At 40.6% G+C, this 144,179-nt stretch overlaps 2 protein-coding genes and 1 long non-coding RNA gene across 3 annotated transcripts in view; 2 read left to right on the top strand and 1 right to left on the bottom strand.

Moving 5' to 3' along the window:
- Positions 1 to 47,240: 47,240 nt before the first annotated feature.
- On the bottom strand, positions 47,241 to 49,291 carry mc3r.S (melanocortin 3 receptor S homeolog). Its single transcript, XM_018238193.2, has one exon. It carries the CDS (start codon positions 48,964 to 48,966, stop codon positions 47,977 to 47,979), a length of 990 nt encoding a protein of 329 aa, XP_018093682.1. The 5' UTR covers positions 48,967 to 49,291; the 3' UTR covers positions 47,241 to 47,976.
- Positions 49,292 to 92,793: 43,502 nt separating this feature from the next.
- LOC121398962 lies at positions 92,794 to 113,966 on the top strand. The gene is made up of 3 exons (XR_005964655.1): positions 92,794 to 92,870; positions 102,197 to 102,360; positions 113,365 to 113,966. It is a non-coding gene; the product is annotated as an uncharacterized LOC121398962 (long non-coding RNA).
- A 26,999-nt stretch (positions 113,967 to 140,965) lies between these two features.
- LOC108702610 (cerebellin-4) overlaps positions 140,966 to 144,179 on the top strand; it is a 12,245-nt gene continuing 9,031 nt past the window's right edge. Inside the window, exon 1 of the mRNA XM_018238195.2 lies at positions 140,966 to 141,551. Coding sequence (XP_018093684.1) covers positions 141,249 to 141,551 — 303 coding nt within the window. The 5' untranslated portion in view covers positions 140,966 to 141,248. The remainder of the gene's footprint in view (positions 141,552 to 144,179) is intronic.

Raw genomic sequence — 144,179 nt, 5'->3', positions numbered from 1 at the left:
AGTGTGAGTACATAACATTGGCATCACTAAGCAGATAAGAAGGTGTTTGGGATGTTAGAAGAAGGAGGAACAGTGTGTATGACACTCTTTAGCCTGTATAGCACACAGTCTCTTTGCCAAGCCTTTTTAACATGGCACAGCTTTATGACACAAGTACCTTGACTTTATAGGCATAGGGTGATTTTTTTGTTTGGGTAGGCTAAGTCTAATGTTACATCACCTGTGATTTTCCACTGGCAGAGTAACAGCTGATTCAACCTCATACTATAAACACTGCAAAAGTTGTAATTCGCCTGTCTGAGCACACAGGGAGGATTTTTGTCTAAAAATGCACTACAATCTGAAATCTGTCCCATACATGGGCTGACTTAAGTGCTATTTACTGATGGGCCCACGGGCTGCATGGTTAAGTACAAAGTCATTTTTCACTTGACATGGACAAAGCCCAGACTATTTTGAAAATAATATGCAAAGCACTCTTTTATTATCAAAATTATAGAAAAAGTTCAGTTCATCCACATTACTCGAAATCAGGGCTAATGATTGGGTTGTTTAACATTAAAGCATGTTTATTGGTCTACTTTCACACACAAGGGATATGTTAACCATCATTTATAGGACATCTTATACATAGAAAGTATAATCCAGATTTATTTTGGTCCTCTTGCAAAGAACAGTGGCTGCTTTTTTACTGCAGTTTTAATGAAATACAATATAACGGTAGATGAGGTTGAGAAAAAAAACTTGCATTTCAACCATCAACGCAACATTTTTGTGTAAGTGAAAGTAGCCAAATGGATCTATTAGCTGATCCAGAGGAAGGTGAATTGAATTGATACAATAGTTGCTAATATACTGCTAAGAAATGTTTTTAATTGTATCAACTAAATTGTAACAGTTTAGAATCTGCTCCTTGGATCGCTGAGCTGCCAGACTGAAACCCCAGAGCCTTGAACATTGAACTTTAAACTTCAGCTTTAGGAAAACAGTAAAAAGTAAAAGATGGAAAGCAATTGAAAAAAGACTTTGTTTATGGTGAACAATCTTAAAATAACTCAACGTGTTTAGAAGGTGAACAACTCCTTTAAGGAAACGGTCACCAATATCCAATCACAACGGTTCAATTGAACCATTCAGGTGGGTGTTGGCTGAAACTCACACAGGTGTGAAAGTATGATCTGGTCACAATGGTACAATAACGGCTGTATCACACCTTCACACTTTTTTTTCAGTTTCAGCCAACACCTTAGCCTTCCTAAACCTTAATAATAATCCACCGATTTCTGGGGTCAAGTTGCCTATTTAAGATGCATACTTAACCCTGGTGGTCTCTTCTTGCATGAAAATCTCTGCTGCTAAAACCCTGAGTGTGACTCCTGAATGTGCTGATTATTCCATCAGTTTGAGCTTTGCCTGTCCTACTCCTCATGCAAATCATCCTTTCACTTTCTAATTACATCTCTGATTGCTTTGTGCTTTGCTCCCACTGCTTTCCTGGTAAATTACAGTTGTGTTCAGAATAACCGTAGTGTGTCTTAAAAAGTAAATAAAGCTCAAAAGCCTTATAAAAGCTTTTATTTCAATACACGCAAATGCATTGGGAACACTGCACATTCTATTCCAAATAGAAACACGAAGAAAACATGTATCAAATTTGTATTATTCTTTTACAGAAAGTAAAGAAAAGGGAATATTAGGCTGTGTCTACATTCTTCTTTACAAACACAAACATTCGCTGATTTTGCTTTCCTTTGAATGACTGAACTAATATTGAGTTGTATAATCTGAGAACTGTTGCACATCTGTGTTACAAGGAGTCCCCCAACTTCCAACAACCTGTTACATTCCACAATTCTTCTGCATTTCTTGCTTTTGCCTCACAAACACCATTTTTGATGTCGCCCTACAAGTTTTCTATTGGATTAAGGTCCGGGGATTGGGCTGGTCACTCCATAACGTCAATCTTGTTGGTCTGGAACCAAGACGTTGCCCATTTATTTGTGTATTTGTCTTGTTAAAACCCCGATTTCAAAGGCATTGCCTCTTCAGTATAAGGCAACATGACCTCTTCAAGTAGTTTGATGTATTGAAGCTGATCCATGATCCCTGGTATGTGATAAATAGGCCCAACACTATAGTATGAGAAACATCCCCATATCATGATGCTTGTGCCACCAGCTTCACTCTGTACTGTGACTTGAATTAAGTGTTTGGGGGTCGTCTGACAAACTGTCTGTGGCCCCTTGACCCAAAAAAAACGATCTTGCTTTCATCAGTCTACAAAATGTTGTGCCATTTCTCTTTAGGCTAGTCGATGTGTTCTTTGGCTAATTGTAAGCTCTTCATCACGTCTTTTTTTCAACAATGAGACTTTGCGGGGGCTTCTTGCCGATAGCTTGGCTTCACATAGGCTCCTACTAATTGTAACAGTATCACAGGTAACTTTACTCCTTCTTTCATCTTCCTGGAGCTGATCATTGGCTGAGTCTCTGCCATTTAGGATATTCTTCTATCCATTTGAATTGTAGTTTTTCCATTTTCTTCCACATCTTTCAGGTTTTGGTGCCATTTTAAAGAATTTGAGATCATTTTAGCTGAGCAGCCTATCATTTTTTGCACTTTTTTATGTTTTCCTCTCTCCCATCAACTTTTTAATCAAAGTACTCTGTTTTCTGAACAACGTCTGGAACGAGCCATTTGAGTCAGATTTTTCAGAGAGAAATTCACTATAACCAGTAGCACAACATTTGCTCCTTCCTTAAATAAGGTCCGGAAATGACAACTGTTTTTTTCACAGAATGTATGATCTCACTAATTGAACTCCATACTGGAACAAGCTATTATTATATGGAACACTGCTATTATTTGGAACAAGCCTCAGTTAATGATTCAGTGACACAGAATCAGCAGCACGTCATGACTGTTGGGTCTGTTGGTTTTGTATTACTCTACTACACCTACTAGTAAAATATTTGCCATGTAGAAATATAATTGCTCCGAAAATCAGTGATTGATCAGGCTAGCGATCTGGGACTGCTATTATTCTGAACACAACTGTATATGTAAACTTAGTGTAAGCCAAGGAACCAAGCAATGGATTGTAGGGGATGATGCAGCAGTGAGAATAAGGATGTGGTTTTGTACTGAGAGTATTGGAAAAAATATTGTGCACTTTCCTTTTCCTGTTGTCTATGGCTGGATTAGGATAAAACACTCCGTGTTCCCCAAATTCAGCAGTGTTGAATTGTGACACTGGAATACTGGGAAAATAATGCTAGATTGTGGGAGTCACCATCGGAGCATTAGTTTGCACTTTCTTCCTAAATTAGCCCTATTGGGCCCATGAATCTGAAAAGCAATCTGTGCCTTAACCCCCTTAGCAGTGCAATGGCTGGTGGTGTTGATTCTTGGGAAGCAGTGGGGTAGAGTCTGTGTTCCTATAATTACAGATACAGTATAATTATATATAAATCTGCATAAAGTGACCCTCAACTGAGTGACAACCAACCAGTGCCCAACTGCCCCAGTCTATCTCCTTGGGGAATGTTTGAGTTCTTCCTTCTTGTGATTTGCAGTGTCTCTGTGCCGGTTCTCATTGAAATAGAATTGCTCTCTCTCTCTTCAATATCAACAGTCGCATATCTGTGATCCTACGCGGCCTGTAAGTGCCAAATTAAAATCTTGTTTGGCCGAGACATTCGAAGTAATGGAACAAAATCATTAATGTGTTCCTCTCCCCCGGGCCGCCTGGATACAGAGAGATAATAGCAGAGCAGGTACATTAAGTGCCAATACACTTGGTCAGGGTTTATATCTTGGGAACAGGAGAAGAGAAGCAGAATAAAAAATGCAAGTCATAATTTCTATTTCTCGGGACAATCTTGCCATCAAAATGAGAAATAGCTTATTTAGCTTGCAGGGGGCAGAGATATCCCAGAATGCTGAGCAGTATCCCCTTTAATAGATGAACCTTTCTATCAGGTTGCTCCCAAATGCGCAGTTTCTACCGCCAGCCTTCTTATAGAGAACCTTGTACTATTGCCGTCTTTTTGGAGTGACAGCAGTTGCTATGGATATACTCAACTATTTCTATACTATAATGTCTGCACACCATTGCCAGGGATGGACTGCATACCTCCCAACTGTCTCGTTTTTTTGCAGGACAGTCCCGATTTTGACAGCTCAACCCCCAGTCCCAGATTGTTACTGAAATGTCCCGACTTTCTCTTTGATCTGCTGCACTGAATAGCCAGAAAAAGATACAAAGTTTCTTTTGGCAGAGAGCCCAGAATATGTGGCAGGTGCACTTAGATACTTTTGTAACAATTTAAGATAAGCAAAGAAACAATTGTAACCATTTAAGATAAGCAGGTCTTTTGGGGAAACTGTGACTCGCAGCTTAAAGGGCAATTCACTTTCATTAGCAAAACTGTTCAAACTTTCATAACCTGCCAAATTTTTTAAAATGAACATGGTACTTAGGGGGTGTGGTCATAAAATGGGTGTGGCCAATACAATTTTGCCACGCTACAAGCGCATAATCTTTTTTTCCCCTTAATCTTTTTTTCCATAATCTTTTTTTCCCCTTCAATTTCCAAAATGTTGTCCGGTAAAGGACTGAGGTGTGCAAGGCCTACTGGGGCTGCTACCCTAGGGGCCACACACCCCCTCAGGGGCCCCTTCACACACACTCACTCACTGCCAGCTTTCCCCCTACTTGCACATACCTTATACTTTCTTCACCGTAATCAGGGGAGGGAGGGGTGACCGCAACAGTGAAGCAAGTGGGAATCAGGTCTGGGTCGATGGGGCCCACTAGGTTTTTTCCCATGTCCCACCAGCCCAGTCTGACCCTGGCCATAGCTGGTTGCTATGGTCAGTTTCCCCAGAAACAAACAATAATCTAGGAATAACTGGACACCGACTGACTGTACCGATTTTATGAAACTCAATGATAAATTTGATACAGGAATGATCCCCATCATTTCATGGACGTTCCTGGAATAGAAAGATAATCAATAAACTGGCAGTTTAGAAGATTAAAAGAAGAGAAGAAACCCAATTACACATTGATTTGAATCTGGAACTGAAAGTTCATTTTTCAGCGACCCCCTCATTTTAACTAAATACTCTTTAGAATCTTTTTCCGAGTCTTGTTTATAGATGCAAGAGTATTCTGAGTGGAACTCCCTGCCCATATTTTGGATAGTAATAAAAAAAAAAAATTGTACAGGTATAGGACTTGTTATCCAGGATGCTCGGGATCTGGGGTTTTCCAGATAACAGACATAATTTGGATCTTCATGCCTTAAGTCTACTATAAAATCTATTAAACATTAAATAAACCCAATAGGCTGATTTTGCTTCCAATAAGGATTAATTGTATCTTAGTTTGGAGTATATATATATATATATATATATATATATATATATATATATATATATATATATATATATATATATATATATATATATATATATTATATACAGTATATTATACATTTGTATCCAGTGTCGGAATGGCCCACCAGGATACCAGGAAAACTCCCGGGGCGCCCAGGTGTTGGTGGGCCCTCTTGTCTCTAAACATTTGGCCCATTTCATGGTCATTCCCTATTTCTTTAAGGGAAAAATGCTTAATAATGGGAGAATATTGTAAGTATATATAAAAGTCTAGGAAAATAAAGAGGTTGAGTGAGTAGAGGAGGAATAATAGTTTGAAAAGGTCCACTGTTAAGGTTTTCTGGCGGGCTCAGGGTTTTAGGTTTTCTGGTGGGCCCCTGACATCCCAGTCTGACACTGTTTGTATCTGTAGGAGGAGGGGGACAGGCGCATCCTAAATGTTTATACGAGAACGGTAACATCCATCATCCAGCAAGCTAATGTTGTCTTGTCATGTGGCTTATACATCAAAGTGTCATGGCTGCCTGTATGATGAAGGTGCCCCCTTGGAATTTCACAGAACGGAATACTGAATGGATTGGAAAAAAGAGGGGCTAGACAGAAGGCTTTTGAATGCTTTATGCCAGAATAGGTATTCCCTTGTACTAAGCACAAGTCAGCAGGAACAGTCCCTAAGTTTGCTCATAGTCTGTAGAGAGATCCCATAAAACTATGGCAGCATAGGTATTCCCCTGTACTAAACACAATTCAGTAGGAACAGACCCTAAGTTTGCTCATAGTCTGTACAGAGAGAAACTATAAAACTAAGGCAGCATAGGCATTCCCTGTACTAAGCACAATTCAGCAGGAATAGTCCTGTAAATTTTCTCATAGCAATACCAATAACAATATGCCAGTTTAGGTATTCCCTTCTATTATAGATGAGGGCTGCCATCAGAAATCTTATGTTACGTTAATTTTACTCATATTGTTAATTTTTCCCAGTTGTGTTATTAGTCCACCTGGGTCCCCATAAGGGTGGTGGCACACGTGCAGATTCGGTGGAGATTAGTTGCCCAGCGACAAATATCCTCTTTTTCTGGCGACTTATCTCTCCAAAACACCTTCCCGTCGGCAAGAATGTGAATTGCCAGCGGGATGGCATTTGGATTGCTTTGTTTTTTGAAGTAGCCCGAAGTTGCAACTTCGGAAAACCAAAGCGATCCGTCACTTGGTGACTAATCTCCCCCGAATCTGCACGTGTACCACCACCCTAATAGTAGGCTCTTCCAGATAATTGGGCCCAAATGGAAAAAAATTGCTAAATTTAATGTGCCCTTGATCATGCGCCTGATACAGATATTATGTCTTATGGGTGTGCCATTATCAACCCAAAAGACCTTGGCAGGATCGGTTGCACTTTCCTGAAAAGTTAACAACACTGCTGCCTGTAGAAGTCTGTGACTGATTTACAGCAAACAAACGTACAGACTTTACACGGTACACCCAATAAAAAGGAAACCTAAATCGGAGCAACTTTATTAAAAACATACTCCCTAAATCCCTTTATCAGTTAAGTTAGGGGAAGACATTCTGAGTCAGCATGCAGGCAAGATAATGACAACGTGTGGTCAAGTCAACTGGATTTGTGCAATAATAAAATTTTAGGTGATTGAGATGCTTTGATAGCCGTGTTGTGACTGTGCAGCTAAAGCCACATGTAGTGATTCAGAAAAGTCTATTGCAAGGAAGTAAGTTTTTAGCAGCTTAGGGAGGAGATGTAAGGAGCTAGGCTTTTTATTCAACTGTTGAGTCCTAGAGTATAAAGGGGTCGCTGTGCCTTAGAATAAAGGGTGTATCTGTTGAGTCCTAGAGTATAACGGGTTGCTGTATCTTAGAATAAAGGGTGCCACTGTTGAGTCCTATAGTATAAGGGGTTGTTGTACCTTAGAATAAAGGGTGCCACTGTTGAGTTCTAGAGTATAAGGGGTTTCTGTACCTTAGAATAAAGGGTGTATATGTTGAGTCCTAGAGTAAAAGGGGTTGCTGGACCATAGAATAAATGGTGCAACTGTTGAGTCCTAGAGTATAAGGGGTTGCTGTACCTTAGAATAAAGGGTGTATCTGTTGAGTCCTAGAGCATAAGGGTTGCTGTATCTTAGAATAAAGGGTGTATCTGTTGAGTCCTAGAGTATAAGGGGCTGCTGTACCTTAGAATAAAAGATGCCACTGTTGAGTCCTAGAGTATAAGGGGTTGCTGAACCTTAAAATAAAGGGTGTATCTGTTGAGTCCTAGAGCATAAGGGTTGCTGTATCTTAGAATAAAGGGTGTATCTGTTGAGTCCTAGAGTAAAAGGGGTTGCTGGACCTTAGAATAAAGGGTGTATCTGTTGAGTCCTAGAGTAAAAGGGGTTGCTGGACCATAGAATAAATGGTGCAACTGTTGAGTCCTAGAGTATAAAGGGAGGTTGCTGGACTTTAGAATAAAGGGTGTAACTGTTGAGTTGTGGTTGTAGCTGCCTAGAGATTGCAGTGTAGCTTTGACCAGCAATCCATTAAAAAAACAAAGAGCTGAAAAATGTAGGAATGTTACAATGGCATTTTAACTATGGCCTGAGCTATTTGTCTTCATTACAAGGAGATCTAGATTTCATCATAAGCAAAGGGAGGAATTCCTTATTGTAAGGGTTGTCAAGATTTGAAATTTTCTGCCAGAGAGATGGAATGAGGAATTCAGCAGCTGATATGGAAGAGTGAAAATGTCCTTCTATTATTAAAAACTGGATTCATTATTATTTTTATAGATATATAGATATTTATTGCTCTGCAGTCACATTTACCAAAAGGTCAATTCCCTCATTAACTTACACGGCATTCATTATCTATTGTTAATTTGGAGCATTATTGATCCCTAAATGGTGTTCCCACTGGTAAAGACAAAATTGCTCATCGACCTGCTTCAAGTTTGTCAAACGCTTCACAGTTCACTGACTGTTACCAATTAAACCGCTGGAAATCCTGGAGGATTCTCACAGAGTCACAAATCTGTACTTAAGTGTTTTCACTTCTAATCAGCAGGGACTTATTTCAGGCTGCTGGGTTGCTTTGCCTTGGATCCTCACTCTACAAGAACGGATATTAATGGACATATCTTTTATTTCAATTACTGCTAGACTGTATCCTTAGCAATATAAAGGCATTCTGTATATATATCACTGGAGAATCAAACAAAAAGAACATTAGAACAGATTTTTACATATGGCTAGTGATGGGCGAATTTGTGGCGTATTTCGCGCAAATTCGCGCAACGGCAAAAAATTCGCTAAAACTGCGCCGGCGTCCCGTTTTTTTCACTGGTGAATTTTCACAGTGGTTTCGCGAATTTGCTGTGAATTCGCACCAGGCAAATAAATTCACCCATCACTACAAATGCCACTTCTTTTGCTTAATCCACACTACCCCAGGTGTCTTTATTCCTCCCCTTGAATATCTTCATTTATATTTCCCTCTGCTTTCCTCACACCTGCTATAGAAATATCCATAACCAGAACACTTGTGCTTCAGAATCGTAATATTATATTTCCTTTCGGTAAAACTAATAATAATAATAATGTGCTTTCCCACAAAGCCTAATTAATGTATCTTCCCATACTGGAATTCTTCTATCTACAGGGAATAGATCAGCCACTCACAAGATCCCCAACACCACAAACAGTTATAAATTTTATACTTATTTTTGGGCAAGGCACAGTGACACTTCTTATTCAGTTCCTTGAATCTAAACTGAACTTGAACTCTCTGCAGCTCCTGCTTGGGAAACAGCTCGAAAATATGTTGAGCAACAAGCCAAAAAGTGCCCCAAACAGGCATCCGAGGAATGTGAAATATTAACGCATTAGTGGGAGATCAGATGGATGTCACAATCTGCATAATGGGGAACTTTCATTAGTAACCAGAAGAATTGGAACTAGAAATAGATTTTACTAATGGCGGTGCTTTTAAATGTGAGTAACAAATCGGCTCACAGAGATACCACGAGATAAACGGCATTTTTTAAAACCAAAAACCATTAAGTATTGGCTGAAGTTCAGATGAAAGTGGTTCTGGTTTTATAGGCCTTAAGGTCTTTAATAACTATCCTGTTTTATCTTTAGAATGACTTTTTCAATGACATGTTAAGTCCAAATAAACTCTCCCTTGTCTATATATTGTATAAAGTTAAAAAATATTAAACTCTATATATTAGGCACATATCTAGTGCTACCAATCCCTATTTCTGTAGGGAAATGAGAGCAGAGCAGACAGTAACCCTTCCAACACTTTCCTCTAGTCTCTTTCCTTATATATTAGACACCTATCTAGTGTTACCAATCCCTATTTCTGTAGGGAAATGAGAGCAGAGCAGACAGTAACCCTTCCAACACTTTCCTCTTGTCTCTGTCCTTATATATTAGGCACCTATCTAGTGTTACCAATCCCTATTTCTGTAGGGAAATGAGAGCAGAGCAGACAGTAACCCATCCAACACTTTCCTCTTGTCTCTATCCTTATATATTAGGCACCCATCTAGTGCTACCAATCCCTATTTCTGTCTCTGTATGTATGTATTAGGCATTTTTACTTGAATAGGATATTAAAGTGTTCTGTTGCTGTAAACGAATGCCATTATTTTATATTTGATTGGCGCTTTATGGATAATAATCACTAGTGGAAGAATGATGGAAGTTGCACATAATTTGTCTGTACTAGAAGCTGTTCAAGGATTGAGAATAAAACGCCTCTCCTTATATTGTTTATCCTGGGCAGCCTGACCTTTGTGTTGCCCCTGGCTGTACCATGGGAGATATCAGGAGCAGAGAAAGAAAACATCTATATTAGTTAATATCCTGACATTTAACAAAGGCCCAGAAGGAAAATGTATTCCATAGATTTGTCTGTTCAGAAGATGTTGGTGCTGAGCATGTGCTATTTCTAAAGCAATGTCCCTTAACAGAAAGTAATGGGTTAACAGAAGTGCTGTGGTCCTAAATTCAGTTCTAACCAGAGGAGCTTGCAAGTCTCACCCATGTCTGCTTGGGTAGGTAGGCCTAGGTAGGTGCCTAATATATGTCAGTTTTTTATGTTTATTAAACTTTTTATTTAATGTGGTGTACAGAGCTCAGGCTGATATGCACAACCAATGGTACAAAAATAGGGAGAGAGACAAGGGGAAAGTGTTGGAAGGTAATTTTTCCTACAGAAACAAGGGCTGGTAGTTCTAAATTGGTGCCTAATATATACACATAGACTAGGAAAGTATTAGAAGGGTTACTGCCTGCTCTGCTCTTATTTCGAATAGGAAATATAGCACTATAGATAGCTGCCTCATTTATAGGGACAGAGAAAAGGGTTATTTTGTGTGTGCAGCTGGGACAGGATTGATATGAAAGTAACTCCTTTAGGTGCCCATCTCCTGTGATGCCAACAACAGGCAGATGGGCTTTACGCTATATTTCTTTTACAAACCCATTAGCTTAGACCATAAAAACAATATTGTGCTTTTGTTACACGGGTAACCTAATGGTTCAAATGAAGGCAATATGTAATAGCCTGACCCTAACAATTTAAATGCCTGCAGCAACTCATTTTATTCCTCTGGCTCCTCAAGATCAAAACTTTCTAGTGTTGTGACTAATGAGACAGAATAGAAATATGTAGTGATACTAATTACATACTGTACCTGATCAGACAGAAATGCATACTTCCCAATCCTCCCTCTATAGGGAATTGACTGTCATGTAAATTGCCATGGAAACCTTGAAAACCAGACTAACTGTGACAAATATGGTCTTTTTTAGTATATTCTTTGATCAATAATTGGCTGTCTAGCTCCTGTATTCTGCTGCTAATTTGTAGGGGATTTGATTTGCAGAATATACTGTATTTATCTTAATTTACGATTTATTCCATTTGTAGGTCAGGTTGCAGATCAGCCTACACTACATTGTCTACTCAGTCTGTATTTGTCCAGTGCTTCCAGTCCTTATTTCTGTAGAATAATTGGAAGCAGAGCAGATAGTAACCCTTCCAACACTTTCCTCTTGTCTCTGTCCTTATATATTAGGCACCTATCTAGTGCTACCAATCCCTATTTCTATAGGGAAATGAGAGAGAGCAGACAGTAACCCTTCCAACACTTTCCTCTTGTCTCTATCCTTATATATTAGGCACCTATCTAGTGTTACCAATCCCTATTTCTGTAGGGAAATGAGAACAGAGCAGACAGTAACCCTTCCAACACTTTCCTCTTGTCTCTATCCTTATATATTAGGCACCTATCTAGTGCTACCAATCCCTATTTCTGTAGGGGAAATGAGAGCAGAGCAGACAGTAACCCTTCCAACACTTACCTCTTGTCTCTGTCCTTTTATATTAAGTTCCTGCTGAATTGTGCTTAGTACAGGGGAATACCTATGCTGCCATAGTTTTATGGGATCTCTCTGTACAGACTATGAGCAAATTTAGGGGCTGTTCCTGCTGAATTGTGCTTAGTACAGGGGAATACCTATGCTGCCATAGTTTTATGGGATCTCTCTGTACAGACTATGAGCAAACTTAGGGGCTGTTCCTGCTGAATTGTGCTTAGTACAGGGGAATACCTATGCTGCCATAGTTTTATGGTATCTCTCTGTACAGACTATGAGCAAACTTAGGGGCTGTTCCTGCTGAATTGTGCTTAGAACAGGGGCGCCTCCATGATAGTGGGATCTTCCCCTGCTGTATATTTACCATTACAGGTATTGAAGCCTGGCATATCATTTTCAATTCTGTTTGAACAAATATAGTTTCAAAAAGAGGCTAATGTGCCTTTGAAATTCTGAAGTTTTGAAGGATATCTACATTTCGCACAATTAAAATGCATTCAGAAACTTTGGTTTTTCTATTGTGACTCGCTGTTTCTTGCTGCTCTCCATGGTGCTGAATAAAATAAACTACTCATTTTCAGTCTATTCAGTGCTTGGCCTTGAATGAATTATGGTATTCAAAACCAGAAATTGGACAAACGGGGAGTTCCATGTACCAGTTAGTGCATCAGCATGTAGTCTTTGTATCTGTGCCTCAAACAAATGTTTAGAAATGTACTGAAGTGTTGGGAAAACATTATGTTTTGAGACGTTAAAGTTGTATTTGTGATGGCACTGGATTTCTCTGAGTTGTATGGCTTTGTCTCCTTCTTTGCCATTCACAAGTATAAATCCTTCAATACTTTATGGCTGAGATTCTAGCTATCTGTTTAACAGAACATTCTGTCCCAGTGGCTGCACAGATCTTATCTGATCCCCATTGTAAGCAGCAGTTTTGCCCTGCTTTATGGCAGCTGAGTTTCTAGCTATCTGTATAACAGAACATTCTGTCCCAGTGGCTGCACAGATCCTATCTGATCCCCATTGTAAGCAGCAGTCCTGTCCTGCTTTATGGCTGAGATTCTAGCTATCTGTATAACAGAGCATTCTGTCCCAGTGGCTCTACATTTCCTATCTGATCCCCATTGTAAGCAGCAGTCCTGCCCTGCTTTATGGCAGCTGAGATTCTAGCTATCTGGCTGCACAGATCCTATCTGACCCCCCCCCCTTAGCTCATCACAAGGTTATATATATATATATATATATATATATATATATATATATATATATATATATATATATATATATATATATATATATATATATATATATATATATATATATATATATATATATAAACATTGGGGTAGCAGTCACCACACTATAATTCCTTGGGCACAAATAAACACTCACCCTAAATGTTTTCTTTAAAATTATATTTGCAAGATGATATTGTTATTTAAAATTACCTTCAGTGAAAAAGGGGGGCAGATGTGTCAATTACAAATATATGAATTAAAAAGAGGTGCCTATTTACTTTACCATTTGTACATATATGCATTGTAAATGTCTAACGCTTGAATATGAACTAGGTGATATTTAAATGAGCTGAAAGATTGAATTGGTTTGTGGTTGGAAAAAATACAGACACTTCTCACCGCACAAGCAATTGATTCCTTTTGTGTTTTAATGTAACTGCCTTGTAATGTGTCTGCCAGCTCTATAAATCTTTCCCATCCTGTTTGGAATGCAAATAAATCAATGTACTTGCAAATCGTTCACATTCAATTTTTCAGTTGGAATAAGAAATGCGGCAGGTTCCTTATCTTATCGGCGGGGGGAAACTTCTTTCTCAGCTGCACGAAAGGCTGAAATCTTGGCAGGAATTATTGGAAATGGGCAGATGCCCAAGAATAAATCACTTGCTCTTTAATTGTTTATTGGCGAAAACCAAGGTAAACGTGGCATTGCAGTGTGCAGGTGCATTCCATATTGTTGTAGCTGGGAGGTAATGGCAGATAATCCCAAATAGTGACAGACACCCCACTGATCCAAAATCCTGGGGTTGGAACATGGCTTTGCTGACATTGTTGTTTTTTTCAAACATAAGCGCATACATTAACCTTTCATTGATTAATTATTATCCTGTCCCATATTATTCTGAGAAGGTTCCCACTAGATGCTGGAACATTGTTGCTGGGAGTTGCTGCTATTCAGCAGCATTAGTGAGGTTGGGCAGTGATGTTGGGGGATCAGGCCTCGGTCATAGCTGGAGTTCCAATTCATCCCACTGGGTTTCAGTTGGGCGGAGGTCAGGGCTTTGTGCAGTCAGTTTCTTCCCATCTCCACAAACCCATTCTATATGGACCTGGCTTTGTGAATGCAGGCATTATTGTGCAGAAACAGGAAAGAGTCTTCCCCAAACTATTCTATAAAGCTGGAAGCATGGAATTGTCATTAATGTCATTGTTCCCTGTAGCCTAAAAGGTATACTGTCATGGGAAAAAAAAAATTTTTTCAAAATGAATCAGTTAATAGTGCTGCTCCAACAGAATTCTGCAATGAAATCCATTTCTCAAAAGAGCAAACAGATTTTTTTATATTTAATTTTGAAATCTGACATGGGGCTAGAAATTTTGTCAATTTCCCAGCTGCCCCTGGTCATGTGACTTGTGCCTGCACTTTAGGAGAGAAATGCTTTCTGGCAGGCTGCTGTTTTTCCTTCTCAATGTAACTGAATGTGTCTCAGTGGGACATGGGTTTTTTGCTATTGAGTGTTGTGCTTAGATCTACCAGGCAGCTGTTATCTTGTGTTAGGGAGCTGTTATCTGGTTACCTTCCCATTGTTCTTTTGTTTGGCTGCTGGGGGGGAAAGAGAGGGGGGTGATATCACTCCGACTTGCAGTACAGCAGTAAAGAGTGATTGAAGTTTATCAGAGCACAAGTCACATGACTTGGGGCAGCTGGGAAATTGACAATATGTCTAGCCCCATGTCAAATTTCAAAATTGAATATAAAAAAATCTGTTTGCTCTTTTGGGAAATGGATTTCAGTGCAGAATTCTGCTGGAGCAGCACTATTAACTGATTCATTTTGAATTTTTTTTCCCCATGACAGTATCCCTTTAAGGTGATGGGCAAATTTCTCCCGTTTTGCTTCGCCGAAAAATTTGCAAATTCCCCGTAAAAATCGTGAAACGGAGAACAATTAATGAAAAAATCCAGAAAATCAGACCGTTTCACGAAAAATCGCGAAAATTTTAAATTTTCACAAAAAAATCTTGAAAAACTGATAGTTACATAAAAAAATAGTGAAAATCTGAAAATTTCTTTAAAAAGTAGTGAAAATTGGAAATTGACGAAAAAGTCGCTCACGTCAATGGTGTTAAAGTCAATGGGCGTCCAAATAGTGTTGACACTCAGCGATTTTGACGCGAGCAACATTTCGGATGCACGTCCAGAATTATTTTGCCGCTGGCGAATTTTCATAGGAGATTCGCAAATTTCGCCACAAATTCGTGCCAGGTGAATTTATTTCACCTTCACTAATGACAATGGCTTGTAATAACCTGCATACTGCCTGTGTAATGTTCTTTACTTATACTGTACATGGTAGTGATGGGTATTAGTGCAAATTGCAAGTAAGTGATGGGTTTTAATGCATATTTCATGTAGTCAAGGCATGACGGATTGTGCTCTGCTGTATTTCATGTTATGTTCTTTATAATGAACTTGCCGATTTTCCGTATCCATATCAGGCGCTCTGTTTGATTATTACTTGTTAAATGTAATAGTCTGTGGGTTATAACATTTCCTTGACTCCTCGTACTTGGTGACATTTAATCTATGTATAAATCCTCGATAATACTGACGCAGCTAATATTTTGACTATATGCCATTTATGCCGTACTAATTCTCCTGCGCAAGTTGATGTAAATAGTCCGCTCTGAAAGAAATGAATCTACAGGTATGGGATCCATTATCCGGAAACCCATTATCCAGAAAGCGTCAAATTACGGGAAGGCCGTCTCCCATAGGCTCCATTTTGATCAAATAATTCATAATTTTTTCTCTGTAATAATAAAACAGTACTTTACACTTGATCCCAGCTAATTGGAGGTAAAACAGTCGTATTGGGTTTAATTCATGTTTAAAAATATTTCCTTAACTAGATTCAAGGTATAGAGAAAGACCCCGTATCTGGAAAACCCCAGGTCCCAAGATTCTGGATAACAGGCCCATACTTGTACAAGAAAGCACTCTACTCTTAAAGACCAAGGGGCATTAAGAGATATAGATATCTGGGACAAGGATGGTTCTCTTCCCTGACAGATTACAAGGAGCCAATTGCAAGTAAACGTTATCCAAACCAAATATTAGCCATTCTACGATACATCCATGCAAGTTTTTATGCTTCAGTAGAATGTTGCATTTTTATGAGTTGTTATATAAAGTATAAAAAATAAATTTTTGCTTTCACTAAAGTGGTTTCACAGTGATCTCTTCCCTCGGAGGCTGCTGTAACCTCTATAGTAATGCTAAGCCAATTACCTTCATCAGAATTAAGTCAGGGTTCTTTACAAGTCTCAGTATTTTATTCCAGTTATCTTTGGGGAAAAATATCTGTCTCTATCTTGGCCTCTGCTCATCCTACAGTAAATAGATTTAAACATACAAACCCAGAAGGAAATTTGCCACCGAGAGGCACTTCTATCATTTCTTCTTCACATGATGATTCCAAGGCTTCCTGCTAGGGTGGTGCAACCCAACAGAATGGGAAATACAGAGAATGACCGGACAAAGAGGAGGCTTCAGACTGGACTTGGCACTATGAGAATGAGGAGGCTCCAGAGTGACAGTCCCTGTGAAGAGCTAGAGTTGATATGTTCAGAGAACCTGTTAGGAAGAGGAGAGAGGAGAGGAAGGTGCATCTATAGACTTAGAGTTCTTTGTTACCATAGGGACTAATGTGGTCCCTGAAGCTAAAGAGCTTGAGAGTGTTACTGTTGAGACTACAGCTGCTGGAATTACCCTTAATGTGTTGAAGTATGGGCTCCTTTAGAAAAGACCGGGCAGAGCAGCAGGCTTGTTATTCTTCCTTATAAGTGCCATGGTAAAGGCAGCGGTAAAGTTTGACCCGTTTAGTTTCGGCAAATTTTTTTTGACGCACATCTTTTTTTTTTTTTTTGCACGACGCCATACAAGTCTATTGGCGTCATTTCCGCAGGGAAACACGGCGAAAAAATTCGCCCATCCCTACCGGGGTCCTCTGAGGGTTTTGAAGAACAGAGACCCGTGTTTGCCCCTACGAATACCTGTAATTTAGACAGTCAAGCCAAAATGTCACAATATAATTAGTAATTAATAGAGATAATGACTACATGGCAGCACAGAAACCAGTGCAATTAGCATCAGAATTTAATAATCAGCAAACCTGTAGCATCAGCTTATATTACAGCCAGGGAAGCTCATTTTCTGCTGGATAATTAGTGACGAGCCCTAAGCTTAGCTTCTCAACAGCCAATCAGAGCCCACTGAGCATGTGAGTGTCACAGACACTTTCCAAGATGGTGACCCCCTGTGACAAGTTTGAAGTCCTGGATCTTTGCTGCTATTGACAAGCTGAAGCTCTAGGCTGGTTCAGTTTATAAAATATGGCATTTTTAGCCATATTATTTTTTAGGGTTTAGTTCTCCTTTAAAGGGAGAAGGTACATTCTGAGCAATGGTTAAAGGAGAAGTGGAAAACTAAAGCAAAATCAAACAAGCAGTTTTTACTTTATAATGATTTTCAGAACTACAAAGCTAAATATTCTGACTGTATGTGTACCTGTTAATACCCTTGACTTTCCTGCACTTAATATTGTTGTATTCTAGTTCTCATATCATGTGTTGGCTTCTTTCAGCATAAGTATAATTGTTTCCCTGCAGAGCAGTTAGGGACCGTCTGACAATTCCTATCCACAGCAGTAAATGAAGGGAGAATTTCACTGTATACAGTCAGGTTTCTTATAAAAACGTTACACATTATTTAGTAAAAGAATATTGGCGATAAGTTTCTATTTCATTAAAGAAAGTAAAAATTGGATTTAATCTTTTTGCCTTTGCATGCCCTTTAAGAATGTTTGCTAAGCAACAATGCCTACGTTTGCTATAGAACGTTTGCCCAGTAATATAATACACCAGGGACAAATAACTATCCCAAAAGCTGCTGAGTTAAACTGAAGGGTTGATTCACTATAAATCAGACAAATATTGTAAATCAATAAATCAAATCAGAAAAATATCCACCGTGCAACAGCTTGTTGAACATCTTCTGTAGCGTTGGTTCTTGCAGGGCTGGGGATACTCTTAGATAAATATATGAATGTTGCACTCCTTAACATGTGAGCTCATTGTCACAGTCTCGGTCTGCTGATCCCACGCAATGCACTGTGACCCTGTTACTGCTCTAAGATACAATGCTACTCATTAGTAATATTAGAGTTAATATTCCTCCTGCTGCATATAGTAGTTAGAGAGAGAGATCATGGCATGAAACTCAAAATGGAACACTTATTCTGTTCATTAATTTTGATTAAAACTTTCATTTCATGGATGTAGGAGACCCAAAGCATTGTTTGTTAGCTCATTCAATCCAAGCACCCCACTTAGCAGACCAGCATAGTTATGACAGAAGGCAGGACCTGCACTCTTCATCCACTCTTCTTCGTGACAACTAATCTCCCCGATCTGCCTTCCGCCTGAAGGGAAGGCACACGGAGTCACCCAAAGTTTCCTTGTGAGGCAATTACGGGCGACTAAGGAAAATGAAGCGCCCCCAGCGATTTACATTTTAGCCGCCGGAAGGCAGATCAGGGAGATTAGTCGCCACGAAGAAGAGGAGATTTGTTGTCATCGGGGATATGAGTCGCCGTCTCCCCGAATCTGCCCATGTGGCCCGCTGCAAATCAGTTTTCCCAAGAGACCTGCATATCTTAAAATGTTAGAAAAATATCTGGGCTCTCTGCCAAAAGCCAGTTAAGTTTGAAACTTTGTATCTTTTTCTGGTTGTTCAGTGCAGGAGATCAAAGAGAAAGTCGGGACATTGCAGTAACAAACCCGGGCTTATCCTACCAAAAAATGTAGGGAGGCATGGATAAGGCAGTGATCCCCAACCAATAACTCACAAGCAACATGTTGCTCACCAACCTCTTGGATGTTGCTCTCACTGGCCTCAAAGCAGGAGCTTATTTTTGGATTCCTGGCTTGGAAGAAAGTTTTAATTGCATAAAAACTAAGTACAGTATACTGCCAAGTAGAGTCTCCTGTAAGTTGCAAGTTCACACAGGGGCTACAAATAGTCAGCACAGCACTTATTTGGCACTGCAAGGGACTTTTTCAGGTTTGTGTTGCTTCTCAACTCTTTTTACATTTGAATGTGGCTCATGGGTAAAAAAGGTTGGGGACCTCTGGGATAAGGAGTCTTTGTAATGTGGATTGTGAAGCCTTAAGGCACAATTAATCACTAGCTTGATTAGATACCATCAAGTAAAAAGTCTTATTTTTACAGAAAACGGAAAAAAAGATCCCATACCTCCTTTTATAATGTATTCACACCCCCATTCCAGTTTTTTCCTCTTTTTCTGCTATTAATACATTTTCAGAAACTTTCAGTGCAGCGTGTGCTATATAGAAAAAAAAAAGAAAGGCACCTCTTGCCCTTAAAGTCTTCTCTTAAAGTGTAGAATTCTAGATGGGAAAGAAAAGGACTGTAATTAAGTTTATTAAAAGCCTGGAAAAAAATTGGACCAGAATATGATAAAAATATTGAATAACAATCTATTTAATCATGTGCTACATGAATTCGGCATGACTGGATGCTTGAAAACAATATGTGTCAATCAAGAAGTGAATGTCACTTGCTGCTTGTCTGCTGGAGATCTAAAACACACCTATTCTTTAAGTACATTCGATAAGTGTAACAGTTCTGGCTGACCCCAAATAGTTAATGTGAGGTGCTTTTAATGAGAAAGCTTGTTGCTTCATTTATTTCCCTGCATTGCAGTGTTCAGCACCATGGACAGGGCTTGCCGGGTCTTTTTCTTTCTTTCTTTCTTTCTTTCTTTCTTTCTTTCTTTCTTTCTTTCTTTCTTTCTTTCTTTCTTTCTTTCTTTCTTTCTTTCTTTCTTTCTTTCTTTCTTTCTTTCTTTCTTTCTTTCTTTCTTTCTGACTTATTATAGGTTCCACCAAAGAAATACTGGCGCATGTAATGCCTGGGGATGAATCTATTTAGCCAGGACAGATCCAAGCACGAAAAAATGGTTTTATTGCTAGATGAAAACCCTATATATAAGTACTGTGTAATTAGCTACTGCCACTAAAACAAATCATAGTTATGATACATTATAAAACATTATAAAACACTTACTTTGCTTATAGTTCCTTCTCTCCTGTAAGGGGCAACAGTTGGCAATGGCTCCTTATGATGAAGTATTTTACATTGGTAGGGATGCTTTAGTTTACAGTTGGTAGGGATACTTTAATATCTGTAAACTTTAGAAAGAAACACGTTGTTTCAGGGTTTTTCTAAAAAAAATAGACCTAAGCCTACAAATTTAACTCACAATATAAGCAGGAGTGGTTATAGTCTGAGAGATTTAATCATGCAGTTCCCGGGTATATTTACAGCACAACTTTCAGCTTTTCGAATGCGAGTGAGACTCCAGTTTGCTTTGTATTTACCCATCTCCTGTTTTCTGTTCTTGTCATCGCCAGCGGCGGCATTAAAGATACTTTTTATAACATCTGCACAGCACCATGTCCTCCCTTCTGATGTCAACTTACAGTGTAATTTGGTGAATTTCCAGTTTTCAAGCTGAAGATTTGGCCTTCTAGTGCAGAGACAGAAATAGTGCACAATCACCCTGGAACCCCCAGACCTTCTGGGACCCCTCCAGTGCCAAAAAAGATGAGTGCGTTGGGGGCAGGGGAGTTTGGCAACAGCAGCAAATTTCTAGGATGACCCCTGATTAGATAATAACAAGAGAAATAAAATCAAGCTTGTGCTGATGGAATGGCACTGGATTGTGATCTTGTATCTGTAATTAACTTTGCTGTTGGGTCTAAAGTCCCCCATACACGGGCCGATAAAAGCTGCCGGCAGACCGAGTTGGCAGCTTATAAGCCCATGTGTCGGGCCATCCGATGGGCTTCCACGATCAATATCTGGCCAAAAGTCGGTCAGGTTAAAAAATCCCGTCGGATTGCGGCCGTATCTGTGCGTCTATGCGGTTCTGCGATCTGACCGACCATATTAGATCCGTTATGATCCGATCATTGGGCCCTAGGGCCCACGATTGGATCAGCCCGATATCGCCCACTTCAATGTGGGCATATTGGGGAGAGATCCGTTTGGTTGGCAACATTGCCAAACAAGCGAATCTCTACGTCTGTGGCCACCTTTAGTCTGGTTGAAATCTGCACCTATAGGGAAGACATTAAGTACAGTGCCAAGATGGGGCCTGTGCCCATTGGTGCTCCGTAACTTGTGTGTTTGAATAATATACAAGTTAGGGGATGTGTAGGGGTTGGAGGGGTAGAATGTGCAGTTGCAGGTCCCCAAAATGGTTAGTGCCTTAGTCTTTGCACTTTGCACCCTCCTTCCACATTGTAAATGATCTGTCATTGAGTTTGACACTTCTAATGGAGGACACATGGTATTTGCAGGGAAAAGGAATATAATATATGGCACTTTCTCCCATAGAACACTACTTGTTAGATAGAAATAACCATTAGTGCACTGCTTGCATTTGGAGTACTTACAATATTTGAATCATTTTGTTTCAGTCATTTGTCATACAAATATAGTCGCCCCTTCACACCGTATAACCGTGGGATAAATAATGCAGAAAAGAGCCAACAAGTATTAGCAGGAACTGACTCAATGGTTTTATCTTGACTAGAATGCGACTTATGATGGTGCCAACCCCCCCACCTCTCACCCAATGGGGGTAGCCAATTGCCAACACAGCAGCAAGAAATTGCCCAATGATATTTGCATAAGTAATTAAATCTGGAATAGAAGTGAAGGTCATCTGGGGATTTTGCTGCAATGTCAATTGCTCGTTACCGGTTTGAATTCACTTCTAAAAGAACAAAACAGAACTTGGTGTCCAGCTGGGAGAGTAATTTTGCTACAGGGTAGAGAGAGAGAAGGGAAAGTTAACACGTTCCAGGTGTACGTCATTCCTGCGCTTGCCAGAGACACGAATATATTATTCTCCATCGCCATCAAACTGGGACTTTGTGGACTTGTTATTTGGGCCTGCTGGGCATGTTATTGGAAATGAGAATTCGTCGCAGGAGACTGACTTTTTACCATTAAGTCCAAAGGTGGAATATGACGTAATGTTTTTATTCTGTTCTTCAATGGAAATCAGTGGTGTCTAGGCTTAGACTGTCAGACTGCTCCTGCAGATATAACAAATAAAACACATTCTATCTATATGACTATGACAAAGGATGGTGCCTCTTCTTGTAGGTGTGAAATCAGGAGCAGGCTATTGAATAAGAAAAGTAAAGGTGGCCATACACGATAAGATCCGCTCATTTGGCGAAATCGCCAAACGAGATGATCTTTCCGCGTTATGCCCATTAGCGACAGGGTGATATAGGGTTAATCCGAACGTTCGGCCCTAGGGCTGAACAATCGGATTACAATGAAGAGAATGGACACTGATGGGTCGTAGGACTGCGTCCTTGATAGCAGGAAAAATCAAACCTGCCCGATAGATATCAGGACGATTTTTGGCCTGATATTGATCAGGAGGACCCGTTGGAATCCCCCACAAACGGGCAGATAAAATTCCAAATATCCATCCGATAAGATGCCAAATTCACATGCCTATGACTACGTATCTTATGATACGAAACGCGTCAGGATTGATGTTTTAATTAGCTGAACTAAAGTAACTTTTTATCCTACGAGTGGCGTCCGGAGAGCTTGCCGAGATTTCTTCAAGATGCCAAATTCGTCTAACTTGTTCCCAATCGCATTGTGAAGAACGGACCAGACAGTGTCAAATCAAATGTAAAACGACAGCTTTGATTGTGATTGAACGTGACTCCTATTCATTCCTCCATTCAAATTTTTGCAGACAGATCACGCATTCCCATCACAGGATTGACTTTTTAGTGAAGGTGTGTCATTAGCGGAGCAGCTGCATGGCCCCAATGGAGCAGCAGAAAATTAAACTTAATGACATTAATCCCAGAGAAGAGGCACGAAATGTTTCTATAATTGGGACAACAGCAACCATTTGCCATATTCTGAAAGGGTTAGCCCTTATTTAGCAAATAATCTGCATCTGTCCCTGCCCTAGAGGAGTTTACAATTGAATTTCACATTACTGGAAATGTTATCTAGAGGCCAATTAACCTACTAGATATTGAATTTGTAGGTGGGAATTGGAGCATCTGGAGATGAACGGTAGCGAAGTTGTGCTAGTGTTAATTCGTCAGGCAAAGTGAAGTTACGCTAGCGATGCCTAATTTGCATACGGTGCCAAGTTAAAGTACAATGGACGTATATGTAGCAACAAATTACACTACACAAGCCTGGGAAAGCTTCATAAGATGAAATAGAGGTAGTGATGGGCGAATTTGCGGCGTTTCGCTTCGCTGAAAAAATTGCGAATTTCGCGAAACGGCGCCGGCGTCTAGTTTTTGACGCCGGCGCCCGTTTTTGACGCTGGCGCCCATTTTTTCCGGAAAATGTTTTTTGACGCCGGCGAATTTTTGCCGCGAATTTTCACGGGCGTTTTGCGAATTTATTCGCTGGCGGCGAATCGCGCAAATTCGCTGCGAATTCGTGCCTGCCGAATAAATTCGCCCATCACTAAATAGAGGTGTTATTTTGCCCTACACATGTGCCCACTGTATAGTTTAGGTGCCATATGTTAGGAAATGTAGGGGAGAAGGAGGGTACCCCCAAAAAAATCCTATCACCCTGAAAAAGGAAAAGACGCCAGCGTTTTTTGGGACTTAGAAAAAATGTTCAACTTTTTTTTGAAGCAACTCCTATCTACTCTATTGCACTTCGCCTGGTCCAGTTTGCAAAGCCAAGTCTGGCGCAAGAATTAACGTTCATGAAAATCCGCAAGTTAGTTGTCACGGCCGGCACCCGATACCAGAACAAATGCCAAGCACCCTGGTCTCAGCTCGGCTTCACCAGTAGTGTGACCACCGTTGGGCTTCGGGAGGAGCCCTCAGCTTACATGGGTGCCACCTGGACTTAACGAGGGGTGCAAGGCGAGATGTTCTGGCTGGCGAAGGGGCACGGCTGTTAGCAGAGTCTTTAGGCCGAAGGTCACGGTACAAATGGAGCAGGCAAGAGAATCGTCAGACAGGCAGGGTCGAGGCAGGCAGATAACAAAATCGTCAGGCAGGCAAGGGTCAAAACCGGGTACTCAAACAGAAGGGATCCGGTAGAAGAGTAATCGAAATGCAGGCAAAGGTCAGAGTTCGGATATCAGAATAGTCAGGAACAGGCAGGGATCAAAAACCAGGAATCACAGATATTCTTTTTTATATAGTTTGAATTTCGCGCCCTTGCGCACTGACGTATGACGTCAGCGCGCCTGTGCCTTTAACTGGAAGGAGGCGTGCCGCGCGCGCCCTATGGAGGAGCCGGCGCCAGCGAAAACATGCTGGCGCGGCTAAGAGGAAGGAAGGTGCGGCGGGCGTCTCCGTCGATGGCGCGGCAGACGACCCCGCCGCACAGGTACTCTTACATTAGTGAATTAGCGTAGTTACGTCCCTTTGCCATAGCGCAACTTCACCTGGCGTAAGGGTGCGAAGTAGTGCTAGACTAGGTCCACTTCGCTAGCGTATTTACGCCAGTGCCCGTTAGTAAATCGGCGAAGTAACGAAATGATGTCACGCTGGCGAATTTGCACTAGCGTTAGCCACTTCGCGCTTTAGTGAATTTGCCCCATAAGTGCAAAGTATCAGTGCAACTGCTAACCACTGTGCAACCTTGCCTGAGTCAGTTTGAATCTTCTGCTATGGTCTTCTGTTTACCAGCCCAAGATCTACTAGTTGACCAAGATCTACCTTCGGAACACCCATGAGTTAATACACAGGACAAAATAAGCTAAAGACCACGTTGGCAGTTTTTTTAATGCATATAGATGGCCAAATCAGGCAAGTTCTGTTTGTTTGGTGACCAAACCACTAAATCATTATGTTTATGGCTGACTTAAGACCATGAATGGTGCAGTTTACACAACTGATTTTTTTTTTCTGTTTGCAAATGCTGTGAGATTAGATCGGGTGCTACAAATAGTTGCTATTTTGTATTCTGGGTGGCAGAGCAGTTTCATCCAACACAGCCCTTCTAGTCTTCCCCTGCTGCTTTTTTTCAGGTTATAATCTACAAATGCCATGAATATCCTGTAAATGATATCCTTGGTGCTCAGTGATGTCTTCAATTATAATCAGTGATGCAATTTCTGTCACATGGCTCACTGAAACTTGTGCATTATATTAAAAAGTACTCCCTGCTGTAAAATATAAGGATATTAGAAGTCAGCATGACTTGTATTGAAGCAATAAGTCTTCAGTCTCATGCCTTTATATGGTCATGGAACTCCTTCCAAAAAATCTTTTTATATTACAATAGGGGGTAAATTATTCACTATAAATCTGTTTGTCTCACTCAAAAGAAAGTCCTATTTCCAGTTTTAAACAGAGTGGAACTTTGGGGACAAGGGTGAAATGTTTGTTTGGGGATAGTGATGAGCGAAAAATTTGCGAAACTGTAAAATTTTGCAAAAAGGATTGACGTCAATGGGCTTTTTATGAGCAACAATTTTTCTTGCTCCAAGCATTTAAGTCAATGGATTTTTTTTCTTACGGCGACTTTTTTCTCCAAATGCAGTAAAGTCAATGGACGTTTTTTCTCATGGCGACTTTTTTCTCCAAATGCATTAAAGTCAATGGGCGTTTTTTCTTATTGCGACTTTTTTTCTCCAAGGGTAAGGGCAGATTCGGGAGATTAGTTGCCCGTCGACAAATCTCCTTTTCTTTGGGCAACAATCTCCCCGAATTGCCTTTCCACCAGGTAGAATAAAAAATTGCCAGTGGGATGGTACTCGCGGTGCTTCGTTTTCTGCAGTCACCCGTAGTTGCCTCACGAGGAAAGAAGAAGAGGAGATTTGTCGCCAGGGCGACTAATCTCCCCGAATCTGCCCGTGTTTCCTTACCCTTAAAGTCAATGGGCGTTTTTTTCTTATGGCAACTTTTTTGTCCTAATGCATTAAAGTCAACGGGCAGTTTTTCTTATGGCGACTTTTTTGTCCTAATGTATTACTCATAATTCTGAATTTTTCCACGAATCCATGGCTGGCGAATAAATTCGCTCATTACTATTTGGGGAGGCTACTAATAGAAGTAATAATATATAATTGTATCTGCTATAATATAAACTATATGATAAGCTAGAATTATAGATGACAATGTAGCAGCTGGTCTTCTTTTGGGGAGGCTACGCTGCCTTAAATCTTAATTATTCTTCCCCTATATTCGTATGATGTGGGATAGGATAAAAGGGAATCGGAGAGAGCTGTGCTGAGTAGAATTGAGTTACTCTGTTCCTCCAGCTTGAGAAATGTCCTTAAAATGACCAAAACTGATAGCGTTTTCCAATTGCAAAGAGACTTCTCATCGAAGAGAGATTCAATTAACCTCTGGGCCACCAACATAGCATTGCTCCTGGAACGGAGACTGTGAATGAAGGGGGCACTATAACAAATGCAACACATTGCACAATAACAAGAGAACATTGTGAGTGTTACTAATCAGATCTAATCCCATTAGAAACCAGGCTTGAGTTTTACAAAATGCGGAACTGCGCCTAAGTGTTTTTGTGCATGTATAATATAAAGCCAGAGGCTCAGATATGTTCTTTTCTTCAGCTGTAATGTCTTTATGTGCGGAACTGAGCAGCCCATTGCACGGATACAGACATAATCCTCTGGATTGCTTTAGGGGGAATAGCACTTAGATATATATCTGCCTTCCACCAACCCTGAAGCAGCTGCTGAGTTTAATTCATGCTGTAATTCACCGGCAGCTGCAATGAAGCGACCGACTGCGCCCAGAGTCTCCCTTCAGGCATTTTATTATAGAAATATTAATAAAAATATAAATAGAAACCTGCACAAAAACAGATATCTGAAGCCAAAACATAAGGTGTAGCTTTTGTATAAATCTTTAGATCTCCTTTTAAACAGAGTCACCTCTGGGGCGCACGTCTTTTCTACAGCCTTATAATCAAGCAACCTACTGACAACCACTAGGGGTCACTGTAATGAATGACTTTAATATTAGAATTTAGTCCATTTGTGGCTACTGTTAGTGTATTATTGCACTGTGCACAGAATTTGTGTGTTGTAGATTTACCTGCTGCGTACGTTCAGTGTCTGTGCCTGAGTTATTCTAATTAAAAGTGAATTATTCAACCAACCTGACAAGAGCTTGACTCTTATACAGGGAACTCTGAGTATCACTCGTGTATTATAAGGGATAATGTACCCCCTACTGTAAATGATAAGGATATTAGAAGTCACTGAGGAGTCTGTGACCATATAAAGGCACAAGGCTGCAGGTTGAGTTATACAGGGAACTCTGAGTATCACTCATATATTATAAGGGATAATGTACCCCCTACTGTAACTGATAAGGATATTAGAAGTCACTGAGGGGTTGTTCTGTGACCATATAAAGGCACAAGGCTGCAGGCCGAGTTATACAGGGAACTCTGAATATCACTCACGTATTATAAGGGATAATGTACCCCCTACTGTAAATGATAAGGATATTAGAAGTCATTGAGGGGTTCTGTGACCATATAAAGGCACAAGGCTGCAGGTTGAGTTATACAGGGAACTCTGAATATCACTCATGTATTATAAGGGATAATGTACCCCCTACTGTAAATGATAAGGCTATAAGAAGTCACTGAGGGGTCTGTGACCATATAAAGGCACAAGGCTGCAGGTTGAGTTAAACAGGGAACTCTGAGTATCACACCTATATTATGAGGGATATTTTTGCTCACAAAGTCAGTTTTTAGAATTATATAGTTAATTTTGTAAGATTAATTGCATTTAAGTAACAGCAAGCTGAATGCAAGTTAAAGTGATATCAAGTTGCAGGTAACTGACTTGGAAATGAATAGACAGCCTTCTATAAAGAAATCCTTTTTTTATGTTGATATGTTGTTTCTATCTGAGAAAGTGGAGAAGTGATCACTACAGACAAATATATAAAAAGGATATAAAAATGGTTTCCTGGAGACACATTTATCAAGCAGGTGGTGACACCAGTTCATCCCCGGGGATTAGAGTCAATGGCACATTTCACCTTCTCTATAAGAAAAGGTTGAGCCGAAACTGCAGAATCAGAGCCCTTTCTGCCCGGTGAGACTGGGATGACAGACAGAATCAATACCTTCCACAACAGTGTTTGAGAAATGAATTTATTTTTTCCTTTCTCCTAAGTCTGGATATAAAATAAACACAGGTCTCTGTGCTCCAAAAAGAAGTTGCCAAACATATTGAAAGGGGAGGTTCACCTTTAAGCTACCTGTAAGTGGCTAATTCTAAGCAACTTTTTAATTGGTCTTCATTTTTTATACAGTTTTTCTATTATTTACTGACTTTCCCCAACTTTTAAAAGGGGGTCGCTGACCCCATCTAATAAACAAATGCTCTGGAAGTCCACAAATGTGTTTTAATTGCTACTTTTTATTACTCATCTATTCAGGCCTCTCCTGTTTATATTCCAGTCCCCTATTCCAAGTGATACATGGTTTCTAGGGTGATTTGGACCCTAGCACCCAAATTGCAAACTGCAGAGCCGCTGAATAAAGAGTGAAATAACTCAAATAGCGCAAATAATAAAAAATGAAAACCAAATGCAAATTGTCTCAGAATGTCACTCGCTACATCTTACTAAAAGTTCATTTAAGGGTCAGTCCACACGGGGCGTTTTGGGGAGATTTGGTCGTCTGGCGAAATGAGAAAAAAGCAGACGCTAATCACAAGCATCGATTCGTTTTCCGAAGTCGCCCAAAATTTCCTCGTGAGGCGACTTCGGAAAACGAACTGCCGCATGTGATTAGCGCTGGTGTTTTTCATATTAGCCGGCGCAGAGTCAGGGAAGGCGTTTGCGGAGATTGGTTGCCACAAAAACGAGGCGACCAAATATCCCCAAAACGCCCAGTGTGGATTGATCCTAAAGGGGAACAACCCCTTTAGTTCATAACGGGGAAGGCAGATAAGGTCTAGGCAGATTTTATCAGTGCAAACCAGTTCGCTCCCAGACATAAATACTTTTATTGGAACACTAATGCCTATGGGTTCCTTATTGCTCTTTCATCTGGAGTGTCTGTAATTGAGTCGTTTAGAGAAAGAGAATGAGTATCACAATGCCTATGAGAGATCACAAGGACCCTGAGATACATTATTAATCTAGTTAAGTGAAGCCCATATTGGTGTTAATGTATTAACGGGTTTAAATCACTGCTCTCTATCAAGCGTTTCGCTTCCAGCCTTGGAACCCTATGCCTCCTTTATGTACCGCGCTTATTAAAATCATTTTTTAAAGGGGGAATCGGCTTGACCATCAGCGCAACGGCACATTTACAGAACTTGGCCAAAATTGAACTCAGTTTTATGAGATTGAGGAGTCTGGGAGGGAAGAACACACCAACTCTTTACTAAAGGCATAATAAATTAGAGAAACATTGAAAACATTGCTTTTACATAGCACAGACCCCACATACTGATTAACCCCTTCCAGTACAGAGTCAGTGCCAAAATATATGAAGCCAATGGAACCGTTAATTGTTATCATTCCACACGCAGCCTTGTTGCAATTTGCCCACCAGGAATGGGACATCACTTGGCTCTTGATGAATTTGCATTTGATAAAACCGTTCAGATTATTTACCGTCTTGATTCGTTTTCATTTTGATGGGATTTATGGCTGCTCAGGTTTATGGAACTCATCTCCTACCAATAGGGCTTTCTTAATTATTTTCAAAGAAAAATACTCTTGACTATTGAGTATTCTCATACATTGTCACTGTATTTGCCTGGCTCTGCCTGTAGGGGGCGTTCCACAAGCCACTTCTTATACACAACAGTCCTACAACTCAATTCTGCTGAGGGAACTAAATGTCCATCCTATGGCTAGAAAGAATCATTGTGAAAAATCCCAAAATTGAAAATTGCCAATGCAAATTTATGTGGATTTTCCTGCTGAATTGCACAGGGGAAGACCTATGCTGCCAAAGTTTTATGGGATCTCTCTGTACAGGCTATGAGCAAAACTTAGGGCTGTTCCTGCTGAATTGTGCTTAGTACAGGGGAAGACCTATGCTGCCATAGTTTTATGGGATCTCTCTGTACAGGCTATGAGCAAAACTTAGGGCTGTTCCTGCTGAATTGTGCTTAGTACAGGGGAAGACCTATGCTGCCATAGTTTTATGGGATCTCTCTGTACAGACTATGAGCAAATTTAGGGGACTGTTCCTGCTGAATTGTGCTTAGTACAGGGGAATACCTATGCTGCCATAGTTTTATGGGATCTCTCTGTACAGACTATGAGCAAACTTAGGGGACTGTTCCTGCTGAATTGTGCTTAGTACAGGGGAATACCTATGCTGCCATAGTTTTATGGGATCTCTCTGTACAGGCTATGAGCAAACTTAGGTGCTGTTCCTGCTGAATTGTGCTTAATACAGGGGAATACCTATGCTGCCATAGTTTTATGGGATCTCTCTGTACAGACTATGAGCAAACTTGGGGCTGTTCCTGTTGAATTGTGCTTAGTACAGGGGAATACCTATGCTGCCATAGTTTTATGGGATCTCTCTGTAGAGACTACGAGCAAACTTAGAGGTTGTTCCTGCTGAATTGTGCTTAGTACAGGGGAATACCTATGCTGCCATAGTTTTATGGTATCTCTCTGTACAGACTATGAACAAACTTAGGGGCTGTTCCTGCTGAATTGTGCTAAATACAGAGGAATACCTATGCTGCTATATTTTATGGAATCTCTCTGTACAGACTATGAGCAAATGAGTAGAAAGATAGTCATTAACAGTAATTTACGCCTCCGACTCTCCACGAGGTAATAATTTTATTAAACTTAAAGGACTGCCTTCCTTCTTTGTGTCTTTAAGACTATGAGCAAATTTAGGGGGCTGTTCCTGCTGAATTGTGCTTATTACAGGGGAATACCTATGCTGCCATAGTTTTTTTGATATTTCTCTAGATAGGCTTTGAACAAACTTAGAGGCTGTTCCTGCTGGATTGTTCTTTGTACAGGGTTATACCTATGCTTGAGATAATCTTAATCTCCTGGTTTAGGTACAGGCTCTAAACTGCAAGCTCAAAAAGGCAGGAATTTAAAATATTCAGATACATAGTTCTATACTGTATGTTATGCATAACATAGAAGATGACACATTCATCAAATTCAACCTTTTTATCTAGGTGAAACCTGCCTGCTAGCTGATACTGTAATCAATGTTACACTAGAGGTTCATTATTACATTTATTGTATCTTCATAAAAAACATCACCTTCATCTTTTCAGTAGCCTCAGGGTTTCCCTGCATCAACAGGCGCTGAGAAAGCTCTTGAGTGCAGAACCGCAAGGAAAGCTTTTATATGCAAATACATTTTAATTAATTATTGGACATTGTACACAAAAACTCTAAACTCCTTGGAGATAGGAGGGTAAATGCTACGGTCCTGAGTGTATATTGAGGAGTTTCTAACTGGCCCACTGGGATACCAGGAAAACATTTAGTCTATTTCATGGTCATTCCTTATTTCTATGAGAACAGAGAGGCTAAATAGGTGGAATAATAGATTATAGTATGGAAAGAAAAGAGACTAGGAGAATAGAGGTTGAATAATAATACTGAGAGTGGGTCCTTGGTCCAAGGTTTTTTGGTGGGCCCCTGGTGTCCCAGTCTGACACTGATACTGAGAATCACCACCATAAAGCAAGGTAGCATTGCAGTGATTTCCAAATAAGGAAACAGAGTTGTTCATCAATAAATACAACCCCCGCACCTCTCTAAAGCACAAATATGTCCAGAACTTTTTCAGGTCTCAAGCAAATGCAATTTTCTCCCTTCCATAATAACATTGTTTCCATAATAACATATTAGAAACAAATACTTTGTATTCCGACAACACTGTCCCTTGAACACGGAGAGGATCTTTGGGCTTTATTAAATCAATATGTTTGCCTCTGTTGCGCCTCCGTAATTAGTCAGACGCCCATTGTTCCGCTGCGCTTTTCTTAGCAAGATCTGCTCGGCATTTATTTGTGAAGTTACTGAAAACCCAGGGGCTTGGGAGTTTTTTAATGATACTCTGTTTCTGCTCTGAGTTCTAATGGGCGATAATTCCCACAAGCACCGGCACGGTTGCACCACAAAAGCCGCAATATATCTGTGCAGCATCGCTCTTACATACATCCATAATTATCCCTTGTGCCTCTGCTTCCAAACTGCCCCCTTCAAACCCCAGGAAACCTGGAGCAGTAACCTGTTGGGGCTCAGCCATTTAGGTGAAGATTTGGGAGTTTATCCCTATTTGCTCTTCTAGGTACCCAAGAGAGAGAGAGTTAATTTGAATGAGTCTTGGATTTGCTTAACTAGATATTCTTAGAAACAGCTGTTACCCCAATATTTCTATACATCTCGAACCTTGTTATGAGCTAAGGAGGCCCAGTCTGAAGGCCAGTTAGGGTGAGATTTGGGGTGAGTGCTTATTTGTGCCCTGGGTACCCCTGGAACTATAGCAGGGTGACTGTTACCCCAATGTTTCTATATATCTGTAACCTTGTTATGAGCTAAGGGGGCCCAGCCTGAAGGCCAGTTAGGGGGAGATTTGGGGTGAGTGCTCCTCTGTGACCAAGATACCCCTAGAACATTAGCAGGGTAATTTCCTTTCTGATTTTTAGGACAGGTATAGTCTATTGTAAACAATGTATATTTGTATCTATACATATGGGAAGAAGTTGCCAAATATTTCCCTTGGACAGTACAGTATGAGGGTATAGCTTATTGTGTGCCCAGAACATTCCTTCTCTGTATATTTGTATTTATACATATGGGAAGGAGGTGCCATATTGTTTCCCTTAGACCGTACAGTATGAGGGTATAGCTTATTGTGTGCCCAGAACATTCCTTCTCTGTATATCTGTATTTATACATATGGGAAGGAGGTGCCATATTGTTTCCCTTAGACAGTACAGTATGAGGGTATAGCTTATTGTGTGCCCAGAACATTCCTTCTCTGTATATTTGTATTTATACATATGGGAAGGAGGTGCCATATTGTTTCCCTTAGACAGTACAGTATGAGAGTATAGCTTATTGTGTGCCCAGAACATTCCTTCTCTGTATATTTGTATTTATACATATGGGAAGGAGGTGCCATATTGTTTCCCTTAGTCAGTACAGCATGAGGGTATAGCTTATTGTGTGCCCAGAACATTCCTTCTCTGTATATTTGTATTTATACATATGGGAAGGAGGTGCCATATTGATTCCCTTAGACAGTACAGTATGAAGGTATAGCTTATTGTGTGACCAGAACATTCCTTCTCTGTATATTTGTATTTATACATATGGGAAGGAGGTGCCATATTGTTTCCCTTAGACAGTACAGTATGAGGGTATAGCTTATTGTGTGCCCAGAACATTCCTTCTCTGTATATTCTTTAAATATAATATAATATAGAGTCCCTGGCATTTGAGTTTTTTTTTTTTTTTTTTTTTTTTTTTTAAGACAGAGCGGTTTCCATAAAATGAATTGCATTTCTTTCTGGGGCAACTGATCGGCTCAGTACTAGTGAGGAGGGACTAGATAAACTAACACAGCTGGAAAGTGGATTTACCTTAGAAAATAAATGTATCTGACAACCTTTTAAACTGGTATTAAAGTAATTCTGGCAGTGCAGGTGTTATTGGGTTTGTTTCTGAAACCCCATGGTCAGTTCGTATTGATCTAAAAAAAAAAACACACCTCCAGGAATCTTGAAAGTGATTATTGTACCGAGACTTGTTGAAGGAATCTGGTCTGTGGATAATGATGATGGAAGTTGTAGTTCAGCAACAGCAGAGGTGATGTAGGCCAAAGAACCTCACATTGACCTCAAAGGGGAACACTAACCAAATACTCTTGTTTTGCTTAATGAAGCAAAATGTAACTCTAAGAAATGTCCCAATATACATGAATTAATTTGAAGTTGAAGTATTGACTGCTATATTCCAATTTGCTTTTGGAAGCACTGTCAGAATGCATAATGCCAGTGATAAGGAATGGTGGAGGAGCTGGTCTAGGGCTGTTTTAATGGTTTGGGTCCCTGGTTTCATCGAAACCTTAAGGCTACTTTGAACAATGACTTTCCTGACAATTCCATGATTCCTACTTGGTGGAACAGTTTAGGGAAGGCCCTTTCCTGTGTCAGCAAAAAAAAATATATTGGTTGGCTGAGATAGGAAGAACCTGACTGTACATAGCCCTGGCCTCAACCCAACTGGACCCCTGTGGAATGAATTTGAACCCCAACTCTGAGCCAGGCCTGATCCCCAACATCAGTGCCCAACCTCACTAATGCTCTTGTGGAAGGATGGAAGCAACTCCGAGAAACAATGTTCTCGTTGGTGGGAACTAGTGATGTGCAAATAAATTCGCCAGGTGCAAATTTGCGGCGAATTTTGGGACGCGCGTCGGAATAGTGGCTAGCCTCAAAACTGTCACAGGTCAACATTATTTGGACGCCCATTGACTTTAATGCGGGCGTCAAAATTGACGCAAGCGTCAAAATTTGCGCTTCGAAAATTCTTCGGGAAAAATAAGCCCATCACTGGTGGGAAACTTTCCAGAAGAGTAGGGGCTGTTATAGCAGCAAGAGGAAGGGCAACTTCATATGAATGTTGGACAGGCAGGTGACCTGTTGGTCTTCTAACCATGGTGTCTTGTAGCTTCTTATTATAATGCAAAGGGGGACTTAAGGCAACATACTGTTGCACCCAGCTACATTAGTAATTGACGCATAACAAAACAAGGGTAAATAATGATATATTCCCATTGAGAATTTTGCAAGGAAATGGAATATTATTTCAAGAAAACAAGATCTTTATGTTCAGTCATTGACACATTAGCATTGAGGGCCATTGTTGCCACCTGTGCTTCACTAGAAGTCAATATTGTTCACATTGAGACCTAGAGCTACAGGGTGACGGGGGTGACAGAGGAATGGAGGGTACAAAACAGACTGCTGAACATTTGTTAATATGATATTTATATCTTTTGCTTTAGGAACATTTCATCTGTCTCGGAAAGTCATGAAATGAAAGATTTAGAAACAATAAGGTAAGTGGTATTAGAGCGTATTAACTCCTCGCATGATTTCACTTATTGTATCCGCCTGGGTAACATGCAGACGATTAGGGTGGAAACAGCCCAGACCTCCGTTATCTGAACTGAAATATTAGATTTAGATACTTCACTAGATTGTTTGTATTGTGTGAAAACCTTTCTATGATATAAATGGATTTACTTCTTAAATAATCCTTACTTGACTCTCATATCTCCCCTTTTGTATATTCTGCGGACTACAAGTTACTACTTTACTAGACAAAGGTATACACACACAGAGTTGCCTGAAGTGGGTCTAAATTAATCCATATCTTCTGGGCCAGGAAGAGCAGCAGAAATAGGTCAAAAAGTCTGGGCAGTAGGTATAATAGGCATACATAGTGACACAGAGCAAGATGGAGACAGTATGGCAAGGTGGCAAGAGTAGTGCAAGATGGTGACAGCAGGGCAAGATGGAGACAATAGGGCATAGTGGTAACAGTAGGACAAGAGGAAGACAGTAAGAGAAGATGGAGACAGTAGGGCAAGATGGAGACAGTAGGGCAAGATGGAAACAGAAGGGCAAGATGGAGACAGTAGGGCAAGATGGAAACAGTAGGGCAAGATGGAGACAGTAGGGCAAGGTGGAGACAGTAGGGCAAGATGGAGACAGTAGGGTAGGATGGAGACAGAAGGGCAAGAATGAGACAGATGAACGATATGGAGACAGTAGGGCAGGATGGAGACAGAAGAACAAGAATTAGACAGATGAACAAGATGGAGACAGTAGGGCAAGGTGGAGACAGTAGGACAATGTGGAGACAGTAGGAAAAGATGGAGACAGTAGGACAAGATGGAGACAGTTGGGCAAGATGGGCACAGTAGGGCAAGACGGAGACAGTAGGGCAAGACGGAGACAGTAGGGCAAGACGGAGACAGTAGGGCAAGACGGAGACAGTAGGGCAAGAGGGAGACAGTAGGGCAAGAGGGAGACAGTAGGACAAGATGTAGACAGTAAGGCAAGATGTAGACAGTAGGGCAAGATGGAGACAGTAGGGCAAGATGGAGACAGTAGGGCAAGATGGAGAGACAGTAGGGCAAGATGGAGAGACAGTAGGGCAAGATGGAGAGACAGTAGGGCAAGATGGAGAGACAGTAGGGCAAGAGGGAGACAGTAGGAGAAGATGTAGACAGTAGGGCAAGAGGGAGACAGTAGGGCAAGAGGGAGACAGTAAGGCAAGATGTAGACAGTAGGGCAAGATGGAGACAGTAGGGCAAGATGGAGAGACAGTAGGGCAAGATGGAGAGACAGTAGGGCAAGATGGAGAGACAGTAGGGCAAGATGGAGAGACAGTAGGGCAAGATGGAGAGACAGTAGGGCAAGACGAAGACAGTAGGGCAAGACGGACACCGTAGGGCAAGACGGACACCGTAGGGCAAGACGGCCACCGTAGGGCAAGACGGACACCGTAGGGCAAGATGGTGATAGTGGGCAAGTGGTTCACAAAGTTGGGGGGCCAGTGGGAGATCATAACAGTGGCAGGGGGCAGTCCCAGAAGCTTAGATTGATGGTTAAATTATTGCATGCTTTAATAGGGAGTCTGAACCTAAATAGTCTGAAAACCACTGCAGTAGGACATGGTGGTAGAATTGTGGCAGGATAGTCAGTGGCTCCCAAACTGGAGGGGTGGTCTGCCAAGGTGGGCGGAGAGCTGTGGTTGGGTGTGTGGGAGCAGTCCTGGAAGGACCACCAACTTGAGAGACTGTAAGCCAAGATTGGGCAAGATGATGTTAGAATAAGGTGGAGAGAGAGACAGTATGACAAGAAGACAACAACAGTAGGACAGGAAGACAAAAGTAGGTGTGTGTAGCGCACACAGGGGTGTCTGTGTTCCTGCAGTTTAGCGCAGACAGACTGATTGGTATGATGAACAATTAATTTATTACAGACACTATTGCCAAAAATATGTAAGGTTTGGAGTCAGAGGACCCCCCCCCCCTTCCGACTAGAGGAAAAGAACTTTCATTTGATCCCCTTATATATTTATACATAGTTATCATATCTCCCCTTAAGCACCTCTTCTCCAGCGTGAACATCCCAATTTGGCCAGTCTTTCCTCATAGCTAAGATTTTCCCTTTACCAGCTTAGTTGCCCTTCTCTGTACCCTCTCTAATACAATAATGTCCTGTTTGAGTGATGGAGACCAAAACTGTACGGCATATTCTAGATGGGGCCTTACAAGTGCTCTATACAGTGGGACCCCCTCCTCCCGTGACTCTATGCCCCATTTAATACAGCTCAAGACCTTATTTGCCCTTGATGCTGCTGATTGGCATTGCTTGCTACAGACAAGTTTATTATGCCAGTAAAATCAATTGATGTCAGCAAGATATTGCAGAAAATAGATAATGAGCACTGCATTAAACCTAGACCTGAGCACTACATTAACCCTTGACATACTGTAGAAGAAGGATTCAATGCATTGCTTCACCTACACTTGCGCAAACCAAATACTACTTCTTCTTTCATTACTTCTTTTAAAGGAATGACAATATAATGTACTGTTGCCCTGCACTGTTATAATTGGTGTTTTTGCGTCAGAAACTCTACTATAGTTTATATAAACAAGCTGCTGTGTAGCCATGGGGGCAGCTATTCAAGCACAGGATACACAGTAGATAACAGATAAGTACTACTATAGTTTATATAAACAAGCTGCTGTGTAGCCATGGGGGCAGCCATTCAAGCACAGGATACACAGTAGATATCAGATAAGTACTACTATAGTTTATATAAACAAGCTGCTGTGTAGCCATGGGGGCAGCCATTCAAGCACAGGATACACAGTAGATAACAGATAAGTACTACTATAGTTTATATAAACAAGCTACTGTGTAGATATGGGGGCAGCCATTCAAGCACAGGATACACAGTAGATAACAGATAATTACTTCTATAGTTTATATAAACAAGCTGCTGTGTAGCCATGGGGGCAGCTATTCAAGCACAGGATACACAGTAGATAACAGATAAGTACTACTATAGTTTATATAAACAAGCTGCTGTGTAGCCATGGGGGCAGCCATTCAAGCACAGGATACACAGTAGATATCAGATAAGTACTACTATAGTTTATATAAACAAGCTGCTGTGTAGCCATGGGGGCAGCCATTCAAGCACAGGATACACAGTAGATAACAGATAAGTACTACTATAGTTTATATAAACAAGCTACTGTGTAGATATGGGGGCAGCCATTCAAGCACAGGATACACAGTAGATAACAGATAATTACTTCTATAGTTTATATAAACAAGCTGCTGTGTAGCCATGGGGGCAGCCATTCAAGCACAGGATACACAGTAGATAACAGATAAGTACTACTATAGTTTATATAAACAAGCTACTGTGTAGATATGGGGGCAGCCATTCAAGCACAGGATACACAGTAGATAACAGATAATTACTTCTATAGTTTATATAAACAAGCTGCTGTGTAGCTTCAGGACTTACATTTCGGCTGTTTTTGCGACTTCAGGTTGTTCGGGTTCCTGGCCCACTCGCACCCCCTGCTCCCCCGGGAGTTCTGCCACTGAGTTTATGGGAGTTGATGGGAGTTTTTAGAAACTCCCATAAACTCGAAATCAGACCCTTGCTGCCCCTATATGGCAGGGTGTTGGGGGTTTCCATATTTGAGAAGGATCTAGGGATTTTTGTAGATAACAAGTTGTCTACTTCCAGGCAGTGTCATTCTGTGGCTTCTAAAGCAAATAAAGTTCTGTCTTGTATAGAGATTTAAATAATGAGGGTTGACTGTCAAGGATGGGATTGTTCTATCACGGGAAAAAACACACTTGCGAGGGGACATCATTACTTTTTACAAGTAGTTTAGAGGATATTATAGTCTGTATGAAGCAACGTAATGTAGGTGGTTCTTCAAAGTGAGGAATAAGAATTGTTTATAATTTTAGGATCAAGTACAAGCTACTGTTTTTTTATTACTACTGTAAATAAGGATATTAGAAGTCACTGAGGGGTTCTGTGACCATATAAAGGCACAAGGCTGCAGGCTGAGTTATACAGGGAACTCTGAGTATCACTCATGTATTATAAGGGATAATATACCCCCTACTGTAAATGATAAGGATATTAGAAGTCACTGAGGGGTTGTTCTGTGACCATATAAAGGCACAAGGCTGCAGGCTGAGTTATACAGGGAACTCTTGAGTATCACTCATGTATTATAAGGGATAATGTACCCCCTACTGTAAATGATAAGGATATTAGAAGTCACTGAGGGGTTGTTCTGTGACCATATAAAGGCACAAGGCTGCAGGCTGAGTTATACAGGGAACTCTGAGTATCACTCATGTATTATAAGGGATAATGTACCCCCTACTGTAAATGATAAGGATATTAGAAGTCACTGAGGGGTTGTTCTGTGATCATATAAAGACACAAGGCTGCAGGCTGAGTTATACAGGGAACTCTGAGTATCACTTATGTATTATAAGGGATAATGTACCCCCTACTGTAAATGATAAGCATATTAGAAGTCACTGAGGGGTTGTTCTGTGACCATATAAAGGCACAAGGCTGCAGGCTGAGTTATACAGGGAACTCTGAGTATCACTCATGTATTATAAGGGATAATGTACCCCCTACTGTAAATGATAAGGATATTAGAAGTCACTGAGGGGTTCTGTGACCATATAAAGGCACAAGGCTGCAGGCTGAGTTATACAGGGAACTCTGAGTATCACTCATGTATTATAAGGGATAATGTACCCCCTACTGTAAATGATAAGGATATTAGAAGTCACTGAGGGGTTGTTATAGAGGGAACTCTATCACTCGTGTATTATAAGGGGATGGTATAACAGACAAAATCCTATGGAACTTAATACTATACTGAAAATAATGAGTACAGTGGCTGTAGATTTTGCTTGATGTAACTCCAGATGCTGTGGCAGAGAATACAGGGCTGGAGATGTTATTCTGGACATATTCTGAGAGCACACCCAGGACAATCATGTCAATTGTGGACAGAACATAAAGAAAAGGTCTTATAAGTAATTGCTGAGGCCATTTTGGAGAGATCACTTGTGCAGAACCTGCAGGTACTGAATGTCCATATTTTATTTCAAATTTCATTATGTCCCCACTACATAAATTAACAAATCTCTGTGCGGAGCTATAGACATAGTTGGGGGAGCATTAGACACTGAATGGCTGTTATTATTCCAGTCCACCAGCACTGACACAAAAATTATCATTTAGATTTGAGCCATGAAAAGAGAAAAAAAAGATGAAACAAGTGTAGAAAAGTCTCTTAGCGAGTGAGACGCAGCATGAAAAATAATAGCGGCTCAATCCCATCTCTTCCTGAAGATCCGGTGATTTAGGGAGACGGTAAAACTCTTCCTGAGACAAATGAGATATTTAACGCAACAAGTGAACAGACTGTCGGCAATTCAGCGGAGTTTCGAGTTTCCTCCCGTTCTGTGCAAGGTTTAAAGAGAAATAAATGCAACAAATCACTTGTGCATTCAGTTCAGTTAACTTTTAGGGGCACATTTACTATGGGTCGAATATCAAGGGTTAATTAACCCTCGATATTCGGCCATCAAAGTTAAATCCTTCGACTTCGAATTACCGAATTCGTTCGATCAAACAATTCGAAGGATTTTAATTCATCGGTCGAACGATTTTCCTTCGATCAGAAATTGCTTAGAAAGCCTATAGGGACCTTCCCCATAGGCTAACATTGGTGCTTGGTAGGTTTTAGGTGGCGAAGTAGGTGGTCAAAGTTTTTTTTAAAGATACAGTACTTCGACTATCGAATGGTCGAATAGTTGAACGATTTTTAGTTCGAATCGTTTGATTCGAAGTCTTAGTAGCCACAAAAAACCTTCGAAATTCAACGTTTTTTTTTCCTTCTAATCCTTCACTTGAGCTAAGTAAATGTGCCCCTTAGTGTGTTATAGAATAGATAATTCTAAGCAACTTTTAAATTGGTCTTAATTTTTTTTTCTTCGTTTTTGAATTATCTGCCTTCTTCTGACGCCTTCCAGCTTTCAAATGGGGGGGGGCCCCATCTAAAAACACAAATGATCTGTTTTGTTAATGCTTCTTTTCATTACTCATCTTTCAGGCCCTCGTCTATTCATAGTCCACCCTCTCATTCAAACTAATGCATTGGTTGCTATGGATTTTTGGACCCTAGCGACCAGGTGGCTGAAATTGCAAAATAGAGAGCTGCTGAATAAAAAGCTAAATAACCACGGATGATAAAAAAAATTAAAAACAATTGTAAATTGTCTCAGAATATTAATCTGTACATCATACTAAAAGTAAATTTTAAAGATGTACAGCCCTTGGTGTTAACATACATCCCATTGAGTAACAGAGTAAAGCCACTTAAGGGGAATAAGCCACTCCAGCAGTGTCAGGAGAGATGCATTGCCGCCATCAGGGGGGTCACATGGGGTACTCCATTACCGGGCCCGTACCTAAAGAGGACCTGGCTGTGATTCACTTTTCAAAACAGCCAGGCCCCCGTGACAGTGCCAAAGCTGTGCCGTCTCTTCCAAAGTCCCGAAGCCACGAAAAGACCCGAAGCCACAAATGGAGCTGAACTTAAAATCCCGAAGCCGCAAAAAGACCCAAAGTCACGAAAAGAGTTGAAGTCCTGAAGCCGCAAGTTTGATTTTACTGAGTACCAATGTTTTTTTTTTTTTTTTTAATTTTTGAAACCCCTGGCCATCAATGTATTATTTTAATACTCTATAGGCCCCTGCCGCCAATGTTTTTTTTTAAAAAAATATTCTCTGGGGCCCCATTTATTTTTAACTTTTGAGAGAGGCCATGGCCATCAATTATTTTTTTAAAAAAACTTTTATGGGAAAAGCCCGACCTGCACATCACTAGCGCTCATGTCTGTATGTTGTTTTTTTTGGATGCTATTTCATTGCACATGAGCCTATGGCAGCAGCCACACATATACACACGCAGTGTCGGACTAGCCTGGCAGGACACCGGGAAAAAACTCAGTGGGCCCCGACCCTTAATGCCCCCCCCCCCGGACCAGACCCCTCTCCCAATCGGATTGTTCAAACAAAAAAGTTTTTTTAGGCACAGTGCAACGTCATTTATGCAGGCGCGGCAAGTGCGTCACAGTAAGGGGTCGGGGGGTCGGAGGGGGCCCTGGACAATAGTCCCGGAGGGGCCCCGGGCCCCCCAGTCTGACCCTGTGCACACATTTGACTACATATAATGGACCTATCATTTTATGCAAGAAATAAAAACCCCTTATAAATAAAGTATAATTTCCCATTGACTGGAAGAGGAGAGGAGCCTGCGGGGAGTTGTGGCCATGCACACAAGGACATAAAGTAGCTGGAATTTTAAAATATATTTAAAGGGGAACTATTGCAAAAATGAAAATTTAATATAAGCTTCATCATACTGAAATAAGAAACTTTCTAAAAACAATCAATTAAATATTCTGCATTGTTTCTAAAATAATCAAGTTTATATTCACTATCCCTCTCTCAGCATCTGTTTCTCTTCATTCTGTCTTCATGCAGCAGTTGGGTGTCAGATATTCATTGACAGTAAGATCCAATATATCTTATAGGTGGGCTCCTTTTGCCTAGAAGATACTGTATTTAAGAACTCACTCAAATAACTGATTCCAGTACAAACAAAATCCAACAAAAACATGATGTCTGGTGATTTTAACAGAGTGAGCTCTAATACATCTTCTAGGCAAAAGGAGCCCCCCTATAAGATATATTGGATCTAACTGTCAATGATTATGTGACACCCAACTGCTGCATGAAAAGAGAATGAAGAGAAACAGATGCTGATAGAGGGATAGTGAACATAAACTTGATTAATTGAGAAACGGTACAGAATTGAGTATATTTAGAAAAGTTCTTATTTCAGTGTGCTGAAGCTTATATTAAATTTTCATTTTCACAATAGTTCCCCTTTAAATAAATACTCCACCAGAACCCATTTAACGGAACCAAACACACCATTTTCAGGTAAAAATAAAATCGTTTTTATTGTTGCTATCGAGCTGATGAATGAAGCGCTTGTGCGTCGATGGAACATGTCGCCGACGCGCCGCGGCCGTTATTCAATATACAGCGTATTTCTCAATGAGAAAAAAAACCAAATACATTGTCACATTGTTTCAGAAATGATTGCCGAGTGATGCGAAGGCCTCTGTGATGCCAAATGGATTGCTCTGTATTTTATATTCTCAGTATCTGCACAATAGTAACAGAGATGCCACCTGTAATGAAACAACAGCAAGAAATACAGTTTAAAGGGCCAGGATACCTTTATGTTTTATTTCCATTTTAGACTATAAATTAGATGAATTTATTGTGTTCTTGTTTGTTTTCCCATAGCTTCTCTAGTAAAGGTGCAATTGACTCATCTTGCAGCTTCACTCTTGCTTAAGATGCCATTGTTTCACCTGGGTGACCTTATCAACTCTCATTGCCCTGCTGATGTATTCTAATCTTCTCTAAAGAATGGACATGGGCATGGCCTGGGAGCTGAAGGGAACAGACTGATATGATAGAGATTTTTTGTTGCCAGTCATGGAAGCCCTTTTCATTGGGCTGTGCTATCAAAGAGCCTGCATTGGCTAGCAATAAGACCAACATTGGTATTCCCCTGTACTACGCAGGATTCTGCAGAAACAGTCCCCTAAGTTTGCTCATAGCCTGTACAGAGAGATCCCATAAAACTATGGCAGCATAGGTATTCCCCTGTACTAAGCACAATTCAGCAGGAACAGCCCCTAAGTTTGCTCATAGCCTGTACAGAGAGATCCCATAAAACTATGGCAGCATAGGTATTCCCTGTACTAAGCACAATTCAGCAGGAACAGCCCCTCCGTTTTCTCATGGCCTGTACAGAGAGATTCCATAAAACTATGGCAGCATAGGTTTCCCCTGTACTAAGCACAATTCAGCAGGAACAGTCCCCTAAGTTTGCTCATAGTCTGTATAGAGAGATGCCATAAAACTATGGCAGCATAGGCAGTGTCGGACTGGGACACCAGGGGCCCACCCAAAAACCTTTGACCAGGGGCCCACCAACTTAGTACTATTTTTCTTACTCTCCTCACTCAACCTCTATTCTCCTAGTCTCTTTTCTTTACATACTATACTCTGTTTTTCCATCTATTTAGCCTCTTTGTTCTCATAGAAATATGGAATGGCCATGAAATAGGCCAAATGTTTAGCAGCATGAGGACCCACTGACTACTGGGCTCACCGGGACTTTTCCTGGTATCCCGGTGGGCCAGTCCAACACTGAGCATAGGTATTCCTCTGTTCTAGGTACAATTCACCAGGAACAGTCACCTAAGTTTGCTCATAGCCTGTACAGAGAACTACCATAAAACTATAGCAGCATAGGTATTCCCCTGTACTAAGCACAATTCAGCAGGAACAGCCCCCTAAGTTTGTTCATAGCCTGAACAAAGAGATCCCATAAAACTATGGCAGCATAGGTATTCCCCTGTACTAAGTACAATTCAGCAGGAACAGCCCCCTAAGTTTGCTCATAGTCTGTACAGAGAGATCCCATAAAACTATGGCAGCATAGGTATTCCCCTGTACTAAGCACAATTCAGCAGGAACAGCCCCCTAAGTTTGTTCATAGCCTGTACAGAGAGATCCCATAAAACTATAGCAGCATAGGTATTCCCCTGTACTAAGCACAATTCAGCAGGAACAGCCCCCTAAGTTTGTTCATAGCCTGTACAGAGAGATCCCATAAAACTATGGCAGCATAGGTATTTCCCTGTACTAAGCACAATTCAGCAGGAACAGTCCCCTAATTTTGCTTATAACCTATACAGAGAGAGTGCATAGATATTCCCCTGTTCTAAGTAAATTTAAGGTATAATAGCCCTTTAAATGAAATAACAGGATTAAGACAGAATAGTAGAATTAAGAACATTTTTTCTTTACAAAATGCTGTAACAAATATTTAAACAGAGCATAAATGTGGCACAAATGATGGTTGGAGCTGACCCCTTGTTCTCATATAAAGAATCTTTCAGAAATATTAATGATTGTAGAAATGTCCTAAAACCGCTGTTTTTCTATTATTTTTTTTTAAATTTACTTAGGCGGAGCAGTGATCAGATTTAGTGATATTGTAATCAGCCACTCACATAAAAGCAAAAGCTGCCCAAAAAACTTCCATGTTAATATGTATATTTATATGCTCTACACTGTGCAGATTCCATCTTTTCCTATTCATTTGCACCAGCTGGCGTATGGCAGTAAATAGATTTCTGCAAACTCTCCATCTTGTACTTTGTATATAAATAGAATCCCCTACATTCATATTTTAACTGCCTCGATGGTTGGGTCTTACGCACCATCCTATGGGCTTGCCCTTTGCTATCCAGAATAGCAGCCAGTTCCCATGGAAGTGTTTCTGACCGGTTCAGGTCACAGGAGACATCCGGGTGCACCATATTGTCTCTCCCATTGCTCCGTTAGCTTGTGTAAACTTTTCACAGTTTAGATAAAGTTTTTTTTGTAGCGTATATATGATTTCAAGATGGCTGCCATATTCCCTGATACCCCCACATTTGTGCGGGACCTGCCTGATTAGAAAAAGTTAATCACAGTTTTCTTATTGTTATTTGGTGTCCAATAGTTTTTGTTCCTGGCTCTTTTGTCTGATTGTATCGCTCCTAACTTGACTTGGAGATAGAACTACCCACTTCTTCAAAAAGTTTTTTTTTTTGTTGATAAGGATTGACTTTTGCACAATATCTGCCCAAGCAGATGTTGTGCAGGTAACGTTGAGGGACCCAGACTGATAAATAATTATCTGACCCTGAGTTGCATTTAATAAGGTTTCTTCTTGAAAGAGAGTCCCATCATTAAAGAAAGTCCCATTAGGTCCCATCATAAAATAAAATCCCATCAGGTCTCATCACGAAATAAGGTCTCATCACGAAATAAGGTGGTCTCATCATGAAATAAGGTCTCATCATGAAATAAGGTGGTCTCATCTCGAAATAAGGTCTCATCATGAAATAAGATCTCATCACAAGGTCTTATCATGAACTAAAGTCCCATCACAAAATAAGGTCTCATCAAGAAATTAGGTCTCATCACGAAATTAGGTCTCATCACGAAATTAGGTCTCATCACGAAATTAGGTCTCATCACGAAATTAGGTCTCATCACGAAATTAGGTCTCATCACGAAATAAGGCCTCATCATGAAATAAAGCCCCATCATTGCATAAGTTCCCATCATGGCATAAGGTCCAATCATTAAATAAAGTCCCATCATGGCATTAGGTTCCATCATTAAATAAAGTCCCATCATGGCATAAGGTCCCATCATGAAATAAAGTCCCATTATGAAATAAGGTCCGATCAGGTCCCACCATAAAATAAAATCCCATCAAGTCTTCTCATGAAGTAAAGTCCTATCATGAAATAAGGTCTCATCATCATATAATAAGTTCCTATCAGGTGAAATCATGAAACTAAGTTCCACCTTGAATTAAGGTCCCATCTTGACATTGATAAAGCTCCACCATGAAATAAAGTCAAGTTATGAAATAATGTCCCATCTTGAACAAAGTCAGATATCTCCCTGAAGCAATGAAACCCTTTAAACCAAACAGGTTAATTGCTACAGGCTAGACCCTTTGTTTTGCCAGTAGCAATTAATCGATGGTTGGTCTCAACATCTCTTATGCCTAATCAGTATTTAAATGACATATCTGAGAAGACAACCTCATACACTGAAAGGTCTCTGGATCTGGCATTACATTGACAGTACACACACCATTCACGCCAAGGAACCTAATCTGTATCCTCATTAAGTCTAATTAACACGAGGCACTTTTTCAAGCTTGATTCGTTTGGGGGCAACTGAAAGCTACACAGCTGCTTTTGATCTGATATTGGTGATGATTTGCAACATTCTATCCAGCAGTGTTTAACATGAAACTCCCTGTCACACCATATAAAAAATACATTTGTGTTTATATGCATTCCACATAATCACACACATACACATACATTACCGCAAGTACTAGTCTGGGGTTTTATGTAGTTCAATTTCAGCCTTATATAGGGTTAAATGTAGTTTTTCTGACTTTCACACAAGCTGACAACTACAATGATGCACAGTTTATACACCGTGTCTACTCTAAGGTCGGCTTCCTTTTGTAACCGTATGTTTATAAATGTCCAGACATTGTGTAAGGCGAGTGAGGCTCTGCAGGACCCAGCGAGACCTAAATCGCGTTACGTCTGGCATTCACAAGACCTGAGATCCTGGCAGAAAAAGCTACATTTAACTCTTTAGAAGTCCAGAATTTGTCCATATTCAATTTCATGATAGTTCCCCTTCAAAAGGAGGTGGTGTTAACATGGGCTAGAATCTAACAATCATCTCATAAAAATAAATAACTTGGTCTTTCCTGCCCTTTATAGCTGACATGGTTCAAATATAGAAAAATATTAAAGACCTTGTCCCACCCTAATATGATTGGGTTTAAATGGATTTGGGTGGATGAAGTATTGCACCCTTGTTAATCTAGGGCACTTACCCAGACGCCCTATATATATACTATATGTGCAACAAAGTGCAGCATGTTTTGATCCAATTGGCACGCTCCATACACTGAAGAGATTTTGGGTCATCCCAAACCCTAAATAAGTCTTGATGAAGCCAAATACTCCCCTATTAAAAGCTCTAACCACTATCCACATTTCCCGAAATTCATGCCGTAGCAGCATATGATTTCTTTGAAGGTTTTCCGCATCTCCAGACTGCGGAAAGCATAGATAAGAGGGTCGATGATTGAGTTGCACATGATCAGTATGAGGTATGTGTTGAAGTAGGACGTGTAGCAGACACAGTAGGAGTTGGAGGGGCATGAAATGATCAGGATGAGGTGGAGAAAGAATGGTGCCCAACAGACAACAAAGACTCCAAGGAGTATGGTGATTGTGATCGCTCCTTTCATGCACGTGCGCTGCTGGACCACGCCATCCACTGGGAGGGCAGCGATCCGTTTCACGTGCAGCCGTGCAAACAAAAACATGTGCACGTACATGGTGGCCATGAGGACCAGCATGGTGAAGAACATGGTGATGAGACACACTATGACGGTTTTGCTTTCCGAGAAGACAATGAACACAATGCCACAAATGATGCACGAAGTCCAGATGACCACGATCAAGGCTATCGCTTTCTTTACCGTCATAATGCTGTGATAGCGCAGGGCATAAAATATGGTGATGTACCTGTCGATAGCAATGACCAAGAGGTTACATATAGAGGCTACTAAAGAAATGCAGATCATAGAGTCAAAGACGTCGTCTAGATGCTGCAGCAGGTAGTCCCCGATGACCAAGTACTTGTTCTGAATTGCGATCACAATCGTCTCCAGGGCGTTGGACACGCTGACCAGCATGTCGGCCACGGCCAGGCTACAGAGGAAAAAGTACATGGGCGAGTGAAGGTTTTTATTTTTGAGGATAGCGAGGATCACAAGGATATTCTCCAGCAAACTGATGATCCCAAGGGTTAAGAAGACCTCCGTCTTTATCAAGACTTGCTCACAGAATCCCATCCTGCTGAGGTTGTTGAGAAAAAGTGTCTCGTTGAGGTTCAGGGTGGTGTTGACCAGGACAGCCTGGACAGAGAAGAAGTTGGTGCTATTCATGGCAAAGCCTTTTCCAGACATAGTAGGTGACTTGAAGCTGAGTTCAGACACTTCTCAGATCTTCATCTTCTACAGAATATATTTATAAATCAGCCGTGCCTACGGTAAATCCTTCCACGGAGTCCAGAGAAGTGTTGCCTTTAAGGAGAGCTACGTACGACGGCTGTCTCCATGCTGTTGTGTTGTGCCTCGGTGCTCTGTGCAATCCAGTTGTACTCCAGGAGAATGAGTGTGTGTTGCAATGGGAGGGAGAGCACATCTATTTCCCACTTTCATTGATAGTAACTGACTCCTCCTTTAGCTCCTGCCTCTTCTCTTTACTTACAGAGCAGGTATAAGTGACAGCCCCGTCCTGCTACCCACAGCTGGTACCTTTCCATAGCCGATGTTCTGGTGCCCTCTGCAGATTAAACCTATAATTCCACTGCTTCTGCCGCAGGCTAATCTCTCCCTGGCAATAAATGTGAAACACGGAGGGGGGAAAAGTCAGCAGATTGATCTAATTCATCTAATTGCACTAGATTACGTTTAATAATCTCTATATAATGTAGGTTAATGTATATCTTGTATATACAGGCATTGGCTGAGCAGCTGCAGTGACTGTGCCCTTGCTATGGCTCACACGGGCATTCTTTATTTTTAATATGTGACATTTTCTATAAACGAGAAGAGAACTAATCAGCTGATCCATTCGCCTCATTTTATTCATGGTTTTATTATTTGGTGAATCTGATGGGGAAAATGTAGTGGCAGTTTGTTATCACAGTCCCTCAGTAGTCTTGGGATTGAACTGGTGAAATCAGCACCTTGAAAAGCAGAAATTTTGGAAATACCGTGCAGGAGCGTTGTGATTGGCTGCAGGGTGGTTCTATCACATACAGTCAATAGCAATGCCAGCCTGTCGGTCAAAAATTACATTCTGTAACCTTCACAACTTGTGAAACTGTTAACCCCTTCCTTTCCTCTGCACTTTTCTACTGAGCTGCTACATTTTATCTTGTAATGTTTACCTATTATAATGTTTACCTATTACTCACCTCCCTCTGTTTAACCCTATTCCACCCACACAATATTCTGTTTCATCCAGCTTTGTTCAGCCTGGTCTAATCCCACTCTGATTAACCCGTTTCTTTCCTCATTCTATTTTCAGCCTGGTTCACTCTCTGTTTAACTCTTTCCTTCATCATCCCAAAGCTAAAATGTTGAAAGTCTTTCTTTCATTACAGTTTGTTCCATTTACCCGTTGCTCTGTTTAACCCTTTTCTCCTTTTTTGTTTTTATCATTCTATGTTCAGTTCGTTCCAGCCACTGTCTCTGTTTAACCCCTTTCCTTTTCCCCTGACCTCCCTCCCCAAAGTTATTGCCTAAATTCTTTATCATAGATCAATTCCTTTTATCACTTTGTTCGGCATATTCCATTGATCAATTACCCTCACCAATAACTCTTATTTAACCTCTTTGTTTCCATCAAATGATGATATTCTACTTTCAGTATCTTCCATTAAATTTTGCTGTTTAACCATTTAATTTCCTTCAATGTTAAAACGCTTATATTCATCACAATTGTTGGGAGGGTCATTTTTGGGGGGCAAGTCTGCTGCGCCTATGGGTGCCACCTGCTGTGACATCTGATACTTAATGGCAATGCAAGGAATATGTTTGGGCACAAGTACCCTTCATGATTGGCAGACTCAAGCATATTTGCAGCTGCGTTCACAAACGACCTTTTTGATCGTCTCTTTCATTTTATAACTTTTTACGGATGTGTTGTAGACCCTAATTGCTGATTGGTTGTTATTTGTAAGTGGGCTGGTGCAATTCAGTCCCCCATCCATAACACTATGTCCTTGATAACATTATACACTTTTATGTCTCACTATTTTATCTCTTTTTTTTCCTTGCATGGAACGTTATGAATTGAACTCTCATAGCAATACAGAAACAATGCTCTCTAACCTTGCTCCCTTCCTATACTGCTGTAAATGGGGATTATATAATTACCTTAAATAGTAGTGAGCTCATTGCTGCAGTGAGATACAAACTGTATGCAACTCGGTATGATTTGCAACATGTTAATCAATGCATTAATCAGTTTCCATTGATTATCCCTGAAGGGATGTGGTCATTTAATCTGCATGAATGAAATATGAGTGATTGATCTGAATGAAATATGAGTGATTGATCGGAGTGTCACTCCCTGCTCTGCTCTTATTTCCCTACAGAAATAGGGATTGGTAGCACTAGATAGGTGCCTAATATATAAGGATAGAGACAAGAGGAAAGTGTTGGAAGGTTACTGTCTGCTCTGCTCTTATTTCCCTACAGAAATAGGGATTGGTAGCACTAGATAGGTACCTAATATATAAGGACAGAGACAAGAGGAAAGTGTTGGAAGGGTTACTGTCTGCTCTGCTCTCATTTCCCTACAGAAATAGGGATTGGTAGCACTAGATAGGTGCCTAATATATAAGGACAGAGACAAGAGGAAAGTGTTGGAAGGGTTACTGTCTGCTCTGCTCTCATTTCCCTACAGAAATAGGGGTTGGTAGCACTAGATAGGTACCTAATATATAAGGATAGAGACAAGAGGAAAGTGTTGGAAGGGTTACTGCCTGCTCTGCTCTCATTTCCCTACAGAAATAGGGATTGGTAGTAGTGATGGGTGAATTTGGAGTGAAAAAATTGCGAAACGGCGAAAAATTCACGAAACGGCACCGGCGTCCATTTTTCTCAGCGGTTTTGCAAATTTATTCGCCGGCACCAAATCGCAGGAATTCGCCGTAAAATTTGTGCCTGGTGAATAAATTCACCAATCACTAATTGGTAGCACTAGATAGGTGCCTAATATATAATCAAAGAGGGAAGTGTTTGGGTTACTGCCTGCTCTACCCTGTTAGGACTAGATGGGCAGTTGGGTATGTATAGTAATTTCATATGCCAGTGTACCACATTGGCCAGTGCATGGTGTACTAGTAGAAGAGGAACGGCTCCTCTTTACCTCCTGCAGGTCCAATGGTTTGGGCTGTCACGGCAGAGAAACTGAACAATAGATCGATGGGCATATCATGCATTGATACATGGATCAATTCAACCTTGGATCATATGGTCACATATGAAGAGTATACTATTGGCCAATGTATGGCCATATTTAGGCCTGTCCTGTAGAAAGCCCCAAGCAGGAGAAGCTATTGGAGCAGCAGTTAAAATTTTTCCAAGAAAGATTTGGAAGCAACATTCATTTAGGGTCTGACCTCATTGCCCTTTTGAAGGAACATTTTCTTTCCAGATGGTTTTTATCCCTTCTATTGGGACATCAAGGTGTGAATTATTTCAGCAGTGAGGACTGTAAAGGCCACAAGCCTTTTCTTTAGCCTCAGCTACAAGATCACTCTTGTTATATTCTTCCATCATGATTAACAGAGAATATATAAACAGTGAAGGATTAAGAAATTCAGAGACATGAAAACAAATCCTTGCGAAGATAAAAGTCTCCTAGTGGGTCCTTGGATATTACTGTGCCTATGAAGCTTACGCATCAACTGATCCTGATATGTAGTGATGGGCGAATTTGTGCCGTTTCGCTTCGCCAAAAAATTTGTGAATTTCGCACAAAATTCGCGAAACGGCGTCTCGTTTTTGACACCGGTGCCCGTTTTTGAATTTTTCCGGCGAATTTTCGCGGGCGTTTCGTGAATTTATTCGCTGGTGACGAATCGCGCGAATTCGCGCCTGGCGAATAAATTCGCCCATCACTACTGATATGGAAGGTCTCTGCCGGCGTCCAATGTTCCAGTGATGGACACGGGCATTAATATCTACCATGTGCCAAAATATGAATGTTTATTTGGGGCTGCATTAGCTTGTAGGTAAAATTAATTTGGTCTCTCCTACAAATATCCGCACCCTCTGTCTGTTTCCATGTAAACAATGAAACCAGATTAAGTACCAATGGGAAGTTATTATAATGAGAATCGTAATAATAAAAGGGTCCCCCAGCTGTGCCAATATCTGGATTTTATATCCATAATAAGCCATTTCCCCAGCTTCCCTGCTAGCAAGGGATTTAATCACGGATTCACTCCCTGCTCCTGAGTATGTTGACTCTTTTAATGGGAATTTATTTTTATACTTGAATACAAAACTGTACTAGTCACCTTGGGGATTAGGAGTGTGATCAGCAGCACTCGCTGGCTACTATTTCTTCTTCCGCCAGCAGTTTTCCCTACAGCTTCTACTATGTATGTTCTATGCAATAAGCCATATCCTTATACTGTACTAAGGCAATACAGCACCACGCTCCCTTGTGTATAAATACAAATATACAGAGAAGGAATGTTCTGGGCACACAATAAGCTATACCTTCATCCTGTACTGTCTAAGGGAATCAATATGGCACCTCCTTCCCATATGTATAAATACAAATATACAGAGAAGGAATGTTCTGGGCACACAATACGCTATACCATCATACTGTACTGTCTAAGGGAATCAATATGGCACCTCCTTCCCATATGTATAAATACAAATATACAGAGAAGGAATGTTGTGGGCACACAATAAGCTATACCCTCATACTGTACTGTCTAAGGGAAACAATATGTCATCTCTTTCCCATATGTATAAATACGAATATATAGAGAAGGAATGTTCTGGGCTCTCTATAAGCTATACTGTTAATTGTACCAGCTAATTGAAACAGTATGGCAACTCCAAATACCATTGCCATCTGTCTGCAAGCAGGGCATGACTCTGCCCTGAGTGATACTGCAGTCAGCAAATTATGGGATGCAACATCATAGCCCTTCGTGAAAGTCACAAGCCTGTCCCTAACCATCAATGTTGCCCCTCGCTGTCATCTTCTCTGCCCCTTCAACAGGTTGGAAATGCAGCCTCTGGCTGGAATTAGTGCTTGTCAATTAGCTCATAGATTTCTCTTGTCACCTGGACTTTGTGTCCAAGCTCAGTGTGAGAGACAGAATTGCTCCATCAATAAACTCACTGAGCCTGCTCTCAATCCTAGCCTCACAGAAGGTCATCTTCAATCAAGCTATTGAATTATTATCTCCATTAAAAGGCCACTGTAGACCTACTGAATTGTGATTAGTACAGGGGAATACCTATGCTGCCATAGTTTTATGGGATTTCACTCTGTACAGGCTATGAGCAAACTTAGGGACTGTTCCTGCTGAATTGTGCTTAGTACAGAGGAATACCTATGCTGCCATAGATTTATGGGATCTCTCTGTACAGACTATGAGCAAACTTAGTGGCTGTTCCTGCTGAATTGTGCTTAGTACAGGGGAATACCTATGCTGCCATAGTTTTATGGGATTTCTCTCTGTACAGGCTATGAGCAAACTTAGGGGCTGTTCCTGCTGAATTGTGCTTAGTACAGGGAATACCTATGCTGCCATAGTTTTATGGGATCTCTCTGTACAGACTATGAGCAAACTTAGGGACTGTTCCTGCTGAATTGTGCTTAGTATAGAGGAATACCTATGCTGACCAGCAAAGCTGAGTTCTGCTATCGTTCTTCATTGCTGATAATGTTTTCATAGAGTATAAAGGCGATGATTCCACCTTAAAAGGCAAAGGGGAGCTACAGTGTTCTTAAATATTTATATTGGTGAGATTTATTACACCCATGGAAAATTCCATCATTCCATTCATGTGTAACAAACAAACCTATCTGGGTCTCAGAGACAGTGTGATGTCAGTTTGGATGTTATTCTTTGATATTTTGATTGTCTGTGAATACAACCTCACAAATTGCAGCTAAAAATAATGGTATTGATCTAAAAACAAGAAAGCAGCCCGGGGATCCAGCATAGAACATAATTAACACATAATTTGTTTCTGTTCATCAAGCTAAGATGTGTTATGCCATGTGACAAGTGCATTGATTAAATTACTACACTATTTCTCTTCATTGCTCTCAACTGGGGAACCAGTGAAGGGTTTAGTACAATCTCATACGTCACTTCATTGTCTCTTCAGACTAATGAATAAAAAAAAACATAATAACCGAGTTTCTGATTAAAGCAAAAAGGGAAGACTACTGCCATTTGCATGAGATTCTTGTCTTTTGCCTTGTGCCTTTATTTGGTCACAGAACCCCTCAGTGACTTCTAATATCCTTATATTTTACAGTAGGGGGTACATTATCCCTTATAATACACAAGTGATACTCTGAGTTCCCTGTGTAACTCAGTCTGCAGCCTTGTGCCTTTATATGGTCATAGAACCAATCAGTGACTTCTAATATCCTTATTTACAGTAGGGGGTACATTATCCCTTATAATACACAAGTGATACTCGGAGTTCCCTGTATAACTCAGCCTGCAGCCTTGTGCCTTTATATGGTCACAGAACTAATCAGTGACTTCTAATATCCTTATCATTTACAGTAGGGGGTACATTATCCCTTATAATACATGAGTGATACACAGAGTTCCCTGTATAACTCAGCCGGCAGCCTTGTGCCTTTATATGGTCACAGAACAACCCCTCAGTGACTTCTAATATCCTTATCATTTACAGTAGGGGGTACATTATCCCTTATAATACATGAGTGATACACAGAGTTCCCTGTATAACTCAGCCGGCAGCCTTGTGCCTTTATATGGTCACAGAACAACCCCTCAGTGACTTCTAATATCCTTATCATTTACAGTAGGGGGTACATTATCCCTTATAATACATGAGTGATACTCAAAGTTCCCTGTATAACTCGCCTGCAGCCTTGTGCCTTTATATGGTCACAGAAGCCCTCAGTGACTTCTAATATCCTTATCATTTGCAGTGGGGGTACATTATCCCTTATAATACATGAGTGATGCTCAAAGTTCCCTGTATAACTCAGCCTGCACCCTTGTGCCTTTATATGGTCACAGAACCCCTCAGTGACATCTAATATCCTTATCATTTACAGTAGGGGGTACATTATCCCTTATAATACATGAGTGATACTCAAAGTTCCCTGTATAACTCGCCTGCAGCCTTGTGCCTTTATATGGTCACAGAAGCCCTCAGTGACTTCTAATATCCTTATCATTTGCAGTGGGGGTACATTATCCCTTATAATACATGAGTGATGCTCAAAGTTCCCTGTATAACTCAGCCTGCAGCCTTGTGTCTTTATATGGTCACAGAACCCCTCAGTGACTTCTTATATCCTTATCATTTACAGTGGGGGTAAATAGATGCATGTTGGGCTGCTCCTTCATGTCAGAAGTTCAGTGGCAGTGGGTAATATACAGTAAGTCCTATGTCCCACTCCACAAAGGCTTGGTGAAAAATGCTCTAATGAAGAGCAGTACTTGAGACTCTTCCATCACATTCGGAGAATTACACACATCAGCTCCAAGGAAGCGCTTCTTTCCCTGAGCACAAGTGGATGGTGATTAAGCCCTTCTTGTACCCAGCTGTGTGGCGGCACTTCCCTTGGGAGTCTATATGGTCGCCGGTGATAAATAAACTTCTCAGCAGACTCGTCGTTATCCTCGCAGCCATGGCTGGTGGGGACAGGTGGAATCACTCAAGCTGCGAGGAGAAAACAATTTGAATATCATTAGCAAGCAAATGAGCTTGGCACACAGCTATGAAGGAAGTGAAGTGCTTGAATAAAACTTTTTAATGTCAATAAGTTCATGTAAAGACGCCCTTAACCAGGCCAGCTTTAGTGTTAACCTGTCAATAGGGTATGGCCAGTTTGCCTCAATCTACTTGATGTAATGTGCAATAAGCAGACCTTGAATTGAAGGCAGGACTGGCATCAGTAATCATGGTGCCCCACACTACTAATTTAGCAGGGGGCCATCCTTGATAGTCAACTGGTCACCTGGGCCCCTTGAACAACAATAAAAATGACCCTCGCGTGGATGACCACTATCCCAAGCAATTATTCCAAAACCCCGCCAACAATCAACCCAAACTCACTCCCACAAGCTCTACATCCCTTCTTGACCTGTTTGAGTTTTTCCATTTTGGTTACCCTCCTGACGGCAGCCAAAGGGAGCTGCAATCATGTTTAATTTGCATTAACTCTAACTGTCCATACAGCCAGGCCCAGTGGTTTCAAGTCATGAGTCTGAAGCCAATGGATACCATGGCATGTTTCCATATAACACATGAAGTGGGTGATCTTTCCTCCTACTCTTTTGCTTTGCTCTTATAGACTACACTTGGGAATTCGCTCAATTGAGCACCTCTCCGTTGCTTAAGATCCTTAGAGAGTAGGTTGTCAAACGGCGGTGCTGACCACTTTCCTTCGGTTACTGAAAGCATTATATATGGGCCATATTCTTTTTTGCTGTCCTAGTTGTTCCTTGAAGCCAACCTGAAGGCCCGTAAGCGTGACAGTAATGGAGAGTCTTTTTTTATGCTGTCCTAGATATAGTACAGCAGGATTATTAGGTGTTCCGTTGGTCTGGTGCTCCCCCTTCTCCAGGCTTAATTTGTTTGTTGTGCTTCTGGGTTCTTTAGTTTACAGACATTATTACGTCATGGCGTATACGATGATATGATGTGCGTGGTGATGATCCTGTGCCTTGTGTAATCATGCTTGGGACCTTGGTAATGATGCCAGGGTGCATGCCTACTACTGCCCAAACTGGCGTCTGTTTTGTCAGGTGGAATGGTTCCTCTATTAGTGCCGCTAAAGAAAGTTGCAGGCCCCAAACGGCGCTGGTAAAGACAGGTGCTGGGTAGGTGCAATGGTAAGACTACACTACTCCCTACTAGGGTTCTACTATCAACTGAATCATTACAAAGATGTCTGACTTGACAATGTGGAAACTTGTCATTTATGGGGGTCCCTGAGTATATTTTGTACATGCAAAGCATTGTATATTTCTCCAATAGCAAAAAAACAACTAAAACCACTTCAGTATTCACAATTCCCCCCATACAGATGCAGAAGATCTCTTACGTCGACTCTAATCTTCAAAGGGAAAGCACGGAGCGTGGAGTGGGAGATCATCAAAATTCAGCAATGTGTGTTTTATAGAGACATTTGCATTTTTCTCAAGAAAAAAAAACTTGGTTTCTTGGTAATTTGCATCAATTGGCATAAAGTGGCACTTTGCGTATTGCGTTTTCCCATCTGTAACAATTTAATATTCACAGATAAATTGGAGCTAAAAAATTCCGGATCTGCATGAAAAAGCGTGAAGACATTAGCGTTATTCTTAGATGTTCACACCAACGGGTTTCTCCATAGGCATCTCAGTAGATCTATTCTATCAAAGAGAAGAAACCAGGGTGTGAATTGATGATTAACTTAGGATGCCAATGGCTAGAAAATAACATTGGGTGCTGATTGATTTTAAAGCCATGGAACAGGCGGCTGCCAAAAATGGGAAAATTGATTTCTAAAGCGTGGCTGCTTTCCAACCTAATCACAACTGATTCATTAGCTGAACCTCGCGGGATGCAATGGAAAATGGCTCAAGTTATACAAGTGTATAGACAGAGATACTTGTACAGAAGGCACTCAAACCCCTGAGGCTTAGATTATGTAAGACTGGTGAATATTTATGTTTTCATTAACTATTAGAACACAATTAGATTGGGCCCAGGTGGTTCTTCGGAAGGAAACTATTTATAAGCAAAGAGGCAATCGTAGAAAGTGTTGACCAAACATGTGTGTTAGAAGTGTGCAAAGGGCTGGTATTGGCTTCTATGAGGTCCACCCCTGACCATGTATGCAGCTTGTTGAACAGATACAATATTCTACATCACAATTAGTCAACAAGTAATTATGCAGTTAAGGAGTTTTTACTTCTGCCCTAGGGGTAGTATCTTTCCCACAGCCATAAAATTCTAATACCCTAAAGCAGAGGTCCCCAACCTTTTTTACCCGTGAGCCACATTCAAATGTAAATAGATTTGGGGAGCAACACAAGCATGAAAAAGTCCCTTGGGGTAACAAATAAGGGCTGTGATTGGCTATTTGATAGCTCCTATGTGGACTGGTAGCCTACAAGAGGCTCTACTTGGCACTATACTTTGTTATTATGCAATTAAAACTCGCTTCCAAGCCTGGAATTCAAAAATAAGCCCCTGCTTTGAGGACCCTGAGAGCAACATCCAAGAGGTTGGAGAGCAACATGTTGCTCACGAGCTACTGGTTGGGGATCACTGCCCTAAAGTATCTCAGAATTCATCATGATCATCGGGACTCTCAGTCACTGGGCACTAATTTCTATAGTCATAGTGGGCAGTTGAGCTTTCTTGACTGTACCTTCTGCAAACCTCACCCCAAGTAACCGTTACCTTCTCTCTAAGTCACTGAGATGTCTTGGTCTAACCAAGGGGCACAGAACTGTCAACTTGGCATCCCCAGAATTGGTATGCATACATCTCGGCATCATGGGTTAATTCAGAAATCAGTTGCATAATCCTGAAGAGCTAATACAAACTGGCAACCTTCATGTTCCCCTGGATCTCTATCAACATCTCATATCTCCATCAATCAATATCTCTTTATCCATCATCTCCATTATCATCATCAATCTCCATTCATCTCTATATCATAACATTAGTTGTTTATAGAAACCATTTCCATAATCATGGCAAGTGTTGATATTTTATGACCTGTAGTACTACATCTCACCACCTTCAGCCCATGGCCAATCTTTCTTCCATGGCTGCCTGTAAATGACATATTTGCCAAGCAATGGCTGAGCACTTATAGTTCAGCTTTTGGTTTTTTTTTTTAAATGGACATGTTTTTGAAAGACATAATTTGATGGTGGGTGTATGAGAAGTTTAGACTCATTGAACTTGTAAACCCAGGCGAGTCAATAATATCTACAATAGAAAACCCAGAGCAGTATATGACAGGGCTAGTCAACTAATTGAACAAACCCTTATATATCTCTCTCTTGCAGCTGCTGTGGATGCAGGAATATAGAGGAACCCAAAATGATGAGTAATTTCCATATACTGACAGTGTATTTATAAGGGATGCACTGAATCTACTATTTTGGATTCGGCTGAACCCCCGAATCCTTCGCAAACGATTCGGCCAAATACCGAACCGGATCCGAATCCTGATTTGATATGCTATTTAGGGGTGGGAAGGGAAAAACATTTTTTACTTCCTTATGTGACAAAAAGTCATACAATTTCCCTCCCCGCCCCTAATTTGCATATGCAAATTAGGATTCAGATTTGGTTCGGCTTGGCAGAAGGATTCAGCCGAATCTGAATCCTGCTGAAAAAGGCCAAATCCCAAACTGAATCCTGGATTCGGTGCATCCCTAGTATCTATCTATATCTAAGTGGGGGTTTCTGAGAAATGAGCAATTTCAATATTGGTACATAAAGTAGAACATCTTGCCTATTCTGAACAGAAGCTGTTGTAAGCTAGAGGAGTGCTATTGATTTGCAGATGTTGCTCCTGGTATTAAAATAGAAAGTATCACAAATAATTACAGTATTCTTTAATTCTGAAGCATCTCAGATATTTCCATGTGTTAGAGTGGCTTTGATTCATGAACCACAAGGTGCCTGCTTGCTCATGTGATATGATAAAAGGGATTGATGATCCCAGAGTCATTATGTGCTCTTCTCACTTCTACAAGGAGACCTTGAATAGGTTCTTCCTGGAACAACCAGCGAGATGAAAAGCCTGGGACGCCATGTGCAGGGCACTGCAGCAAGAATAAACTAATGGCTGATGTAAATGAGTCCTTGCTTTTTATGTCTTTTGCTGAACATTTCACTAAATGCTCTTGTTTTTTTAAGTAACTAACTGCTGACAGTCATAGAAATTTCAACCTATGCCACTTGCTTCAAGGGGCAAATTAAAAAATAGGAGTCAATATTGGCTGCCTGCCTTAGTCTGCTCTAAAATTAAATGAAAACTGGTGAAAATGGAAGCTGAACCCTATCAACTACCCATAGACCCCTATAGTAATCCACCATGGGTTGGTGCATTGATATTTTTGAAGATTCTCATTCATCCAGGTCATGGTATATTTGTAGAAATAAGTCAAACCCAACTGGACTTCGTTTCACCAGTCAATTCATTGAGAACGCCAGTTGGATGACTAGTGAATTGTCCAAGACGCAGCTAGTCCAGTTGATTTGACTTATTTCTACAGATATGATGCATTGATATATATTTCTCAAAACAACTTAATACATTGACCATAAGAAAGCAATTTAGATTATAAAGTAACCACAACTGCATCCAGTGGCTCTTGAACTGCCACTGAACCATACTTCCCATGATCCTTGGCTCATTATCGATTAAGACGTGTAGTTGACGTAAAGCTCAGATATAAAGTCATCCTCCCTTAGGGTCCAAAGCCTGTGGCCAAGATTTGCCCAGACAGAGGAAGAACGACGTCAAAAGAGACCTTTACAATGACTACAGAGAGCCCCAGGAATTCTATTATGGAATTCAGGTCAGTGCAACACAGGTTTTCTAGCCATAGACCATAATGAATGCCAAATAATGGTGGCTATCCAGTCTGCTTAAAGGTCAAATAACAATCCTTTGGAGCAAAGGTCTTTTTTGCTCCATAAGTAAGTAGGACAGAGCCAGACAACTTCCATATAGAAGGCAAAACCTATTCCTTTATCAGATTTTACCCTACTCAATATTGAGTTGATCCATGAAACCACCATGGTATTTGGTTTGGAAGTAACTGGCAGTTTTATTAATCACTAATAACATCAATATGGTGGCAGACACCATATAGTCGCAGTAGCACATTTTTCCCACATTGGAATGTCATTGCTAATACAAGTGCCCTGCAACTGAACAATAAAATGCCTTTATGCAGAGAATAAATGTTTTCTCCAGTGGTATAACTAGATATTATTGGGCCCCACAGCAGATTATTTCTTAGGCCCCTAAATTGACCGGTTTTACCAATAGTTATTTAAATTGTATGTGAATTAGGACCTAATTGGCTCCTATACCTCCAGAGACCCCTTTGCAACAACCGGGTCTGCTTCCTCTATAGCTTTTCTCCATGGATCAACAATAAACGCTTTTATTTTACTCTCTGTGGGGAAGGTTCATAAATATTTCTCAGAAATGTATCCATTTTCAACAGATATCCAAGCCTTTTATTCCAATCCAAATTGTGAGCCAAATGTATAGTGAAATAAATGCAGCACATATTTTCTTATATTGTTTTTTTTTCAGCTAGTAGCTATCATATACTATATATCCTGCATAATGTACTGCCCCTTCTCTAGAATAACACAAATACCCCCCAATACATTGTATAATGACAATTTTCCTTCTATAATTGTAAATCAAAGGCTATTTCTGGGCCCCTGGCTGCCCTGAGGCAATGGAGTGGGTCTTAGGGGGGGGGGGGCACGTCGCTAGTGAAGAAAGTGTGATTGTGCTCTCTACACTATAAAACCCTAAATTCTGGTTTAATAACTGGAATTTCAGCTTTTGGCAGCTTTTCCATTTTTTGTGTAACTTGCAGGGACTTATTGGTAGTGATGGGCGAATTTGCGGCGTTTTGCTTCGCCGGAAAATTCGCGAATTTCCCGCAAAATTTGCTAAACGGCGAAAAATGTAGCGAAACGACGCCAGCGTCTTGTTTTTAACGCCTGCGCCCTTTTTTTGAGGCCGGCGAATTTTTTCAAGCGAATTTTCGCGTGCGTTTCACGAATTTATTCGCTGGTGGCGAATCGTGCAAATTCACCGCAAATTTGTCCCTGGCAAATAAATTCACCCATCACTACTTATTGGTTACATCTCACCTGCATGGACCAACAGCTGGTCAGCCCTGTTTGTCGAAAGCAGCCTTTAAGAGTAGGGATGGGCGAATTTGACCTGTTTCCTTTTGCCAAAAATTCGAATTGACGCTGATGCCCATTAAAGTCAATGGGGCAAATTCACTAAGGCGCAAAGTGCCGAACGCTAGTGTTAATTTGCTAGCGTTTGGCATTTTCGCTACTGCGCAAATTCACTAACGAACGCTGGCGTAGTTTCGCTAGTGTTACTTCGCAACCTTACGCCAGGCGAATCTTCGCTAGCGACGAAACTACGCAAATTCACTAACTTGCGCAGTGTAGTGAACGCTACCTTTTACGCTACACTTCCTTCGCCACCTCAGACCTGGCGAAGCACAATAGAGTAGATAGGGATTGTTTAAAAAAAAAAGTCAAAAATTTTTCTAAGTCCCAAAAAACGCTGGCGTGTTTTCTACATGATGGCTGATAGGCTGAAAAAGATCGAAAATTTTTTGGGGCTCCCCTTCCTCCCCCCTACATTTCCTGACTCATGGCAACTTGTGTAGGGCAAAATAACATTTTTATTTGCAGATTTGAAGGTTTTCTAGGCATTTGTAGTGCAGATACCTGTTCCTCCATTGAAATTTGAATTTCGCGCCGTATGCAAATTAGCCTTCGCTAGCGCAACTTCGCTTTAAATAGCGAAACAACGCTAGCGCAACTCCGCAACCTTACGCTACCCCTGTGCGCAACTTCGGATTTAATGAATTTGCGAAGCGCTGGCGAAACTACGCCTGGCGAAGTGCGGCAAATTTGCCCCTATGAGCGTCAAAAAATTTTTTTTTTGATGCACAACGCCATACAAGTCTATGGGCATCATTTACGTGGGGAAATAAGGCAAAAAAATTTGCCCATCCCTATTTAAGAGGCATCTTATATTCTCAAGCAGCTATGCAAATATTTCCCTCTATTTCAATAGACATTATTTAAGCGGCAAGAATAGGAATTTTATGTCTACGTTGGCTGTTTCCGCAGCCTCTGCTGTAGGCAAATCATTTCCCCTCCTTTCAAAAGGGAATTGAGCATTTCCCAATAAGCAACACTCCTATTTTAATCTCACCAAGTTGATTAGCGTGGAAATTAAAGATAAAATAATGTATTTTAATGAATGTTTCAGCAGGACTGTACTCGCCTGTATTCAAACCAGGGGCGTAACTACAGAGGACGCAAGATATATAGGGGCCCATGAGGCCCTAATTTATACACAATTTAAATAACTTTTGCAAAACAGGTCAACCTCTTGACATTTTTTGGGTCTGAAAAATAATTTGCTATGTGGCCCAGTAATATCTATTTACACCACTGATTCAAACCCATCTTACTAGTTGATTTTGTGACTTCAAACATTTGTGTTGCATTATTTACAGCCCCAACATGACACTTCTTATTGGGTTTTAATTCTTATTGATGTTTTCCCTTTATTCTGTGTGTTCCTTAGATTATCTTAAAGTCAATGCAACAGAAGAATGTAAACCTTTTGGATGTAGGGATGGGCGAATCTGAGCCGTTTCGTTTTGCCAAAAATTCGCCGCCGGCGAATTGTCACCGATGCCCATTAAAGTCTAGAGGCGTCGAAAAAACTTTATTTTTTACGCACGCCGCCATACAAGTCTATGGGCGTCATTTCCACAGCAAAACAAGGCGAAAAAATTCGCCCATCCCTAGTTGGGTTGTCACTGAGGATAAAGGTTGGCTAAATGATGCATAGGTTATAGGGTTAAGGTAAGGTGAGTAGTAAATAAGTGGTGTCTTTATATAGAGTAATGGAAATGATGTAATATAAGAGGAGATATATATGTACATGGTTTTCTTAGTATATTCTTCTACTCCTAGATATAATAAATATATGGCAAGTAGTGATGAGCAAATAAATTCGCCAGACTCAAATTTTTGGATGAATTTCCGCATTTCAATTTGTGAAACTTCAGCAACAATTCTCAGCGAAAAATCCGGCGCGGCATCAAAAAAATTTGGTGCGTCACAATTGCCGCACACATAAAAATTGTCACGCTTCTAAATTATTCGGACGCCCATTGACTTTAATGCATTTGGACCAAATAGACATGCGGATAAAAATTGCTGCTCGCCTCAAAATTGACACGCGTCAAAATTATTTTGACGCCCAATGACTTCCATGTGTTAAGCAAATTTTTCGCGGTTTGTGGTAAGTTTGCTAATTTTTTTCGGCAAACGGCACAGATTCACCCATCACCAATGGCAAGCAACAACTATTAACAGCACTTGGACTCCCAATAGAAAATGGCCTCTTAAATGATCGTTTTCTGAAAAGCTTGTGATGATGAGCGCTAAAGTAATTGCTATAAAATTTACCTCCCCAGTAACGAGTCACTAGCCCTTAAGGGAGTGAACCATGGAGGAAGCAAGAACTGGGACAGGGCTAGAGCTTGAAAACCGACTTTATTAGAGGTACCGGCAGATTAGACCAGGCAAGTTCTGATACAGGTAGAATAAAATGAGCAAACTGGTCCATAGTAAGGAATAGTGATGGGCGAATTTCTCCTGTTTTGCTTTGGCGAAAAATTTGCGAATTTGCTGTGTCAATTTTGACACTCACGTTAAAGTCAATGGGCATCTGAAAAGTGTTGACGCTCCACGGTTTTGACGCGAACGACTTCAAAATTTTTTTTGACTTCGAAAATTTCACGGGAGTTTCGCAAATTTATTTGACGGCAGCGAAAACACGGAAATTTGCCCTGAATTCGCGCCTGGCGAATTTATTCACCCATCACTAGTAAGAAACGTTACTTCCCAGCTAAGGCACAATGGGCTCATTTATAAACTTAGCGCAGGGCAGATTGGTTCGCATAGTGAATATATTTGCCCTGCGCATGGTCACATTTATAAAGCTGAATAAGAATGTGCAAACAGAATTGCAGATTTTTTGTCTGTAAGAGCTTTTTAAATATGTAAAAATTGCAAATTACGCACACTCTGCGTTTAAATTCCGCCACAGCTTTGGTGGTGGAGAAAATATCCGCAAAACAGTTTTGCAAACTGCAAATTTAAGTTACTGTCAATGCTATTTTAGAGCATAACAACCTCGCACAGTGGGCGTGCTCACGCAATTTTTCGTAAATTTGCAAGCCATTTACGAAAATGTATTCCCAAAGCGAATTCGCAAAAACCGGAAAGACGGGCAGAGCAGTGCGATATATTAGCGTTCAGGAAAAAACATGGGCAATACAACCATTTGCGAAAAAATATCCGCCGCACGAACTTTATAAATGATCCCCAATGAGGCTGAAGGCCCTGGTGCAACACAGTGACCGCAAGGAAGAGTACAAAGTGCTACGTTAAAAGGAATATAAACCGGCTAAATAAAAACTTTTAAATAATGAATGAAAGAAAATCGAATTCTAAGCAATTTTCCAATATACACACATATATGCTGGTTTTAAAGTCATGCGCTAATGTAATTGCCACTGAAATCAGCACTTCCGTATCCGTTTCTCTACTTTGTGTCTGATTTCTGAAACAACGTTGCTTAATGCTTAATTATGTTCATCAGCTGCTTCTATTCCAAAGGTCCGAGCCACCAGGGCAGAGAATAGAAAGGGACAGATGGGCTATTGTTCATATCATTAAAAGTCTTTGTCTCGGCCCCAGGCGGCATTGGTATTAACCCCTTCTTGCTAGGGCAGTTTAGATAAAGAGGGTTTGGGGAGTCTTATCAAGCAATAACAAGTCACAATCTAAAGGCAGAGGAGTTACAATACACATGTCATTTAGTGATGAGCGAATTTATTCGCCAGACGCGAATTCCCGCGATTTGCTGCGGGCAAATAAATTCGCAAAACCGCCGTGAAAACTCGCCAGCGTCAAAAAAATGGACGATGGCGTCAAAAACGAGATGCCAGCACCATTTCGTTAAATTCGCAGGAAATTCACGAATTTTTCATCAAACACCCCAAATTCGCCCATCACTAATGTCCTTATATCCCCTATTAGATGAACCTAATGTAAGGCACTGTGTAACTTGTTGGCGCTATATAAATAAATGATGATGATGATGATGATTTTAAAATTAATATAAACCCGCTAAATAAATCATCATGATGATGAAATAGAAAAGGGTAATGTAACATCAATGATCCGGCTAAACAAACATCAAAGGCGAATCAAAACGCAGTCATTTTCCAGCGCTCCATTTACAGGCCAGCGCTATAGCTAAATGGCACATTCAGGTAGAAAAGCTCCTAACACTGTACCATTATGTGTAATTAGTGGATACTGCACCCCTAATAAGGCTATTTTCATTATGAAGGGCCAATATGAAAAACAAGCAAAGTGTATAATTGGGACTGACCTTGAAACGTATAGCATGCAACTCGCAGTACTTATTCTGCTCATTAAATCTGGGAATTTCGACACAATTTATTAATTTAAAAGCAATGGAGCCTTCATAATCAGGGACCCATTTAACGAATAGGATTTGCTTTCTTATTGAGCAGTCAAGAGGCGCCATCTACAGGTTAAAATACAGCATATCTGTTCCCTGTCATGATCTCTTAAAATTCGAGTTTTAGGTTTAGCAGGTGGTAACAATTTTAACACTTTCCTCTGGTCTCTGTCCTTATATATTAGGCACCTATCTAGTGCTACCAATCCCTATTTCTGTAGGGGAATGAGAGTAGAGCAGACAGTAACCCTTCCAACACTTTCCTCTTGTTTCTGTCCTTATATATTAGGCACCTATCTAGTGCTACCAATCCCTATTTCTGTAGGGAAATGAGAGCAGAGCAGACAGTAACCCTTCCAACACTTTCCTCTTGTCTCTGTCCTTATATATTAGGTACCTATCTAGTGCTACCAATCCCTATTTCTGTAGGGGAATGAGAGTAGAGCAGACAGTAACCCTTCCAACACTTTCCTCTTGTTTCTGTCCTTATATATTAGGCACCTATCTAGTGCTACCAATCCCTATTTCTGTAGGGAAATGAGAGCAGAGCAGACAGTAACCCTTCCAACACTTTCCTCTTGTCTCTGTCCTTATATATTAGGCACCTATCTAGTGCTACCAATCCCTATTTCTGTAGGGAATGAGAGCAGAGCAGACAGTAACCCTTCCAACACTTTCCTCTTGTCTCTGTCCTTATATATTAGCAGGGTCGGACTGGGGGGCCCGGGGCCCACCGGGACTAGTGTCCAGGGCCCCCCTCTGACCCTCGCTACCTAGGCGAATCGCCGCTCGGCATAATCGCCCAGGCGGCGCATCGCGCATGCGCAAACGGCGCTAGGCACGCATGCGTAAACGGCGCTAGACGCGCATGTGTAAACGGCGCGCATGCGCAAACGGCGCTGCGATCCGCCGAAATTTTGTTTATTTTTTTTAAAAAAACTGTTTGGGAGAGGGGGGTCTGGCCCGGCGGGGGCCCACTAGGGTCGGGGCCCACCGGGTATTTTCCCGGTATCCCGCCGGGCCAGTCCGACACTGTATATTAGGTACCTATCTAGTGCTACCAATCCCTATTTCTGTAGGGGAAATGAGAGCAGAGCAGACAGTTACCCTTCCAACACTTTCCTCTTGTCTCTGTCCTTATATATTAGGTACCTATCTAGTGCTAACGCCACTTCTAATATAATTAACCTACTTGATATCAGCACCATTTTCCCATAATCCTTTTTAGGACAAATGAAGCCCCGGACGGTTAGTTTAACAGCTGCTCAGATGCCCTGATGCTTCTCTTACCACTGGGCTGTACCATAAAGGGAACAGAAATCTTCCATAACTGAAAATACAAATAGTCACCACGATAATATGATTGGAATAGAGGCTGGAGGAAACTAATAGTGTGGATAAAGTGCAGGGAGTTATTATGGAACCAATAGGGGGCAGTGTAACAACGCACACACAATATTGTTTGTCTTTGAAAGTAAATATTGTTCTTTTGTTCTTTTGATTTTAGAACAAATGAAAAACAAAAAAACAAACAAACACAGAAGATGTATTACATTTTAAGCCATGGCTGACTGGCACTTGGAATTCACCCTTTCCTTCACCCATTTCATTTTAAATAGTGATATCTGTGGCGTTTCGCTACGCCGAATAATTTGCGAATTTCCCATGAAATTTGCGAAACGGCGAAAAATTTATGAAATGGCGCAAACATTTAATTTTTGATGCTGGTGTCCGTTATTTTTGACTTTGGCAAATTTTTGCCGGCAAAATTTTACGCCAGTTTCGCAAATGTATTCGTTGGTGACGATTCGCGGGAATTTGCCACAAATTCACGCATCACTTTTTTTAAAGTGGTTGTTCACCTTACAATTAACTTTCAGCATGTTGTTGACCGTGATATTCTGAAACCGTTTTTTTTTTAGTGGTGTTTAAGTTATTGATCTTATTTGATCAGCAGCTCTCCAGTTCACTATTTTAGCAGCTATCTGGTTGTTAGGGTCTTGTTTTCCCCGGCAACCAGGCAGTGGTCTGAATAGGACATAAAAATAAGTCTAAAGCTGGCCATAGATGTAAAGATTTTTAAAAGATCCGATCGTCATTGTGAGACCACGATTATCTATGAACGATCGTACGAATTGTCCATCAACTAAAAAGAAATTTGCCAGGAAAACAAAGGGGAGCTGCCTGCTTGGCCCTGCAAACATAGATAGATTGCACTGGAACCCACAAAGGTTTTTTGACCTGGCCGATCAATTTCCTGACAGGTGTCGGCCGAAAAATCGTAAGATGTACGATTGTTCGAATCCCACTAACCGCACGATAATTTGGTCGGACTTCGCTAAATCGGTCTTTCGGCAAGGGAAATCTTTGCATTGATGGGGATCTTAAGAGGAAGACTGAATAGGAAGATAAGTAATAAAAAGTTGCAGCCACAATAACAACAAAGGCTGCGACTTCTTCCTCATGATTAGGGGGGGGGGGCAAATAAAAATCTTCACAATCTGCAGTTTGTGAGGAAAACTCACAGCCTGGAGCATACACACATCCTCTGAGTATGAGGGTATAGCTTATTGTGTGCCCAGAACATTCCTTCTCTGTATATTTGTATTTATACATATGGGAAGGAGGTGCCATATTGATTCCCTTAGACAGTACAGTATGAGGGTATAGCTTATTGTGTGCCCAGAACATTCCTTCTCTGTATATTTGTATTTATACATATGGGAAGGAGGTGCCATATTGTTTCCCTTAGACAGTACAGTATGAGAGTATAGCTTATTGTGTGCCCAGAACATTCCTTCTCTGTATATTTGTATTTATACATATGGGAAGGAGGTGCCATGTTGTTTCCCTTATACAGTACAGTATGAGGGTAAAGCTTATTGTGTGCCCAGAACATTCCTTCTCTGTATATTTGTATTTATACATATGGGAAGGAGGTGCCATATTGTTTCCCTTAGACAGTACAGTATGAGGGTATAGCTTATTGTGTGCCCAGAACATTCCTTCTTTGTATATTTGTATTTATACCTATGGGTCGGAGCTGCAACATTTTTTAAAAAGGGGTTCAAACACTTTTTTTCAGTTCAGTTGTCTTCAGATAGTCCGGACAGTGGGCAGCCTAGCTCCGACTCTGTCCCTACGTAGACAGGCAGGTTTTCCGGCACACGTTGGGCACTTATGGATGGGTGGGAGTGGGTAGTTTTGCACTCAGACTGACCTTGAATGTAACTTTTGGTGAGGCGCTACTAATTATTTACGTTGGCACCACCGTTCCACCATATGCTATTTTTAATTGTCTGTTTTTAAGGACATTGGTCCGGCACTGCGGCCTGAGGGCTACAGCAGTGAGTATGTGTTTATGAGAGCTCCTCTTTTTAATTAACTTTCCCTTAAAGGTTATGCTTTAACATTTTGATACTTTACACGTGAACTGGTTTGCTTTGAAGTGTGTGTTCTAGGACTGACAGCTGTATGTATCAATTTCACTTCCATTTCTTGTGGTTAGTAGTTTAATCTACCCGAACCTGCAGTGTATATGCATGTGTGGCATTTGGCTAACTGCTCCCCTTTTTTTGTAACTTTTTTATTTAAATACTTTGTATTTTTTTTTAATTTTATTTGTAAACGTTATTCTAAAAAGTTTCTTTGTAAAAGTTACATTTTTAATAGCAAGTAGCAAGCGAATGCTATTATTCTCCGCCACCACTAGAGGTCTCTCTATACACTCTGATGGAGCACAGTACTGGGTATTTTACAGCTTTACCTTATCAGCTTGCATTGTGATGTACAAAATCTGACCGGGTCTTCATCTGATGAGCCATATGCACTGCATGCAAAGGTGAAGTGAAGAGTTGCAGTTCTACCTACAGTGGATTGATGGACGTTTTAAGATCAGAGTTGGTCTGTAAGTAGGTGCACGGTTGGAGTAAGATATTTGTTCACTTGAGTGAAGCAGACGTTGAAGGGTGAATTTAATGTTTTTTTAACAATATTACACTATATTTGTTTTTTTTGTTTGTTTGTTTGTTTGTTCTATATAGAGACCTGTTCTGGCAAGGCTGTAACAGAAGAGGGCGCTCCAGAGTTAAGTCATTATTTGATTGGACCTCAGCACAAGGTATCTGGAGTGGGGCGTTGTATTACACTTATTTTGTAATATTATTTTAATTCACAACCAATATGTAAGGACAGGGCAAGTTTAGAAGCTGCATGAATATATTAGTTAAAGGGGAAATAAGCCTTTAATAAGGATACCATGAAGTTACATGTTGATGCGCTGCTGCGTATGAGCAGCTGGACTGTATACATGTATGGGACCTTTTATCCAGAATGCTCAGGACCTGGGGTTTCTTGGATAACAGATCTTTCCATAATTTGGATCAGCTACTAGATAATCATGTCAACGTTAAATAAACCCAATAGGCTGGTTTTGCTTCCAATAAGGATTAATTATATCTTATTTGGGATTAAGTACAAGCTACTGTTTTATTATTACAGAGAAAAAAGGAAATCATTTAAAAAAAAAAATTGGATTATTTGATTATAATGGAGTCTATGGGAGACGGCCTTTCTGTTAATCAGATCTTTCTGGATAACTGGTCTCATACCTATATTCCATTTTTCTGGGCATATCGGTTATTGTCTGTTGTGATTGTGGGAGATGTCCTGTGCCCTTGTTGCAACCCAATCTATCCAATATCCACTCTATTGACATTAAAGTGGACCCGTCACCCAGACATAAAAATCTGTATAATAAAAGTCCTTCTTAAATTAAATATGAAATCCAATTTCTTTTTTTTATTAAAGCATTCATAGCTGTTGTAAACTCATTTAAAGATCTCAGCTGTCAATCAAATATTGTCTGCCCCGCCTCTATGCCTAGGCATAGAGGCAGGGCAAACAATTACTTTCACTTTCCATTCAGCACTTCCTAGATGTCATCGCTCTCCCTACATTCCCCCCCAGCTCTCTTAAAGATTTAATTGTGTAACCAGGGCATAGGGTTGGACATTGGGCCCCTGTCCCCTGGTGCACAAACAAGATTCTGAGATGATACAAGACTTGTCTTAATAACAGTGTCCACAAAATGGCTCCTTCCTGGTTGCTATAATTATGAGTTCCCAGACTGATGGAAACAATATTCAAATAATTTATACAGTGTAATTAAAGTTCATTTTGCTTGTCTAACCTGATAAAATAGGATTTGGATAATTTTGTTTGGGTGACGGGTCCCCTTTAACAGTTGAAAAAAGTCAACGAATGAAGAACTGAGTTTTCAGTCCGAGCAGGTGTCGGTTACTTCGTCTCCATAAAGTGGTTTCTCCAACGTACAAGGAAGTTATTTTACCTGCAGCAGAGATTGTTTGGGTCAGACATGCACCGAGCTAGGGGCTACACATGAAACTTGTAATGGCTTGTACAAACCCCAATCTGATTAAACAGGTAAGGGATTAGTATTATTCAGCATCTATATCCAACCCAAGTTACCTGAATGTAAAAGTTATTCTGTGCTGTCCCTAGGAATCAGCAGCTTTACTCTTTCTCTGGGAATTTCCAATTGCCTTGTGCCTTTATATGGTCACAGAACCCCTCAGTGACTTCTAATATCCTTATCATTTACAGTAGGGGGTACATTATCCCTTATAATACATGAGTGATACTCAGAGTTCCCTGTATAACTCAGCCTGCAGCCTTGTGCCTTTATATGGTCACAGAACCCCTCATTGACTTCTTATATCCTTATCATTTACAGAAGGGGGTACATTATATTATAATACATGTGTGATACTAACACAACAAGCATATAATGAAATAATTGAGTTCCTTTGCTTTGCCTGTAGAGGAGAATGACTGTGCAATTACAGGAGAGGTTTTGTTTAGCAGAGGACCGGCTCAGCATGCCCGCAGGCAGTAACACAGTAGGGCTCAGATTCTCTGTTGTTGTTCTTATGCTTAAAAAAAAAATCCTGTAACCCCTTAGGAATGAAGGAATATGGGAGTTCCTTAAATATAGGTGTATTTTCACTTCACTGATTCAGTTACGCCGCGTATGCCCCTAACCAAAGACATTTAATCCAATGAGAATCCTCCCTCCTGGCACTATATTGGCCCTTCTAATATTTGATTACAGTGTAATATCACTAAGCACAATCTGCCCAGGGATCTACTGATGTTAGATAACAGCCGCCACAGGCAGAAATAGTCTTATTGTATGTATAATAATGTTGCTCTGTATTTTTGAGGGGATTGTTCTATGGAAACATCAAGCTCCAGTCTCTGTACATAAACACTGGCATGTGTCTATAATCACTCATTGTCTCTGAACTGCAATATGCCCTCTATAAGCCTCAACGCTTCCTCCTAACAAGCACATCGGTGCAACATTGTCTAAATTGTTTCATTGAGCACTCCCATTACCTGTCGCTTTTAATATATAATTATGCTAAAATATAAACATTTTATGTAATTACATAGGGAATAATATGCACCCAATGTACATTATAAGGACATTGGATGGGTGTTTAGGGTTAAAAACTGTCCAGTATTTTACCAGCCTGTCTGAGTTATACAGGGCGAGTCACTCATGTATTATAAGGGATAATGGGAACTCTGAGTATCACTCATGTATTATAAGGGATAATGTACCCCCTACTGTAAATAATAAGGATATTAGAAGTCACTGAGGGGTTGTTCTGTGACCATATAAAGGCACAAGGCTGCAGGCTGAGTTATACAGAGAACTCTGCGTATCACTCATGTATTATAAGGGATAATGTATCCCCTACTATAAATGATAAGGATATTAGAAGTCACTGAGGGGTTGTTCTGTGACCATATAAAGGCACAAGGCTGCAGGCTGAGTTATACAGGGAACTCTGAGTATCACTCATGTATTATAAGGGATAATGCACCCCCTACTGTAAATGATAAGGATATTAGAAGTCACTGAGGGGTTCTGTGACCATATAAAGACACAAGGCTGCAGGCTGAGTTATACAGGGAACTCTGAGTATCACTCATGTATTATAAGGGATAATGTACCCCCTACTATAAATGATAAGGATATTAGAAGTCACTGAGGGGTTCTGGGACCATATAAAGACACAAGGCTGCAGGCTGAGTTATACAGGGAACTCGGAGTATCACTCATGTATTGTAAGGGATAATGTACCCCCTATTGTAAATGATAAGGATATGTGAAGTTACCGATTACAACTATAGATCAGTGTTAGCTGGTGGCTAGTACGAAATGCCGACAGTGGTGATGGTTTGATTCCTAACGGTGCTACAATGTTATTTAATGAGTAGGGAAACATTGCTTTACATTCAGATGATTACTCTGCAGTGTTTTGGGATTGTATCCTGCTCTGTGTTTCTGTGCCTTTAGCAGGAGTGAGTCTTCTATAATTAGTGGTTAGTGAATTGCTTCACAGAGAAACCACGTTTTTATTATGGCAAAATTAGCCTCGGAGTTTATCCGCCATTACCTGGGAATCAGTGGGAAAACCACCCTGACTGGGTAAGTGCACGCAATTCATTTTCTAAAAGGGAAAGTGTACCTTATGTTAGAATTCTCCCATTAACCCTTTCATGTGCCACATCCTTTTGATGTGTCTGCTCCACGTGTTGCCAGTAAATGTAAATTTCAGACACGTATAGACGCGGTTGGGCTGGGGTATCCAGGCCCACGGGCGGCTGTGATTAAAGAGCCCTCTTCTCAGCATCCGCTCTTGTCCAGAGCCCTGTTCCTTTAAACTCCCTCCTCTAAAAAGAACAGGGCCGGTATTGCGGGGGAGCAGTCTGGGTCCAACACAGGGTTGCCAGGTCTAATTTTCAAAACCAGCCCAAAACTAGCCAAGAGGCACTTCAACGGTAGCCAAAAAATAGCACAATGTGTGCAGTGAAATAAAATCTAAAAACGAAATGAATTTATGTGAAAATACACCTTTTTAAAATTTTCATTGTTTCACAAATTTTCCCATGAAGCAAAATGGAAGAGATTCGGCCGTCACCAGGGGCGTAACTACAGAGGGGGGCCTAGGTGGGATGGGGTCCCATAAGACCCTAACACATATACAATTGCAATAATTATTGTTAAGCACAAAACAAAAGCGGTGGTACCGTGTTAGCCAGTAACAAAAATAACGAATAAACAAACCAATACAAAAAGTATTGTATTGGCTAACACGGTACCACAGTTTTTTTTTTGTGCTTAACATGGAAGATACCACAATATATGCTGTGCCTTTCCAGCTTTCATTTGTATTTTGCCTGACAAAGGGGTCTTGGTGCTCCGAAAGCTTACAATGTATTTTTATTGTTAGCCAGTATAGCTATCACTTCTACAATACTTTTTGTATTTGTTTTTTTAATAAATATTGTTAAAACACGTCAACCTCTAGATATTTTGGTGGCCGGCCCAAAATTGTCTGAAATTGAGGAAAGTCACTGGAAAATGCGAGAATTCTTAAGAGGGACTGGAGACTGGGGTACAGAGCCCAAAATCTGGTAACTCCCACCTTCTACGCAAGTCCCATCGCATGTTGGGTATTGTAGTCTTACAATAAACAGTCAAACAAAAACTACATTACCCAACATGCATTGGGAGACAGGCTTGGCACATTAGGGCAAGAAAAAACTTTGGCTGGTTTCCAAAGTACAAACCGGCCAAAGGCCCAAAAATTAGCCCTAATCCGTACCTTATATCATTACAAACATTTCTTTTCAAAGAGACTCACTACATAAAACGAGGAAGCCCAGGTGCTCTACCCCAGGCCTTCAGCATAATGGATAAGCATAAGGGCTGTAATCCAAGTGTGGATTACAGCCTTACGCGTTTCGTGTTCTCACAACACTTAGGGTAGCCTATGATTAAGTGTTGTGAGAGCACGAAAAATGTAAGGCTGTAATCTACACTTGTTCTTCAATAAATACCTTTTTTTACTACTTCTGCCTGCAGGAGTGTCTACCCTACAAACAATATGGTGCTAATCCATACCATGGCTAGATGTACTTTCAAAACCCACCAGGGCTTTAAATTAGTAGCCCAAAATGGCTGGAAAACCACCAACCTGGCAACCTTGGTCCAGCAGGGGAAGGGGGCATGGATAGGGGGTCTGAGTCCAAGTTAGGGCAAGAGGGCCATGGCTGTTGGGGCCCATGAAGGCCTGGTGTCTGCCAGCCCAGCCCGACATGAGAAATCTAGAACCATAGGCATAAACTGAGTGTTAGGAAAGCATCACATCCTCTATAAGAGAACAGGAATGACTGCGCTATAACAATAATATAGTATAGTGAACGAATGCGAATGTACGGGGGCGGTTGGGGGTCTCCATAACAGAATCACAATGAATGAAGACAAATCACTGACAATTTAGCTAATGTACTTGGGAGCTGCAGTAATTCCACATTATCCATTTAATAGATCTGCCTCACAAATACCATTATGTCTGTGCAACGGAGACATTCATTTAAATGGTCTCCCCCCCAAATTACTTGAGATGACAAAACATCTGTAAAGAGACTCGCTCCCAGGGAGCCATTAATAGATAATTACTGTGCATGAATTACGATTCCGCTCTCCTACACAATAATTATATATGCCGAGAGCCCCAATAAATGCATGTGAGCCCGGCGTGCTTAGCATTCATACGGCAGCGCAGGCGAATTCACATACGACATGGACGCAACTCGTAGAGGTCTCCAACTTGGTCTGCTCTTGTGACGTTGCCTCTTTAGGGCTAGTCCACACGGGGAGATAGCGACGCGTTTGCGGTCGCGGCGACAAAGCGCCGCGACAGTCGCCGCGACCGACGCAGGCGACAGTTTTGTATGGGCGCCTATGTAAAAACGCCTGTGCTAACCACACGAGGCGATGCGCTTTTCAACAGTCGCCTGAAAAAGCCTGGCGAGGCATTTTCAGGCGACTGTTGAAAAGCGCATCGCCTCGTGTGGTTAGCACAGGCGTTTTTACATAGGCGCCCATACAAAACTGTCGCCTGCGCCGGTCGCGGCGACCGCAAACGCGTCGCTATCTCCCCGTGTGGACTAGCCCTTATTGCTGCATTTCAAAGTAGTAGGCTGTTTGCATATCCCAAGATTTAATTAGAGGGGATAAAAATCTATAAATAAACAAGGTGACGGTAATTTGTACAGCATAAATAGTTTGGGGAATTATAGTGGGAAGGGCCAGATTAAAGACTTCTCAGGGCTGGAGGTGAATATTAAAATGGGTCTATTAGAGCGATACTAGATTGTCCTGCTGTCTTAATCATGTCCACCCCTTACTTTACTATTAACAACTTTCTCTACTGTCCCCATCTTGTTCTACTGTCTCTATTTTGCTCGACTGTCCCCGCCTTCATCTACGGTCTCCTTCTTGCCCTACTATTTCCATCTTGTCCTACTGTCTTTATCATGTATTGCGTTCACCCCTTGTCTTACTATGGTCAATTGTTTACTGTCTCTATTTTTCTCTACTGTCTATCTTGATCTACTGTCCCATCTTACTCTACTGTCTCTATCTTGCTCTACTGTCCCCTTCTTGCCCTATCTCCATCTTGTCCTACTGTCTTTATCATGTATTTCATTCACCCCCTTGTCTCTATTTTTCTCTACTGTCCTATCTTACTCTACTGTCCCCATCTTGATCTGCTGTCTCCTTCTTGCCCTACTATCTCCATCTTGTCCTACTGTATTTGTCATGTCTTGCGTTCACCCCGTTGCCTTACTGTCTACTGCCCCCATCTTGTTCTACTGTCTCAATCATGTATTGCATTCGCTCCCTTGCCTTTATGGCTGTCTACTGCCTCTTTTTTTCTCTATTGTCTTGATCTTGCTCTACTGTCCCCATCTTGTCTTCCTCATCAGACTGGAGGATGAATAATGCAGAACTTTGTGTCATAACACAGAACAGAAGAGCTGCTTGAGGAAGAGCAGCTTGTAGTGTGTGAGTCTGTCTCAGTGTGTGAAACGGCACAAGATCTTGAAATGATGTAGGGGAGTGGAGAGATCATGAAGGAAAAGGTAAGAACAGAGGTCAGTGTAGCTATGGCTGCCCCTATGAGCAATGTGCCTGTCAGCTGACACAATGCCCTCCAATTCTAAAGAAATATTAGCCAATTTCTAACAATTTCTGCTGGACAACCCTCACTGAATAGATGTTTCTTGCTTTTTATAAATGGAGTTGTCTGGCTTATCTTTCAGCCTAGCTAAACTACATTAGGATAACACAAAGGCAGAATTCAAAGGATATCTAAAGCTGCTTATCCAAAATAAAAAAAACAGGAGGTGATCTGGCCTGGCTTCTAATTAAAATGCTGATGATCAGTCCAAGGAGCAAAGGAGAGAAAGTGAAACTGCCGAGTATATCGATCACCAATCGCAATGTGCAACTGTGTCTTAGGAACACATGTCCTTTTAAGGGCCAAGGTTCCATACATGTCCTTTTAAGGGCCAAGGTTCCATACTGAGTATCTGTCTTCCTAGGGCGCAGTTATGTAGGTTAGTATGGTCGGCATCTGATATTTTCATCAACTTCACTTCCCCTCTCTTGCTCCTTGGCACTGATGGTTGCCCAGTAGCACATGCACTAGAAGTCACGACTAGATCAGGTTTAAGCACATTTGTTCAAAGCAGCAAGACTTCTGCCCAACATGGTGGCCACCAACTGCACAGCTGTGACTTGAGCAGACAGGTGTAGAGTGGCAGTATCTTTTGGGGAGCAAAGATGCGGCAGTTCAGGAGGGGGGTCATTGTGAGGGGCCTTTGTTGGCTAAGTGGGTCAGTTATCCTTTAAGTTTCATTGATCTACACATTGTGCTTAAACTTTATTTAAAACAAAATATCCTAATGGTTGTTGGGTAATGTACTAAGACTATTTGCACTCTTGCAAATATAAATAGTAAGCGGAGGGTACTCTTGATGTAGTATCACAACTACATTAACACATTTACCATCTTTTATTTATAATGCAATATGTGATACGTACCCCCCCAGCAATAAGCATTAGATACCAGAAAGCGGATATCTTTGGACAAAATGAGAATCATCTCAATGTTTCGCACAAGCTTTTGTTAGGGAAATTTTAGTGGTTCAGCACTTCAGGAGGGTTTATATACCATACATAATACATATATAATAGTCCTACAGAAGCACATAGCCATGACAGCCATTAATCATAATAAGCCAACAAAGGGCTCCTGTTATCCAGATAGCTCGGGACCTTAGGTTTTCTGGATAACAGATCTTTCCGTAATTTAAATCTTTATACCTTAAGTAAGTCTAATAATTTAAACATTAATTAAACTCAACAGGCTAATTTTGCTTACAATAAGAATTAATTACTGTATATCTTAATTGGGATCAAGTACAAGCTACTGTTTTATTATTACACAGAAAAAGGAAATTGTTTTTAAAATATTTGAGATTATTTGGATAAAATGGAGGCTATGGGAGACCGCCTTTCCGTAATTCGGAGCTTTCTGGATAATGGGTCTTTGGATAATGGATACCAAACTTGTATAGCTATTATAAGTTTCTTAGCAAAGTGGACAACGTGCATTCAAGATATCTATATATCGATATCATAAAAACTTTCTTTTCAGTTTAATCAATAGTTCAGTGTATACAGTATAAAAAAAAGGGACAGAATATCTAAAGTACAAACACAAGTCCAAAGGGCCTCAGCATCTTCTTAAGTGTCTCAATATAAAATATTACGTCATTCATAAGTTGGATCATCATTCCACGTGGTATCTTGACTGTTCAAATTCATAAGTGCCATTTTCTGTTCACGTGTAGCAAATACAGTGTATCCAAACCACGTGCACATTTGTGCATGAAGATAGTGGAAAATTAAATGCAAAGATTTAATTTAAACCCACTACATTAATACAATATATAGTGAATAAAGTACCCCCTATTGTAAAAGATAAGGATATTATAAGTTACCGAGGAGTTCCATGACCATATAAAAGTACGAGGCCGAGTGCTTTTATACAGATCATGGAACTCCGAGGTTACTACTAATATCCCCTTTATTTATTATAATACACAAGTTTTAGGGAGTCATGTGACAAAAATGACATCACTACTCACCGTTTATAACCGATGACATCACTAGTCACTGTTTATAAGGATATAATTGACATGATATTCATGGCTTTTGTGTATTATATAGTGAATAAAGTCCCCCCTCTTGTAAATTATAAGGGTATCATAAGTTACCGAGGAGTTTCATGACCATATAAAAACTTAAAAAAAAAAACAAAATAACTTCTAATATCCTCATTTTATTATAATACGCAAGTTTCAGTGAGTCATGTGACAGAAATTACATCAGAACTCACCGTTTATAACTAATATAAACAGTGAGATCTGATGTCATCCGTAAAAGTTATGATGTAATTTCTAATAAGATAGGGAAAGGTCTCTTTGCAAGTTAACAGAGTACATATTTGCTAAAAGCTTACCACTTTTGTGTATTTCTTTACTAAAAGGAAAGTGCAGAGCTGATTACTCACTAGGAATATGCACAGTAGAAGGCAGCCAGGACCAGACCAGTCAGATCAACTTCAGCTTCTAGCATGCTCTCCTTGTCTGGAGATCGCCACCAAGGAATAAGAATGTCCAAGTGAAGTGGTCATACTGTAAATGGCAACCAGCAACCTCTGCTGCCCAATTTGCCTTTGGTACAGGGAAGCAGGACCTTTTGGGAAGTGTTGTTGTAGCAGTTTGACTGTAGGGCATCTATGTTGGCTAAGTGCATTAAATTGATGGGGATTGAGTTTTTTGGTTGTTACCAGATTTCCCAAGTCCAGAGGAGATGGTATTAGACTGAGCATGAAGTGATTGTCCTTGTTCAGGTCAAAATATAGAGTTTTACATCACTTCTTCCATGACATGGGCATTGTCAATTTCAGGACCCTCCCTCCATTTACCCACAACCCTCAATAAACACAGTTACACATTTTCCTTTGTGGATTGAAAAGGCCACAGCCATTTTATTAACATATAAGTTAACTTGAAATCTCCTAACATTCCTAACCAAATAACCATCAACAACTATTCAGTGGAATCTCCCCGACCCCATTAGCCGCTGAAGGCTGCTCTTGTGGAGATCCACTTGCCAAGCACCTGTCCAAATCCTGAGGCTATTCCTTTTGTCCTTTCCCTCTCCTTTTACAGTGTCCAGTCACTATCCCCCTAGCCTCAGACCTACCCAACTTCCACCATAAGTGACTCAAACCCTTTTCCCCATTAGCTGCGACTAGAAAAGACCCCGGCCTGTCTTATCCCAATCTAGGGCGGGTGGGGTTGATTCACAAAATGGCGCCGACTCTTTTCTGCGCTCCGTGCTTCACGCCTCGTGCTCCTCCCCCTGAACTACATTTCCCACAAACCCTTTCTCCTGTCATCCGGGTCCCACTTCCTTGCCCTGTCATGTCCCTGTCCTTCCATTACATTGTCCCCACGGGCCTGCTTTCCTTTTTCTATGCCTCATTATCCTTTCAGACAGTGTCTTTCCAAGACTTTCTATAGGGCATTTCATGCACATTATAAGGTACAACAGGTAGCAGGCTTTGCAGGTTATAAGGTATTACAGTGTAATATTAGTTGAGGGATATCTCTTTAGGGTTGTAGCCATAACTAGGACGGTTGTTGACCTAAATCCAAATCATCGATGACCATGAATTTGATCTTATTGCTGGCTGCAGTGATGGGCAAATTTCTCCCATTTCGCTTTGCCGAAAAATTCGCAAATTTCCTGCAAAATTCGCTAAACGGTGAAACAAACGTGAGTCTAAATTTCCAATTTTGGACGCGTACCTGGAAAGTTGCATGTGTAAATTTTGGCGCTGGCGTTAAAGTCAATGGGCATCCGAATAGTGTTGGCGCACATCGATTTTGACACAAGCGACTTTTCAGATGCGCGTCCAAAATTTTTGAACACAGGCAAATTTTCGTGGGAGATTCGTGAATTTATTCGACGGCAGCAAAATGCAGAAATTTGCCGCAAATTTGTGACAGCCGAATTTATTCACCCATCACCTCTGGCTGCTAGTTGTATGAAAGGGGGACCTCTAGGAAAACCAACCACAATATACGCGAATGGGCAGTATTTGCATTATTCCTTTAGAGAATATGTTACGGTTACTGTAATTATGTGACTTTTATGAGCTGCTGGAAGGAACTGAAGAAGATCTCTTACCAAATATCTGAGCCTCTGCTTACCCACGGATTATTTTTGTATTTTGTTTATAGTATTGTATTGATTTTCTCTGTCTCTTATTTTGTGTATGCGTGCCGTCGCTCCTAAAATAAAAAAAAAAAAGCATAAGGAAAAGTTAAATAACAATTGATATTCTCATCTCATACTTGGCTCGGAGACGGGGAAATAAAAGGAAAAGCTTTTCCTGCCAACTTCAGTTTGTTCTCGGAGAAGGCAGCAGTCTGCAAGAGTACAAACACTCCCAGACTCAGGAACCTGAATCTCTCTGAAGGGTTTTACCGGTGGAAAGCATTTACAGGGCATGTGGTCAATACAATATATAAAATATGAATTAAGGAATCCTTTCAGAACTGGCATAGTGAATGGGATGAGAAAAAAAAAGCAGAAATCCAAGCTTCAACTGAGGATTCTATGAAATGGTATTCTCTATACCAGTAAAACTCCTTATTCATTGGAGTTATTCGTAAAGCAGTGCTGTATACTTAAGTCACCAGTGTTCAAAGGTTGGTCACAGTCTACTAGTAGATCTTGAGTTGGCCACCCAACCTACACCTCCATTAGAGCACAATGGCTCAGTCCTTCAGTCTAATACAATGATTCATTTTCTATGGCAGTGTAATATTTGAAGTGGTATACACCAACACAATAAGTCAACTACATGTTGCTTAAGAGTGGATCGGCCTGCTGTAGGCATTGTGTGGATCAGTGTTTTCTTTTGTTCTCCCAATGTGTTACCCTCCAGAAGTTGTCTTCTTCAAAGTATTATCAGTAGTAATGACCTTGGTAGGTCTTCATAGAAATATGATGGATGGCCAAGATCAAGTAGAAAGTGAGAAGTTATTTGCTACTCTTCAAAGTCAAGGTAATGTGTCCTTTCCTGCAGTGTATGGAGCACCAGTAGGTCCACGATTAAGATCATTGCTCTGTAGAATTCTACTGTACAGTAGGTATAAACAGTAATATTGAGTTTGTTGACCTACAAAATGATTCTTAAAAGGGATACTGTCATGTAACAGTTAATCAGTTAATAGTGCTGCTCCAGCAGAATTCTGCGCTGAAATCCATTTCTCAAAAGAGCAAACAGATTTTTTTATATTCAATTTTGAAATCTGACATGGGGCTAGACATTTTGTCAATTTCCCAGCTGCCCCATGTCATGTGACTTGTGCCTGCACTTTAGGAGAGAAATGCTTTCTGGCAGGCTGCTGTTCCTTCTCAATGTAACTGAATGTGTCTCAGTGGGACATGGGTTTTTACTATTGAGTGTTGTTCTTAGATCTACCAGGCAGCTGTTATCTTGTGTTAGGGAGCTGTTATCTGGTTACCTTACTATTGTTCTTTTGTTTGGCTGCTGGGGGGGGGGAGGGAGGGGGTGATATCACTCCAACTTGCAGTACAGCAGTAAAGAGTGATTGAAGTTTATCAGAGCACAAGTCACATGACTTGGGGCAGCTGGGAAATTTACAATATGTCTATCCCCATGTCAGATTTCAAAATTAAATATAAAAAAATCTGCTCTTTTGAGAAATGGATTTCAGTGCAGAATTTTGCTGGAGCAGAACTATTAACTGATTCATTTTGAAAACATTTTTTTTTTCCCATGACAGTATCCCTTTAAGTTTTTTTTAAGGAAAAGGAAATAATTCTCTGAATAATTTTATTGATTTCAAAGGAAATCATTTTTATACTCCAACTTTACAATAAAAAATCCTCTAGGACCCCATTTTCTAACCTTGGGTCTCCAGATGTTCCTTGGTGACAATTTGCTATACATATATTGGGATTTACATAATTAGGAACGTGCATCTGATGTCATATTGATTGCAAGACCGCACCTCTAATGAGTGTATGGAACTATTATTATTATTATTATTATTAAGGGTGACACTCTTAGCATTTCCATGTTTTGATCCAAGGTTAGGAAACAGGACTATGGGAAATTTTTATCCTGTAGAAAATCTAACCATTAATTTGTGATGTGATTTTGCTGAGACAATTGTTACCCAAATAAGAATCTTGAGCTTGATTTTGTCATTCTTCGTCCTCGGAACTGATATTCTAATTCAGCACAATGCCATTGTCCCAAGCAATTCATATTCTCCGGCTGAGAGTGAATTTGTCAGCAGGAGCCTTTATTTTGTCAACAACCTTCTCAACGTTAATGCCTCTAACTGACTGCAGAATCCACAGGGAATAGTAATCAATGGGCAAAGTCAACCTCTCATCACGTCAACCATTTCTCTCTAACACAATGCAGTTCATACAGTATTTCTTATTTTGATCCAGTAACAATAACATCATTGAAAATATATAATTTATACAACACAGACCCTGCTTGCAACCACAGTACGCTGCCTAGACAGACTTAACTATTCCAGCCTTGCCTACCAGCCATGGAATAAACCCAATTAAACAAGTTTCCCTTCATCCAGTTGTGACAATGGTCAAAGATTTGGGTCATTGGGTAATTTAAGGATCATCTTCCAGCTAACACTAAGCTAACACTAAGCTAGCTTGCCTCTCCACTGAACTACTTATTTGCTACCCACCCCAAGAAATCCTGGCCCTCCACCTTGTTCTAATATTTTCATTTCTATGAACCTAACCATGTTCTCATGCCAACTTATGTTGACAGCCTCACTCCAATGTCAGTGGAGATCCATATAGGTCTTTTACCCTAAAGCTATTCCATGCATTAGACAGCAATATATTGTCTGTACAGGAGCTTGCATTTTAATCTTTGCAGAAGCCCCTAATGGTGACATATATTTAAACGGATGTCCTACATGCCTCATTGCTACCTCTTGGCTGCCCAGTCAATAACTTGTAGGCCAACTTTCCATGGAAATACAGAGACAACCCTTAGCTTTATTATTTAACACCCAACCATTAAGAGAGAGAGAGAGAGATCACGAAGAAAGCAAAAACAAGGAGTTGAAGAGGCTGTAGTGCTCACAAAGGCCGAGGCCAAAGCACAAGGAGAGGAGCCAAAGGTATTTATAAATAATCTCGCTATGTCTTTATTTATTTATGTATTGTTAATGTTTGAGCACATTTTAGCCCTTAATACTCTACATTGTTCTGACCAGTTATGGGACCAGTTATTCAGAATGCCTGAGACATGGGGTTATCCAGATTAAAGATCTTTCTGTAATTTGGATCTTCATACCTTAAGTCTACTAGAAAATCATGTAAACATGTAAACATTAAATAAACCCAATAGGCTGGTTCTGTTCCAATAAGGATTAATTGTATCTTAGTTGGGATCAAGTACAAGGTATTGTTTTTTTATTACCGAGAAAAAGTAAACAGTTTTTAACACTTCGGATTATATGGATAAAATGGAGTCTATGGGAGATGGCCATCTCCGTAATTCGAAGCTTTGTGGATAACGGGTTGCCAGAAACCGGATTCAATACCTGTATATGTTTTTTTTTTTTTTGCTTGGAAATTAAAATAAAAAGATTCCCTAAGACAAGTTGTTGGTTCTACCCAGGATGGGTATCTAGTTTAATTAGTGCTGAACAGTTTTCTGTTATAAATGATATTTAGTTAAACAGTTAAAGTGTTTTAAAAAAGAGATGGAATGTTTTTCATTCCATGTCTAAGCTTTCTTATCTCAGTCCCTCTATTCTATAATTCCTGTTCAGATTTCAAAATTCTGTAGTGCTCTAAACAATTGGTATTAGATAGGACCTCTGATCACAGAAATCTAAATACTCTGTTATTATATATATAGAAATTAAGCCATAAAACAGGGTAGAACTTCCAATGGGGATCAGATAGTATCTGTGCCACTGGGACAGAATGCTCTGTTATACAGATAGCTAGAATCTCAGCCATAAAGCAGGACAGGACTGTTGCTTACAATGGGGATCAGATAGGATCTGTGCAGCCACTGGGACAAAATGTTCTGTTATACAGACAGGTAGAATTCTGACTGGACAAAACTGCAGGTAAGGGGGTCTTTTACAAGGACATGATATCAGCATAAAACCAATGTCGTAAGAACTATAATTTAATAAAAATATCTAAACTGCAAATGTGCTCAGAAGAAGACTCTTTACAATACCCTCCCAAATAACCATGCATAATTGCTTAGAGTGCTATTCTGAGCACTTTTCCAATTTACATATTTCCACTCAATTCCAATAGCCAGCCATTTAATAAGTACAGTAAACAGATGTTTATTAACCGACTTCTTTACTTTCCTTCAAAACAATTTCAGTTTCCCCCCCCCCTGCTCTCTGCAACCACCGTCCCTCTTTAGCCTCGGAATAAAAATTCTTATTAAATAACAAAAAAAAAACCCCAAATGCATTCAACAATCCACAGGTTCTGCTGAACCTTTCAGAACGGAGAAGAGGGTTAAGCTGAGAATCTCATTTATTTCTACACCACGCTGCATACAAAATATCAACGCTGCAATAAATAAATAAAAGAAATAAATCATCGGAAACAACGGTCCTTGTGTGGGTCACAATGAGGCAAATATCTGAGAAATTACTTTGCTGATATCAATCTTCCACGATAAGGCTATTTTATTACTTTTTTTATTATCTAAATCGGGTGATTTTTTTGTTCTATTTTTTTTATACTCCCTACATGGCAAAAACTTGCCAAACTTTTCAAGGAAAAGTATAAAAACAAAAAAACTACTCTACAGATCTGGGATCTGTTATCCAGAAAGTCCCGAATTCCGGAAAGGAGGTCTTCTGTAGACTCCATTAAAACCAAATCACATTTTTAAAAAGCGATTTCCCTTTTCTCTGTAGTAATCAAACAATACCTTGTAATTTATCCCAATTAAGATATAATTAACCCTTATTGGAAGCAAAACCAGCCTATTGGGTTTGTTTGGGGGCAGATTTATCAAGGGTCGAATTTCGAAGTAATGGGAGTTTTTTTTGAACTCCTATAACTTTGAAATTCAAATTAATTAAAAAAAATCTAAGGGTTTTTTTTTGGGGTGAATAGGTCTTTTTTTTCGAACGAATTCAAATCGTATGAATCAAAGTAACAACGCATTCGTTCGAATTCGGAGGTTCTAGGAGGTCCCCCATAGGCTAAAACAGCAATTCGGCAGGTTTTAGATGGCGAATGGTCAAAGCCGAATTTTTAAAGAGGCAGTACAGATTTTCGATTTTTTTTTTTTAAATTCGACTCACATTGAGGGGCCGATTCACTAAGGGTCGAATATCGAGGGTTAATTAACCCTCGATATTCAACTAGGAATTAAAATCCTTCGACTTCGAATATCGAAGTCGAAGGATTTATCGCAGATAGTTTGATCGAACGATTGATGGATAATTCCTTCGATCGAATGATTAAATCCTTCGAATCGAACGATTCGAAGGATTTAAATCCAACGATCGAAGGAATATCCTTCGATCACAAAAAGTAAGCCACGCCAACATTGACTTCGGTAGCTTTTAGATGGCGAACTAGGGGGTCAAAGTTTTTTTTAAAGAGACAGTGCTTCGACTATCGAATGGTCGAATAGTCGAACGATTTTTACTTTGAATCCTTTGATTCGAAGTCGTAGTTGAAGGTCGAAGTAGCCCATTCGATGGTCGAAGTAGCACAAAAAAAACTTCGAAATTCGAATCCTTCACTCGAAGTTAGTGAATCGGCCCCTTAGACTATTCCCTAGTCGAAGTACACAAAAATTACATTTTCACTTCGACCGTTGATAAATCTGCCCCTTAATGGAGAAGGAAAGGCTACAATTAAGTAAGCTTTATCAGAAAGGTCTATATAAATACATCAGTAAACCCTCAAAGTAATGCTGCTCTGAGTCCTCTGTCTGCCTTCTATTGTGTACTCATGGGCTTCTGTATCAGACTTCCTGTTTTCATTTTAAACCTCCAGGGCTAGGGATTGAGCATGCTCAGTTTGCTCCTCCCCCCCCCCTTCCTGTAATCTGAGCCCAGAGCTATCAGTGAGCAGGCAGGAAGTGATGTCACAGCAAGCTAATATGGCAGCTGCTATCCTAAACAAACAGAAAGTGTCTAGAGCTGTTTACTTAGGTATGGTAAAGCATTCTGCAGAATAAATATAGTATCCTAGCTTGTACTATTGTGGCTAATTTATTGGAAATAAACTGCTTCTGTAGCTTTCCTTCTCCTTTAATGTTTACAGGTTGACACCCATGTATTGGCTTGTTTCTGACAGTCTTATGAAAATGCTAGGAAAACAAAATTCCCAGTATATTAGTCGTCGTAGCTTAAATGTTCCTGCAGAATTGCATTCGTGTTCTGTAGGCTTTGGGATTTTTTTCCTCTCTTTACAAGGTATAAGAAAACATATGTGGCTACTGAGTAAAAGAAGGGAAACTACTTAGTTTTATAGTCTCTTTCTGTATAGGCAATGAGCCAGATTCTGGGGCGGTTCCTGCTTAATTGTACTGCGTATGGGTGAATACCGATGCTGCCAGTAAATAAATAAAATGCTGTATCTCCTCTGTGTTTTAATTATCATGTAGAAAGTAAAACATTAGTTTAATTAGCTTGAGGTTATACATAACTATTTTGAAATCAGCATGGGTAGAAAATGACCAATATTTAGCCCATTTTGGAAGTTTTTACCCTTCTTAACAAACAAAACACAATTAATACAGAACACTACAACTGTGAAATACCAGCATGACATATCTGCCTTTTTTCCCTCGCGTTTGCCCTTTATATTGCATTGCTCAAATAGCTAATTATATTCATACTAATCTATGCCAACTTCACCTTTTTATCTTAATTGCTTTAATGTACCAAAATATTTTGAGAAAAGGTCTCTCTGCTTGATTAAATGTCACAAACAGCATGCTAAAACATTTTTTTTTATTTAATTTGAAATCTCAATTTTTTTTTCCGCCAAAGCCTAAGGGGGATTAAAATTTTTAACCATATATCCCTTAAAATGCGTCAATATCAATTATATAAGTATAATAATAATTTATTAAGAGTTAATTAAAGGTTCACAAAATGATTACATTTTCATAGATTGTGCTTAATTTAACAGAATACGCTGCCATAGTTTTATGGGCTCTCTCTGTACAGACTATGAGCAAACTTAGGGGGATGTTCCTGATGAATTGTGCTTAGTACAGGGGAATACCTATGCTGTCATAGTTTTATGGGCTCTCTCTGTACAGACTATGAGCAAACTTAGGGGGCTGTTCCTGCTGAATTGTGCTTAGTACAGGGAATACCTATACTGCCATAGTTTTATGGGATCTCTCTGTACAGACTATGAGCAAACTTAAGGGCAGTGTAGGACTGGGACACCAGGGGCCCACCCAAAAACCTTTGACTAGGGGCCCACCAATTAATATTAGACAGGGGCCCACACTTAGTACTATTAGTCTTCCTTTCCTCACTCATCTATTCTCCTTTTTTTTTTACATACTATAATCTATTATTCCACCTATTTAGCCACTTTGTTCTCATAGAAATAGGGAATGGCCATGAAATAGGCCAAATGTTTAGCAGCATGAGGACCCACTGACACCTGGTATCCCTGTTGGCCAGTCCGACACTGCTTAAGGGTCTGTTCCTGCTGAATTGTGCTTAGTACAGGGGAATACCTATGCTGCCATAGTTTTATGGGATCTCTCTGTACAGACTATGAGCAAACTTAGGGGCTGTTCCTGCTGAATTGTACTTAGTACAGGGGAATATCTATGCTGCCATAGTTTTATTATATCTCTCTGCACAGACCTTGAGCAAACTTAGGGGGCGGTTCCTGCTGAATTGTGCCCTGTTCATTTAACAATTTAACCAAATAAGAATCTGCTGCTGTATGGCGAGACCACTATAAAGGAAGACCACAGAGAAGTTTGGCCAAATTAAGGCAACAGTTCTCCAGTCTGACCAGATATTGAGTAAAATTAAATCTGTACTATGACGAGTGATTTCTTGCCAACCCCAACTGTCAGAGACCAATGTGCCCATTAGGGACCTTTAGGATGGCTGCATGGAAAGCTGTGCCTTTATTTAGTCTCTACTAGACTAAATTAAATCTGATTGGGCCCCATCACCTTTTGGGTTCATATATAGGTTAATAGAGCTGCCAACTTGGTTGGAAAAGGCTAAAATGGCAGATTAGAGCTTTTAGAGTAATTTGGGTTAAAGGGATCACTCACCTTCAAATTAACTTTTATTATGATGTAGAGAGGGGTATTCTGAGACAATCTGCAATTGGTTTTCATTTTTTATTATTTGTGGTTTTTGAGTTTTTTGTCTTTTTGTTCAGTAGCTCTCCAGTTTGGAATTTCAGCAATCTGGTTGCTAGGGTTCAAATTCCCCTAGCAACCACGCACTGATTTGAATAAGAGACTGGAATATGAATAGGAGATGATCTGAATAAAAAGATGAGTAATAAAAACTTTTTGCAGAATGTACTTGGAGTCAGAAGAAGAAGGCAAATGATTAAAAAAACTATATATAAAAAAAAAATGAAGACCAACTGAAAAGTTATTTAGAACTGGCCATTCGATAACATACTTAAAGGTGAACCGCCCCTTTAAAGGAATTGTTCAGTATAAAAATAAAAACTGGGGAAATAGATAGAATTTTTTAGAATAAAAATTGTTTCTAATATAGTTATTTAGGCAAAAATGTAATGCATAAAGGCTGGAGTGACTGGATGTGTAACATAATAGCCAGAAGACTACTTGCTTTTCAACTCTGAGTTAGTCAGTGGGGGTCATTTATAAACTTCGCGCAGGGCAGATTTTTTTTTAACAGTAATCAAGCTACATGCAATTAAAGTGGAACCTAATGGCCAACACCGAGCCAGCTGGTTATAATGAAATTGCTTTTTATCAGGAAACAACAGTTTCAAGGATAAAGTTTGTGCCCATATAAGAATAATGGATTGTTCTTTCTATAACTATGTTAGGAACGAAACGCAGTAGGCCTAAGAAGTCAGCTGGGAGATTTTGCTTATGTATGCAGAATAGTGATGGGCGAATAAATTCGCCTTGTGTGAATTCACAGCAAACTTCTGCATTTTGCACCAGCAAATAAATTCGTGAATCCCCGAACGAAAATTCGGCGGCTTCAAAAAAATTTGGACACACGTCCGAAAAGTCACTTGCATCAAAATCGCCCTGCGTGAAAGTCAACTCCCATTGATCGCTGTCTAAGGTGTCAATTTCACAATTTTTTCGCCGTTTAGCGAATTCATGATTTTTTCGGCGAAGCGAAATGGGAGAAATTTGCCCATCACTAATGCAGAACGAAAAATGACTGCACAGGCGCATAATGAATCTCAAGGCTAGCTGTTGGATAAGGTGGAAGATGGTTTTATAAATAATGGGGGTTTATTTATAAACTTCTCGCAGGGCAGATTGGTTCGCAAAGTGAATATATTTGCCCTGTGCATGGTTATATTTATAAAGATGAATAAGAGGGTGCAAATAAGAGGGTGCAAACAGAGTTGAACATTTTTTTTTTCAAAATTTGAATTTCTATAGCCGCTTTTTAAATATGTCACAATTCACAAATTGCGAATATTTATGAGCACACTCTGCGACTTTGGTGGCGGATAAAATATACGCAAAACAGTTTCGCAAACTGCGAATAATAGCTGTCAACGTTATTTTCGCGCACAACAACCGCGCACAACAACCTCACGCAAACTCCCGTCTCACATTTGCGAAAATTAATTCACACTGCAAATTCGCAAAAACCGGAAAGACGGGCAGAGCAGTGCAATATAGTAGCGTTCAGGAAAAAACATGCGCAATATAACCATTTGCGAAAAATATGTGCTGCGCGAACTTTATAAATGACCACCAATATGTTGTGTTATGGTACAACCTTGGGCTTCAAGGTTACTTAGAATAAGAACTAAAACTTATGTAAAAAAAAAGGTAATCGCGCCTTTATGCAGATTAGTGATGGGCGAATTTGGGCAGTTTTGCTGAAAAATTCGCAAATTTCCTGCGAAATTTGCAAAAATCGTTTCGGCGTCCGTTTTCGGCGAAAATATGCCAGCGTAAAAAAAAACGGACGCTGACGTCCATTTTTTTTGACCCCGCCGAATTTTCGAAAATTTATTCACCGGCGGCGCCTGGCGAATTAATTCGCCCATCACTAATGCAGATGTATTTTAACCAATCATGTATGGCTAATATTTTCTATGCTTGGGGTAGAGAATTCTCCCGAGCTGCTGAATGCTTTTATATTCTGTCCTTGAAAAAACTTCCTTCTCTGATTGAAACTTTGAAAGAACATTGTCTGTATCATTGGAAAAGACACTCCAGACCCAACAATATATAGTCAGGACGAGAGACAATCATTTTTAGGAAGACAATAAACTTGCTAGTGTTTATCATTCATTAACAATCTATCTCTGCTTCCAATGCTTCTTCACATAGAGGGTTTCTTTCTATCTGACGTGCTGTCTAATGATGTCTTCTAGGAATCGCCCGGCTCACAGCAATACAACTACACTGTGTACAAACTCCGGTACAGGTGGCAGAAGCGGATTCTGCAGGTAACCCATGAAGTCTGTATATATTGTATTATTGGATTCCGTGATGGACTCTCCTTCCAGCCAGTGGTCCCTTAAAGGATTAATAAGTAAAGGCCAAGCAACAAAAACCTCCAGCAATTCTTAGCACAATCTGCACTTGATAAACCTCTGTGGGTGTGGATGTTCATACAGCCTTTGTTGTGGAGCTTCAATTTTGGTTCGTTAGATGGAGACTTCAATTATTGATTAAAAATGTATCCAATTATTTCATTTCTCTCATTTTATTATTCTGGGAGTAAAGAGACATAATCTCATTTATTGTGTGCCTAGAATAGTGATTCTCTTTATAGTACAGTATACTGCCCAGAACATTCCTTCTCTGTATATTTGTATTTATACATATGGGAAGGAGGTGCCATATTGTTTCCCTTAGACAGTACAGTATGAGGGTATAGCTTATTGTGTGCCCAGAACATTCCTTCTCTGTATATTTGTATTTATACATATGGGAAGGAGGTGCCATATTGTTTCCCTTAGACAGTACAGTATGAGGGTATAGCTTATTGTGTGCCCAGAACATTCCTTCTCTGTATATTTGTATTTATACATATGGGAAGGAGGTGCCATATTGTTTCCCTTTGACAGTACAGTATGAGGGTATAGCTTATTGTGTGCCCAGAACATTCCTTCTCTGTATATTTGTATTTATACATATGGGAAGGAGGTGCCATATTGTTTCCCTTTGACAGTACAGTATGAGGGTATAGCTTATTGTGTGCCCAGAACATTCCTTCTCTGTATATTTGTATTTATACATATGGGAAGGAGGTGCCATATTGTTTCCCTTAGACAGTACAGTATGAGGGTATAGCTTATTGTGTACCCAGAACATTCCTTCTCTGTATATTTGTATTTATACATATGGGAAGGAGCTGCCATATTGTTTCCCTTAGACAGTACAGTATGAGGGTATAGCTTATTGTGTGCCCAGAACATTCCATCTCTGTATATTTGTATTTATACATATGGGAAGGAGGTGCCATATTGTTTCCCTTAGACAGTACAGTATGAGGGTATAGCTTATTGTGTGCCCAGAACATTCCTTCTCTGTATATTTGTATTTATACATATGGGAACGAGGTGCCATATTGTTTCCCTTAGAAAGTACAGTATGAGGGTATAGCTTATTGTGTGCCCAGAACATTCCTTCTCTGTATATTTGTATTTATACATATGGGAAGGAGGTGCCATATTGTTTCCCTTTGACAGTACAGTATGAGGGTATAGCTTATCGTGTGCCCAGAACATTCCTTCTCTGTATATTTGTATTTATACATATGGGAAGGAGGTGCCATATTGTTTCCCTTAGACAGTACAGTATGAGGGTATAGCTTATTGTGTGCCCAGAACATTCCTTCTCTGTATATTTGTATTTATACATATGGGAAGGAGGTGCCATATTGTTTCCCTTTGACAGTACAGTATGAGGGTATAGCTTATTGTGTGCCCAGAACATTCCTTCTCTGTATATTTGTATTTATACATATGGGAAGGAGGTGCCATATTGTTTCCCTTAGACAGTACAGTATGAGGGTATAGCTTATTGTGTGCCCAGAACATTCCTTCTCTGTATATTTGTATTTATACATATGGGAAGGAGGTGCCATATTGTTTCCCTTTGACAGTACAGTATGAGGGTATAGCTTATTGTGTGCCCAGAACATTCCTTCTCTGTATATTTGTATTTATACATATGGGAAGGAGGTGCCATATTGTTTCCCTTTGACAGTACAGTATGAGGGTATAGCTTATTGTGTACCCAGAACATTCCTTCTCTGTATATTTGTATTTATACATATGGGAAGGAGGTGCCATATTGTTTCCCTTTGACAGTACAGTATGAGGGTATAGCTTATCGTGTGCCCAGAACATTCCTTCTCTGTATATTTGTATTTATACATATGGGAAGGAGGTGCCATATTGTTTCCCTTAGACAGTACAGTATGAGGGTATAGCTTATTGTGTACCCAGAACATTCCTTCTCTGTATATTTGTATTTATACATATGGGAAGGAGCTGCCATATTGTTTCCCTTAGACAGTACAGTATGATGGTATAGCTTATTGTGTGCCCAGAACATTCCATCTCTGTATATTTGTATTTATACATATGGGAAGGAGGTGCCATATTGTTTCCCTTAGACAGTACAGTATGAGGGTATAGCTTATTGTGTGCCCAGAACATTCCTTCTCTGTATATTTGTATTTATACATATGGGAAGGAGGTGCCATATTGTTTCTTTAGACAGTTTGAGGGTATAGCTTATTGAGTATAATTTTGACGTGCATCAATTTTGCCGCTAGCGACAATTATACACGCGGCAGATTCAGTAAAGTCAATGGGCGTCCATATAATTTTGATGTGCATGCTCCATTTTTGATGCAGCAGATTTTTTGCCGGTGAATTGTGGCCGCAGTTTTGCTAATTAATTCGCTTGCGGCAAAACCGCAGCAACCAGAGCTGCTGAATACAAATAAGTAATGAAAAGATGAAAAACCAATTGCAAACCTCCTCAGTATATCGCTGTCTACATCAATCCAAAAGTTATTCTAAAGGCGAAAAATCCTTTTAATGATATTTTCCTGCTCTAGAACTCGAGTTTTGATTCGGGGGACAATACCCTTTCCCCTGTATTAGCACTGATTGCGCTTGTTTGGATATATTAATCAGAGGCGGATTACAGATGCACAACAAACATATACACCCACACACAAATCAGTGCTGCACAATCGTCGCGAGTGTTTAGCAGGGAAAGCGTGAGATTAGTGCAGAGAAGAAATAAATTCACATTAAATAAAGCAATCAAAGACTCACTACAAGCAGGCGCCTATAGGCATTGGACTGTAATCTTCTCAAAGTATCTGCCTAATTAGCTGCTTGTCTTGCCAGGCAATAATTGCCATGTATAACATAAGCGTTGATTCATTATGCCTTGGAACACACATTCTAAATACAGCCTTGATTGTGAGCCTTCTCATTGGTCATTCTAAGCTCTTCTCAAGTCAGACTGGGTATTAGGTAGCCCGTTATTAATGCGCAGGGTAAAAGAAGCAACATCAGGGAAAAGAAAGCACAGATCTGACAATGGAAATGTTTCGACAATGCTGTACCCAAAGTCAAGCCTGGGGTGCTGCACAAATGAGAAAAGTTGAGAAACTCACCTTAGGTGGAAGCACCCACCAGGGGCAGCAAAAATGCAACTCCTGTTAACTTTGTGAGCCGAATTTCCAGTTTTAAATATTGCACTCTCTGCACTAGCATCCTGGACCCCCTAGACCCCTCCTCTAACATCATGGACTCCCCCTTGACCTCCAGCGGGGCAAAAATAACTCGGACATTGGAGGGGCAGCAGCAGTAGAAAGCTGCCTCAGATGGCAGAGGGACTAGGATCGACCCCTGAATCAAGTAGTCCCTTAAAAAATTATATACTTGTTTTTAGCTTTATAGATGAAGATATAAAATAGATTTTTCTCTGTTCAGTTGAAAAAATGTAGGGTGTGGGTATTCACTCAAATGGCAGCTCTAATGCCTTTTCCAAAGTAAGGGATCTCGATATTCAAGGTAGCTTCAAGCAGGGGTTTGCCTGTGTTTTATTCACAGTAAAACATCTGCTTGAATATTTTTATTGTCATGTACTCATGATAGGTCTCATTTAACTCTGCAATGTTATTATTAATAATAACATATTATAATTACTAATAATAGATTATTAATAATAACCATATTATTATTGAATAACATTTAAAATTTCCCATTGGACTAAGCTGCAACATCAAAGTAAGCAAGAACAGATGTGGACCCCCCATTTCTGAAATTGGGGGGTCTGGTGGGCAGCATATAGTAGTGATTCCGATCATCTCTTTCATATTTCCATCACAGGTCTATATGGCACTACATTTAAATCTAGTTGTTGGGAGCTGAGGTTCACTGGCTGGCACGAGGAGGTTCTCCTGACTCATTGTTGCTTTCTCAAGTTCCGACTATACAGTTAAGTTCAGAATAATAGCAGCCCGACGTCAATAACCTGATCAATCAATGTTTTTGGTAGAAGTTATATTTCTACATGGCAAATAATTTACTAGGGGGTGTAGTAGAGTAATAGAAACCAACAGACCCAACAGTCATGATATGCTGCTGATTCTGAATCATTAACAGAGGCTTGTTCCAAATAATAGCCGTGTTCCAAATAAGAATAGCTTGTTCCAAATAATAGCAGTATGGAGTTCAATTAGTGAGATCATTCATTCTTTATTAAAGGAAGGAGCAAATCTTGTGCTGCTGGTTATAGTGAATTTCTCTCTGAAAATCTGACTCAAATGGCTCCTTCCAGACATTGTTCAGAAGAACAGAGTACTTTGATTCAAAAGTTGGAGAGAGGAAAACATATAAAGAAGTGCAGAAAATGATAGGCTGCTCAATAAAATGATCTCAAATGCTTGCAATGATTGCAATCAAAACCAGAAAGACGTGGAAGAAAATGGAAAACAACCATTCGAATGGATAGAAGAGCCAAAATGACAAAGACTCAACCAGTGTCGGACTGGATCACCGGGATACCAGGAAAATTCCCAATGGGCCCGGGTGTCAGTAGGCCCTTATGCTGCTAAACTTTTGGCCTATTTCACGGCCAATCCTTATTTCTATGAGAACAAAGAGGATAAATAGAATAATAGATTATAGTATGTAAATAAAAGAGACCAGGAGAATAGAGGTTGAATGAAGAGAAGACGAAAATAGAACTAAGTGGGCCCCTAGTCTAAGATTTTTTGGTGGGCCCCTGGTGTCCCGGTCAAACACTGGACTCAACCAATGATCAGCTCCAGGAAGATGATAGAAGGTATAAAGCAGGAGTGCCCATACTTTAATAATGCGGGGTCTACGTTTAGTGATGATGTCCCATTATGATCTGCATCCATAAAAACATTGTTAGCATTCTGTTCCATGGAAAATATTGTTTAAATACGGATTTATGGGAAAATGCATATTGCTATGTTTAACATCTATTTCTTATGTAACCTTAACATAATAAATATCTGAATGAAAAGCACGAAATAGGAGGGTGATTTGGTCAAGCTGATTGTTGACAGTGTCTTGAGATCTACTGATCACCACCTAAAGGTTTACTTCTACAGGTGCCTAGAAGTTGGGAGACTCCATGTTAACACAGATCTGCAGCAGTTCTCAGAAACACTGATTATACAACTCAATATTAGTTCAGTCATTCAAAGGAAAGCAAAATCTTGCTTTTCAGTTTATACAGTGAATGTTGTGAGTTTGTCAAGAAGAATGCAGGGACTGCTATTTTTGGAACAGCCTAATCGTCCCTTTTCTTCATTTTCTGTAAAGGAATAACTCAAATTTGAGACATTTTTCTTCATGGTTTGATTTGGAATTGAATGTGTAGTGTTCCCAATGCATTTGTGGTAATGGAAATAAAAGCTATTACAGTTAGGGGACCTGTTATGCAGAATGCTTGGGACCTGGGGTTTTCTGGATAATGAATTTCTCCATAAATTGGATCTTCATGCTTTAAGTCCAGTAGAAAATCATGAAAACATTAAATAAACCCAATAGGCTGGTTCTGCTTCCAATAACAGTTAATTATATCTTAATTGGGATCAAGTGCAAGCTACTGTTTTATTATTACACAGAAAAAGAAAATTATTTTTTAAATATGTGTATTATTTGGATAAAATGGAAGATGGCCTTTCCATAATTCCGGATAACTAATTCCATACCTGTATGAGGATTTTGAGCTTTATTCACTTTTATTTTTAAACACAGACACTGCTATTATTCTGAACATAATTGCAAATCCAGCACTTTTACTAGAGAAATGCAGCAGTTTAAAGATGGCAGACAAGAATAATAACGTTGAAATTATGGGTGGACGTGCTTGATACCCAATTATAGAAATGCTCATCGACAAAGCCGGAAACACAGTTATACCCAATCAGATTATTTTTAATTGCTCCCTTTTATATCTAATTACATATTGTTAAATAATAGCCTCCTGAATATATCTAATTATAGCTTTGCTTTCTTTTAAGTTAAAAGAAATGGAAATATTTTTTTGGGGGCGGGGGTGCAACATCGTTTTCATCCCTAAAATATTTAGTTATTTATTAACCCTCCTGTTCCTGGTTTGTCAACAAAAGAGTTGATGTTGAAAACATTTCCCTAAACGATTTAAGGGATTTATATTTGAATGAAGTCTTCTTGACATGTTTCTATAACAAGTAACAATTAGTCTAATGCTGCTGTTGGATATTGCTATATTCTATACTAGTGATACCCAAATAGTGATGGGCGAATAAATTGGCCAGGCGCAAATTCATGGTGAATTTCGACGTTTCACCGCAGGCGAATAAATTCTTGAAATTGCAGTGAAAATTCGACAGGCATCAAAAAATTTTGGACGTGCGTTGGAAAAGTCGCTCTCATTAAATCTGTTGCGTTATTCGGACGCCCATTGACTTTAACGCTGGTGTCAGAATTGACGCGGCATCAAAATTTGTGTTTGCATATTTTTTGGCTAGGCGAAAGAGGACACAGTGGCCACAAGTTTTGTTTCATAAAGACCAGGGGGCAAATTTACTAAAGGGCGAAGTGGCTAATGCTAGAGATAATTCACCAGCGTGACTTCATTTAGGCACTTCGCTGATTTACTGTTGTAAATTCGCTAGCGAAGAAGACAGACTCTAGCGGTACTTCTTACCCTTACCCCAGGCAAAGTTGCACTCTGGCGAAGGGAGGTAACTACGCTAATTCACTAAGTTGCGGATTTTACTGAATGTTACCTCTTGCGCCAAACTTTACTTCGCCAGCTCAGGCCAGGCAAAGTGCAATAGAGTAGATAGGAGTTTCTCAAAAAACGCTGGAGTCTTTTACTTTTTTCAGGGTAGGCTGAAAAAGATCGTAAATTTTTTGGCACCTAAACTAGACAGTGGGCTCATGTGTAGGGCATTATAACTACTCTATTTTATTTTATTAAGATTCCCTGGGCTTGTGTAGTGTAATGTAGTTGCTGCAGAATATACGTCCATTGTACTTTAACTTGGCGCCATATGCAAATTAGGCATCGCTAGCGTGAACTTCGCTTTGCTTGACGAATTAACGCTAGCGCAACTTCGCTACCTTTCGGCTCCCTGGACGCAACTTCGGATTTTAGTGAATTTGCGCTGCTCTGGCGAATCTACGTCTGGCGAAGTGAGCAAAGCCGTCGCAACTTCGGAGCTAAGTAAATTTGCCCCCAGGTGTACTGCTGAACAGAGCCTTCTGTAGGCTGCCAGTCCATATAGGGGCTACCAAATAGCCAATCACAGCCCTTATTTGGCACCCCAAGTGACTTTTTCATGCTTGTGTTGCTCGCCCAACTCTTTTTACATATGAATATGGCTCGCTGGTTACCCCCGTTCTATACAATCTGCCATTATAAGGATAAAGTGATTATATCCAGGATTTAACTGGAAGAGACAATCTAACTACAATCTCATCCCACAAGAACAGAATACATAGGAAATGAATAATGAAAGTACTTTCAGTGTTATAGTTTTTGTATTTGTTTAGTATTTGGAAGAAGGGTTTTTTTCAATATAATCCCTAGTTATTAAAGCCATATTAAATACAGCCATTTATTGCCCATCGGCTGGTATTATAGTTTTAAAAGATGGCAAGCCTAGAAGTACAGCCCAACCTACTGGCTAGAATGCCCCAAGGGCAGACCGTATGCGGCAGTTCCAAAGAAAGTCTTACCTTGTGAAGTAAAGTTGTAAACCAGTAATGTTTTTTTTTTATTGTAAAATAAAACAGTTTTTACACCCAATCAAACTATGGAATGCCTTTAACATTGACCACTGCCTGAGGGTTATCCTTCACATGAATTACAGTCCTTGTTTAAAAAAGATTAAATGAACCCGAGAGAAATGTATTGATGGGCGCCGGGCTCAGTCGCTCGCCTTAATTCTGGTTGCGGTGAACTGGGTGCCTAAAATATCTCCGGGAATTGGCAACTGTCCTTCCAGCTGTCCCCTTTGTATTCATTTGATATCGAGCTTTCACTTCTGATGAGGCGGACAAAAATAAAAATCAATGCTGCAAGCACATTTTTTAAGGAAGGGCACGGAAGAATATGTGAAAGTCATTGGTTTAGAGAGGAAAGTTCTGATATTGGGACGCACTCGGCGCGCTCACACACATGCATTAACGCAGGTCTGCAGGAGCATGGAGCTCTCAGTAGGGACAAAGAGGACAAATTACTTATATCGTTTCCTTATATATATTACTCCAATGATAGAAAGAAGGAAATTGTGTCATTGACTCTTATTCTTGTTGTAGGCAGCCATATTGCTGATTCTAAAGGCGGGGCTCTGGCATGTACCCTCCTTTAAACACACCTTTTTTGAGTGCTCTAAATACTTGGACTTGTGATACCTTGAAGGGGGCATAGTGTACACTTTATGGACATTCTAACACATTCAGCAGGGCAGTGTGGTGGTGGAGTGGGTAGCATTGTTACCTTGTAGTGCTGGCGTCGTAAAGGCATTGTTCACCTTTTAATTATTTTTATATTTGATCTTGACTAGAGCAGTGATCCCCAACCAGTAGTTCGTGAGTAGCATGTTGCTCTCCAACCCCTTGGATGTTTCTCCCAGTGGCCTCAAAGCAGGTGCTTAATTTGGAATTTGAGGCTTGCAGGCAAGTTTTATTGCATTAAAACCAGATGTACTGCCAAACAGAGCCTCAATGTAGGTTAACAATCCACATAGGGGCTACTAAATGGCCAATCACAGCCCTTATTTGGCAATCTAGGAATATTTTTCAAGCTAGTGTTGCTCCCCAACTCCTTTTACTTCTGAATGTTGCTCATGGGTTGTAAAGGGTGGGGATCCCTGATCTAAAGAGTGATATTCTAAGACAATTTGCAAATGGTTTTCATTTTTTTGTTATTTATGGTTTTTGAGTTATTTAGCTTTTTATGCAGCAGCTCTCTAGTTTGCCATTTCAGCAATCTGATTGTTTGGTTCCAAATTACCCTAGCAACCATGCATTTATCTGAATAAGAGACTGGAATATGCATAGGAGAGGGTCTGAAAAGAAAGCAGAGTATAATAACAATACATTTGTAGCCTTACAGAGCATATGGTTTTTAGATGGGGTCAGTGACCCCCATTCGAAAGCTGGAACAAGTATTTGCAATTCTTTCTTTACTTGGGAAAAATGGTTTAACTACTTATTGCCCATGGATATGGCTGAGAGTCTATAAACCTCTCTGGCAAATTTTGCAGGAATTTGGTGAAAATGAAGAAAGATGAGCTTATATTTTACTCTTTTCCGGGCAAAAAACATAACCGAAAGAAAACACTGTGAGCCTGCTTGGCTGCCATGTCACCCCATACCCAAATGGAGTGTCTCCCTCATCCACAGTGAAATCCGGGGGGAATACCTACATGTAAGTATTACCTGTATTTATATTTATACATATGGGAAGGAGGTGCCATATTGATTCCCTTAGACAGTACAGTATGAGGGTATAGCTTATTGTGTGCCCAGAACATTCCTTCTCTGTATATTTGTATTTATACATATGGGAAGGAGGTGCCATATTGTTTCCCTTAGACAGTACAGTATGAGGGTATAGCTTATTGTGTGCCCAGAACATTCCTTCTCTGTATATTTGTATTAATTCATATGGGAAGGAGGTGCCATATTGTTTCCCTTAGACAGTACAGTATGAGGGTATAGCTTATTGTGTGCCCAGAACATTCCTTCTCTGTATATTTGTATTTATACATATGGGAAGGAGGTGCCATATTGTTTCCCTTAGACAGTACAGTATGAGGGTATAGCTTATTGTGTGCCCAGAACATTCCTTCTCTGTATATTTGTATTAATTCATATGGGAAGGAGGTGCCATATTGTTTCCCTTAGACAGTACAGTATGAGGGTATAGCTTATTGTGTGCCCAGAACATTCCTTCTCTGTATATTTGTATTAATTCATATGGGAAGGAGGTGCCATATTGTTTCCCTTAGACAGTACAGTATGAGGGTATAGCTTATTGTGTGCCCAGAACATTCCTTCTCTGTATATTTGTATTTATACATATGGGAAGGAGGTGCCATATTGTTTCCCTTAGACAGTACAGTATGAGGGTATAGCTTATTGTGTGCCCAGAACATTCCTTCTCTGTATATTTGTATTTATACATATGGGAAGGAGGTGCCATATTGTTTCCCTTAGACAGTACAGTATGAGGGTATAGCTTATTGTGTGCCCAGAACATTCCTTCTCTGTATATTTGTATTTATACATATGGGAAGGAGGTGCCATATTGTTTCCCTTAGACAGTACAGTATGAGGGTATAGCTTATTGTGTGCCCAGAACATTCCTTCTCTGTATATTTGTATGGCTCAGAGTTCAGGAATGTTGTGCAGACTAATTTGCATGATTTCAGCTAATTAGAGGGAGAGGTTATTATCTGACAAGACAAGCTCATTAATATGGCAGCAGCTTGTAGCTTACATGCATTGGTCAAACATGGGCATTAAATCTGCCAGCCTTTCTTCCAATTAATTCCCAGCTGTTGGCAGGAGTCCGTTGTGAGGCAGCGCTTGGCACTGCACTGGGGATAATTACACACAAACACACATTCCAATAGAAAGATTACATACGCAAGCCCCTATACAGGATATGCAGCTGCATTTCAGCTCATCTGTCCATGCACTGGATAGTGAACTATGGGAAATCCTGCAATACAGGTGCTGCCCCCAAATAACTAGGGGGCCCCTTAAAGGGTAACTATCACTATAACATAGACAATACACGACTACACAGTAGCATTGTATGCATCACTATATCAACAGCAAGGGCTCTGAAAGAGTTAATATAAAAGGTTAATCTATAGTATGCCAATGTCTACCATAGGGGGTGCATTTCTTCTCTGTTCAATGACTAACAAGTGGGGAATCTGGGGATCGCCCCAACACAATTTATCAGTTCCATTAAACTAGATATGTCCAAAGTCAGTCCCGGGGGCCAATGGCGGCCTGTTTTCAAATTTACATAGGCCCTCAGCCTCCATCATGAAATTAATAATAATGCGGCCCGCCAGCACAGGAATCGCGTAGCTGTAGCAGTAATATTTGGGCACATTAGTGAAATGATCTGCCACTTGGTCTGTACTGCTGCCTGTGAGCTGAAAGTGTTAGTAATAGACACATACTGGAACGTATTGACGTGCTGCTCTCACATACTTCTTTAGGGCTGAAGGTGTCAATAGATATACTGACGTTACAATTCCTTGTTTAAATTAGTTAAATAATGATAATGGTTCTAAGAATGTCAGGCTGAATGGTCGGCCCCCACACATTTTCACCTCACCAAATCTGGCCCTTGTTGCAAAAAGTTTGGACAACTCTGCATAAAACTATGGCGGCATAGCTATTCCCTGTACTAAGCACAATTCAGCAGGAACAGTCCCTAAGTTTGCTCAGTCTTTACAGAGAGATCCCATAAAACTATGGCAGCATAGGAATTCCCCTGTACTAAGCACAATTCAGCAGGAATAGCCCTCTAAATTTGCTCATAGTCTGTACAGAGAGATACCATAACACTATGGCAGCATAGGTATTCCCTGTACTAAGCACAATTCAGGAGGAACAGTCCCCTAAGTTTGCTCATAGTCTGTACAGAGAGATCCCATAAAACTATGGCAGCATTGATATTCCCCTGTATTAAGCACAATTCAGCAGGAACAGTCCCCTGAGTTTGCTCATAGTCTGTACAGAGAGATCCCATAAAACTATGGCAGCACAGGTATCCTCTATACTAAGCGCACAATATCAAGGTAATTTTAAGGTATAGCCCCACTTTAAAGGAGAAGGAAAGGCTTTGTACACTTAGGGGTTCCAAATGTTAGGGAACCCAAAGTGATTGTATTGGAAGTGATACTCTTCCGGCTTCTTCTTTCTTCAAATTTCCCGGCTCAAATGCATGCACAGTAGAACAAGTAGCCGACATTTTAGTTAAAGTTTGGCTTTTCGTTTTTCTGCGCATGTGCAGCCGCGAGAAGTAGGAAGAAGCCGGAAGAGGATCGCTCCGTGGTGCTAACTGGTATAACCCCGGGCCGGTGCAGTTTTCTGCTGATAGGAGCACCGGCCTGGGGTTTCAGGTAAGTCAATACAATCACTTGTGGGTCTAACCGCAGTTCTTGGGGGTAGTGGTATTAGAAACATTCATAAAAATGTTACTATAGAGTGGCCCTTTAAATGGAGCTGAGGAAGAAAGAGTGCACAGGAGGTTTAGCAGAAGTGTATTTAAAAATCATGATTTATCATCTTCATCCCTCCAAACAAACCTGCCCAGGACACTTAAGCAGAGTGAAGAGAGAGAGAGAGAGATCTAAATCCAAACTCCCTGCCCAGACGGGAAGCAAACTCACTGCTGAGTCAGATCATGGCAAGAACTCAACTCCCTCAATGGAAATGTCTGAACAATTAACAATGTATTAAAAGGTCAGAATCAGCACTGTGCCTCCCTTCCCACTCACACACCCGCTCATATCAGTCTGGCCAAATTAGGTGTATCTGTGCCCAAAGCAGTTAAAATAGAATTATTTAACCTATTCCTGGCTTCATCATAAATATATTTCTGTAAGGAAAATGAGATCAGAGCAGACAGTAACCCTTCCAACACTTTCCTCTTGTCTCTCTCCTTATATATTAGGCACCTATCTAGTGTTACCAATCCCTATTTCTGTAGGGAAATGAGAGCAGAGCAGACAGTAACCCTTCCAACACTTTCCTCTTGTCTCTGTCCTTATATATTAGGCACCTATCTAGTGTTACCAATCCCTATTTCTGTAGGGAAATGAGAGCAGAGCAGGCAGTAACCCTTCCAACACTTTCCTCTTGTCTCTGTCCTTATATTTTAGGTTAGATTAAATCTAGTGTTACCAATGCATTTCATGGTAGGAAGCAGAAGCAAGCACATTATTACCAGGAAACACTTTCCTTAAAAGTTCCATACAATTTCTAGATAAAAATTTAGATAATTTCTATAAAATGTAATTCTAAGCAACTTTTCAATATGCATTTAATGTATTTCAAGAGGAAGTGAGGTTTGGAGTGGACTATAGCAGGGTGACTGTTACCCCAATGTTTCTATATATCTGTAACCTTGTTATGAGCTAAGGGGGCCCAGCCTGAAGGCCAGTTAGAAAGGGGAGATTTGGGGTGAATGCTTATTTGTGCTCTGGGTACCCCTGGAACTATAGCAGGGTGACTGTTACCCCAATGTTTCTATATATCTGAAACCTTGTTATGAGCTAAGGGGGCCCAGTCTGAAGGCCAGTTAGGGGGAGATTTGGGGTGAGTGTTTATTTGTGCCCTGGGTACCCCTGGAACTATAGCAGGGTGACCGTTACTTTGCTTAGATGAGGTTAGTGACCCCCATTTGAATGCTGGAAAAAGTCAGAAGAAGAAGGCAAATAATTAAAAAACTATAAAAATAAATAAATATATAATAAAGACCAACTGAAACTTTGCTTAGAATTCACCATTCTATAGCATACTAAAAGTCAAATTAAAGTTGAACCACCCCTTTAAAGGAGAAACAAAACCTTAATAAAAAAAACCTTACCCCCCTTACCCTATATAGACCCCCCTCCCTCCTAGCCTAGGTTCCCCTCGGGCAAATGCCCCTAACTCTTTACTTACCCCTCCGTGCAGATTCTGTCCAGTGTAGTTCACAGGCGCCATCTTCTTTTCTTTGCTAATCTTTGGAATGAGACTGGCTCTTCGGCGCATGCGCAGTTGGAGAAATTTTTCGCAATAAGCCGCAACTCATGAAAATTGCTGAAGAGCCAGTCTCATTCCAAAGATTAGCAAAGAAAAGAAGATGGCGCCCATGAACTGCGCTGGACAGAATCTGCATGGAGGGGTAAGTAAAGAGTTAGGGGTATTTGCCAGGGGGTGCAGCTAGGCTCGGGGGGGGGGGAGGGAAGGGGGGTCTATGTTGGGTGGGGTTGTTTTTATTAAGGGTTTGTTTCTCTTTTAAGGAATATTTACCCTTCGTTGAAAACAAAACAAAGCAGTTGAACGGGTCTCCCCCTCCTGGCTGACACAGAGCATTGAATCTAAACGAACAACACTCAAATGGACTACGGCACCGCATCATTTATTAATTACAGATTTTACATTCCCACGTTTTACATTTTCTCTGAATTCCCATATTTTAAGTTGAACTTTCCCTCATTTTTGGCCATTTTCCTTAAAAACATCAGTTTCCCACGTTTGATTCCCTGTCACACCCAGGGCCGGATTTACACAGCGGACGCTCCTAGGCCCACTGTCATTCGTTGCCCCTGTCCCTCCCTTTTATTTACTCAAATTTTCATCATTGGGACCGGAGCAGATTTTTTTCCCCTTCCCACCTCTAATTTGCATATCTAAATTAGGATTTGGATTCGGTATTCAGTTGAATCATTCGCCAAGGATTCGGGGTTCAGCCCCGTGGAAGTGGAAACATTTAATTAATCAATAATTAATTTGGGGAGAAAACAAAATGGCTCAAATGTTAAAGACACACTTCCTGTTGACTTCAATACAAGTTTGACTGATTGGTGTTGCCAAATGTGTTAGATCTCCAAAACATTCTAAAAATTCAAATTAGAAAGAAAAAAAAAATTTAATTTTTTTTTCTTGAACAGCAGAAAAAGAAAAAAACAATCTTGAATTTCAGTAGATCTGCCCCATAGTGTTTATATAGCCGAGTTGATTTGTAAACCGCACATTCACCGCAGACCCTCTTTATAAATAGCAACGCTAATTGCCTCTCTGGTGAACAAGTTTTGCCGCTGCTGAGAATGAAAAATTAAATGTCATCTTTTCCACTTAAGTTATAGGAGGACAGGGTCCTGGGTATGTGGTTAAATTAAGAAATAATTAAAGGGATTCTGTCATGATTTTTATGGCGTAGTTTTTATTTCTAATTACATTGTTTAGACTGCAAATAATTCACTCTACAATATAAAATGTTATTCCTGAACCAGCAAGTGTATTTTTTAGTTGTAATATTGGTGTGTAGGTGCATCTCAGGTCATTTTGCCTGGTCATGAAAGAGCCAGCACTTTAGGATGGAACTGCTTTCTGGCAGGCTGTTGTTTCTCCTACTCAATGTAACTGAATGTGTCTCAGTGGGACCTGGATTTTACTATTGAGTGTTGTTCTCAGATCTACCAGGCAGCTGTTATCTTGTGTTAGGGAGCTGCTATCTGGTTACCTTTCCATTGTTCTGTTGTTAGGCTGATGAGGAGGTGACATGACTCCAACTTGCAGTACAGCAGTAAAGAGTGACTGAAGTTTATCAGAGCACAAGTCACATGACTGGGGGCACCTGAGAAACTAACAATATGTCTAGCCCCATGTCAGATTTCCAAATTAAATATAAAAAAATCTGTTTGCTCTTTTGAGAAATGGATTTCAGTGCAGAATTCTGCTGGAGCAGCACTATTAACTGATGCATTTTGGGGAAAAAAAAAACACATTTACCCATGACAGAATCTCTTTAAGATATTTCTTGGCTTAAGCAAGCATTAACATTTAAATCAAGCCTGGGACAATGTGGAACCTGTATACACCTAAAAACACAGACCCAGATCCTAAAGGGTTAAAAGCTGCCTATCTCAAAAGATTTAAATAACCCTTGGGAGCGATTAGCCGAAAATGTTGTCTGCCTGAAAATTCTTGATTTGTGGATGCACCTCAATATTAATTAGAGGGGGGGGAAAATGGTTTAGAGATGCTTATTTAGCGATAAGGAGAATTTAATTACGCCTGGATCTTGTTGATTGAATTAATTAAATACACAAATAAGAGATGGTTGCCTAATGTTTATTAATATAATGAAAAGCCTTTTTTCTTTAAAAACGGAGCGGTGCAATTTTGGCGAGAATGTAATTAAAGTAATGATAAATACATCCCAATCAAATATAATACAAGCATAGGATCTGTAATCCAGAATGCTTGGGAAGTGGGGTTATTCGGATAACGGATCTTTCTGTTATTTGCAAATTCATACCTAAAGTCTATTAGAAAATCGTACAATAAAGTAAACATTAAGGGGGTTATTTATCAAAATCCCAGTTTTTTTAATTAACCAAACTAGAATCCACGATTGGACCTTATTTATTATTAAAAAAGCATAATTGAATCACATCGGGGGGGGGACTTGATAAAATCGATTGAAAACTCGATTTTTTTTTCCCGAATTGCTCAATTTTTCAGGAATTTTCCCGCAAAGCCCACATTTTTTGGGTTTTTGCCCAAAAAGCCAGAAATAGTCAGATTTTCGGCTAACTCCAGCGCAGACCACAGAAACTTCCAAATAAGATAAAGACCTCTCCCATTGACTTATACACAACCTCGGCAGGTCTGAGATGGCGAATTTTCGGATTCAGACTTTTTCTATCCTCGGGGGTATCTCAAAAAAAAAAAAAAAGATTTTATAGTAAAAAAAACTTTTTGCCAATTGGACTTTAATATAGGCTGGTTTTGCTTCCAATAAGGATTAATTATATCTTAGTTGGGATCAAGTACAAGTTACTGTTTTATTATTACAGACAAAAAGGAAATAGTTTTTAAGAATGTCGATTATTTGGATAATATCGAGTTTATAGAAGATGGCCTTTCTATAATTTGAAGCTTTCTGGCTAATGGTTTACAGATAACAAATCCTTTACCTGGACATTAATACAGTTTTGTATAAATTCATTTTTTGAATTCTACCAACAGCACTACTGCCATACTAGAAGCACGAGTTCATGGTATCCAAACTAGATGGACCATTCCAGTCAATCGACCCATGAGATAACAACATACGAGGATCATATAGTTCTATTATCAACACTGGTAGATATTTGGCAGACATTGGCAGATAATGTCTTCTGCATGACTGATTCCACAATCAACTTGTATTAATAATACAATTACAGTTATGGGATCCGTTATGTTGTCTGGAAAGCTCAGAATTACAGAGACTCTATTTTATCCAAATAATCAACATTTTTAAAAATGATTTCCTTTTTCTGTGTAATAACAAAACAGTAGCTTGTACTTGATCCCAACTAAGATATAATTAATCCTTATTGGAGGCAAAACCAGCCTATTGGGTTTATTTCATGTTTACATGATTTTCTAGTAGACTTAAGGCATGAAGATTCAACGTTATCTGGAAATCCCCAGGTCCCGAGCATTCTCGATAGCAGGTCCCACACCTGCACTTAGATATTAGTCTGATTCAGAGGGCCACCATACACCTACCAACAGTCCAGTGAGATATATATAACCCACTGGACTGTTGGTAGGTGTATGGTGGCCCTCTGAATCAGACTAATATCTAAGTACAGGAGTATATATATATATATATATATATATATATATATATATATATATATATCAACAGCACAAGATATAAATACATTCCTAGGCCTGAAAAGCTCTCCAATTGAATTGCACATTGTAGACCAGTTAATGCTGGAGGTAATAACTATGTTCATTTCTGCAGGTACCGTTTACCTGACGTCAGGGCTGTATTTAGGTCCGATGCCACCCTAGGCACTGGAGCTGAACACGCCCCCTACGCCATGCATGTGACGTCACTTCCACCAACCAACCTGGCCCCCTACCCCTCACTCTCCCCCCCCCCCCCAGCTCCATCACTGGAATCTGTGGCAGAGGCTGGGGAAATTCATTTTTTTATTTAATAAATACATTTATAGGCACCTGAAGGCCACCTCCCCTAAAACCGGCCACCCCTAGGCACAGGCCCTCAGGAGCCTTAATATAAATACTAGGGATGCACCGAATCCACTATTTTGGATTCGTCCGAACCCCCGCGAATGATTCGGCAGAACTGAATCCGAATCCTAATTTGTGTATTCAAATTAGGCGTGGGAAGGGGAAATTTTTTTTACCTTGTCTTGTGACAAAAAGTCACGCAATTTTCCTCCCGCCCCTAATTTTTGGTGCTTAGTAAATTTACCCCATGAGTGAAAAAAATTGTTGCTCATCAAAATAATTGTCACGAATAGACTTCAATGCATTTTGCCAAATTTTTGCCGTTAACCAAATTTTTGGGGAAAACGGGTCAGATTTGCCCATCACTACTTACGGAGCATTTGTTTTTTTAAGATGGGCTTAGTGACCCCCCATTTGAAAGCCAGAATAAAAAGGCAAATAATTAAAAAACATAAAAAAAAGACCAATTGAAAAGTTGCTTAGAATTGGGCATTCTATAACGTACTAAAAGTTAACTTAAAGGAGAACCACTCCTTTAACAAGTGGTGCCAGTTCACATAATGAATTCATCCACTAAAGTATGACCTGCAGTTTATTGCAATGGGACACAGGAAAAGCAGAATAGGAGGGGAGATATTTGTGTGAGCAAACCCAGGACAATGCCCAAGTGTGGCAAACACCGAGAAACCCCCCGTTCTAGATAATATAACACCTTATTGTCTGTGCACCGTTCCTATTCATGCAGGTGAAAATTAACAGCCAATGAAAATGCGATTTGTGGAAACAAATTCAACCTACTACTTTTTTTTCCTCCTTAAAAAATAAAATCCCCTTAAGGCAGTTTCCAGCTAATGTACTTTATACGAGTCGTTCTGTTTACCTTTCTTTTTCAAGCAGAGACATTAAGTGAATAAATAAAAATGTGAAACGGTCAGTGCTAGAATAAGCACATTTAATTTCTTCTACAAGTCCCACGACGTGTAATGTAATATCCAGCCTAATTTAATGGAGAGTTTGTTTCTTTCGGTTTTGAAATTCAGCTAAAGCTTTCTTCTAGGTAAACCTAATGTTTTGGCTATTACTTTATGGCCTGTTCATTTTTTTTGGCTCAGTTAAGTGGTTGACATGAAAATTAGATATAGGCATAGCTTATTGTGTGCCCAGAACATTCCTTGTAGTTATACATATGGGAAGGAGGTGCCACATTGTTTCCCTTAGACAGTACAGTATGAGGGTATAGCTTATTGTGTGCCCAGAACATTCCTTCTCTGTATATTTGTATTTATACATATGGGAAGGAGGTGCCACATTGTTTCCCTTAGACAGTACAGTATGAGGGTATAGCTTATTGTGTGCCCAGAACATTCCTTCTCGGTATATTTGTATTTATACATATGGGAAGGAGATGCCATATTGATTCCCTTAGACCAGGAATCCCCAACCTTTTGGACCCATGAGCAACATTTAGAAGAAAAAGGAGTTGGGGAGCAACACAAGCATGAAAAATGTTCTTGGGGTGCCAAAGAAAGTCCTGTGATTGGCCATTTGGTAGCCCTATGTGGATTGCCAACCTACATTGAGGTTCTGTTTGGCAGTACACCTGGTATTTATACAACCAAAACTTGCCTCCAAGCCTGGAATTCAAAAATAAGCACCTGCTTTGAGGCCAGTGGGAGCAACATCCAAAGGGTTGGAGAGCAACATGTTGCTCACGAGCTACTGGTTGGGGACCACTGCCTTAGACAGTACAGTATGAGGGTATAGCTTATTGTGTGCCCAGAACATTCCTTCTCTGTATATTTGTATTTATACATATGGGAAGGAGGTGCCATATTGATTCCCTTAGACAGTACAGTATGAGGGTATAGCTTATTGTGTGCCCAGAACATTCCTTCTCTGTATATTTGTATTTATACATATGGGAAGGAGGTGCCATATTGTTTCCCTTAGACAGTACAGTATGAGGGTATAGCTTGTGTGCCCAGAACATTCCTTCTCTGTATATTTGTATTTATACATATGAACAGTACAGTATGAGGGTATAGCTTATTGTGTGCCCAGAACATTCCTTCTCTGTATATTTGTATTTATACATATGGACAGTACAGTATGAGGGTATAGCTAATTGTGTGCCCAGAACATTCCTTCTCTGTATATTTGTATTTATACATATGGGCAGGAGGTGCCATATTGTTTCCCTTAGACAATACAGTATGAGGGTATAGATTATTGTGTGGCCAGAGCATTCCTTCTTTGTATATTTGTATTTATACATATGGGAAGGAGGTGCCATATTGTTTCCCTTAGACAGTACAGTATGAGGGTATAGCTTATAGTGTGCCCAGAACATTCCTTCTCTGTATATTTGTATTTATACATATGGGAGGTGCCATATTGTTTCCCTTAGACAGTACAGTATGAGGGTATAGCTTATTGTGTGCCCAGAACATTCCTTCTCTGTATATTTGTATTTATACATATGGGATGGAGGTGCCATATTGTTTCTCTTAGACAATACAGTATGAGGGTATAGATTATTGTGTGGCCAGAGCATTCCTTCTCTGTATATTTTATTTATACATATGGGAAGGAGGTGTCGTATTTATTGCCATAAAACATATATGTGTTTATTTACAGTTAATTCTTATTATTGCAGTTTCTATTGCACAAAATCCGAGCCTGCCAGCAGCTGCCGAGGAGTCAGTCCTACTCTGAAGTGCTCAAGTATATCTTGGCCGTAGGGAATTTCCTCAATGAGAATGCAGGGAAGGAGGGTGCTAAGGGATTTTGGTTATCCTCCCTGCTTAAGGTGGGTTGCTATTTTTTTTCCCCATTTTATTACTTACCTATAACTGTCATACTAGTGTTAGACCGAAGACTCGGGGGCACCAACGGGTGTCGCGTGGAGATCAGTGTTGGCTGCAGTTTGTACCACGAAGACGCCTGTACAGTATCTGTAACTGCTAAAGCTTAGACCTTGTCTTCTCCAGACACTGATGCTCAAATTAAAGGAAAGCCTGAATTATACAACTGGCATAGCCTGTACAGAGAGATCCCATAAAACTATGGCAGCATAGGTATTCCCCTGTTCTAAGCACAATTCAGCAGGAACAGCCCCCTAAAGTTGCTCATAGTCTACACAGAGAGATACCGTAAAACTATGACAGCATAGGTATTCCTCTGTACTAAGCACAATTCAGCAGGAACAGCCCCCTAAAGTTGCTCATAGTCTGTACAGAGAGATCCCATAAAACTATGGCAGCATAGGTATTCCCCTGTTCTAAGCACAATTCAGCAGGAACAGTCCCCTAAATTTGCTCATAGTCTACACAGAGAGATACCACAAAACTATAGCACAATTCAACAGGAACAGAGACATAGCTCTAGAAATGTTAGTTTCAGGTTTCAGGTGCCTTTAAATACATTACTGGCAACTCCTCATTCCATTCAGGTCTTTTAAGGCGAACCTTAGTTCATCTGATATCCGATAAGTGGATTTATCTGCGTTATCATTTACCAGAACAGAAAACATTTATCTTCAGCAAATAAAAAAGGCAAAGCTGAGCCCGTAGAGAATTGATGGTGTTCAATGATAAATATATTATAGCCAGTGTTTCATTCTTTATATGAGAACCCTAAAGGCAAAAAATATCTAAAACCCAAGGTAATCTTTTATAGTACAGGTATGGGACCTGTTATTCAGAATGCTCAAGACCTGGGGTTTTCCGGATAACTAATCAGTTCGTAATTTGGATCTTTATACCTTAAGTCTACTAGAAAATTATATAAACATTAAATAAACCCAATAGGCTGATTTTGCTTCCAATAAGGATTAAAAGTTGGGATCAAGTACAAGCTACTGTTTAGTTCCATAAATCGGATCTGTCTGGAGAACAGGTTTCTAGATAAAGGATCCCATACCTGTAGCATAATGGTGCCCTAATATGGTGGCAGTGCACATGGAGACTGTTTCGTTGATGCCTCAGAAATGAACGTTATTGTGTTGTTATTGTGGCACCCAGTGTTTATTATTCAATGAGTGATTTATTGCTCTTGAGCTGATTTCCGAAGCTCAGCTAAAATCTTCCTTATATTCTCCCCAATCCCCTCATTCATCACTAAGAGAAATGTCTAACGACTCAGCTCTTGCCAGAGTACATCTCTCTGGTCCCCTGATGCTCTGAAGGAATAACAAACTTTGTAACAGTACATGGTATTAACACGGAATTTATTGTATTTCATTGGACCGGAGAAGAGTATCCCACTAACCTGCACCCATTGTTCTGACCATAAAGTCTATTCATCATGTTCATGACGTGCAACTTTCAACAAATGCATTGGAGTCTATGGACGGTCTTTCACCTGGTTTCTTCTCCCATTGACTCCTATGCATTTGAGTATGGGGTGCTGTTTGTCCCAAATACATATGGTCACAAATACTTATATACCATGAGAGACATTAATTCTGTGTATTAGGGATAATTTTGTATACAGAATGTATTTGGGACAAACAGCGCCCCATATTGGAGTCAACGGGAGCTTTTCTAACATTTTTACTGGCAAGCCAATGCATGGAAAAAATTTAGTGCAGATTAGCAAAAATGTTTGCTGCTTGCTGTGACTTTGTATCAGCCATAGAAAATGTTCTAATCTCTTGTGGTTTATTAAATTTAAATGGGTGTGGGTTCTGTCCCCTAGGTGCAGCTTTAGGTGCAGTGCCGACGGTCTCAAGACAACTCTGTCCTTACTGCCTGACATTGGTCTAGCCCAGGGGATGGGTAAGGGGGGGGGTACAGCTATCAGAAATCATGGGGGAACATACAACATTTGATTAAAAACAAAAAACAAGCAAGAAACAAACTGCTGTCACTGATCTGCTCTTCCTCCTGCCACATAAAGGTGGCCATACATGATAAGATCCACTTTTTTGGAGAGGTCGCCAAACAAGCAGATCTTTCCTCGATATGCCCACCAACAGCAGGGCAATCCATACGTTTGGCCCTTAGGCAGACCGACCAGATCACAATGAAGAGATTGGGCACCAACGGGTTGAGGACCGCATCAGCTAGCCAATGCAGTCTTCAATTGGCAGAAAGATCAAGCCTGTCCAATTGATATCTTGGGCAGATATTGATCAGGGAGACCCGTCGGAAGCCCCCATACACTGACAGATAAGCTGTTAAAGCAATCTAAAGGAACTAAATCAGCAGCTTTAATCTGCCTGTGTATGGCCACCTTTAACACAATTTTGTCAGATAATAAAAATAGGGCCAATCAGGGGTGGGGGAGGGCTTGACCAATCGGGGTAGGGGACAAGCTGGGCCAATCAGGGTTGGGGACAAGCTGGGCCAATCGGGGTGGGGGAGGGCTTGACCAATCGGGGTAGGGGACAAGCTGGGCCAATCAGGGTTGGGGACAAGCTGGGCCAATCGGGGTTGGGGACAAGCTGAGCCAATCGGGGTAGGGTACAAGCTGAGCCAATTGGGGTTGGGGACAAGCTGAGCCAATCGGGGTTGGGTACAAGCTGAGCCAATCGGGGTTGGGGACAAGCTGAGCCAATCGGAGTTTGGGACAAGCTGAGCCAATTGGGTTTGGGACAAGCTGAGCCAATCGGGGTTTGGGACAAGCTGAGTCAATCGGAGTTTGGGACAAGCTGAGCAAATCTGGGTTTGGGACAAGCTGGGCCAATCGGGGTTGGAGGCTGAGTTGTTGGGGTAGGCAGTACAGTGGAAATAAGCAAAAGCTTATGGCTTTATTTGCTGCAGGTGCAGGGCCTGATTGATCCAATCCCAGTACATTGACAACAGGGGAGCCCAGTTTATACAAGTAAGTGCGTCATGGCTGGGCCCCTCCTTAAGAGCCAAAACCCACCAGGACAACTGTCCCCTCCCCGATGGCAGCCATGCATATGTGCCCCCTTGTGCCCGCCCACCATGAATACAGCATTGCCAAATAAAAGCAGAGTTGTATATATGGGCTGAAGTGCAAGACAAGGCACAGAAAAAAAGTTATGCCTTTGCGCGAACAAATTTTGCTTTGCGCGAATTTAATATAGCTTTTGCGAACACGGAAACTGTTTAGCGAAGACTTCCGACCTGTAATAAAACTTCTTACTGAAAAAGTCGTTATGTTTGCTCCAAAAGATTCCTACACCTTCCAGCACTTCTTAAGAGTGCACAATTACAGTTCCCAATACAATAACAGTTTAAGGAACAATATTACATTGCGAGATGTGGATTATTATTCTTATTGGTGAGAATTGTTTTGCTCTTTGCGACTTTAATTACATTCCCCTACATATGTAGTAAATCACCCTCCTTAGTGTGGAATTGGGTCACTATTCTCATAAGTTCTTATGAGAGGCCTAGTAGTGGTGTTTCTGAAGCTAGAGAGTAAGGGATATAACATAAACTGGGCAAAGCTGCTGCATTCTCTGGCACAATGATTTCTAGGTGTATATAAAACAGTATGTATTCATTATGTAATATAATAACAAAAGGCAACAATGACTTTGTAATGATCTCAGGGATCACACCACCTTGGCTGACTTGTCGCAGCGTCCTGGCCCTTTAAGCCTCATATTTGGGACAGTTATTTAATATAAAAATCATTCCCAGACAATGAGCAGATTGATAGGAAGGAGGAGAGGAGCAGAAATCTGTCGAGATGAACCCAATCTGCCTTGATACATGCATTACCGGTACTGGCGGATTGATTGTCAGGCTCGTCAATTGCCTCTTGATTGAGTCGGCAGATGTCCCATCTCATGAGTAAGGAGAAGAGGTTCACCTTGCTGCCTGCCCTTGAGGAGCAGATCCTCTTACAAGAGCCTGATCTGGCTACATTTTCTCAAGCGTTGACAGAATTTGAAGCGGTTCCTGGGGGTAAGCAGATCAAAAACAATATTCCATCGCTTTCATAAAAAACCCTCAGCCAAAGTACAAAGCGCATCGATTGAAAACCTCTCTGTGTTCATTTCTTCGCAGCTTCCGTCAAAAGGTCTGAGCGCAGAAGTTGATGGTATGTAAATATTGGTGGATATTCTGCTGGGCAATGAGCCAAGCCAAACAATCCCCTACCCTTATTAACTGATTAAAGTGATACTGTGCAGAATAGGAATCTGGGGATATGATAAGAGCGGATGAATGGGGAGGCCTATTGTTTGCTGGTATTCAGTCCCGGGGGAATTAATTTATAATAGATTGGAAGCTTCTTAGAACGCAGATCCAAGCATTCATTACAGCCTTGCTTCCCTTGGCTATAACATTGCATTCAGGTCTATCTAACAAGTTGTTCAGGCTCTCTTTTATCAGACTATAGGTTTACAGGGTAGTCGGCACTAAGTGCTTCCACCCAACAGAATTGGGTTCCGGTATCCCACGTTGATACCCAGTTGCATCCCCTGCACCCATAGTAATTCTGCAACTCCGCAAGTGCTCTCAAATCAATTATGCTGCATAAGTACAGGTATGAGACCTGTAACCAAAAATACACGAGACCTGGGGTCTTCCGGATAATGGATCTGTTCGTAATTAGAATCTTTATACCTTATGTATACTAGAAAATCATGTAAAGATTAAATAAACCCAATAGGCTGGTTTTGCTTCCGATAAGGATTAATTATATCTTAATTGGGGTCAAGTACACACTACTGTTTTATTAATACAGGTATAGGATCCCTTATCCGGAAACCCGATATCCAGAAAGCTCCGAATTACGGAATAGACTCCAAATAATCCAAATTTTTAAAAATGATTTCCTTTTTCTCTGTAATAATAAAACAGTAGTGTGTACTTGATCCCAACTAAGATATAATTAATCCTTATTGGAAGCAAAACCAGCCCATTGGGTTTATTTAATGTTTAAATGAATTTCTAGTAGAAAAAGATCTGTTATCCGGAAAACCCCAGGTCCTCGAGCATTCTGGATAACCGGTCCCATACCTGTACTGAGAAAAAGGAAATCGTTCATAAATTTGGATGATATCATTTTATGGGAGATGGGCATTCTGTGATTTAGAGCTTTCTGGATAACAGGTTTCCGGATAATGGATCCCATACCTGTATAATAAAGAGACTCCCTCTCACCCTCCAGACAAATGTTTGTCTGCATGGACGCCTTTCCCTAGTGATGGGGTGCAATTGCACCTCCTGGAACCCTGGTAGTTATGCCACCGTTCTACCTTAAGACTCAAGCAAGGAATGTGATCAGTTATTCTCTTTATTAAGTGAGACCCCAAGACAAGGCTTTATTATTTACATTTATAAATGACAATTATAAATGTATATACTGAACTTACTGCATCATCCCAGAGGTTCAGCAGCCTTAGATCCAGGCGTTCAAGGTTGCTCCCAGCAGCTCCCCATCTTGGATCTTGTAAGGCTGTCTTTTATGTGTCAGCGGCACTGCACATGCTCAGTGAGCTCTGGGCTGCTGTTGAGAAGCTAAGCTTAGGGATCATGGGAAATGATCCAGTAGAAAATGAGGTTCTTCGGTCTCAAGAACTGACGATACAGTGCTGATTATGAATTCTGATGCAGAATGCACTGGTTCCTATGCTGCCCTGTTAGTGGGGGTCATTTATCAACACTGGGCAGTGATGGGCGAATTTATTCGCCAGGCGCTCATTCGCGGCAAATAAATTAGGAGTCATGATTTCGAATTGTCACTGTGGTCAAAATCGATGTGTCGCAAATTTTTCCCCAGTTTCGTGGGAAATTCACGGCGAAGCGAAACGGGAAAAATTCACCCATCACTAACACTGGGCAAATTTGCCCATGAGCAGAAACCCATGGCAACCAATCAAATTGCTGCTTTCATTGTTCTTCTTGCAGCTGGCTTTAAAAAGCTAATCACTGATTGGTTGCTATAGGTAACTGCCCTTGGCCAAATTTGCCCAGTGTGGATAAATGAACCCCAAATGCGTTATAATAAATTAATTAATAATCTCGTAACTAGAACATTAGATTGTATATATACTGTGCAGGTTTGGGATCCGTTATCCGGAAACCCGTTATCCAGAAAGCTCTGAATTACGGAAAGGCCGTCTCCCATAGACTTAATTTTATCCAAATTTTAGAAAATGATTTCCTTTTTCTCTGTAATAATAAAACAGTAGCTTGTCCTTGATCCCAGCTGAAGTTGGCCATACACAGAGAGATCTGCTCGTTTGGTGATGTCGTCAAACGAGCGGATCTCTCCGATATGCCCACCTTGAGGTGGGCAATATCGGGCTGATCCGTTCGTGGGCCCTAGGGCCCAATGATCGGATCCTAATGAACGGGCGGTCGGATCGCGGGACTGCATCAACGGACAGATGCGGCCGCGATCTGACGGGATTTTTAGTCCCATCCGATCGCGATCTACCCAACTTTCAGCCAGATCTCGATCGGGGAAGCCGGTCGGGGGGCCCCGTACACGGGCCAATAAGCTGCCGTGTATGGCCACCTTAAGATATAATTAATCCTTATTGGAAGCAAAACCAGCCTATTGGGTTTATTTAATGTTTACAGGATGTTCTAGTAGATTTAAGGCATGAAGATCCAAATTACAGAAAGATCCATTGTCCGGGAAGCCCCAGGTCCAGAGCATTCTGGATAATAGATCCCATACCTGTATTGTGTTTCAGTCCCTTAGCCTCGCTAATTGACAGCAGGCCAGACCATGCGCTGGGGGTAAATATAACATAAAAAGTAAATATTTGTGAAGCGGAACAATTCCTTCGCTTGCCCTTGCTGATCATCATGGAGTAAAAGTCTTTAGAAGGAAAGAGTAAAGGACGGAGCCATTTAAGACCTCCCCTGGGGTTTGTCATTATATTGTGCAAATCCAGAGAGACGGAGCAGAAGGAAGAGATCTTGTCGCATGCGGGACGTATAAATGCATTATTTATCTATGGGATGCCTGACCTGATTACTGGAGGGGTATTTTTAGCCGTCCTGCACCAGACATGTCTCCCTGTATCTGTCCTGCTGCATTTACTAGAAAGCGTTACTAACGCTTGGCAGAACATGGCAACGGAAAGGACATGGCAACGTGCACGTCGCCATTTTTTTTACGTTTATAAAAGTCCTGCTGGGTCTGAATTTTAAAAGGAATTCTGTTGTCAAAAGTAAAGTGTATTTGCTTGTAGTCAAACCCCTGTGTTTAATATTCTATAAAAGAATTGGGAAAACATTGTTTTCATTGACTTCTGAGATGACTATTGTCTCTGTTTTGCTGGCATGGGGGAGTTTCCTTTTCCCTTTTTCTTTTAAACCACAATGCCCCTTAATTGACAAATGGCTTCAGTCTCATTATTTTAAAGTTCTGATGAGAGTTTATTAATGCACCGAGGGTCTCCTTTAACGAGCAAGCAGGTCGATAGCGTTAGAACATATTCACGTAGACGTATGTGCCTCGCAAAGCCGCCGAGATCCAGCTGGGAAATAACAATGACATTTCTCCCTGCGATCCGACCGTCTCGGCCTCTGTTTATATTTTCTCTGCATTTTACCGAGACAGAAAATAATATGCTCTCTCCCCTGGATAAAAAAAATGCCTTTATCGATCGCTCTGTGTTTACCTAAGAATCAATATGAACAACAAATCTCCTTTCTGCTGGGAGGATGAGTTGTTGCAGTTCATAGGGATGGGCACTCATATGGTTAAAGTGCATTATTTAACAGCCTATCTTTTAACCCCATCATTCAGTTGCACATAATGAAAAGGTCGGACAGCATCACAGTCAGTGTGGGTTTAAGAGTTTGCCGTATTTAACTTATTTCAAGCTTTAGAGTAGGACTACACGGGCGTTTTCGGCACAATCTGACGCCCCAAAACGCCTGCAACGGAAATAAGGTAAGAGGTAGAAATTTTGGATGAAGTTGCAAGCGTTGATCCGGCGCAACACGACTGTCGGATAGAGATGGGTGAATTTCTCCCGTAAAAATTCGCGAAACGAGAATTTTGAGACCGGTGTCAAAATATATTTGATGCCGAAGACAATTCTGACGCCAGCGACAATTTCGATGCCCATTAAAGTCAATGGACGTCTAGAATTGTTGCCGGCATCAGCCAATTTCCACCGGCGAATTTATGCGGAAATTAGCGCCTGTAGAATAAATTCGCCCATCAAGTCTGCATCCGACGGTTGTGTCGAGTCGGATCAATGCATTCACTTGCCTTATCTCCGTCGCATGCTATTTGTCGCCGGCGTTTTGTTACAGCGTGTTGGATCGCGTTGAAAACGTCCATTTAGCCCTACCCTTACAGTAACAGAAGCAATGTAAGAGCATTTTCCGTAGCATTCTACGTACAGCAATTAGCGATGGACGGATTTGTCCCGTTTCGCTTCACCAAGAATTTCCAGCGAAATTCGTGAAACTGCCGAAAAAATTCACAAAAGGGCAATTTTGTCGCCGGCTTCGAAAAAAAAATTTGTGAAAAATTCACAAATTTATTTGCCGGCGGCAAAACTGGCAAATTCGCCGCAAATTCTCACCTGCCGAAAATAGTCGCCCATCACTAACAGCAATGCCATAGGCAGGCAGAAAAAGAGCCTGAACAGCTTGTTATATAGGCTTTTCATCTGAATCTCGCTTGGTAACAATGAGTAATTAGAAGTAAAAATGTATCCCCACCTCAAATAACCAACTGTATTTGTTTCATATGATTTCTTTTTAACCTCCATCAGTTACAGCCAAGGAATTGGAAAAGATGAATCAGTACCAGAAAACATTTAAGAGCAAACTTCGGAAAGGAGCGGCCAATGAAACGCAGTTTTTCAAAGACCTGTCGGTAGGTGACGAGGACATGAGGCATGGTAATAGTGATGGGCGAGTAAATTCGCAGCAATTTTCCGGCGTCAAAAATTTTTTGGATGCGTGTCCAAAATGTCGCTTGCGTCGAAATCGACAGGCATCAACAATATTCAGACGCCCATTGACTTTAACACCGGACGTTGACGTGGGCGTAAAATTTTCAAGTTTCAAACATTTTTCGCAAACTTTCCACTATTTTGTGAATTTCATGGGAAATTTATGAATTTTTCGGCGAAACTGGAGAAATTCGCCCATCACTAGACCCAAATGCCAACCTAGTAAATTAGACTGGTAATTATATTTTGTTCCCTTGTTGAAATTATTTGTCCCAGCACTTAAAATAAAGGTCCAAATTCTTTCCCCCTGTATGTGACTTGCAACAGGAATTAAAAATTTGGATAGGTGTTCATGCTCAAGTCTGCCGCTGAGCTGCACTGAGCACTAACACTCCCTAGAAAATGAATGAGTCTGAATGTTCAAAGATAATTCAACTGCATTAAATGGGTTCCTGACGATAAAACCATCTCTGTAGACTCCAGATTTTCTGTACCCGAATTTTATGTTTTCCTGGAATTTACACCATCCTTTCCAGGTCCCGTAAACGCAAGCTTACGTTTTTTTTTTCTTCCGGGGTTTTACATTTTCCCAGAATTTACTGTACACTCTAACTGCACATTTATAAAACTATGAATATTTAGAATATTAACATCTTGTTACACACTTTTGCTGGGCTTGCAATTGGTCTTCTTTGTTCTCTCTAAATGGCCCCATTAAACCGTCACCGGGGCGTAAATGAGTTGCTAACACTTCCTTCCTCTCCATTGGGCTCCGTTGAAACTTTCCTCTGTCCCATAAACGAGAAGAATCTCAGACCAAACCTATTTCTCTAAATCAATCCACCTTATCTGCAAACTCCACAAAGCAACTCATCGAACCCTCTCGCAATTTCGCTCTCAGTCTGAAATCCTAAAGTCTTGCACTGCACAAATGCTTTAATCAAGCTGCCTCTGCTGACTGGTAGGTTATTACCTTTAAATATTCCATTAAACTGTTCTTCCGCAGCACCAATAATTACCGCTCGGCTCATGTCTAATCACCTTTTTCTCAGTTCAGCTTTTACACAGTGAAAGGGGACATTATTAACAAGGGAGCAATCAGTGGATTATTCACTTCCCATAATGCAATGCACATGACCTGTATAACCACAGATGGTATCAGTAATATGGATTCTGCCTTGCATGACAGTATTCTCCTTTATGTGTAATCTTTGTACTGTGGCACCTACTGTATGTATGAGCTGACCAGGCTCCTGACCAAAGTGATGGTCAATGGTGGCTCAGAGCTTGAGATGGAAAACACTATGGCTGTTACTATACCAAATAAACTGCCGTGTCTGATGGTTCTGACATAACGGGACAACGACCCATTGAGCAGTTATAAATAAAACAAAAAGAGTGTATATAGATATTCATGAGTAGGAATATTCACTGCTAACTTTTTGGTGTGGCCTACAAACTTTCTTAAAGGTGGTGCCTGTAAACAAACCATATGTTCTCCAAGGCTGGTTGACTAAAGTTACTTGTATTTGTTCTTCCTTCCTCTGCATGATGGCAAGAAGCAGAAGATGACTGGGTTAGTGATGTCACCAAGATGGTGGGACCTCCAAATGTGCTTGTTGGGTGGGGTGGACACCTTGATGATTCCCCTGACAACAGATCAACAAGTAGATTATGGCCATATCTGGCCGGTCCTACACTCAAATTGCATCTGATTCATTAAGAATTCTACGGCTTCATTATACATTTCACACAGGGACATGAGTTTTACCTGAAACTTAGTTGCTACTTTCAAACTAAAATTCCCAAACTCGGTTGCTCTTTTATTAGCCACCAGTGGGATCACCTGTAGCTGGGAAGGGTGGGAACTACAACCTTTAGGTTTGGGGGTTCTCATTTTGGAATTTTGGAGGGCTAGGGGTCCACAAATGGGAAAACTTTAGGGAAGCCTTCAGTATCCAATTTCTAAGCGAAGTAGTATTTGGGAGATTTTTATTGTATTGAGATGTTTCCAAGTATTGTTGTTTCCAAAAAGTCCATTCTGAAGCTTAACAGTCAGTCTCTGATTGTGGAACACAACATGATGCATTCCACCTGCGTATTGCGCTGCAGAACGCATTAAAACCGAATGCAGGGGGAGCGCAGGTAATAACGTTCGTATGTATAAGCCCAAGACAGACAATTTCGGTGGGGGTTGAAGTTGCCTATTTCCCATGGAAACGATTGCATTGATACCTAAAGAAAATATAATACTTGCTGTTATCACTGAAACAGTAAAATTGTACGGACTTCCCATTACTTTTATAACATTTTAGGGATTTGTAATAAATTTCCAAGGCACAGCTATTAAAAGGCCAAGTTTCGGTGCTTCACTTATTTATAGCCCATGTGTTTTAAAGTGTTTTAAAATGTACATTAACAATTCTGAAAGCTTCCCATTTCCGAACCCCTAGCCCTTTAAAATGGGAACCCCAAACAAGGTCGGACTGGTGGGCCCGGGGGCCCCATCGGGACTGCTGTCTAGAGCCACCCTGGCCAGCCCATGAGGCTCAGGGCCCACTGGGTTTTTTCCCGGTGTCCCACCGGGCCAGTCCGACCCTGACCCCAAACGTAAAGGGGTAGCTCATCGTTAAATAACCTTTAAAAAGATATAGATAGTAATGTTCAGAGACAAACTGCAGATGGTCTTCATTTTTTAATATGTTTGGCGGTTTTTAAATGATGCAACTTTGTGTTCTCATCAGCAGGATCTGAAAACCAGAAGCCAGCTTTGGCACTTTCAAAATGGAGAATGGGCCTTTTAAAAAAAACGGTGGCAAAATATGACGTCCGGACACTCAGCGTTCAACACCAGTGCGGTGACGGTGGCGTCAGTACAAGATGCGTGTCATCAGCGTCGGGCGTGCTTGCGCCCCACCGACCGAGGGACACTCAGTGAGGCAGAAGAACCAGAGGATCTCCCGGTACATCTTATACGCGCCATGACAGATGGTCAGCTGGGGGTACCATGCCTGAAACCCTGAAATGCAGGAATCTGACGCCATACAATGGAAAATATGATTTATTAGCAAGGAAAACTTGTACTCCTATTCAGACAGACTTTTATATTGTTGTCATATTTTGCACACATGCTCACTTCTCAGGCAGACTCACTAGCGAGAATACAGCTGCCATGGACACATACCTTTCCAGGACCTTGCTCCACCTTCCAGTCTTACCTGCCCTACTCCGGACAGGAGTTTTCCAGTGGGATACCTCCCGGGCCTAGCAGTCCAGTGTATGCTCTATGCCCCTCTTCCCTACTCCGTGTAGAAACTTTAATCGTCCCTGCTTGTTCCCACTGGCCTTAAAACTGTCATTTCTACCCAATCTCTGGCTTAGCCATGGCCTCTACCTCCTTGTTGGGGTCTGGGCTACCCATACGGCATGCCACCCAGCCGCTCCCCGGTGCTTGCACACCAGCGCACTTGTGCCTGCGCTGGATATCAGGAGAAGAAGAACCCCACCCTGGGTAAGACCTTCCCTTTTACAGGGTAGGACTGGGCCGGAGGGACACCGGGAAAAAACCCGGTGGGCCCTGGCTCTTGTGGGCCTTGCCGGCCCAGATACGCATCCTGCTCTTCTATTTGCGGCAACAGGCTGATCTTCTGCACAATTGTCAAAAGCAGAGTGCTCATAGGCGCAATAGTAGCGGCCAGAGGGGGGCTCAATACGGCAGCCCCGGGCCCCCCTGTCCGACCCTGCCCTTAAATACAATTTGCACTCTAGTGACTAGGGCATTACAACTAAACTTAATTACACATTACACCTATTCACATTCTTTTTCGTTTTAACCACACACACACACTTATAACAATAACAAATATACTCCACATCATTCTCACACATACAATTTGCAATTACATTTTCAGCAAACAGCTGCATAGAGAAACGCTGCTGTGTAAGGTTTAATATACAAGATAATAACATTTGTCTAAAAAAAATTTAGAGAGGAAGTTGGTCAAGGCTCACCGGAGCTTTTTGGCTGGGTTTACAGTTTAAATGTGGATTTCAAAAATGCACATTCCACAGTCAGGTCTTTGCAAATGATCCCAAAATACTACCTTCTCATTAAGGAATCATGGAACCAAGACTTATTATTCCTAATTATTAGGGATGTCGCGGACTGTTCGCCCGCGAACATCGACCGTTCGCGTCCGCCGAATGTTCGCGAACGTCGCGCGACGTTCGCCAATTTGGGTTCGCCTTAGCTGGCGCTTATTTTTGCCCTCTCACCCCAGAGCAGCAGATACATGGCAGCCAATCAGGAAGCTCTCCCTCCTGGGCCACCCCCACACCCCCTGGACCACTCCCCTTCCATATATAAACTGAAGCCCTGCAGCGTTTTTTCATTCTGCCTGTGTGTGCTTGGAAGAGCTAGTGTAGGGAGAGAGCTGTTAGTGATTTGAGGGACAGTTGATAGTAACTTTGCTGGCTAGTAATCTACTTGATACTGCTCTGTATTGTAGGGACAGAACTCTGCAGGGATTTGAGGGACATTTTAGGTTAGGTAGCTTTGCTGACTAGTAATCTACCTTCTACTGCAGTGCTCTGTATGTAGCTGCTGTGGGCACTGCTGCTGATCTCTCATCTGCTGACTGCTGCCTGTAACCCAATAGTCCTTGTAAGGACTGCTTTTATTTTCTTTTTTGTTTTTTTTACTTTGCTACTATAAGAGCCCAGTGCTATTAGTCTAGCTGTGTTGGGGAGTGGGACTGGTGTGCTGCTCCTCCTAGTAGTTCACCACTACCAGCACCAACCAGAGTCAAAATTGTTACAAAGTATCTTATTTGCACCTGTTAGCTGTTCTGAGCTCTCTGCCAAAAGCTAATTAAGTTAGAAACTGTTTTTTTTCTGGCTGTTCAGTTCAGAGAAAAGAGGGACTTTCCAGTACAAAAGAGGGACAGGGGGTTGAGTGGTATGCAAGTGCCACCTAGCTGTGTGAGCTTTTTCACATTCTGTCTAAATAACAATAATAATTCCGTGTCCGTAAACATCACCTGAGTGATGTTTTTACAGCAGCAATAATATATTCCGTACCCACTACTGTATACGTTGCCCTTGCAGGCATTGTTTGCCCAGTCTTTAACCAAGTGCCACCTAGCTGTGTGAGCTTTTTCACATTCCGTGTCCAGAAACATCACCTGAGTGACGTAGTGTGATTTCTGCCCTTTACAGCACAAAACGCAGTGCTGTGTCAACAATGTATTTTTCAGATACATTTTTGCCCTTGATCCCCCTCTGGCATGCCACTGTCCAGGTCGTTGCACCCTTTAAACAACTTTAAAATCATTTTTCTGGCCAGAAATGTCTTTTCTAGCTTTTAAAATTCGCCTTCCCATTGAAGTCTATGGGGTTCGCGACGTTCGCGAACCGTTCGCATTTTTGACGCAAGTTCGCGAACATTTTTTCCGCCGTTCGCTACATCCCTACTAATTATTCCTGGCAACCCCTTTCTGGAAGGAAGTATCACAGTAAGAGACACCCAGAGCCTCCACTCAGTTCATGATTAACATTTACCTGTAAGAAGAAAACTCCATTGTCTGCTCTCGACTGACTGCCCAAACATATTCTTTCAACCTTAAAGGGATACTGTCACGGGAAAAAAAAACATTTTTCAAAATGAACCCGTTAATAGTGCTGCTCCAGCAGAATTCTGAACTGAAATCCATTTCTCAAAAGAGCAAACAGATTTTTTTTTATATTCAATTTTGAAATCTGACATGGGGCTAGACATATTGTCAATTTCTCAGCTGCCCCAAGTCATGTGTCTTGTGCTCTGATAAACTTCAATCACTCTTTACTGCTGTACTGCAAGTTGGAATGATATCACCCCCTCCCTTCCCACCCCCCCAGCAGCCAAACAAAAGGGCGAATTAATTAACCAGGTGTGAATTTGCGTCAAATTTCCGCGTTTAACCACCAGCGAAAATATTTGCAAAACTCCATCGAAAACTCGCGGGCGAATCCAAAACATTTGGACGGCGTGGAAAAAGTCACTTGCGTCACAATCGTTGCGCGTCAACACTATTCAGACGCCCATTGACTTTAACGCCGGCGTCAAAATAGACCCTAATTGACTTGGGGGGTCAAAATTTTTCCCCGTTTTGAGAATGCTGGAAATTCGCCCATCAGTAGTCTCTCTGCCTTTCCCTTTCTGTTCTCTGGTTCGATCGCTTGAAACAGCGTATCAGCATCAGTTCTTCAAGTTCAGCTGGCTTCTGCTACATTGTTTCAAGAGACAAAGAAGATCAACCTTAAAAAAAACAGCTACCGTGTATATGTTGAGCAGTAAGCGCTAAATTGTTTCTAAAACCGCCAGTCTTTTTCAGCTCACTTAACCAATAACGAATGATCTATACCGTAATCTTCCCCATGGGATAGTCGGGCATCTGTTCGCTTTTCCGGCTTCTGCTGTTGACTTGCTTAGTGACAAGTAGATTCAGGTTCCCTTATTAATGTCTTATAACGTTAGCAAACTAACAGCAGAATCATTAGTAGAAAGCAAAAGCCCATTTGTATTTGAAATGAGAAGGGGACTAAAGTGATCCCGGCCAATGGTTAAAGCCGCCGCCAAACAGGTATTGATCCAGGCAGGGAAGGAAGATTACTCCCAATAAGTTCTTGATTTCCAATCAATATGCTTTGATGGTGGCATGCATGAATAACTTATAGCGTCTGTCTGAATCTCCCTATATCATTGTGATTATCGTCATTCTATAAAAACTACTTAAAACATAAAAAGGAGACAAGAAAGAGAGACAGAAAGTTGCACTGAAGGTCAGTGGCATTAGATAATTGAGATAATGGATATAATGGATTATTCACCTTGTTTTTAACAGATGCACTTGTATTTGGGAGTGATCCTGTTTCGAGTCGCAAAAAAATTAGAGAATTTCCAGGGAAATTCGTGAAATGGCATTAAATTCTGAAGTTCTGAAACTCGAATTTTGACGCCCGTGTCAATTTTGACGCCGGCATTAAAGTCAATGGGTGTCAGACGGTTTGGACGCGATCGACTTTTCCAACGCGTGTCCGAATTTTTGCCTGATCCTGTCCAGCAGATGTCCAGGGTGTCCGAATTTCTTTTTTACGAATTTATTCGCCATCGGCGAAATACGGAAATAAGCCCCAAATTCGCAACAGGCGAATTTATTCACCCATGACTAATATTTGGACTCAACGTGGGTGCAAGTTGGGTCTAGCAGATTTAGACGGGGGGTGCATTAGTTCTGGATAGTGTAGGCAAAACAGGACCACGCCAACCCCCCTCCCCACTAAAGAAATTTTCAGATGGGCCCAGAGTCTACGGCATCTCCTGCTCTGGCGCCCGCAACCCCTTTCCCCCCGCAAAGAGTTAACTTTTAGTATGATATAGAGAATTGTATTCTAAGACAATTTGCAGTTGGCTTTCATTTTTTATTATTTGTGGTTTTTGTACTTTTTAGCTTTTTATTCAGCACCGCGCTGGGTTTTGTACAATAATCCAAATAATTTGTGGTTTTCGGGCGTCTAACCTGAAATCCGAGATTTTAGCGAGTCTTTCCCACACCAGATTTTTTTCAAGTTGATTTATTGATAAATACGGTAAAAATGTGGAAGTGGTTTTAATAAAATAGTGAGAAATATTCAGACCAAGAAATGAGGAACACCTCAACAGGGCCAGGCTTAGCTGACCGGGCAACCTGGCCGGGAACCTGGCTCCCCCATTCTGGCCCTGCACCTCAATGAAACTAAATGTCACTAGTGATGGGCAAATAAATTCACCAGGCACAAATTTGGGGCGAATTTCCACGTTTCGCCGGCAGATAAATTTGTGAAAATTCGCTTGCGTCAAAACATTTTGGACTTGTGTCAGAGAAGTTGCTTGTGTCAAAAACGTTGCGCACCAACTATATCCGAAACCCTATTGACTTTAACGCCGACGTCAAAATTGATGCGAGTGTCAGAATTGACACGGCGTCAAAAACGTTTTGCAAATTTTTCACTGGAAATTCGCAAGTTTTTCGGCGAAACGGGACAAATGACTACAATGGGCCCATCACTACATGTCACAGATCCCACCCATTAACCAATCATTTTATTCATATGCGTCGTATTAATCGTAAACGACTTACTTACCACCCTACCTCTTACCCATAGGGATGTAGCGAACTGTTCTGCTGCGAACTAGTTCGCGCGAACTTCGACCGTTCGCGTCCGCCGAATGTTCGCGAACGTTTGGGAACGTTCGCATTTTGAGTTCGTGTTCGATCGTTCGACCATTCGACCATTCGAATTCCTTCGACCGCTAAAAATCGAACGATTTCCATTCGTTCGAACGATTGTAAGCATTCGATCGAATGAAAAGCATTCGATCGAATGGCTTCGATCGTTCGATTCGAATGAAAATCCTTCGATCAAATGATTAAAATCCTTCGATCGTTCGAATCGAACGATTTTAGCGGGTGTTCGAAGTTCGCAAACTGTCCGCGAACGTTCGCATTTTTTGCCGGTGTTCACGAACGGCGTTCGCTACATCCCTGCTTACCCATCATTCTGTGTCTAATGGTATAGCGAAACTGCTGAACTAGCTCAATCCGCCATATTTTTGCACTTTGTACCCTGCCTGCCTCTTTAGATGAATTGCTGCAGGTCCAAAATTGTGCTGCCCCAATGAATACAGCATTACCTGCATTTGTCAGTTTTGTAACCACGAGGGGAGAAGTCCATAGGAGGGGGAGAAGTCCATAGGAGGGGGAGAAGTCCATAGGAGGGGGAGAAGTCCATAGGAGGGGAGAAGTCCATAGGAGGGGGAGAAGTCCATAGGAGGGGAGAAGTCCATAGGAGGGGAGAAGTCCATAGGAGCGCTCCTCCAGCTCACTAATTTATGCACCATTCAGACATGCAAAGTAGGGAGTGGTGCCTTTTATACCCATTCACAACTGATTAGAAGTCCTCCCTATTTGTGGTTTATATTAATACTGACCACTTGTGAGTCACACCAAGTGCACCCACAATGCACATTTCAAAGCACTGTTACGTTGCTCCTCATCTGCATAATAATGACATATTTTTAGCAGGTGTATTTATTTGCCGGAATGACCTATTTTTATTTTACAAGAGGAATCGAGAAAAAGATCTCACCGGGGGATTATTTTAACATCACTGGAGAAGAATCGGCAGCTCAGCAGTTTTTTTACATAAGTGTTGGATTCAGTGGCGCTTCACTCAATTACTACAGATAAAGAGAACTCCACTTTATCACCTTGTCAGGGAAGGAAAAAAAAATAAAAAATACAGCAAAGAGGAGATCGGCTCCTACTTCCCGTCACGCCAATCTTTCTTGGAAAATCAGATATGAAGAAATGATTACGGTAGTTTTTAAAAAAAAAAAAAAAAAGATATACATCTCTAATAGTAATGATTATTCTATCGGCTGGCGACAGTATCAGCGTTGGGTACAGGGCTGAACAGCCGGCAGAGCTTTTTGTTTTTGTGTCTGTTGCTTGGGAAGATCAGTATCCGGCAGACCCAGTATTTTGGAGATTACAGTTGAAAAGGAGCTGAATTCCCATAAGAATATAAAGTACTGCAAGACAAATGGTTTCTGAAATATTTTCTTTGCTTCTTTCCATTTTATAGGCTAGAATTTTCTTAGAATTTTACAATCTCATCAACATGGGGTTGGACAATGGAATAAACAGCTAGGGGTCATTTATTTTGGCCAAAGTGCAAGAGCTCTAAGGGACGCAAAAGAATACCCCTTTCACCATAACACAGGTGGTAAGTACAGGGCTTTTTTGTGGCCTGCACCCATTGGGTAACACTAACTTGCACACCTAAAAGACACCCAAAGTCAATGGATGGGTAGGGAGTGGGAGGCTGGACTATGATTGCCTCCCTCCCTTTTTGCTCCTCATGAATATTGTCCTGCGGTACTTGCATCCAAAGCCACTCTTTTTTGCTTCTGCATTTCAAATCATGTAAGGTGCCCTACAGTTTTTTTTCAAATACATTGTGCAAAATGAGCAAAATTATGCTGGAAAACCCTGGTTTAGTGATGAGTGAATTTATTCGCCAGCCATGGATTTGCGGTGAAATTCCAAATTTCGCCATGTGCGAATTTTTTGGTGAAACTGTGGTGAAAATTTCCAGAGAAAATCTGCCAATTGACTTTAATGCATATTGAGAAAGTCACCAAACGAAAAAAAAACCCCATTGAATTTAATGCATTTGGAGAAAAAAGGCGCTATAAGAAAAAACGCCCATTGACTTTAATACATTAGGACAAAAAAGTCACCATAAGAAAAAACGCATATTGACTTTAATGCATTTGGAGTGAAAAAAAACTGGACAGATTCAGTCATCGCTACCCTGGTGCTATCACTGCCTCAACGATGATGGTACTTTCTGGAATTTCTATGCTCCATCCAAATGAGCAGCAAAATTGTGCCTGAAGAATTGGGAACAGGGGTCGATTTGGATAGGGCAATTGCATCTGATTCATGGCTAAACACAACACACAGTTGTGCATGTATTGATACATCAGATGCAATTGCACCAAGCACAACTATCCACTGACAGCCACAATAAGGCTGGAATTTTAAGAAAAGTTTTTGGTAAAAAAAAAAAAGCACAACAAATAGCATCTGAAATGGGACTTTACACAATTCACTTTGTTAAATAAATGAACCCATATATGTAAGATGAAAATGAGCAATACTGTATGGCCAAAAGCATGTGTCCACCAACCTGTCCAACTTCTCATTCCATATCCCAGGGTGAAAAATATGAACCTGGTCCTTTCTTTACGGTTGAACCTTTAAGTGGAAGGATTTCCACTAGACCTTGGAAGACTGTTGATTTGCTCCAACTCATACATAGGAAGTTGGGCAATACGGCTTGGCTTGCATTGGCATTCCAGTTCATCCCACCAGTGTTCAGTAGGTTTAAGGCAAAGAAGGAGGATTGCTGGCTCCAATGTGTCCTGGTCATTAAATGGTACTGCTGTAGATTCCCTGGAGCAGGCCTGGACTGGGAGTCAAAATAGGCCCTGCCATTCCAAGTACGCAGAGGCCCAAACAGCCCCCTACCAGCCCAAACAGCCCTCAACCAGCCCACTCTATGGTAACTTTCTATGGAACCATACAGCAGCCCTTCTGGCATTTGCCAGAACCCACAGATTGCCAGTCCGGGCCTGCCCTGGAGTCTGTGTCACACTCCCGAAGTAAATATATCATAGAGAAGAAAGGAATAAACAGCTTCAGGCAGTACTTAATAAACTGCAAGTGTTCATTTATTAGCAGTGTGCAACACTCGTGAAGCTGTTTATTCCTTTCTTCTCTATGATATAGGTTTAAGGCAGTGATCCCCAACCAGCGGCTTGTAAGCAACATGTTGTTTCCCAACCCCTTGGATGTTGCTTTTTAGTGGCCTCAAACAGGTTCTTATTTTTGAATTCCTTGTTTGGAGGAAAGTTTTGGTTGCATAAAAACCAAGTGCACTGCCAAACAAAGCCTCCTGTAGGCTGCCAGTCCACCAATGGGCTTCTAAATAGCCAATCACAGCCCTTATTTGGCACCCCCAGGAACTTTTGTTTTTTTTGTGCTTCTGTTGCTCCCCAACTCTTTTGACAATTGATTGTGGTTCAGGGTTAAAAAGGTTGGGGATAGATGGTTTAAGATGTCAAGTTCTCCCTCACCCAATCCTTGCCCCTTTAATTGCAATGGGAAGAGATTTAGGGGCACACTGGGCAATTCGGGGAGATTTAGTCGATTCGTATTCCGAAGTCGCCCAAAGCGCATGTGCTTTAGCGCAGTCGATTTTTCGTTTTAGCCAGCGCAAGACAGAGGGAAGGCGTTCGTGGAGATTGGTCGCCGCAAAGACGAGGCGATTAGTCGCCAGGGCGACTAAATCTCCTCGAATTGCCCAGTGTGCCCCTATCCTTATGGAGGGTTTCTATCCCCTCTGAAATCCTTGGTTTAATTTGTCACGCTTCACTGTTGTTTTAGTTAATCGCGTACTGCACAAAACACGTTTGTTTTACAACTGCCAAGAAATACAAATATGTGTATATACTGTAAATAACTATAATAGTCCACAGCTAAAAAATGAGATCCGGTGAACAACTGTGAATGAGATTAAGCTAATTACACTAAACTAATTCTTAAATGATAATTTCCCTATGAGGAGTCCATTAAACTGCTGCTTAGTCTTTGTGTCAGGCAGCTGAAATTAATTATATGGATGATAATAGCAAAAATCAGACATTGTTCATTGCTGTATGGGCTGGAAATTCCGAGCGTTTCGGGTATAAATATACAGAGTTTTAGGATGTAGAGCTTAATCATTATTTGCAGATACAGGAGAATAACTGGAAGCAGAGACATATTATTGTTTTGTCAACACCCTGTTATACCCCAGACATGCTCCATAACACCCCGGTCACATCTCAGAACTCTACCCAACAAAAGGTTTTACACACTTCATGGGAGTGGGGGAGTAACAGTAATTTTGGTGCCAGAATATAATTAATAATATATACAGCTATGAGACCCATTATCCAGAATGTTTTTTTCCAGATAATGGATCTTTCAGTAATTTGGATCTCCATACCTTATGTCTACTAGTAAATCATTTAAACATTAAATAAACCCAAAAAGGCTGGTTAGGATTTATTATATCTTAGTTGGGATCAAGTCCAAGCTACTGTTTTATTATTACAGAGAAAAAGGAAATCCTTTTAAAACATTTGGATTATTTAGATATAATGGAGTCTACGGGAGATGGCCTTTTCATAGTTTTCAGCTTTCTGGATAATGTTTTTCCGTATAACGGATCCCATACCTTTAGTACCTATGAGATCACAACATTAAGATCAATGTTTTGTTGGGCAAAATCGCTAAGTTGGCTTTGAATATGCCCATCAGACACAGATGGATTCCATGTTGGAACTAGCCAATACCTGCTCAATGTTTACCTTAGCTAAGCTTCAAGGGGTTTAAACCCTCTATAGATGCAAAGCAACTATCAAACTGCACGTCATTAGTGCAACATCAGCCATCTTGTTATCTAACTTGATCTTTCTTGACTAGTGATGGGCGAATAAATTCAGCAGGCGCGAAATAAATTTGCAAAACTGCTGCAAAAAAAAGTCAGTGTTGGAAAAGTCGGTTGCGTAAAAAATGTTGCATGTCAACATTATTCAAACACCCATTGACTTTAACGCCGGCATCAAAATTGACGAGAATGTTGGAATTGATTTGAGCGTCACCTTTCGCTGTTTTGTGAATTTCGAAAGAATTTGGAAGAAATTTGCATTTTTTTTGGCGAAGCTAAATGGGACAAATTCGCCCATCAATAATCATGACCTTACAAACCTGCCCAGTTGTAGGGCTCATCTCTTTAAATTCCTAGGTGTTCTACTGTCCATTATGGACTCTGTTATACTCACTTTTGGCCTCTTCCTCTTTACACTGACTTTCTCCCTGACCCGCTCCATGCTTTTTACCTAATCCTTAACCTTAATCCAGTAACTCAAAGTCCTCAACCCCTAATAACCCACTTCTTATTCATACTGTAGTACAATAAGAGGTAGATTCTCTTGCATTAAACACATTTTACCCAATATAAAACAGCCCTACATCTACTGTGATGTTCGATTACATTTAGGAAAGTAAACATTATACACTCATCTTTCTATGGCTGCAAGATGTTGTTAGTGGGCAGGCTGAAGAATACACTTATATTTTCTGCCTACTTTGGTATCTGGGGGTGCAAATGGGAGAGTTTTATAAAAGATTTATATCCTTTGTCAAAACCCAGTTGGGGATCATCAAATGATAAGGTATTCCATCACAATAGAAAGCAAAGCAGACTTCCTACCTAGAGCACTTGCTATTTTGCATACAGAAAGCACAGAGTTCTGGTTTTAAGCTCTTTCTTGTTATAAATGGGTTGAAATTGGACATGTTGACGTCTGCAGAATAACTGATTTTTATTACTCAGATTCCATGATGTGATATTTTCTGGAGAGAGAGACTAATTCGTTAAGGTCTTATTTAAGGTGGGCTTGTAATTGCATTGAAGGCATCTGAAACCTCAGCAATAAAATAGCTGCAAGAATTAATTTCTAAATTGCATAGAACATAATGTCATAGAATCCCATGGCCGTGTACACTTATGCTATATCGCAATATAAGTCATAGGGTTGTCCTCATCACATTGCAAGGACATGGAAAACCAAAGGTGCAAAAACCCAAAGGCATGATTCATTTCAATGTTATGGCTGAATTAACAACACCAAGCCTTATTTATCTGCCTCTCTCCAGTATCCTACAGCGAATAGATCCAACTGTGTGTGCAAGCAACACTCATAGAAGAGAGTATCCACTCACTCTAGGTACATTATAAAAACAAAACCTATATAATATTAGCTCTTTAACATCAACCGCTCTTTGTAAGGTTGCCCCGATCTTGGAGAAAAGCTTTAATTGTGCAGTGCTGCTTTAAGATTTCCGCTCTGTCGCTGCCACTCTACAGCTCCTTTCATGCAGATGGTGAGAGGTGTAGTCCAGCATGATACAGAACCTATAGTCCTAGAAGGAAAATGCTTAGTCGTGTGCCACTCCAACCCTACTACTGACACCAAAGGATCTTCATCCTCTCCCCTTGGGATCTCTGTATTTGGAGCTGCTAACTCCAAAGTTGCCTTATCAGCTGTTCGGAGCACCAATCATGAGCCCTCCGAAATGAGCAACAAAACTAGGATTATCTATTTTGACCAGGTAATGACAAGGGAGAGGGGGGGGAGGTTTAAAGACAGAACAGCGAGACGTAGGGGACTCTGAAACCGCTCTTTGTAAGGTTGCCCCGATCTTGGAGAAAAGCTTTAATTGTGCAGTGCTGCTTTAAGATTTCCGCTCTGTCGCTGCCACTCTACAGCTCCTTTCATGCAGATGGTGAGAGGTGTAGTCCAGCATGATATGGGCAGGACATTGCGATGGAAGGTATGTATCACATTTCATCTATACCTAAGTTTGGAATTCCTACTTTTAAAAGTTGGGGGAGGGTAAAAGAGTCAGTTTTAGGGAAGTTGAAAGCAACTTTGCTAAATTATTCTCCATTGAGAATCCTGAGTTTTATAGAATAGAACACCCCCTATTGATGAGCAAAATTTCGCCATTGGCGAATATTTTTTTTGCAGAACCAGCACATAATTTCCCCGTTGTAACAAAATGCCCATAGATTCCAATTTATTCTTCATGGAAAAAGTTGCGGCAGAATAAGTCGTTGCTTTGAAAATTGTGTTTCTCAAATTTTTGTCCTTTGGCAAAAGCAAAATGGGACAAATTCACCCATCGCTTTAGCGCAGGCGACTTTTCAGTGTAGACTTTTGGAAAACACGCTGAGGCAGTTCGGGGAGATTGTCGCTCAGAAGACGAGGCGATTAGTCGCCAGGTGACAAAATCTCCCTGAATCTCCTCGTGTGGACTAACCCTAAAGGGGTCATTTCTTATGTACAAAGTAGGGCGAAAGGTGCAGAGTGCAAAATAAAATCGGTTTTGTTTTTTTGCTCTTGCAGTTCTGTCCGGGGTAATTGACTTACAGTATCTCCTTAAGTTTGACAACAAAGACAAGAATGACAGAGCATCAATTTTGATTGCAGAATTGTCATGTATTTGTAATTAATCCGGTTAAACCTTCTTTGGAGGGGTACAAATAGGATCTTTTATAAAAAAGAATTAAGCTGCACTCCTCAACCAGTACTCCTTCACTTAATAGTCTTTCGCTATTCAATGTGTTTAGTGCTATTATACAACAATATTTGGGTGGAGCAACACTGCTGCGTTACTTATTTCTTAATTGTTGCCGTTATAATAAGCTTGGTCATTAATCCCTGTGTGTAAACAAATCACATTCAGTCGCCACTCTGGAAACAATCATTTACTTACTGATGGACATGACAAGTATTTCTATACAGCCATCTGGGCTGCACCACTGCTAATCTATCCTGGTAGGTACAATACAGTTACCTGCAATATCCACTTGGCAGCGCCACAAAGTAAAGCAGGGACATTCATCTTCATAGATAGTTTGTCAATAGCATTTCAGCCAGAGGACTGATAATTGTTTTACCTTTTCGACTCTCTGTGCCGGGTCGTTTCAGATTTCATTAAGATAATCCGTCTCAAAAGAAGTTCCATCCGAACTTACCAGAGCTATTCACATTTAACGCATTAAAGCTTTCACATTACGTATAAACAAACACACACAGATGTGGTAAATATATATATATGACAAGCATGAGTGAAATAACCCCCCTGACATTAGATACAGTAGGTCGATAGAAATATCTATCTATAGAGAAAGACACGTTTATAGAGATTGAGGAAGGTATAGTTAGATGTGCAGATGATCTCTCTCTCTCTATAGAGAGAGAGAAAGAGAGAGCAAAACAGAGATAGAAACAGGAAAAAGTAGATAGAGATACATTGAGAGACAAGTAGATGATAATACACCGAGGATAGCTGATGCAGATACACAGATATTGATGAGCTAAGTGTATATATTATATACTGTACAGTGAATAATAGTCATGTAGATTGGCAGATAGACAGACAGACAAACAATTTGATAGAGACTGATGCAGATACACAGACACCGATAGAGATTCTATATACACACACATATACATATACTATATATACGTTTCTACTTATATATTTAATCTCTATAGTATCTGTGTCAGTGTATCTGCATCAGTCTCTATCAAATTGTTTGTCTGTCTGTCTATCTGCCAATCTACATGACTATTATTCACTGTACAGTATATAAAATATATACACTTAGCTCATCAATATCTGTGTATCTGCATCAGTCTCTATTAAAAAGTATTTTTCTCTGGATATCCATCTGCCTCTCTCTCTCTCTCTCTCTCTCTCTCTATATTAGGGATGCACCGAATCCAGGATTCGGCCTTTTTCAGTAGGATTCGGCCAAATCCTTCTGCGCGGCCGAACCGAATCTGAATCCTAATTTGCATATGCAAATTAGGGGCAGGGAGGGAAATCGCGTGACTTTTTGTCACAAAACAGGGAATTAAAAAAGGTTTTCCCACCCCTAATTTGCATATGCAGGTTTGGTATTCACCCGAATCTTTCGTGAAGGACTCGGGGGTTTGGCCGAATCCAAAAAAGTGGATTTGGTGCATCCGTCTCCTTTTTCCCCACTATAAATAAATATAATATATATATATATATATATATATATATATATATATATATATATATATATATATATATATATATATATATATATATATATATATATATAGTGAAAAAAAGGAGGCGGATAGATGATAGGCAGACAGGGCTCACCGGAGCTGTCACATCAGGGCCCCCACACCCCCCAAGGGCCCCCCTCCCCAGCTGCAAGCCTCTCTCCCCAGTCATAGCAAACCTCCCTCCCCAGCAAACCCCCCTCTCTCGCCCCCTCGCAGCGCATACCTACTTAACACTCATCTGTGAGTGGGCGGGGGAAGTGGCGGAGCAAGTGAGCGGAGCAGGTGGGGCAAGTGGCGGGGGTCAGGACCGGAGGGGGAGGAGGTCACACTGTGGACCGGGTCTGGGCCAGCGGGGCCCATGAGGGCTGTTGCCCTCCGGATAGATATATAGACAGACAGATATCCATAGAAAAAGACAATTTGAAAGAGACTGATGAAGATAGAGATTCTACAGCAAATATAAGTAGAAAAAATATATATAGTGGAAAAAAGGAGACAGGTAGATGATAGACAGACAGATAGCAGGATAGACAGAAAGAAAGACAGACAGATATAGATAAATAAGTACATTAAACATTTTATAGAGAGAGTGAGGAGGAGACAAGTAGATGATGCAGATTAGAAAGTTTAGAGGACAGGCAGACAGCTGACAGTTTGGAGAGTTATAACATTTATATTAGTTATATATTAAATTAGTTATATAATTTGGTCAGTTCTAAAATCTCAGCAATGCATGGGATACAGAAGAAGTTTTTTTTCCCCCTGTACTGACTCATTAAAAGGCATTGCCAAAGACAGCAAATTAGAGATAATGGTATGGTAATAAGATGCTTTTTAACAGAGTGGAATTGCTTTATAGCATTCTGCTTCATCCCCCCCACAACCTCCACCCCCACCCAAGCCCTAAGTAAAGAATCTCTGCAATAAATTGTGTGGGATATTGAGGCAGGCTGAGGGCTGTACCTTCCTCATGACATAATGCTTTGGGGAGTTGAGGAGCAGCTTTGGATTCGCAGACACCCTGACAATGAAATCAGTCAGAAGGAATCTGAGTTTGTGGAAGCAGCGAGTCGCACTCTGCCTGTGACATAGGATGATCTGACTCAGGAGAATCATGGCAACGACAAGGCTGGGGCTTATTCCCTGATTTCCCCTCACCGAGAATTCACTTTTTCATCATCGGTGTGTGTTTTGTGGGCGCTGAGAAGCTTCAGAGAAGTCTTGACTATTTTGGAAGTGAGCAAAAAGATTATTTTTTTTCTCCTTCTTACTACTTGGAGAGAGAGGGGGGACATTTTTGGGAAGCCGTGTAATTTTTTTCCCCCCACTGAAGCTGATCTGGCTGCAGACAGAGGAGAGATCAGTCGCAGAGGGCAGGATGGTGCTGAACACAATGCGTTCCTATACGGAGCTGTCTGTGGTGCTGAAGCTGCTCTTCGCTTTCCTTCTCTGCGTCCTCCCAGCTCGGGGACAGAATGACACAGAACCTATAGTCCTAGAAGGAAAATGCTTAGTCGTGTGCGACTCCAACCCTACCACTGACACCAAAGGATCTTCATCTTCTCCCCTTGGGATCTCTGTGAGAGCTGCTAACTCCAAGGTTGCCTTTTCAGCTGTTCGGAGCACCAATCATGAGCCCTCCGAAATGAGCAACAAAACTAGGATTATCTATTTTGACCAGGTAATGACAAGGGAGAGGGGGGGAGGTTTAAAGACAGAACAGCGAGACGTAGGGGACTCTGAAACCTTTCTACATTATTTCCCCAAAACACCCCTTCATTTATGGGTAAGATTTCAACAAAACCCAAAGTGCCTAGAGATTAACTTGCCCTTTAAAAGAAACCTTCTCAAAAAAAAAAACAAAAAAAACACCCAAACCACTAAGCATCACACTTAATGCAACAGCTGATAAATATTTAATAGGTTATATTTTAGTCTGCTGTAATTAAGTGTGTGTAAACATGTCAATAGATTACTGCAGCAGAGCCTTAATTACGTTTTATGGCATCATTATATCCAGCGGAGCTATGAAAGGGCTACGAAAAGCAACGCAGCTTAGGTCAAAGAGGGAGTTTAAAGGGGAACTATCGAGAAAAGGAAAATGGACACTGAAAACAGAAACTTTCTAAATACAACCAATTAAAAATTCTGAAATAATCAAGTTTATCTTCACTATCCCTCTCTCAGGGGACCCCCAACTCCCACCCAACTGCCGCACGAACAGAGAAGGAAGAGAAACAGACGCTGAGAGGGGGATAGTGAAGATAAACTTGATTATTTCAGAAACGGTATATAATATTTAATCGATTATATTTAGAAAACGTCTTCTTTCAGTGTGCTGAAGCTTATATTCAATTTTCATTTCTGCGATAGCTCCCCTTAAATATACTTATGGATCTTAAGTCTTCTCAAAAAGTTACCAATCGCCTGGCCAGTCATTTTATGACATTTTAAACAAATTTAATATGAATTAGACATTTGTGATCAGTATAGAGATGATGGCATTCATTAGTCTAATTATTCTGTTTGTGTGTGTGGATTCTAGTTTTATTGTCACATGGCAATGCATTGTATGAGATCCGACACAGTAAAATATACTGGCTCGTCCACTTATAGGAGAATGCCTCTGCCTGTCTCTTGTCTATTATAATAATGGTCTATTGTGCTGGAATAAATGACAGGGAGCTGGAATATGAAGAGAAGTTCATTACAATAAGAAGCTAAAGGCATTGAATGAAACAAATTTTTTTCCCACTGACCTTGTAATATAGTTTCGAGAAGGCGAGAATGAGCTTGTGGGGGGGTGTTAGTAGGGAAGCAACAGGGTAATGGATTGTGGGACTTGTTCATTGAACAACACAACACATAAGGAGGCACAACAATTTATAGTAGGGGTACGAGACTCTAAATTAAAGTGCAACTCTCTTCTCCTTCTTCTCTCTTTCTCTCCCTCCCAGTTCCTCTCTGTATATCTCTCTCTGCTTCTTGCCTTTATCTTTTTGCCCCCTACTTCTTCATCCTCATCTTTCTATCCTCATTCCTAGGGATGGGCGAATTTGACCCGCTTCGTTTCGCCAAAAATTCGCTGTCATCGAAATGTCGCTGACGCCCATTAAAGTCTTTTTATTTTGACGCACGACGCCATACAAGTCTATGGGCGTCATTTTTTCGGCAAAACAAGGCGAAAAAATTCGCCAATCCCTTCTCATTCCTCCCTGCTGTTACTCTCTCGCTCTCTCTCTAACTCTATATCTGGAATCTGAGAGTTATTAGACGTATGGTATTGTATCAACGATACTCAAAGTTTATAGTGAAAATAGTTTTATTAAAGGGGTTGTTCACCTTCAATTCACCTTCAATTCAACTGTTAGTATGAGGCAGAGAGTGATATTCTGAGACAATTTGCAATTGGTTTTCATTTTATATTATTTGTGTTTTTTGAGTTATTGAAGTTTTTATTCGGCAGCTCTCTAGTTTGCCATTTCAACAATCTGGTTGCTAGGGTTTAAATTCCTCTAGCAACCACACATTGATTTGAATAAGAGACTGGAATATGAATAGGAGAGGGTCTGAATAGAGAGAGGAGTAATAAAAAGTAGCAACAACAATAAGGGACATATTTATTAAGGGTCAAATTTTCAATTTATAGTCAAAACTGTCAAATTCGGCTAGGGAATCATCCAAACTTGATTCAAGTTGTTTTTTTTAAAAAATTCGAATTAAATTTTTGAGATTTATCATACTCTGGCCCTTTAAGAATTCAAAAAATCCATCTAAAACCTGCCGAATTACTGTTTAAGTCAATGGGAGACGTCCAGGGATCAATTTGGAGATGTTTGCAGCCTTCTGACATTCGATTTTTTTTCGGAGTAAAAACTTGAATCGAGTTTGATCTAATTTTTAATCAGTTTCAATTCGAGTTTTCAGTTCGTTTGAATTCGTCCGAGTTTTAATAATTCGATTTTATTAATGAATTTCGCCAGGTCGAATTTCAAATTCATTTGAATTTAAGGGAGTTAAAAAAAAAACTCAATATGAATTAAGAAATTCAACCCTTGATAAATGTGGCTCTAAATGTGTAGCCTTACAGAACATTCATTCTCTAGATGGGGTCAGCGACCCCCCTTCCGAAAACTGAAAATGGTCAGAAGAAGAAGGCAAAAAAATTCCAAAACTATAAAAAAAAAAAATAATTTATTAATAAATTTCGCCAGGTCGAATTTCAAATTCATTCAGCTTTAAGGGAGTTAAAAAAAAAAAAAAAACTCAAATGAATTTAGAAATCAACCCTTGATAAATGTGCCTCTAA

This window comes from Xenopus laevis, chromosome 9_10S (genome assembly GCF_017654675.1).
Source record: "Xenopus laevis strain J_2021 chromosome 9_10S, Xenopus_laevis_v10.1, whole genome shotgun sequence".
In the NCBI taxonomy this organism is placed as follows: Eukaryota; Metazoa; Chordata; class Amphibia; order Anura; family Pipidae; genus Xenopus; species Xenopus laevis.
Note: the sequence above shows the minus strand (reverse complement) of the source record. Positions and strands in the feature narration are given on the sequence as shown.

Coding starts and splice junctions, on each gene's coding strand:
- mc3r.S (XM_018238193.2), bottom strand. CDS start 48,966: ATGTCTGGAAAAGGCTTTGCCATGAATAGCACCAACTTCTTCTCTGTC.